Below are 141,767 nucleotides of genomic sequence, written 5' to 3'. Positions count from 1 at the left end.
CGATTATGAGAAATCCGGCTATAGGTTATGTTGATTTTAGACGGGATACAGTGGCATGTAAAATCTTATGCCGTTTACTTCTTATGGCTGCAAGCCCGACGTCGGTACACTTATGACAACAGCCAGCTCAAGTGCAGGGCGCGAAATTCAAAATATATATTTTTTAAATATTTAACTTTCACACATTAACAAGTCCAATACAGCATATGAAAGGTACACATCTTGTGAATTCAGCCAACATGTCCGATTTTTAAAATGTTTTACAGCGAAAACAACACGTATATTTGTTAGCTCACCACCAAATACAAAAAAGGACAGACATTTTTCACAGCACAGGTAGCATGCACAAAGCCAACCTAACTAACCAAGAACCAACCAAACTAACCAAGAAACAACTTCATCAGATGACAGTCTTATAACATGTTATTCAATAAATCTATGTTTTGTTCGAAAAATGTGCATTTTTCAGGTATAAATCATAGTTTACATTGCAGCTACAATCAGAAATTGCACCGAAAGCAGACAGAATAATTACAGACACCAACGCCAAATAACTAAATACTCATCATAAAACATTTCTGAAAAATACATAGTGTACAGCAATTGAAAGACAGGCATCTTGTGATTCCAGCCAATATTTCCGATTTATCAAGTGTTTTACAGCGAAAACACAATATAGCGTTATATTAGCTTACCACAATAGCCAAAAACACAAGCAATTTCCCAGTAGCAAAAGTAAGCGATCGTAACAAACAAGCAAAAGATATATAATTTTTGACTAACCTTGATTTTCTTCCTCAGATGACAGTCCTATAACATCAGGTTATACATACACTTATGTTTTGTTCGAAAATGTGCATATTTAGAGCTGAAATCAATGGTTACACATTGTGCTAACTTAGCTACTTTTTCCCACTACGTCCGGATTTTCCCTGACACTTTTTCTGACACACATATTCTGACCAAATAGCTATTCATAAACATAACTAAAAAATACATGTTGTATAGGAAATGATAGATCCATTAGTTCTTAATGAAATCGCAGTGTTAGAATTCTAAAAATAACTTCATTACGATATGCAGCTTCGGTATAGCTAGAGTACCCAAACGTTGGGCGCCCACGACTAGTTCACATGTACGACAGATATATGAAATAGCATCATAAAATGTTTCTTACTTTTGCTGATCTTCCATCAGAATGTTGGACAACATGTGTCCTTTGTCCAGAACAATCGTTGTTTGGATTTAGAACGGCAACTTTCCCTCTTCATTTAGCACGCGCACTAGCCAAGTGGCACGGATCTCTCCATCGTCAACAAAGTCAGAGAACGGAACACGGCAAAACTCCCGAAAAAATTTCAATAATCTGATTAAACTATATTGAAAAAACATACTTTACGATGATATGGTCACATGTATCAAATAAAATCAAAGCCGGAGATATTGGTCGTCCATAACGGCAGCTAAACAGAAGGCAATCCCACTGTCCACCTCGCGCTCCCAAGAGTACCGGAAATGAGGGACACGTCATACAAAGAGCTTGTATTCAACTTCAGACCAAGATAAACACTAAATTTCTTCTCTCACAGCCTCTTGACATCCAGGGGAAGGTCTATGAAGTGCACGTAGACTCTTACGTATCATGCCCATGTATAGGCAGGAAGTAGAACAGAGCATCGATTTCAGACTTTCCACTTCCTGGTCAGGAAGTTTGTGCCAAATGAGTTCTGTTTGACTCACAGATATAATTCAAACGGTTTTAGAAACTAGAGAGTGTTTTCTATCCAATAGTAATAATAATATGCATATTGTACGAGCAAGAATTGAGTACGAGGCCGTTTGAAATGGGCACCTTTAATCAGAGCTACTCAATACTGCCCCTGCAGCCATAAAAAGTTTTAAAGTTTTTTTTTTTTCGCGGTCTGCCAGGCTCAGTTTCACATAGTAGGCTGTCATGGGTGTTGTGTGATGTATTCATCTGCTTGTCTACAGTTAGATACATGAAGCTTCTCCTGCCATAACGTGTTGCCTTAGAAGACTAAATAAAACAGTACTCACCAGAATAATGGCATAAATCGAATGCATGCATCACTGTTAGCCTAGGCTAATATAGTTGACACCGGTAAAGTTGTCTTTTCGACTTCAGCTTCGCTCGCGGAGCAAGGAGGTTTAGGGACCTGTGGAGAAAACTCGATTCCAAAATAATGTAAAGACTGTGCCTGTGCAAAATGTCATCAGTAAAGCGGTTTTGTTTTGAGCCCCACATTTTTTGCTACAAATAAACAGGGTTGAATGTTATTTTGGCATTAATACATGTCACATATCAGTTATTTTTTTATTTTACATTGTTTGCAATAAAAACAAATTGTTAATAAAGCCTCCGTACAAACATGGTCTCTTTTTTTTGCTTTCTTGAGCAAGGCAGCTCCAAAATGCAGGTGTTTCAGCCTAGCTCAGTGCTTTCTGTGGTGGTGGGGCAGCCAGCTGAAAATATGGAGCGTAGGAGTTGGTAATGTTCTCTAGTTGCGCCGTGATTGGCTCAGTGTTCAGTCACTTATGGACACTACGTCACGGCCAAATCTAAGGGTAGACCTCGAAAATTCAATCCCCTTGGGTGCTGCCATAGAGTTACATTAGAAGTGCCCATCCAAGAAGGCTCAAGGTCATTGGCTACAGATAAAATTGTCAAATCACGTTATATCTACAGTAGCTTTGATTGGACTTTCAAAATCTTAGCTAGCAGTCATCATGAATCAAGTCAACAATCTACTGGCAGGGGCCTCCCGAGCGGCGCACAATTGGCCCAGCGTCATCCGGGTTAGGGAGGGTTTGGCCGGCAGGGATATGTTTGTCTCATCGCGCACTAGCGACTCCTGTGGCGGGCCGGGCGCAGTGCACGCTGACACTGTCGCCAGGTGTACGGTGTTTCCTCCGACACATTGGTGCGGCTGGCTTCCGGGTTGGATGGGCATTGTGTCAAGAAGCAGTGCGGCTTGGTTGGGTTGTGTTTCGTACACCTGGTGACCGTGTCAGCGTGCATTGCGCCCGGCCCCCCACAGGAGTCACTAGTGCGCGATGGGACAAGGATATTCCTTGTCAGAGCCTGGACTCAAACCCAGAATCTCTAAGTGGTACGGATAGCACTGTGATGCACTGCCTTAGACCACTGCGCCACTCGGGAGGCCCCGGGGTGGGGGGTATTTGTTATGAATTGAACATAGGCAAAACCAAATTCAGAGGAGGAATATAACATGACAGTGTTTAGGCTATGCCAGCACACCAAACAACAAGTCTGTATCATATAAGAATATGAGCGTACCCAGACGCTCAAACGATGGACCTAGTAATCAAAAAAAAAACTCTTACCCCAATACACTTCACATAACTATAATACACTACATGACCAAAAGTATGTGGATTCCTGCTCGTCGAACATTGCATTCCAAAATCATGGGCATTAATATGGAGTTGGACCCCACTTTGCTGCTATAACAGCCTCCACTCTTCAGGGAATGCTTTTCCACTAGATGTTGGAACATTGCTGCAGGGTTTTGCTTCCATTCAGTCACAAAAGCATTAGTGAGGTCCGGCACCGATGTTGGGCGATTAGGCCTGGCTCGCAGTCTGCGTTCCAATTCAGCCCGAAGGTGTTCGATGGGGTTGAGATCAGGGCTCTGTGCAGGCCAGTCAAGTTCTTCCACACTGATCTTGACTAACCATTTCTGTATGGACCTCGCTTTGTGCAGAGAGGCATTGTCATGCTGAAACAGGAAAGGGCATTCCCCAAACTGTTGCCACAAAGTTGGAAGCAAAGAATCATCAGCACCAGACAATTATTCCTCCTCCACCAAACTTTACAGTTGGCACTATGCATTTGGGCAGGTAGCATTCTCCCTGCATCCACCAAACCCAGATTCATCCATTGGACTGCCAGATGGTGAAGGGTGATTCATCACGCCAGAGAACGCGTTTCCACTGCTCCAGAGTCCAATGGCGGCGAGCTTTACACCACTCCAGCTGACGCTTGGCATTGAGTATAGTGATCTTAGGCTTGTGTGCGGCTGCTCAGCCATGGAATCCCATTTCATGGAGCTCCCGATGAACAGTATTTGTGCTGACGTTCCTTCCAGAGGCAGTTTGGAACTCGTAGTGAGTGTTGCAACCAAGGACCGACAATTTATGCGCTACGAGCTTCAGCACTCCCCGCTCCCGTTTTCTGAGCTTGTGTGGCCTACCACGTCGTGGCTGAGCCGTTGTTGCTCCTAAACGTTTCCACTTCACAATAACAGCACTTACAGTTGACCGGAGCAGCTCTAGCAGGGGATAAATTTGATGAACTGACTTGTTGGAAAGGCATCCTATGATGGTGCCACGTTGAAAGTCCCTGAGCTCTTCAGTACGGGCCATTCTACTGCCAATGTTTGTCTATGGAAATTGCATGGCTGTGTGCTCGATTGTATACACCTGTCATTAACAGGTGTGGCTGAAATAGCCGAATCCACTAATTTGAAGGGGTGTCCACATAGCTTTGGTCATGTAGTGTTTGTCAACTAAAGAATGGTTCCCAGATATCCCCTGCGTACATCTCACACACTTCTACGATTTCTTCCCATTGTGGACACTCCTATGTCTGATAAGGTTATTCTGGAAGGAGAAGCTCTTGTAACACAGCTTACACTTGAAGGGCCTCTCCTTGGTGTGAACAGTCTGGTGCTTCTTCACATAGTTCGCCTCAGCAAAGCGCTTCCCACACGTGAGGCAGGCGTACGGCTTGTCGGCGTCCGTCCTAATGCTCGGCCTTACACGTTGTGACCCAATGACACCAGAGGAGGAAGAAGCAGGAGCCACCACCCTCAGGTGGTTAGTCTTTGAGCTTCCTCCTTGACCTCTAGCCATTGTTTGGGTGTTGTTGGGATTGTGTGCTGTGTTATAGGCTAGGTATTTCTCGTGGTGAACGTCCATCCTGACCCTGTCTGTGTTGGTGGGGTAACCATGAGGTAGCTGAGGAAGGCTAGACCCAGGTCCAGGTCTTCTATGAACCCAGTCAGCAGGCATTAGACGAGACCCTGAAGAAGACAGACTTCCTGAAAGATTACCACCAGGAGCATCTCCCATCACGCTCTGTGAAGGCTGAAGCCCAGGGTTACCGGATCTTTTCATCATGGATACTGTGGTGTTTGTATCATAGGAACAGGAGGGTCTATCTCTATCAGCCCCAGGCCCTGCTTCATCCCTGCACTGAGACTGTGAAGAGAAGGGTCTGGGCTGCAGACTGGAGTCTCTGCCTCTCTGATGACCACCAGGACTGGGGTTGTTCAGTCCACCTGTCCACTGGTTGTGTTCTGTGTGGTGGTGGAGTCTCTGTCCCTCACGGTTGGGTCCTAGTTGCGACTCGGGAAGGAAGAGTGACGGCTCCCGATCCAGAGTCCTGATCCGTGGCCAGGGTTTGTGACCAACCGCTGCAGAGGTCCAGTCTCTCCCGTCAGCAACACCGGACATGAGCTGGTCTTCATGGAATGCAGACTGTGAAGACAAATTGAACAGAAAAGCATAAAGGTTTATATAAGAAACCATTTGCTGTACACACAAACATGACATGATATTATAAAATGTTAACCACAGTCAAGCCTCTAACACTGTGATTCAAGTACCTAAAAATATGGAGCCATTGGAGTTTTTTTTATTTTTAAATGTCCACGTGTTGATTCAAGAAATAAGTATAATGTTTTGGTTCGATTGAGATAAGGGAAACTCAGTCCCTGCAATGATACAAAAATAACCAAGTCAGTCAGTACAGAGTTGATTTTGTATTTAACTTCAACAAAATGGTCATACACTCAAATAATGTTACAGCACTTTTATTACACAAAACGATACGTGAAGTAGAAAAACTTTTCTCACTATGGCAACACTACTGTAAATCTGCTACCTTTGCTTTGATAAAGTTAATTTTAGAATACCTTGGAAAAGGTTCAACATGACATTACACACAGCTTCACTACTTTATGTAAAGTAAACATTAATTAAAGAGCCAATGCAGCTGTTTTTATCTCCGTATCTAATCATTTCTGAGTAACAATTAACCTTACTGTGACTTCTTTCAATTCAAATGGTAAAAAAGACACAAAAATAGCTTCTTAGCAAAGAGCAATTTCTCAAGGAAGAATTTAGCTGGGATTGTCTGGGAGTGGTCTGAGTGGGGAGGAGAAAACTCAAACTATCTGTTATTGGCAGAGAGGTTTGAAACTATCTTATTGGTCTATTAACTAGTATGCCACGAGGCAGGGACAAAACTCTACCCCAACAAAACGGGCAGAAATTTCAGGCGGGCTTTTCAAACAGCTCTTACACTAAAAGGGTATTATAATTTTCACAATTTCACAGTATTATTCTGACGTCAATGAGAAAATACATCTAAATCTCTCATGTTTTTGATTGCACTGAGCCTTTAAGGCACGATCATTTCCCCATTATAAAATATAAACCTATTCGGACACAGATTGTCACCTTTCATCAGTGAAGCATTTTTACAGACATCACACCAACCATCACCATATCATCTACTCTGCCTCATCATACTCATTCTTTCCTCAGTTCACCTCATCTAGTTCCCCACTACATCTAAAACAACAGAATTAACTACAAACAAACTAGTACTACATTACATGTCACTATACTCTATACATGGGCCGTGTGCATTTTCTTGTGGTGTATCCTGAGTAGGGTTGCAAAGGGTCGGGAAACTTTCCGGTAAATTTCCTGAAATTTAATCACCGCCAACATAGCTTTCACAAAAACCAGCAATAGAAATAAAGTTAATCACTAACCTTTGGACAACTTCATCAGATGACAGTCTTATAACATCATGTTATACAATACATTTATGTTTTGTTCGAAAATGTGCATATTTAGAGCTGCAAATCGTGGTTATACATTGTGAATACGTAGCAACAATTCACCAAAATGTCCGGAGATATTTTGGACAGTCACCTAATCTAACCAAAGAACTCATCATAAACTTTACATAAAAATACTTGTTGTATGGCAAATGAAAGATACACTGGTTCTTAATGCAACCGCTGTGTTAGATTTTTTAAAATAACTTTACTACAACATACAGCATGCATTATTGTGAGACAGCGCTCACCCATTCTCCGCCGTGTTGGAGCCAACATATTACACAAAAATACGAAATAACATCATAAATATTCTCTTACTTTTGCTGATCTTCCATCAGAATGTTGTGCAAGGAGTCCTAGGTCCAGAATAAATCGTTGTTTGGTTTTAGAATGTCCATTTCTTCTGTCGAATTAGCAACTTTGGCTAGCCATGCGGAGCTCACGTGTCCAAGAAATCTTGGCGCATGGAACGAAAAATTCCAAAATTCCCAATAAACGTCGAATAAACTGGTCAAACTCGGTTGACAATCCTACTTTATGATGTTCTTCTCATATGTATCCAATAAAATCAGAGCCGGAGCAATTCGTAGTGTATACCGAACGCTTTTCAGAAGACAATGTGAGGTTCCCCGGCGCGCAGATGAAAACTGACAAAAGAGCAGACCTGTCACTCCAAAAGCTCTTATTCGGCCTCACATCAAGCTAGACACCCCATTCAACCTTCTACTGCCTGTTGACATCTAGTGGAAGGCTGTATGAAGTGCATACAGATCCATAAATAAAAGCCAGTTGAATAGGCAGGCCCTGACACAGAGCCTCATTTTCTGAATTTTCACTTCCTATATGGAAGTTGGCTGCCAAATGAGTTCTGTTTTACTCACAGATATAATTCAAACAGTTTTAGAAACTTCAGAGTGTTTTCTATCCAATAGTAATAATAATATGCATATTGTATGATCTAGAACAGAGTACGAGGTCGTTTAATTTGGGCACGATTTTTTCCAAAGTGAAAACAGCTCCCCCCTATTGACAATAAGTTTTAAGAGAGCAGAGTTGGAGAGACTTGCAATTTCTCGTGAGATACGTTTTATAGCATACCTTTTAGGAGTGGGACGGATTTCAGACGGAGACAAATATGGGTAATCAATATTGATTTATACGCAATGTAGTAAACTATAGCCGATTCATATTTAAAAACAAAATTTCCTTGCAAAGAACTGCCCCGTGCTGCTCCGCCCATAGGCTATAGCCTACTCTATTGTATTACACGTGTACCTGATCTCGCACGTATGGCTACTGAACTTGAAGCAGCAGCAAGAATGATGGCAGCGGACACTTGCACTTTCTCTTGAGCTAGGTTTTGCATATAGCCTACATTTTAGGACGACGATTTGCAGTCAGAGATAAATAAATGGGTAGCCTAATCAATATTTATTGAAAACGAAAAGGTACAACGCTCACACACCATGGTAGCCTGTGCGCGTCTTTTCCTTTTCAATTGTGATCACATTTTATTTTAACATAGTGATATATATAATTTGGTCAGTATAAATGCCATTTGGACATTTCTGATGCCATTTGGACATGGTTCGCTGACTTTTGACTTCCTATGATTATATAATGCAAATGAACAAAACATAGGCCTTATGGAAAAACTCAATAAAATAAGACAAAGGTATGTTCACATGGTCGCTGTATATGTATAATTTACAAAAAAATAAATGAACATTTTTCGAAAGTGGTCCAGAAAGCACTTTTTTAGAGGTGGTTGTATTTTAGATTTTTTTTTAACAGTTTCAAAATTTGACCCTTGGGTCTTGACTTTGTGTCCATTTGCAATATGAAAATCTACGGTGGAGCGCGCTCGCCATCTTTGGGATTTTTGTTGTATGACACTTGGCATTTGCCATATGCCACTTGCTATAAGGTTTGGATGATCTGCCGTCCATTTGAGTGGTATTTGCGATTGTGTATATGTTTCGTCCAATGCCAATATGTTGCCATTCATTTTTGTCCATTTCATGGGGATTGTTGTATGACACTTGGCATTTGCCATATGCCACTTGCTATAAGGTTTGGATGATCTGCCGTCTATTTGAGTGGTATTTGCGATTGTGTATATGTATCGTCCAATGCCAATATGTTGCCATTCATTTTTGTCCATTTCATGGGGGTTTTCCCTTACTATATAAACACTGAAGTAAAATAACTGTAGTATATACTAGAGTAATGAATGTAGTGCTTTTGCAGACTGTAGTATACTGTAGTATTTATACTAGTGTTTTTGCGGACTGTAGTATTTACAGTAGTGTTTTTGCTGATATTACTGTAGCATTTACTATAGTGATTTTGTTTTATTATCTTTGACATAGATGTGTAGGTAGGTAGAACTGGGGTCTGAACGGATAGTTAAGAGCTTCTGCTCTTTTCGATAACTTGTAGGGAACACAGTGCCTTCGGAAAGTATTCATATCCCTCAACTTTTTTCATATTTTGTTAGGTTACAGCCTTATTCTAACATTTATTAAATTGTTTTTTTCCCCTCATCAATCTACACAACAATTCCCCATAATGACAAAGCAAAGTTTTTTTTATTTTTTACATTTTACTTTTTTTTAAACATTCTCTAGTTTTTTTGCATGTGCTTAGCTCTATTCTGTTTCTTTTTATCCACCAAAACTCCCTAGTCTTTGTGGATGACAAGCATACCTATAACATGATGCAGCCACCACCATGCTTGAAAATATTTAGAGTGATACTCAGTAATGTGTTGTGTTAGATTTGCATCAAACATAACACTTTGTATTGAGGACATAAAGTGAATTTCTTTGCCACATTTTTTGCAGTTTTACTTTAGTGCCTTATTGCAAACAGGATGCCTGTTTTGGAATATTTTTTATTCTGTACAGGCTTCCTTCTTTTCACTCTGTCCTTTAAGTTAGTATTGTGGAGTAACTACAATCTTGCTGATACATCCTCAGTTTTCTCCTATCATAGCCATTAAAATCATTAACTGTTTTAAAGTCACCATTGGCCTAATGGTGAAATCCCTGAGCGGTTTCCTTCCTCTCCGGCAACTGAGTTAGGAAGGACGTCTGTATCTGTGTAGTGACTGGGTGTATTGATACACCATCCAAAGGGGTATTCAATGTCTGCTTTTGTTATTTTTTACCCATCTACCAATAGGTGCCCTTCTTTGCGAGGCATTGGAAAACCTCCCTGGTCTTTGTGGACGAATTTGTGTTTGAAATTCACTGCTCGACTGAGGGACCTTACAATTATCTATATGTGTGGAGTACAGAGATGAGCTGGTCATTCAAAAACTGCTTCTTGACACACTGCTCGCTTAATCCGGAAGCCAGCTGCACCAATGTGTCGGAGGAAACGCCGTACAGCTGGCGACCGAGGTGACCGTGAATGCACCCGGCCGCCACATGGAGGAGTCGCTTGAGCGCGATTGGACAAGGACATCCCAGCCAGCCAAACCCTCCCCTTACGCGGACGACGCTGGGCCAAATGTGCGCCGCCTCATGGGTCTCCCGGTCGCGGCCGACTGCGACACAGCTCGGGATCGATCCTGGATCTGTAGTGACGCCTCTAGCACTGCACTCAGGAGCACTCGGGAGGCCCTTTAATTTTTTATTAATTTGTAAAAATGTCTAAAAACATAATTCTACTTTGACATTATGGGCTATTGTGTGTAGATCAGTGACTGGATCTAAATTAATACTAAATTAATACTTTCTGAAGGCACTGTACTAGAATTACAAAACTATAGTGTTTTTGCGGACTGTAGTGTTTTTGCAGGCATTAGTGGTTTTTGGGTGGGAAAATACTATAGTATTTACTACAGTATACTACAACATTCTATAGTAAGCACCTCACGATTGAGGATACTACAGTATGTAGTATAGTATTCTACAGTATACTACAGTTTCCTACAGAATTCTATACCAAGTATTTTAGTATTCTATAGTAAACTGTAGTCTTTTTTCATTTGGGGCTCAGTCAGTCTGTTGTCATGGAGACTAAATTCAGTTGTTTTGTGTTCGACTGTCTGCTTCTGGTTGTGGCTAACAGTGTTGTTCCCCAGCCCAGAGTTGGGGACTCTGTCCCATCCACTGACCTCCATTATCTCGCCCTGCTCAGTGACATGGTCCCCTGGGCCCTTGGCTGCACCCGGCTGGGAATCCAAGATGGCCGCCCAGTCTCCCTTGTTAGGCTCCAGCCAACCACCTGTAGGAAGAGGTTAAAAAATAGACATTTACAAACATGGCAGAGAACTCTAAATACGGCGTTTAAGTCAATTACCTGGTCAAGTACATTAATTATAGTTGAAGTTTGAAGTTTACATACACTTAGGTTGGAGTCATTAAAACTCGTTTTTTCAACCACTCCACAAATTTCTTGTTAACAAACTATAGTTTTGGCAAGTCGGTTAGGACATCTACTTTGTGCATGACACAAGTAATTTTTCCAACAATTGTTTACAGACAGATTATTTCACTTATAATTCACTGTGTCACAATTCCAGTGGGTCAGAAGTTTACATACACTAAGTTGACTGTGCTTTTAAACAGCTTGGAAAATTCCAGAAAATTATGTCATGGCTTTAGAAGCTTCTGATTGGCTAATTGACATAATTTGAGTCAATTGGAGGTGTACCTGTGGATGTATTTCAAGGCCTACCTTCAAACTCAGTGCCTCTTTGCTTGACATCATGGGAAAATCTAAAGAAATCAGCCAAGACCTCAGAAAAGAATTTGTATACCACAACTCTGGTTCATCCAAGGGAGCAATTTTCAAACGTCTGAAGGTACCACGTTCATCTGTACAAACAATATTACGCAAGTATAAACACCATGGGACCACGCAGCCGTCATACCGCTCAGGAAGGAGACTCGTTCTGTCTCCTAGAGATGAATGTACCTTGGTGCGAAAAGTGCAAATCAATCCAAGAACAACAGCAAAGGACCTTGTGAAGACGCTGGAGGAAATCGGTACAAAAGTATCTATATCCACAGTAAAGCGAGTCCTATATCAACATAACCTGAAAGGCCGCTCAGCAAGGAAGAAGTCACTGCTCCAAAACCGCCATAAAAAAGCCAGACTACGGTTTGCAACTGCACATGGGGACAAAGATCGTACTTTTTGGAGAAATGTCTTCTGGTCTGATGAAACAAAAATAGAACTGTATGGCCATAATGACAATCGTTATGTTTGGAGGAAAAAGAGCGAGGCTTGCAAGCCGATGAACACCATCCCAACCGTGAAGCACGGGTGTGGCAGCATCATGTTGTGGGGGTGCTGTGATGCAGGAGGGACTGGTACACTTCACAAAATGGATGGCATCAAGAGGGAGGAAAATTATGTGGATATATTGAAGCAACATCTCAAGACATCAGTCAGGAAGTTAAAGCTTGGTCACAAATGGGTCTTCCAAATGGACAATAACCCCAAGCATACTTCCAAAGTTGTGGCAAAATGGCTTAAGGACAACAAAGTCAAGGTATTGGAGTGTCCATCACAAAGCCCTGACCTCAATCCTATAGAAAATTTGTGGGCAGAACTGAAAAAGCATGTGCGAGCAAGGAGGCCTACAAACCTGACTCAGTTACACCAGCTCTGTCAGGAGGGATGGGCCAAAATTCACCCAACTTCTTGTGGGAAGCTTGTGGAAGGCTACCCAAAACGTTTGACTCAAGTTAAACCATTTAAAGGCAATGCTACCAAATACTAATTGAGTGTATGTAAACTTCTGACCCACTGGGAATGTGATGAAAGAAATAAAAGCTGAAATGAATCATTCTCTCCACTATTATTCTGACATTTGACATTCTTAAAATAAAGTGGTGATCCTAACTGACCTAAGACAGGGAATTTTTACTAAGATTAAATGTATTTGGCTAAGGTGTATGTAAACTTCCGACTTCAACTGTATGTGTGTTTTAATATGTAAACATAAGTTGTATTGATTTCATTTTATGAATGAAGAAAACATAGGTGCATCACTATTTCCACTGAAGATCTATTACTGTATCTAAGCTTTATGTATTTCTTCCTTACCTTGCTCTCCCATCTTTAGTCCACTCAGCAGGTCAATGCTCTCTGGTTCATCTTCTATTGTCTCCACTTTGACTATCAGCAGATCAGGCTTCCCATCCTCCATGTCTACTGACTGTAAGCGATACAGAGTGAGAAGATGTTGGATCAAGAAATCTGATATGAGCAACCTGCTATGGAGCATCTTCTGATTGGGCAATGAGAGATTGCTATGAGTACAATGCAAACATGTTAGTTGATTTGATTACGTGACACTCTTTAAAGACATGAATCAGATGAACTTGTGGATACCATTTTTGTCTCTGTGTCCAGTATGCAGGCAGTTAAGAGGTAATCTGGCGAACCAATGCTAACTAGCTTGCTAGCTGTGCCCAAAGACTTCCAGTGTTTGCCGCTAAGCTAGTTAGCACTCGTTCACAAAATTAACTCTGAATTATCAAAACCTTAAAGGGAAGTTAAAGGCATGGTCCCACACTTAAAACAAAATGAATCAAGACCTGGGCCCTTATTCACAAATAGTCTTAGAGTAGGAGTGCTGATCTAGGATCTTTCCAAATAGTCTTATTCATTATGATCTAAAAGGCAAAACTGCACTCCTACTCTGAGAGGCTTTGTGGATACAGGCCCTGACCTAATACCATTCAGCCAGTAGTTTAGTGGGCTCACCTCAGTGAGACTGTGTGTGGTCCTGTGCTGCTCAGCTAGTACCTCTGTGGGTTCAGGAGGAGGTGTAGTCTGGTTGTCCTCCGTGACCATGGTCCCTTCAGGGTTCCCCAGACCCTCCTTCACCAGAAGCACTTCCTCATCCTAGAAGACACAGGTGATGCAGATTATACAGGCATACACTCCCTCAGGTACGCACATACAGATAATAAACACAATTTCAACATGGAGTGTTTACCCATCCACACTACGTTTGAGTCCTATACTGTAGTTACAGAATGACTTCATTGTTGTTAAACCCATCATGGTGGACATAAATATATTGTGGGTAAACATTAGTCAGCGATGATAAGTCAAAAGTCAGACAAACCTGACTAAACTATTATGACGTGTACAATAGGTGTTAGTTTGTGTGTAGGTATATTTAGTAAGTGCATATTGGTTATAAAGCGCTGTCAGGTGTATGCAGAATAGGGTGAGATCAGATGTGATGTATACTAAAAGAGTCTTGTCTCCTCCATCTACACTGATTGAAGTGTATTTAACATGCGACGTCAATAAGGGATCATAGCTTTCACCTGGTCAAGTCTAATCCCTTACAGAATGACTTCGTTGTTAAACCCATCATGGTGGACATAAAAATGTTGTGGGTAAAAATAAGTCAGCTATGATAAGTCAGACAAACTTGACTAAACTATTTTGACATGTACAGTAGGTGTTAGTGTAAGTATGTTTAGTAAGTGTATATTGGTAGCCAATAGTTAAGTCACAATTGCCCATAAAAATGTATGAAAAAGAAACATTTGCTTTTTGGTCTTAAATTAAGGTTAGCATTAGGTTTAAAATCACATTTTAAGTGAAATTGTAGAAATAGTTGGGGTTTAGCCATAATTCTGACTGACTTAACCAATAATACACATTTCATCACTAGTTATGAAGCAGAATAGGGTGATATCAGATCTGATGTATATTAAAGAGAGTCTCAATGAAAGTCTTAGAATGAAAAGTCCCATTTTGTGTTTATTAAACAAACAAGTTAATACAACATGAAAACCACACATACACACGTCTCAACTAAAAATCTGCATGAACTTGATGAACTGCATTCATTTTCTCATTCAAAGAGTCTTGGGATAAAAATTAAGCAGTTGAATTTAAGTAATGAAATATGCATTTGTGAACATCATATAGCCTATACAGTACAAACACTTATTATTACTTTAGGCTTACAGTGCATTCAGAAAGTATTCAGACCCCTTTACTTTTTCCACTTTGTTACAGCCTTCTAAAATTGTTTAAATAGTTGTTTCTCATCAATCTACACACAATACCCTATAACGACAAAGCAAAAAACAGGTTTTTAGAAATGTTTGCAAATGTATATACACTGCTCAAAAAAATAAAGGGAACACTTAAACAACACAATGTAACTCCAAGTCAATCACACTTCTGTGAAATCAAACTGTCCACTTAGGAAGCAACACTGATTGACAATAAATTTCACATGCTGTTGTGCAAATGGAATAGACAAAAGGTGGAAATTATAGGCAATTAGCAAGACACCCCCAAAAAAGGAGTGATTCTGCAGGTGGTGACCACAGACCACTTAGTTCCTATGCTTCCTGGCTGATGTTTTGGTCACTTTTGAATGCTGGCGGTGCTCTCACTCTAGTGGTAGCATGAGACAGAGTCTACAACCCACACAAGTGGCTCAGGTAGTGCAGTTCATCCAGGATGGCACATCAATGCGAGCTGTGGCAAAAAGGTTTGCTGTGTCTGTCAGCGTAGTGTCCAGAGCATGGAGGCGCTACCAGGAGACAGGCCAGTACATTAGGAGACGTGGAGGAGGCCGTAGGAGGGCAACAACCCAGCAGCAGGACCGCTACCTCCGCCTTTGTGCAAGGAGGTGCACTGCCAGCGCCCTGCAAAATGACCTCCAGCAGGCCACTGGAGGAGCAGGTTTTATCAAGGATCTCTCTGTACTTTGCTCCGTTCATCTTTCCCACGATCCTGACACGTCTCCCAGTCCCTGCCGCTGAAAAACATCCCCACAGCATGATGCTGCCACCACCAGGCTTCACCATAGGGGTGGTGCCAGGTTTCCTCCAGATGTGACGCTTGGCATTCAGGCCAAAGAGTTCAATCTTGGTTTCATCAGACCGGAGAATCTTGTTTCTCATGGTCTGAGAGTCCTTTAGGTGCCTTTTGGCAAACTCCAAGCGGGCTGTCATGTGCTTTTTTACTGGAGTGGCTTCGGTCTGGCCACTCAACCATAAATGCCTGATTGGTGGAGAGCTCAATTTCGAGTCTCATTGCAAAGGATCTGAATACTTTTGTAAATAAGGTTTGTTATTTTTTATAAATTTGCTAAAAATTCTTAACCTGTTTTTGCTTTGTCATTATGCGTTATTGTGTGTAGATTGATGATTTGTTCTTATTTAATCCATTTTATAATAAAGCTGTAACGTAACAAAATGTGGAAAAGTCAAGGGGTCTGAATACTTTCCGAATGCACTGTATGCCTTATATATTACAATATCTGGACGCAATATCTACTGAAATCTGTTACCCTTGTTATTCCAAATGCATCTGTGGGTCTTTTTAGCTGACAAAAATGAAAATGTATCTTTGTCTTTAATGCTTGGTTTGATATAAACGTCAGAAGCTATTGAATGGAATGGTTACTTTCTATGTCATTGAGTGGAATGTTTTTTCTGGTGGTGTATCTGGAGGTAGCTCCTCTCTGAGAAACTCTTCCTGCAGTGTGTACAGGCGAACGACCTCTCTCCCGTGTGGACCTTCAGGTGCATCTTCAGCTGGTGCTGGCGTGAGAACCTCTTCTCACACTGGGGGCAGCTGAAGGGTTTCTCCCCTGTGTGGACCCTCTCGTGCCTCTTCAGGTCACCAGCCTGAGCGAAGTGCATTTGACAATGGGTACAGCTGAAGGGTTTCACCCCTGTGTGGACCCTCTGGTGCCTCTTCAGGTTGCCAGCCACGGAAAAGCGCATATGACACTGGGTACAGCTGAAGGGTTTTACCCCTGTGTGGACCCTCTGGTGGATCTCCACCTTCTGGAGGCAGCTGAAACCTTTGTGACAGAACATGCAGAGGAACCGTTTCTCTTTACTATTGCCTGATGTTGCTCCCCCTCCCTGAGCCTGGGCTCTAGCCCTGTCGTTTGAGTTCAATAGCTGATTGGAAAGGACATGGCTGTGTGATGCGGAAGGTGCCATCGACGTTGACACTGGATTGCGATCCCTGAATGTGTGTAAAGGGGAGAGGGTGGCAACATTTACAGTTGTCTCTAAGCTTCCCCTATAATCTAAGAAATCTCTGCCCTGTGAGTGTCCATCTCCTAGGTGACTATCTGCATTCAATAGGGGAGAAGCGTAGCCCTCCACTTTTACAGTCACCTCATCTACCACTATGACCTCCCCTTTCTTATCTAGGCACCCTTCAGAGTATACACTACTACTGTACTGGTTCCAGTCCCCTCTAGACAGATCAGTCTGTGTCTCTAAACCCAAGGATATATTGCCAGGGTCCATCTCTGTAGCGTAAGAACAACATGGAACATCCCCGTCAGTGTCTAACGAGTCACCATCACCATGGGAATTAATCTGGCTCTGGTGAAATACCGGTAAATAGTCTGAGCCGGGAGCAGGAGGACAGCCCAGTCTCCCCAGCCCCAGTCTCTCTGGGTCTGATCTGTGGTCAGATCCTGTGTGTAAGAACCTTTGTGTTACTGTTAATATCTCGGTGTCCATCTCTGACTTGAGGATGGGCTTCGGCGTTCCACTGACCTCTGTGATGCTGCGTTGGGTCCAGTCCTGGGGTGCGGAAGTGGTGGCAAGGTCCTCGGTGGCTACAAGGTGCTTTCCAGCCGCACCAGTCTGGATGTCTCTGCTGTGTGTTGGGTCCTCCTCTCCTTCAGACCTCTCCTGCTTGACCCCAGGACCTGCAGCCTCTGCATCTGCAGACTGACATAAGAAGAGGGGAGGTTATTACAGGTACATGAGTAGAACTGGATAACAATGTCATTGGGAAGTCTCCAAGCTCCACTACGGCAGATCAATAAGGATGTACATGTAAGCAAGTGAATAGCTGCAGGGAGCCTTTCTGAAATAAACTGTCCACATTTGATGTACTGTAATTTTGATGTAATACTATTACACTAACCTCTATCATAATAACGTGCTGGGTTGAGGTTCCACTCCCCTCATCAACAGTGATTGGCTGGTCATCGCTCCATGTATTGTGTCCTGCTGGCTTCACAAAGCTCCTGTGGCCTCCAGTGAGATGTCCTTCACCTGAGAGAGTGATTGGGGGAAAAGAGGTGGTTAGTGTAGGTACTGTCAATGCTCAACTGTATATTGTACATTATTGACAATTTTGACACTGTCTAGAATTGGCAAGGATGTAAGGTAAGACTTCACATAACTTCTTATACTATTTATAGATTGATTATGTTCCATGCATTATATCGTTTTCAATTAGTAAATAATAGGAAACGCAGTAAATCAATAATCTGGTTAGAATATGATAGTGTCTATCTGCAAGTTAGCTATGTAATCAGAATGATTGCCTACTATCCAAATAATGATCAAGACCGAATTCTGGTTAAACAGCCATATGTGGTTAACACATTTTGGGGCTCCCGAGTGGCGCACAGGTCTAGGGCACTGCATCTCAGTGCTTGAGGCGTCACTGCAGACACCCTGTATAGAGTCCAGGCTGTATCACAACCGGCCGTGATTGGGAGTCCCATAGGGCGGCGTCGTCTGGGTTTGGCTGGTGTAGGCGTCCTTGTAAATAAGAATTTGTTCATAACTGACTTGCCTAGCTAAATAAAGGTTAAATTAAAAAAAACATCTAAAGTTACACATGCGCAGATGTGAACGAGGAGACCGGTCCACAGTCCCCGCCTTCTGCAAAATGTACCTCTTGCCATTCCTCTATATCGGTCGAGGATCTTGGGACGACTGGTGAGGACGCGCTCCCGTGCCACCTTAAGTTCCAGTAGCTGTAGTTTCCTCCGCAATGACCTGTTTTCTTTCTGGCTTTGAGTTATTTCCAAACGAAACACTGCATAATCGTCGTCTACGAGTTTACAGACCTCTGCCACGGCTGCATTCGCTAGCACCTCCATAATGGAGGCTATTTGAGTGTGGACAGCAATACAGTTAGCCATTGTTAGCAGCTAGCTAACGTCCGCGTTACCTAGATAACATCTATCAACCAAGTCCTGTCTCAAACGCGAATTAAACACTATATAGGGTAAGTGGGTGATGCCGTGGAGTTCAATGTGGCATTTTGAGTTCCAGGGTGTTAATAAACGTCTAAATAACAACAAAAACCGCTAACGTGTAAATTTTTCCTGTTCACTTCCGTTTACGCTTCTTCTTCAGTGGTTTTTAAATGGGGGTTGGCAACCAACTTTAGTGATGCATTTCCGCCACCGACTGGAGTGTTGACCAGAGACAGGGAAGGTCTGAAGTTTAACCCTACCCAATTAAACCCTTCTCCCTAAGGACACGGAATATATAATTTAATACAATATCACCTTAAGGTTTTCTTAAGTTCAATTAAACTTGACTCCTCAACACCATTATTCCTTAATACTAATAACAAACTGTCCCTTTCCCTCCCATATCGCTGGCACTGAAATAGAACGTGTTCTACTGTCTCCATTTCTCTCTGCCTGTGATCTAACTTCCCAGTTGGATGTTTCCCGACTAATTTCAAAGTGCTGTTGAGCCTGATGAGTCTCAGCCTTGCGATTACATCTTCATCCCTTCTCTCTGGACCTGAGGATCTCCCTGCCTCCACCTTTTCCTGGATCCTGACAGGTGTCTTTCCCTTCCTTTTCCACAACCCTTACCATGTATCTTTATTTTTTATTTTTACCACTGTTCTTATTAATCCCTTGGTCTCTGCTTTACTTAAGAGAACAGATCTTATTGGTTGGTGTCATAGCTCAAAGGGTGTGGTTAAATGAAAAAGGTATGCACAATGTTTTTTTAAATATAGTACTACTTATAGTATTACATTACACATCAAATCTCCTATGATCAGTATCTTTCAAAAGAAGTGTGTTAGCAAGAATAGAGTAGAAAATAATACAATGATTTTATTCCATCAACATCACATCAGTAAGGTAAATATTAAACTGTCCTTGTTCTAGCCAAGAAACTGTCTCTAAAAACAGGTACTTACACAAGCCTGTTTCAAATGACAAGTTAATGAATGTGTGGTTAATTACCCTCCTAGAAATGATAGGCCGTCTGAGCTCTTTTTCTACATGTGCGCATCCCACATTTCTGAAGGGATTACCGTTCACATAATTTCTGAGACTGAAGTGCATTCGTACTAGTAAAACATATGTTGAAAATTAGGCTATGAAAATGTAGACAGCTTGAGGCCCATCCATACCCTAAAGAATGGCTTGATGATGCTCTCAGTAGAGTACATATCCTTGATGAGACCTCAACCAGAAGGGATAAAAGATATAGATTTTTAAAAATGTGTCTTTACCACTACATATTATCCTTTTAATGATGACATCACATCAAGGGAGCCATTAAGTAACATTGGAATGTCCTCATGTCTGATCCTGTTTGCCTAAAGATTTTCTCTGATCCACCTCTCTTCCCACTGCAGGGCAGGGAATATCATTGTTCGGGCTGACACTTAGGCCCCCTCCCCCCAAAAATAACAAATAATAACGGACGAATGAACAAGGTTAACTGTTTCTACCCCTGCCGTAGGTGTGCGGCATATAGGGACTCCTGTATTAAAGTGAGCGAATTCAATAGCTCTGCCATTGGTAAACAATACACTATGAAACAGTTCCTCACATGCAGCTCTTCTAACGTCATATACCTTCTCTTGTCCATGCAATAACCAATACACGGGCAAAACAGGTAAGAACACGTATTATAGAACACAGGAGTGCTGTAAGGAGAAATGACCCTAAATCCCCAATAGCACGTCATTTCTCAAAGGTCGGTCACCCAGTCTCCTCCATGTCCTTCTGTACATTCTGTTTTTCTACAATCCTGTGTTATTTATTCTGAGGAAATGTTCACATGGTATTTCTAAATGCAATAATTTATTATATTTCTCAGTCTGCTGATGCACACAATGTAGTAGTTCATGCATTCTATTGTATAAGGTACTGATTCATAGATTTGATGTATTTTATTTCTTGATCATGTGACGTATGCAATTATCCTTGAAATCGAAGCCAGAGGTGTGTGTGCCGATCATTTACGCCGCGAGTCAAACTCATTCAATGCAGGGCCGAGTGATTGGGGGTTTTCGCTCGTCCCTTGTACTTGATTGACTAATTAAGGTCACTAATTAGTAATGAACTCCTCACGCATAATTGAAAGGAAAAAACAAAAACTAGCATACACTAGGCCAGAGGTACTCAGCTCTTACCCTACGAGGTCTGGAACCTGCTGGTTTTCTGTTCTACCTGATAAAAAAAATTGCACACACCTGGTATCCCAGGTCTAAATCAGTCTCTGATTAGAGGGGATCAATTAAAAAATGCAGTGGAACTGTTTGAGGTCCAGAGTTGAATTTGAGGGCACTAGGCCCTCCATGGAATGAGTTTGACATCTATAATTTACACTGATGGCTTGATGCGGAAACGTTTTGTTTTCATCTTTTCACCATGATATTTTAGTTTTTTTGCATTTAAGCCTCAGTTTTTTATTTATTTCCTCTTTTTCGACAGGGTTCCACTGGTATACAGCAATCTTTAAAAGTCATACCACAGATTCTCAAATGGATTGAGGTCTGGACTTTGACCATTCCAAGACATTTAAATGTTTCCTCTTAAACCACTCGAGTGTTGCTTTAGCAGTATGCTTAGGGTCATTGTCCTGCTGGAAGGTGAACCTCCGTCCCAGTCTCAAATCTCTGGAAGACTGAAACAGGTTTCCCTCAAGAATTTCCCTGTATTTAGTGCCATCCATCATTCCTTCAATTCTGACCAGTTTCCCAGTCCCTGACGAAAAACATCCCCACAGCATGGTGTTCTCGGGGTGATGAGAAGTGTTAGGTTTGCGCCAGACATAGCGTTTTCCTTGATGGCCAAAAAGCTCAATTTTAGTCTCATCTGACCAGAGTACCTTCTTCCATATGTTTGGGGAGTCTCCCACATGCCTTTTGGTGAACACCAAACATGTTTCCTTATTTTATTCTGGCCACTCTTCCGTAAAGCCCAGCTCTGTGGAGTGTACGGCTTAAAGTGGTCCTATGGACAGATACTCCAATCTCCACTGTGGAGCTTTGCAGCTCCTTCGGGGTTATCTTTGGTCTCTTTGTTGCCTCTCTGATTAATGCACTCCTTGCCTGGTCTGTGAGTTTTGGTGGGCAGCCCTCTCTTGGCAGGTTTGTTGTGGTGCCCTATTCTTTCCACTTTTTTATAATGGATTTAATGGTGCTCTGTGGGATGTTCAAAGTTTTACATTTTTTTATAACCCAACCCTGATCTGTACTTCTCCACAACTTTGTCCCTGACCTGTATGGAGCGCTTCTTGGTTTTCATAGTACCGCTTGCTTGGTGTTGCCCCTTGCTTAGTGGTGTCGCAGACTATGGGGCCGTTCAGAACAGGTGTATATTTTTACTGAGATCATGTGACTTAGATTGCACACAGGTGGACTTTATTTAACTAATTATGTGACTTCTGAAGGTAATTGGTTGCACCAGATCTTATTTAGGGGCTTCTTAGCAAAGGGGGTTAATACATATGCACGCACCACTTTTCAGTTTTGAATTTTTTTTAAATACGTTTTTTTTTTTTTAAATTTCACTTCACCAATTTAGACTATTTTGTGTATGTCCATTACATGAAATCCAAATAAAAATCCATTTAAATTACAGGTTGTAATGCAACAAAATAGGAAAAATGCCAAGGGGGTTGAATACTTTTACAAGGCACTGTATAGTCTCGCTATTGTTATTTTACTGCTGCTCTTTAATTACTTGTTACTTTTTTTCTTACTCTTACTCGTATTTTTTTTAAACTGCATTGTTGGTTAGGGGCTCGTAAGTAAGCGTTTCACTAAGGTCTACTACACCTGTTGTATTCAGCGCATGTGACTAATAAAATTTGATTTGATTCTCACTACGACTCAAGAAAGCATGCCGTTTTTCGGCTACAGATTAAATAAGTTATGAACTTCACAGGGTGGTGAAAGTGCATGGTGATGAGCTCGACTCTCCTTCCAATTAAATATCGAAAGTCTTATTCTAGTGAAATGCTGTTTGAAAAATTTAAATAATCTCTTATCCATAATAATCCTAACTGCACTGTATCTGCCAGCTGTTGGGCTAGAGCTCATGTGCCAAGACCACAGTGGGGACATTCACAATAACACTACATTTGTTGTGATAAAACCATCAGTAGAGTTGAACATGCAATAGAAACCCATTTAATTGAAGACAAAATTAATCAGGTCCTGGGCCTGTATCTACAAAGCGGCTTAGAGTAAGACTGCTGATCGAGGACCACCTACATAGTCTACATAGTCTTATTCATGATTATCTAAAAGGCAAAACTGATCCAAGAACAGCACTCCTACTCTGAGAGGCTTTGTGGATACAGGCCCTGACCTAATACCATTCAGACAGTAGTTTAGTGGGCTCACCTCAGTGAGACTGTGTGGTCCTGTGCTGCTCAGCTGGTTCCTCTGTGGGTTCAGGAGGAGGTGTAGTCTGGTTGTCCTCCATGACCATTGTCCCCTCAGGGTTCCCCAGACCCTCCTCCACCAGCAGCACCTCCTGACCCTCATCCCCCTGGAAGAGACAGGTGATACAGATTACACAGACATACACTCCCTCAGGTACGTACACACAGACAATAATCACACTTTCAACATGGAGTGTTTACCCATCCCCACTATGTTTGAGTCTTATACTGTAGTTACAGAATGACTTCATTGTTGTTAAACCCATTATGGTGGACATAAATATGATTCAGCTATGGTAAGTCAAAAGTCAGACAAACCTGACTAAACTATTTTGACGTGTACAATAGGTGTTAGTGTGTAGGTATATTTAGTAAGTGTATATTGGTTAGAAAGCGTGAGATCAGATGTGATGTATACTAAAGAGAGTCTCAATGAAAGTCTTAGAATGAAAAGTCCAATTTTGTGTTTATTAAACAAACAAGTTTTAAATACACCATATGAAAACCAGACATACACATGTCTCAACTACAAATCTGCATTAAAAGTGTCTTGGGAAAATGTGTGAACATCATATAGCCTACACAGTACAAACACAATATGTTACAGACTATTGTAGGCTTATTTATGCCTTATAGATATATCACAATGTCTGGATGCAATATTCTACCCAGGAATATTCAGAGAAATCTGTTACTCTCTTGTGCTCAGATGTATCTGTTGATCTTTTCTGCTGACAACAATGAACATTCATCTTAGTCTTTAATGCAGGATTTGATCTAAACGTCAGAAGCTATTGAGTGGAATGGTTACTTTCTATGTTATAGAGTGGAATGGTGTTTCTGCTGGTGCATCCTGAGGTAGGTCCTCTCTGAAAACCTCTTTCCACAGTGAGTACAGGCGAATGGCTTCTCTCCCGTGTGGACCTTCAGGTGCATCTTCAGCTGGTCCTGACGGGAGAACCTCTTCTCACACTGGGGGCAGCTGTAGGGTTTCTCCCCTGTGTGGACCCTCTCGTGCCTCTTCAGGTCACCAGCCTGGGTGAAGCGCATGTGACACTGGGTACATTTGAAGGGTTTTACCCCTGTGTGGAACCGCTGGTGCCTCTTCAGGTTGCCAGCATGGGCGAAGCGCATGTGACACTGGGTACAGATGAAGGGTTTCACCCCTGTGTGGACTCTCTGGTGGATCTCCACCTTCTGTGGGCAGCTAAAGCCTTTGTTACAGAACATGCAGAAGAACTGCTTTTCTTTACCGCCCGTTGTTGCTCCCTCTCCCCACGGCTTGGCCCTTTGGTCGTTTGAGTTCAATACCTGATCGAAAAGGATGCGGCCTTGTGAATCGGAAGGTGCCATCGACATGGACACTGGGTGTAAAGGGGAGTGGGTCGGGACCTTTAGATTTGTCTCTAAGCTTTCCCTGTAGTCTAAGAAATCACTGGAGTTTCCCTGCGAGTGTCCTTCTCCGAAGTGAGTCTCGTCTGCATTCCATGTCACAGGAGCATCGCCCTCCACTTTCACAGTCATCTCATCTACGACGAGACCCTCTCCTTTCTCATCTAGGCACCCTTCAGAGTATACTCTAGTACTGTACCGGTTCCAGTCCTCTCTCATTGGATTAGTCTGTGTATCTAAGCTCACAGACATGTCACCAGGTATCTCTGTAGTGTATGAACAGGACGGATCATTGCCAGTCTGTAACGTGTCACCTGAGTTCTGATGGGACAGAACCATCCTCGGGTTACCGTAATGGAAATATTCTGAGCGTGGAGCAGGACAGCCCAGCCCTGTTAAAGTCTTGGTATTGGTCTCTGACTTGAGGACGGCGTTTGGCGTTCCACTGACCTCCGTGATGCTGCGTCGGGTCATGGGCTGCACTGTGGCAGTGGTGGGGTCCTCCGTGGCTACAGGATGAGCTCCAGTCTGGATGTCTCTGCTGTGCCATGGTTCCTCCTCTCCTTCAGTCTTCTCCTGCTTCACCCCAGGATCTGCAGCCTCTGCATCTGCAGACTGACACAAGAGAGGAGGTTATTAACGGTACATGAGTTTAATTGAATAACAATGTCGTAGGGAAGTACATTTTTGGACCAAGTTTGTATTTGACCTGTCTTTTTTTGGGGGGGGGGTACAATATTAATTTCAATTTACACAGTTTATACAACATGTATCTGTAGGCTTCCAAAGAAAAACAAAAAGAAATTATCATATTGATCACACAGATTTTGTAATAATAAAATTGGTGTAAAGAAGAGAGTAAGAGTAACATAAGAGATGGTCCTACACCACCAACTCACCATCCCATTTAGACATCTTCACGGGTCCAAAAAGTTGGACCTGTTATGAAATGGACCTGGGGCTTTCCCACTCGGACCAGATATGCATAAATACATTTTTCAAATATAGAGACATGTACAAGTGTGTATTATACACATGTGAATTGGACATTTATTTGTTGCAGGTCACGGCCAGGGATCAGCCATTATTGACGACGATCCTGGAGCAATTAGGGTTAAGTGCCTTGTTCAAGGGCACAGACAGATTTCGGCTCAGGATTTGAACCAGCAACCTTTCGGTTACTGGCCCAATGCTCTTAACCACTAGGCTACCTGCCGCTAGCTGCCATAGCTAGGTTATTTATTATGAAATATGCCTACGTAGTACTTGTCTTGACTGCATCAAACCAGGAGAAGCTAGTTAGGCTAATTGAGGCTGCAGTGCATGTGTAACAACTCCATTCAGAATATTAAGTAGCAGGCTACCTGTTGGCTCTTGGTCGTTGTAGCCTATCCTTCTCCTTTAACTTTTAATTCCATACATTTTAATTCCACCTTACATTGATTAGATATCTCCCAACTTCTGCGACACGGAACGAGGCCCAACGACTGTAGCCAATATCTGCTTTGATGCCTTATGATTGGCCAACAACAACAATCAGCTACACTCTCATGAAAAGCAAGAGCAGCAGCATGAATTATGAAATCTCTCTCTGCTACAGCAGTCCCATTTGGTTCTGTACGGGCCCTTCCAGACAGTTCAGTTAAAATTACACATACCCAAGACCCGTGACAATCAATCAGATCCAACCCAGACCTGTGATATTATTTAGAATTCTGGGCCCCGGATTGGGTCTGGGATATTCGGGTACAGGTTTTTATCCGTGAAGACCTCTAATGCCATTCCCCCCCAGCTCAACAACCGCCCACCACACATGGAAACCATGTTTTCGACCCCTTCCCACCCTGCCTAGCAACACAGGTTAGTTGTCAGTTCCCACCCCATAATCAACCGAAGAAGCTTTTACATCCACACTCCCACCCCCCCCCCCTCTCGGCGACCAGGGAAAACTCTCCCTATTCCCTTTTTGGGACTGGAAGCAAAGTAAAAAATATGAAAGTAGGTGTGTGATATATATAAAAAAACAGTCGTGGCCAAAAGTTGAGAATGACACAAATATTAATTTTCAAAGTCTGCTGCCTCAGTTTGTATGATGGCAATTTGCATTTACTCCAGAATGTTATGAAGAGTGATCAGATGAATTGCAATTAATTGCAAAGTCCCTCTTTGCCATGCAAATGAACTGAATCCCCCAAAAATATTTCCACTGCATTTCAGCCCTGCCACAAAAGGACCAGCTGACATCATGTCAGTGACTCTCTCGTTAACACAGGTGTGAGTGTTGACGAGGACAAGGCTGGATATCATTGTCATGCTGATTGAGTTCGAATAACAGACAGGAAGCTTCAAAAGGAGGGTGGTGCTTGGAATCATTGTTCTTCCTCTGTCAACCGTGGTTACCTGCAAGGAAACACGTGCCGTCATCATTGCTTTGCACAAAAAGGGCTTCACAGGCAAGGATATTGCTGCCAGTAAGATTGCACCTAAATCAACCATTTATCAGATCTTCAAGAACTTCAAGGAGAGCGGTTCAATTGTTGTGAAGAAGGCTTCAGGGCACCCAAGAAAGTCCAGCGAGCGCCAGGACCGTCTCCTAAAGTTGATTCAGCTGCGGGATCGGGGCACCACCAGTACAAAGCTTGCTCAGGAATGGCAGCAGGCAGGTGTGAGTGCATCTGCACGCACAGTGAGGTGAAGACTTTGAGGATGGCCTGGTGTCAAGAAGGGCAGCAAAGAAGTCACTTCTCTCCAGGAAAAACATCAGGGACAGACTGATATTCTGCAAAAGGTACAGGGATTGGACTGCTGAGGACTGGGGTAAAGTAATTTTCTCTGACGAATCCCCTTTACGATTGTTTTGGGCATCTGGGAAAAAGCTTGTGCGGAGAAGACAAGGTGAGCGCTACCATCAGTCCTGTGTCATGCCAACAGTAAAGCATCCTGAGACCATTCATGTGGGGTTGCTTCTCAGCCAAGGGAGTGGGCTCACTCACAATTTTGCCTAAGAACACAGCCATTAATAAAGAATGGCACCAACACATCCTCCGAGAGCAACTTCTCCCAACCATCCAGGAACAGTTTGGTGACGAACAATGCCTTTTCCAGCATGATGGAGCACCTTGCCATACGGCAAAAGTGATAACTAAGTGGCTCGGGGAACAAAACATAGATATTTTGGGTCCATGGCCAGGAAACTCCCCAGACCTTAATCCCATTGAAAACTTGTGGTCAATCCTCAAGAGGCGGGTGGACAAACAAAAACCCACAAAGTCTGAAAAACTCCAAGCATTGATTATGCAAGAATGGTCTGCCATCAGTCAGGATGTGGCCCAGAAGTTAATTGACAGCATGCCAGGGCGAATTGCAGAGGTCTTGAAAAAGAAGGTTCAACACTGCAAATATTGACTCTTTGCATCAACTTCATGTAATTGTCAATAAAAGCCCTTGACGCTTATGAAATGCTTGTAATTATACTTCAGTATTAGATAGTAACATCTGACAAATATCTAAAGACACTGAAGCAGCAAACTTTGTGGAAATTAATGTGTGTGTCTTTTGGCCACGACTGTACACAGTTGAAGTCGGAAGTTTACATACACCTTCGCCAAATACATTTAAACTCAGATTCACAATTTCCTGACATTTAATCCTAGTAAAAAGTCCCTGTCTTAGGTCAGTTAGGATCACCACTTTATTTTAAGAATGTGAAATGTCAGAATAAAAGTAGAGAATGATTTATTTCAGCCTTTATTTCTTTCATCACATTCCCAGTGGGTCAGAAGTTTAAATACATTCAATTAGTATTTGGTAGCATTGCCTTTAAAATTGTTTAACTTGGGTCAAATGTTTCGGGTAGCCTTCCACAAGCTTCCCACAATAAGCTGGGTGAATTTTGGCCCATTCCTCCTTACAGAGCTGGTGTAACTGAGGTTTGTAGGCCTCCTTGCTCACACACGCTTTTTCAGTTCTGCCCACAAATGTTCTATGGGATTGAGGTCAGGGCTTTGTGATGGCCACTCCAATACCTTGACTTTGTTGTCCTTAAGCCATTTTGCCACAACTTTGGAAGTATGCTTGGGGTCATTGTCCATTTGGAAGACCCATTTGCGACCAAGCTTTAACTTCCTGACTGATGTCTTGAGATGTTGCGTCAATATATCCACATAATATTCCTACCTCATGATGCCATCTATTTTGTGAAGTGCACCAGTCTCTCCTGCAGCAAAGCACCCCCACAACATGATGTTGCCATCCCCATGCTTCACGGTTGGGATGATGTTCTTTGGCTTGCAAGCCTCCCCCTTTTTCCTCCAAACATAAGGATGATCATTATGGCCAAACAGTTCTATTTTTGTTTCATCAGACCAGAGGACATTTCTCCAAAAAGTACGATCTTTGTCCCCATGTGCAGTTGCAAACCGTAGTCTGGCTTTTTTATGGCGGTTTTGGAGCAGTGGCTTCTTCCTTGCTGAGCGGCCTTTCAGGTTATGTCGATATAGGACTCGCTTTACTGTGGATATAGATACTTTTGTACCCGTTTCCTCCAGCATCTTCACAAGGTCCTTTGCTGTTGTTCTGGGATTGATTTGCACTTTTCGCACCAAGGTACGTTAATCTCTAGGACACAGAACGCGTCTCCTTCCTGAGTGGTATGACGGCTGCGTGGTCCCATGGTGTTTATACTTGCGTTGTACAGATGAACGTGGTACCTTCAAGCGTTTGAAAATTGCTCCCAAGGATGAACCAGAGATGTGGTCTACAATTTTTTTTCTGAGGTCTTGGCTGATTTCAATTGATTTTCCCATGATGTCAAGCAAAGAGGCACTGAGTTTGAAGGTAGGCCTTGAATACATCCACAGGTACACCTCCAACTGACTCAAATTATGTCAATTAGCCTATCAGAAGCCATGACATCTTTTTCTAGAATTTTTCAAGCTGTTTAAAAGGCACAGTCAACGTAGTGTTTGTAAACTTCTGACCCACTAGAATTGTGACACAGTGAATTATAAGTGAAATAATCTGTCCGTAAACAATTGTTGGAAAAATGACTTGTGTCATGCACAAAGTAGATGTCCTAACCGACTTGCCAAAACTATAGTTTGTTAACAAGAAATTGGTGGAGTGGTTGAAAAACGAGTTTTAATGACTCCAACCTAAGTGTATGTAAACTTCCAACTTCAACTGTACATACAACTGTACAAATGACCCCAAACGTTTGAACAGTAGTGTGTGTGTGTTTTTTAAATATATTTTCCTTTATTCTTTTTTGCAGTAGCACTGCCTGCCAGCAGTAATAGTCTCTTAATGATTGAGAGATTCAAGGAGCTATCATCGTTAAGTAATACAGTAGATTCAACACATTTAATATTTACATTAATGCACTTTGAAATTAACTTTGTCCCAGAAGCATTTAACTGCAGGGTACTCGCACATCATATGAAGGATGAGTGGAGCCTTTCTGAAATACAGGCCACATTTGATTTACAAAGTAACTGTAATGTGTTATGCAACACTATTACACTAACCTCTATCACGATAACTTGCTGGGTTGAGGTTCCACTCTCCTCATCAACAGTGATTGGTTGGTCTTCTCTCCATGTATTGTGTGCCTTTAGCATCACAAAGCTCCTGTGTCCTCCAGTGAGATGTCTTTCACCTGAGAGAGCGATTAGGGGTAAAGAGGTGGTCAGGTACTGTCAATGTTCAACGCTATTGACACTGTCTAGAATTGGCTAGGGTGTGAGGTAACACTTTTCATCACTTCATACTATTTATTGATTGACATGTTATATGCATCAAATTGTTTTCATTGAGTAAATAATAGGAAATGCAGTACATCAAGGATCTGGTTACAATATCATATTGTGTCTTTGTGCAAGATAGCTAAGTAAATCAGGGGAATTATTGCAAACTATCAAAAAACTGACAAAGGCTCAATTCTGGGTAACACATCTCAACACATGTACGGAACGGGTGACGGGCACTGAGCTATACATGAACGCCAACAAGCCGCGCAGCCTCGGCCTTCTCCAAACTGTACCTCTTTCCACTCCTCTGTATTGGTCGAGGATCTTGACACTACTGGGACTGGCGAGCTCTCGCAATGTCCTCTCTGCGCGCTCCCGTGACACCTTCAGTTCCAGTAGCTGTAGTTTCCTCCGCAATGTCCTGTTTTCTTTCTGGCTTTGAGTTATTTCCAAACGAAACACTGCATAGTCGTCGTCTACGACTTTACAGATCTCTGCCACGGCTGCATTCGCTAGCACCTCCATGATGGAAGCTATTTGAGTGTGAAAAACCATACTGTTCACGTTAGCCATTTTTAGCTAACCTTAGTTAGCAGCTAACTTAGCTAGCTATCAACCAAGGCCTGTCTCCAACGTGAATTAAACACTACCTTAGGCAAGTATGTGATTCTGTGCAGGTAAATGAGTCATATTGAGTTCCACGGTGTTAATAAAAGTCTAAATAACAACAAAAACGCTAACGGGGAAATCGTTACTGGTCACTGTTCGCTTCCGTTTACACTGAAGAGAAAGGATCTTATTTGTTGGCGTCGTACTGTATTTCAAAGGGTTTGGTTAAATGGAAAGGAATGCGCGCTGTTGTTTGAAACACGGTAATTCTTATTACATTATATTACACAACATATCCTATGATCATTATCTTTCAAGCTGAAAACAGACTTGTTTAGAAAGAACAGTACAGTGTCCGAATACCCATACTAGCGTGCGGGTCGTAGTATGCGAAAAAATAACGTTTTATATTATGTGAAATTTCGAAAATATGCCGCATTCATATTCTATTCGGAACAAGGAAAATCTTGTTCCGAATGTCCGATCTGCTGATTCGACGAACGCCTATAAATACAACCCGTAGCAATTTGGAAATGTCCGAGATTTGTAGTTCTGACTAAGACATGAACGCAGCATTATTAAGCTGAACGTTTCACCTAATGCTTGATTGCGTTGACTCCCGCAATTCGTTATTTTTGGTACAGGCGTCAATTTATCTGATTATCAGCTGTTGTCAAAAAGATGAGTGAATTATACTAGATCAAACGCTGAAATGAGTATGCAGTTTAAGTATGTTATACTAGTATGCAGTGGCGTGCCGTGGGCCTGGGCCTTCAGTGAGGTCCTACACAGTCCCACCCGAATTAATCCACCTCTTATTACCATCATTATGATGCCATGGCTCTAGACACTATACATTTAGACAGAAACGCAGTATAACCAGGCGTTGCCGTCACCTTGAAATTGACAAAAATTGACATTTTTGGGTAAACAGTGTTTACTCAAAAACATGACACAATCAATGAGTCTTTTCAATATTTCCCTATTTTTCTTCACCTTTTCATTGTGCATCTCCGTTGCCCGGGTGTCCCCAAAAGTTTTCAAAAGCACCATTGCTTGTAAGTGCCCAGCCGTACTTCGGTGTCTCGTTGCTGCCTTGGTTAGACAACTCAAGTTTGCAAAGCCAGTGTGGCTCCAAACACCAAATCGATCACTTGCAAATAATAGGCATTCCCAGCAGTACAGTTTGCAGTGCTTCTCGGAGCCTGTGAGCCATTGATAGCGCTCGTAGTTGGAACTTTGAAAGTGGTGAACGAACCCCTGTGACAGGCTTTGTAGCGTCGGGCGACCTCTCCTTACAATGTCTAACTTTTCTTGAAAAGTTCGTCTTGAGAATGGCGTTATAATTATATCCTCGACCAAATCGATATCTACTCCTCCTTCCGCCATTGTGGGTTGAAAAAACAGCTTAGTAGAACGCGAATTAATTCGTTTATCAAATTCAGTTTCCTAATTCTGATGTTCTGCATAGACCTGCCCATAGGACCTACCTCTCAATATTGGTAATCCAATCAAAAGACGTGCACGCACTACGCCTGCTAGCTGGCTCCTGTGTAACACTGGAGCCAGCCAGCAGGCGTACAATAGCCAACTCTAAAGCTGATTGGTTGACACTAAATTTTCATTTCCATTCACTATAAGCTACAAGCGCCCGCACTGTTGATTCTGAAGGCCTGAGGGCAGATTTTAGACCCCTGGCAACACATGATGGCTGAATATGATTGGATAAAAGATCTAACATAAAGACCAGCCCTCCAAATCTCAACCTGGGGCTGGAAGCAGTGCAACCAAGAGGAAAGCTATGAAATGAAGAGTATAACTCTTACTCTGGGGAATAATTTAATACATATTTGTGGGAAAATATATTTAAAAAATATATATATTCTGATGATGTTTAGGCCAGCAGAGAAGGCCTTGCTGGCCCTGACGGCCCACCACTGCTAGTATGGGTATTCGTACAACGCCACAGTGTTAGCATTAATAGAGTACAGAAGAATAGAATGACTGACTTTATTCCATTTATACTGAACAAAAATATAAACGCGACATGTAAAGTGTTGGTCCCATGTTTCATGAGCTGAAATAAAAGATCCCAGAAATGTTCTATATGCACAAAAAGCTTAATTTGAGAGACATTTGTGCACAAGTGTGTTTACATTCCTGTTAGTAAGCATGTTTCCTTTTCCAAGATAATCCCTCCATCTGACAGGTGTGGCATATCAAGAAGCTGATTAAACAGCATGATCATTATACAGTTGCACCTTGTGCTGGGGACAATAAAAGGCCACTCTAAAATGTTCAGTTTTGTCACACAACACAATGCCACAGGTGTCTCAAGTTTTGAAGGAGCATGCAATTTAGCAGTCTTGTTTAGCATTCTTATGACTTGGGGTTAGAAGCTGTTCAGGTGCCTTTTGGTCCCAGAATTGACGCTCTGGTACCGCTTGCTGTGCGATAGTCTGTGGCTGGGGTCTTTGACAATTTTCCGTCCCTTCCTCTGACACCGCCTGTTATAGAGGTCCAAGATGGCAGGAAGCTTGGCCCCAGTGATGTACTGGGCCATCTACACCACCCTTTGTAGCACCTTGCAATCGTGGGCAGTGCAGTTTCCATACCAAGCGGTGATGCAGCCAGTCAAAATGCTATCAATTGTGTATAACTTTTTGAGGATCTGAAGGGGCATGTCAAATCTTTTCAAACCTCCTGGGGGGGAAGAGGCACTGTCTCACCTTCTTCACGACTGTGCTGGTGTGAGAGGACCAAGTTAAGTCCTTGATGATGTGGGCACAGAGGAACTTGAAGCTCTCGACATGCTCCACTAAAGTCCTGTGGATGGGGCGTGCTCGCCCCTCAGTCTCCTGTAGTCCACGATCAGCTCCTTTGTCTTGCTGATGTTGAGGGAGAAGTTGTTGTCCTGGCACCACACTGCCAGGTCCCTGACCTCCTCCCTTGTTGGTGATCAGGCCTACCACCGTCATGTCGTCAGCAAACTTGATGATGAAATTGGACTCGTGCTCGGCCAAGGTCGTGGGTGAACAGGGAGTACAGGACGGGACTAAGCACAGACCCCTGAGCGGCCCTGTGTTGAGGGTCAGCGTGGCAGATGTTACCTACCCATAACCACCTGGGGGTGGCCCGTCAGAAAGTCCAGGATCCAGTTGCATAGGGAGGTGTTCAGGGAGGTGTTCAGTCCCAGCAACACTGGATATCAGCAGTTCCTCATCAACTGCAGTCCGTGAACACAAATTTAAAGAAGAGCATATAAAGGTTTATATAATCAAATCAAAGTTTAATGGTGGCGGACACAGTTTATTGGATGTTATAGTTACTAGCTAAATGCTTGTTACCAGCTCCTAGCAGCGCAGTACAATGTCAAACAGATAATGAAAAATTAGAATGAAGAAATAACAGAACGAATCAATCCAAATAATACTAAACATCCCTTTTTCAGGACCCTGTCTTTCAAAGATAATTCGTAAAAATCCAAATAACTTCACAGATCTTCATTGTAAAGGGTTTAAACAATGTTTCCCATGCTTGTTCAATGAACCATAAACAATTCATGAACATGCACCTGTGGAACAGTCGTTAAGACACTAACAGCTTACAGATGGTAAGCAATTAAGGTCATAGTTATGAAAACTTAGGACACTAAAGAGGCCTTTCTACTGACTCTGAAAAACACCAAAAGAAAGATACCCAGTGTCCCTGCTCATCTGCGTGAACATGCCTTAGGCATGCTGAAAGGAGGCATGAGGACTGCAGATGTGGCCAGGGCAATAAATTGCAATGTCCGTACTGTGAGACGCCTAAGACAGAGCTACAGGGAGACAGAACGGACAGCTGGTCATCCTCGCAGTGGCATACCATGTGTAACAACACCTGCACAGGATCGGTACATCCGAACATCACACCTACGGGACAGGTACAGGATGGCAACAACAACTGCCCGAGTTACACCAGGAACGCACAAATCTCCATCAGTGCTCAGACTGTCCGCAATAGGCTGAGAGAGGCTGGACTGAGGGCTTGTAAGCCTGTTGTAAGGCAGGTCCTCACCAGACATCACCGGCAACAACGTCGCCTATGGGCACAAACCCACTGTTGCTGGACCAGACAGGACTGTCAAAAAGTGCTCTTCACTGACGAGTCGCGGTTTTGTCTCACCAGGGGTAATGGTCGGATTTGCGTTTATCGTTGAAGGAATGAGAGTTACACCGAGGCCTGTACTCTGGAGCCGGATCGATTTGGAGGTGGAGGGTCGGGTCATGGTCTGGGGCGGTGTGTCACAGCATCATCGGACTGAGCTTGTTGTCATTGCAGGCAATCTCAATGCTGTGCGTTACAGGGAAGACATCCTCCTCCCACATGTGGTACCCTTCCTACGGGCTCATCCTGACATGACCCTCCAGCATGACAATGCCACCAGCCATACTGCTCGCTCTGTGCGTTATTTTTTGCTGATTTCCTGCAAGACCGGAATGTCAGTGTTCTGCCATGGCCAGCAAAGAGCCTGGATCTCAATCACATTGAGCACGTCTGGGACCTGTTGAATTGGAGGGTGAGGGCTAGGGCCATTCCCCCCAGAAATGTCCAGGAACTTGCAGGTGCCTTGGTGGAAGAGTGGGGTAACATCTCACAGCAAGAACTGGCAAATAATGTGCAGTCCATGAGGAGGAGATGCACTCCAGTACTTTTGATTTTGACCACCCCTTTGTTCAGAGACACATTATTCAATTCCTGTAAGTCACATGTATGTGGAACTTGTTCAGTTTATGTCTCTGTTGTTGAATCTTGTTATGTTCATACAAATATTTACACATGTTAAGTTTGCTGAAAATAAACGCAGTTGACAGTGAGAGGACGTTTATTTTTTTTGCTGAGTTTATATCAATAATCCGAATAGCAATCTGTGCGTATATACACAGGATGAATGATATGTACAGCAGTAGATGTATTAGAGTGAGCTATGTCAAGAATACATTATATAAATACAGTGTGTATAAACAGTATACAAAAAATGGGAAGTGTCCAGTGTTCAATGTCTCTATATACAGTTGAAGTCGGAAGTTTACATACACTTATGTTGGAGTCATTAAAACTCGTTTTTCAACCACTCCACAAATTTCTTGTTAACAAACTATAGTTTTGGCAAGTCGGTTAGGACATCTACTTTGTGCATGACACAAGTCATTTTTCCAACAATTGTTTACAGACAGATTATTTCACTTATACAGATTATTCACTTATATTTCACTGTCACAATTCCAATGGGTCAGAAGTTTACATACACTAATTTGACTGTGCCTTTAAACAGCTTGGAAAATTCCAGAAAATGATGTCATGACTTTAGAAGCTTCTGATAGGCTAATTGACATCATTTGAGTCAGTTGGAGGTGTACCTGTGGATGTATTTCAAGGCCTACCTTCAAACTCAGTGCCTCTTTGCTTGACATCATGGGAAAATCAATTGAAATCAGCCAAGACCTCAGAAAAAAAATTGTAGACCTCCACAAGTCTGGTTCATCCTTGGGAGCAATTTCCAAACGCCTGAAGGTACCATGTTCATCTGTACAAACAATAGTACGCAAGTATAAACACCATGGGACCACGCAGCCCTCATACTGCTCAGGAAGGAGATGCGTTCTGTCTCCTAGAGATGAAAATACTTTGGTGCGAAAAGTGCAAATCAATCCCAGAACAACAGCAAAGGACCTTGTGAAGATGCTGGAGGAAACGGGTACAAAAGTATCTATATCCACAGTAAAACGAGTCCGCAAGGAAGAAGCTACTGCTCCAAAACCGCCATAAAAAAGCCAGACTACGGTTTGCAAATGCACATGGGGACAAAGATTGTACTTTTTGGAGAAATATCCTCTGGTCTGATGAAACAAAAATAGAACTGTTTGGCCATAATGACCATCGTTATGTTTGGAGGAAAAAGGGGGAGGCTTTCAAGCCGAAGAACACCATCCCAACCGTGAAGAACAGGGGTGGCAACATCATGTTGTGGGGGTGCTTTGCTGCAGGAGGGACTGGTGCACTTCACAAAATAGATGGCATCATGAGGAGGTAAAATAATGTGGATATATTGAAGCAACATCTCAAGACATCAGTCAGGAAGTTAAAGCTTGGTTGCAAATGGGTCTTCCAAATGGACAATGACCCCAAGCATACTTCCAAAGTTGTGGCAAAATGGCTTAAGGACAACAAAGTCAAGGTATTGGAGTGCCCATCAGAAAGCCCTGACCTCAATCCTCTAGAAAATGTATGTGCAGAACTGAAAAAGTGTGTGCGAGCAAGGAGGCCTACAAACCTGACTCAGTTACACCAGCTCTGTCAGTAGGAATGTGACAAAATTCACCCAAATTATTGTGGGAAGCTTGTGGAAGGCTACCCAAAACGTTTGACCCAAGTTAAACAATTTAAAGGCAATGCTACCAAATACTAATTGAGTGTATGTAAACTTCTGACCCACTGGGAATGTCATGAAAGAAATAAAAGCTCATTCTCTCTACTATTATTCTGACATTTCACATTCTTAAAATAAAGTGGTGATCCTAACTGACCCAAGACAGGGAATTTTTACTAGGATTAAATGTCAGGAATTGTGAAAAACTGAGTTTAAATATATTTGGCAAAGGTGTATGTAAACCTCCGACTTCAACTGTACATGGGACAACAGCGTTGACTGTGCTTGTGAGTATGGGTGTATGAATGTGTGCAGAGTATGTGTGTGTGTGTGTGAAAGAGAAAGAGCTTGTGTGTGTGTGTGTGTATTTTGTGGGAGTATGTGTGCAAAAAAGTTTCTTAGGTGAAGGACAGAGTACTGGACAGGCAGACAGCTAGTGACGGCTGTTCAACAGTTTGGTGTTAGAAGCCATCACGGAGCCTGTTGGTTCGGGCTCTGATGCTCCTGTACTGTCTGCCAGGCGGTAGTAAAGTGAACAGTCCGTGGCTCGGTTGGCTGAGGTCCCTAATGATCTTCTTGGTCTTCCATCGACACAGAGTTGTATAAATGACCTGGTGAGCCGGAAGCGTGCATTGGGCTGACCACATTACTCTCTGAAGAGCCATGCGGTTCAGGGTGGTGCAGTTACTGTACCAGGCAGTCCTCACCAACTGGGGTCAGCCTGTCAGGAAGTCCAGGACCCAGTTACACAGGGATGAGTTCAAGGTGACGCGCTTTGAGGGCACTATGGTGTTGAAAGCTGAGCTGTAGTCAGTATTCCTCTTGTTCAGGTGGGATAGGGCAGTTTTCTAGTGCGATGGCGATTGCGTCATCCGTGGATCTGTTGGGGCGGTAAGGTTGTGGTGATATGGCCCTTGACTAGACTCTCTAAGCACTTCATGGTGACAGAAGTGAATGCTATGGGGCGATAGTCATTTAGTTCAGTTAGCTTGCTTGGGTACAGGAACAATGGTGGAAAAATTGAAGCATGTGGGGACGACAGACAAGGATAGAGACAGATTGAATATGTCTGTAAAAACTCCTGCCAGCTGGTCTGCGCATGCTCTGAGGACGTGGCTTGGGATGCCGTCTGGCTGTCAGCCATTTAAGAGTTAACAGTCCCTGCCACGTGCGTCTTGTGTCTGAGCCGTTGAATTGCAACTACACTTTGTCCATGTACTGACTTTTTGCTTCTTTGATTGCCTTACGGAGTTTGTAGCTGGTCTGTTTGTACTCATCCATGTTCCCGTTCACTTTACCGTGGTTGAATGCGGTGGTTCGCGGTTTCAGTTTTGCGCAAATACTGCCATCTATCCCTGTTTTTTGGTATGTTAGAAACTCTTTGCTGGACGCACGGAAACATGACATGATATTAAAAAAAATGTTAACGGTCAAGCCCATCTCTAACACTGATTCAAGTACCTAACATTATAGCGCCATTGGAGTTTATTATTGAAAAAATTGCCATATTGTGTTGATTCAATAATTACGTATTAAGTTTTTTGTTCGACTGAGACAAGGGAAACTCAGTCCCTGCAATGATACAAAAATAACTAAGTCAGTCAGCACAGAGTCAATTTTGTATTTAATGTCAACAAGATGGTCATACACTCACATAACGTGACGTTCAGTACTTTTATTGCACAAAACGATACATGGTACTTTTCACTAACACTTTACCTTAATGTAAATCTGGTAGCCTCACTTTAATAAAATACATGTTTAAATACTTTGGAAAAGGTTCAACATTACACACATCTTCACTACTTTATGTCAAGTAAATGTGAATTAAGGCACTCATTATCTCACTATAAAAAACAGTATCAACCTAATGGGACATGCAGTCAGGGTTGGACCCATCAATTAAGCATTTTTACAGACACCATCACACCAACCATCACCATATCATCTACTCTGTCTCATCATACTCATTCTTTCCTCAGTTCCTCATCCAGTTCCCTATACATCCAAAACCAACAGAATTAACTACAAACGAACTAGTACTACAACATGTCACTATACACTATTCATGGGCCGTGTGCATTTCCTGTTGGTGTATCCTGAGGTAGATTCTCTCTGAGAACCTCTTCCCACAGTGCGTACAGGCAAATGGTCTTTCTCCCATGTGTACCTTCAGGTACATCTTCAGCTGGTGCTGGTGGGAGAACCTCTTCTCACACTGGGGAAGCTGTAGGATTTCTCCCCTGTGTGGACCCTCTGGTGTCTTTTCAGGTTGAATGAGTGTGAGAAACTGGCCTGGCACAGGTGGCAGCTGAACGGTTTCTCCCCCGTGTGCATCCTCTGGTGCCTCTTCAGGTTGGAAGAGTCGGAGAAACTAGCCCGGCACAGTTGGCAGCTGAATGGTTTCTCCCCCGTGTGCATCCTCTGGTGGATCTCCACCTGTTTGGGGAAACTGAAGGCTTTCCCACAGAATGAACACGGGAAGCGCTTCTCTTTTCCACCGGATCTACTGATAGAGTTACTACTACTGTCATTTGTCAATGGGCTTGTGTATCCATTTAGTGTTGAGGCACTGGCATTGTCTGAGGTCTGGTTTAACATTAGGAGAGTGTGAGGAGGATGAAGGCCAGGGAGTGTCTGTGTTGTTGCAGGGTCCATGTTCCAGTTGATAGATCCTATAGAAGGCAGGCTGAAGGCTGCACCTGGCGCCATCAGTATCTCTGAATCACAACTATAGGAGCAGGACGGATCATCGCTAGCCGAGTCTGTTCTCTCCCGCCGCATACGGACACCTCCCCGTCCCCACGGACCAAATCTATGCCTCGCACTGGTCTCAGCCAGTCTGTTGTCATGGAGACTAAGTTTGTTTGTTGTTTTGTGTTCAACTGTCTGTTTCTGGTTGTGATTAACAGCATTGTTCCCCAGCCCAGAGTTGATGACGCTGTCCCATCCACTGACCTCCACTATGTCCCCTCTGGTCCTGGCCTGCTCAGTGATGTCGTCCACTGGGCCTTTGGCTGCACCGGTCTGGGTCTGGAAATCTAAGATGGTTGCCCAATCTCCTCTGTTAGCCTCCAGCCAACCACCTGCAGGAAGAGGTTACAAAATAGACTTCACAAACATGGCAGAGAATTCTACCATTCTCCATATCTAGAGTTTTGAGTCAATTACCTGGTGAAGTTCATACATTATAATGTGTGTGTTTTGGTAACTAAACATAAATTGTATTGATTTAATTTTATGAATTAAGAAAATTTTGAAAGAATAGTAACCAGGTACATCACTAATCCCATTGAATATCTATTACTGTTTGTAGGTTATATGTATTTCTCCCTTAACTTGCTCCCCCATCTTTAGTCCACTCAGCAGATCAATGCTCTCTGGACCGTCTTCTATTGTCTCCTCTTTGACCAGCAGTAGATCAGGCTTCCCATCCTCCATGTCTACTGACTGTAAGAGATACCGTGTGAGAGGATGTTGGATCAAGAAATCTGATATGAGCACCCTACTATGGAGCATCTTCTGATTGGGCAATGAGGGACTGCTATGAGTACTATGCAAACATGTTAGTTGATTTTATTACTTGACACTCTAATGATTTGATCATTCAAAAGGCATGGTCCCGCACTTAAGACAATGAATCAAGACCTGGGCTAGTATCCAGAAAGTGTCTCTGAGTAGAAGTGCTGATCTAGGATCAGTTTTGCCTTTTAGATCATAATGAATAAAATTATATCTTAGATCAGCACTCCTGCTCTGAGACACTTTGTGGATACAGGCCCTGAACTAATACCATTCAGACAGAAGTTCACCGTGGGCTGACCTCTGTGAGACTGTGTGTGGTCCTGTGCTGCTCAGCTGGTTCCTCTGTGGTTTCAGGCGGAGGTGTAGTCTGGTTGTCCTCCATGACCATGGTTCCCTCAGGGTTCCCCAGACCCTCCTCATAACCCTCCCCCTTCACCAGAAGCACCTCTTGACCCTCCTCCTCCTGGAAGAGACAGGTGATACCGATTACACAGACATACACTCCCTCAGGTACGTACATACAGATAATAAACACACTTTCAACATGGAGCGTTTACCCATCCCCACTACGTTTGAGTCCTATACGATTTCACAGAGTCAAATTCCTGTACATGCAACTGCAAAATTATTGGCACTCTTGATAAAGATCAGGGAAAATACTATACTTTATCAAGAGTGTCCATAATTTAGCACCCCATTCTATAAGCCTAAAAAGTCCGTTACATATTGTGTTTGTACTGTGTATGATGTGTTTCATTACTTCCATTCAACTACTTCATTATATATACTGTATATAAGGCATATAGAATAACATATAGAATACAATGTCTGGATGCAATATTCTACCTAGGAATATTCAACACTGATTCTGTTTCTGTCTTTATTCCAAATGTATCTGTCAATTTTTTCTGCTGACAACAATGAAAATTCATCTTTGTCTTTAATGCAGGGTTTGATCTAAACGTCAGAAGCTATCGAGTGGAATGGTTACTTTCTATAGCTAGGTATCCATTCAATTGACGACAGATTTTCAAGAAAATATGCGGATTTTCCCACCAGTGGTTTGTTTCCACCAAACGGACTTGTTGCAGATAAAATGTATTGCTTGATGAAGTAGTGCACACAAAATGTACTTTTTCTCTTAAGTTTTCATGTACAGAATAAAAATCTAAAGTTCATTGTTTCCATTACATTTTCAACTCTACCGTTTTGTCACAAACTATTGCGTTAAATAGCAAATGTACCTACTCTGGTCTTGGTACCTGCGCTCTAGCCAATAGCTCGCAGATACAGTGGAGGTAGGCTATCCACATTATGAGATTATTATGTCAAAGAACAAGAATATTTGTATTTGTCAAACGGAAGTCAAGCAGCGATCATCATGTCACCAGAATCAAGACCCTCGATATTTCTTTGAAAATGAGCATCAAGATCACTGTGCACTTTCACCACCATGTGAAGTTCTTAAGTTTCATCTGTAGCCTAATAAACCACATGGTTTCCCCGAGTCGTAGTGGGAGGACCACACACCATATCATCGCATGACTCCAAGTTTACTTCGATATCATGGTTTTCATATCACCATTTGCACATATAGGCGTTTCCACCGCTCTTTCTCGCAAAATGTATTTTACAGACGCAAAAAGATCCCACCGTGTCGAACAAACAAATTATCTGTCAGCATTTATAAAATTGTACTTAAACTTCCTGTTTCCATCACAGCTGCCATGATTTTCATCTGTGGATGGAAACGTGGTTTATGTTATAGAGCGGAATAGTTTTTCTGCTGGTGTATCCTGAGGTAGCACCTCTCTGAGAACCTCTTCCCGCAGTGCGTACAGGCGAATGGCCTCTCTCCCGTGTGGACCTTCAGGTGCATCTTCAGCTGGTGCTGGTGGGAGAACCTCTTCTCACACTGGGGGCGGCTGTAGGATTTATCCTGTGTGGACCATCTGGTGCCTCTTCAGATGGCCATTTTGGGTAAAGCGCATATGACACTGGGTACAGATGAAGGATTTCACCACTGTTTGGATCCTATACACTACTACTGTACTGGTTCCAGTCCTCTCTTGACATATCAGTCTGTGTCTCTAAACCCAAGGGCATGTTGTCAGGGTCCCAATGAGATTGAATCGTCCTCATGCTCGGGTTACCGTAAAGTAAATACTCTGAGCCAGGAGCAGGAGGACAGCCCAGTCTCTCAGGGTCTGATCTGTGGTCAGATCCTGTGTGCAAGAGCCTTTGTGTTTAAAGTCTCTGTGTCTGTCTCTGACTTGAAGACGGTGTTCTGCGTTCTACTGACCTCCGTGATGCTGCGGCAGGGCCTGGGTTGGGGCGTGGCGGCGCGGTTCTCCGTGGCTACAGGGGGCGCTCCAATCTCGATGTCTCTTCTGTGTTGTGGTACCTCTCTTTCTCTCCTTTCCTGCTTGACCCCAGGACCTCTAGCTTCTGCATCTTCAGACTGACACAAGAGAGGAGGTTAATATCGGTACATGAGTTGAATTGGATAACAATGTCATAGGGAAGTCTCACAAACTCCCCTATGGCAGATAAATGAGGGTATACATGACTGAATAGCTGAGGGGAGCCTTTCTGAAATTAATTAATGGGCCACATTTGAAGTACTGTAATTTTCCATGTTACACTATGGCACTAACCTCTATCACGATAACATGCTGGGTTGAGGTTCCACTCCCCTCATCTATAGATATGGGTTGGTCATCTCTCCACGCGTTGTGTCCCGCTGGCTTCACAAAGCTCCTGTGGCCTCTAGTGAGATGTCCTTCACCTGAGAGAGTGATTGGAGGAAAAGAGGTGGTTAGGTACTGTCAATGCGCAACGCTATAGTGTACACTATTGACACTGTCTACAACTGTGTAAAGTTCATGATGCCGTTGACCTTAAAGGGCCCCAGGACCAAAGATCCACCACCATATTTTACAGTAGGGTATGGGGTTATTTTCTGCTCATGCGTTCTCATTTCGACGACAAACCCACCACTGGTGTGTGTGGCCATAGAACTCTATTTCATGTTATTCAACAAATGATTCTGATTAATAAGCCTGTAATACACAATTAATTGGTATTTACAGCCTGAAACTAATGCTTGCAAAATTGTGTAAATGTACATACTATACATTTAAACTTACTCTAGCAGCTGTGAAATTTGAGACAAAATATAGACAGGAAAGTATTGTTTAGCCAACTTTTCAGAGAGCTGGTAGGTATATGGTTCAGTTTGGCACTGAGGTAAAATTAGTTTTATACTGGATATTCATTTTTCATCGTCAATAGCTATTGAACCAAGCATGCCAGGACAATGAAAATGGTACATTCTGAATCAGGGGAGGATTGAGAACAATCGAGTTACTACCAGTTGATATTACAGTTTCAATAATTGAATCTTAAATGGCGCTTTCCTTTTAAATGACTGAATATATACGGGGCAATTTAGCAATTCGGATTTTATCTGTAATGGTTATGATAAATTAGGCATTGTTGCAATCTGTTGGCATAGAGATAAAAGCACACGTTTTTTTCCAGTGCGGGCCTTGTGTTCTAAAAATATATTCCCCCCCCCATTGGACTACTCAGAAAAAAGCATGCGAGTACTCCAACAGTCTAAAAATGTCAATGCCCATCCCATTTAGTTTCAGACTGTATATATCAATTCATTGTGTATTACAGCCTGATTAATATGACTACCAACAAATGTAAACGCCTGGAGTTTGCTACATGGCATTGGCACTTGGATTGGAACCGGTGCTTTGGTCAGGGGAAATTAAAATAGAGCCTATTAATGCCTATTCGGTAATCCGGCCCTGAAAGTAAGGTAACACTTATCATAACTTGTTGATACACTATTTATTGATTGATTATGTTCCATGCATCACTTTTTTTAAATTGAGTATGACAATAGGAAATTCAGTAAAGAATCTTTGTGCAAGAAGAATTTGTTCTTAATCGACCTGGCTGGTTAAATAAAAATATATGTGCAAGATAGCCTAGTAATCAGGGGAAGTATGGTATACTATCCAAAAACGGATAAAGACCCAATTCTGTAACACATCTGAACACATGCGCAGAGGGGAATGGGTCGACAGGGCCCGCAGCCTTCTGCAGAATGTACCTCTTGTCATTCCTCTGTATCGGTCCAGGATGTTGACACTACAAGAACGACTGGCGAGAACGCGCTCTCTCGTTGTCCTCTCTGCGCGCTCCCGTGCCACCTTCAGATCCAGTAGCTCTAGTTTCCTCCGCAATGCCCTGTTTTCTTTCTGGCTTTGAGTTATTTCCAAACGAAACACTGCATAGTCGTCGTCTACGAGCTTACAGATATCTGCCACAGCTGCATTTGCTAGCTCCTCCATGATGGAGGCTATTTGAGTGTGAAAAACCATATAGTTAGCCATTGTTAGCAGTTAGCTAGCGTTACCTAGATAACATATATTAACCAATTCCTGTCTCCAGCGCGAATTAAAGACTACCTGGGGTAAGTGTGTGATGCTGTGCAGTTAAATGAATCATATTTTGAGTTCCATGGTGTTAATAAACGCCTAGATCACAATAAAAACGAAACATCGAAATCGTTCTAGGTCCTTGTTCCTTCCGTTTACTTAAGAGAAAGGATCTTATTGGTTGGCGTCATAGCTGGAAGGGTGTAGTTAAATGAAAAAGGTATGCGTGCTGTTCTTTGAAATACGGTACTGCTTATTACATTACATCAAATCTCCTATGATCAGTATTTTTTAAGCTGTGAGCAGACGTGTTTATAAAAAACAGTGTGTTAGCAAGAATAGAGTAGAAAATAATATTTACCTTACTGAGGTAAAGTCATGTTAAACTGTCCTTGTTATAGTCTGATCAACTCAGTGGCCTTGTGGTTAGTGTCTGCCCTGAGATTGGAAGGTTGTGAGTTCAATCCTTGGCTGAGTCATACCAAAGACTGTAAAAATGGGCCCTGATGCGTCTCCGCTTGGCACTCAGCATTAAAGGAGCTAGATTCCGGCTAAGGCCCTGCAATAGGGCCTTAGCCCAAATCCCTGCAATTAGGGCCTTAGCCCGTCTTGTCCAGGGGGTGTACTTGTACATCAGAAACAGGAGATGAGCTAAGGTTTGTGAAAGGCTACTTACTTGTTATAGCCTATGTTTACCATCTCTCTAAAAGTATTCACAGTATTCAGACCCTTAGCTCAGGTACATCCTGTTTCCATTTGTATTTATTATGGATCCCCATTAGTTCCTGCCAAGGCAGCAGCTACTCTTCCTGGGGTCCGGCAAAATTAAGGCGGCTATATAATTTTACATTACAGAATTCACAACACACTAAGTGTGTGTCCTCAGGCCCGTGTAGCTATTACTCTATGTAGTACTGTGCACCTCCCATAGTCTGTTCTGGACTTGGGGACTGTGAAGAGACCTCTGGTGGCATGTCTTGTGGCGTATGCATGGGTGTCCGAGCTGTGTGCTTGTATTTTAAAACAGGCAGCTCGGTACCTTGAGCTTGTCAACACTTCTTACAAAAACAAGTAATGAGGAAGTCAATCTCTCTTTCACTTTGAGCCATGAGAGATTGACATGCATGACATTAATGTTAGCTCTCCGTGTACTTTTAAGGGCCAGCCGTGCTGCCCTGTTCTGAGCCAACTGCAATTTTCCCCAAGTCCCTCTGTGGCACCTGATTGGCTCTTTTGGAGTCTTTTAATGCTAAAATCAGTTCTTTAAAATCAATTTTCAGATGTTCCGAGCTAGCCCTCCTGATGTCGTTTGACCCCACATGGACTACGACAGTGTCAGCTCCCGGCATCTGTGGTAGAACAGTTGGAAGCAGCCTTGTGATGTGCTGTACTCGTGCTCCTGGGTAGCACAGGGTTTTTGCCTTGGGAACCGAGATGTTTCCCACCCTAGAGCTGCCTATGATGACAGCTGGTGATGACAAATGGGCCGGTCTCTCAGGCAGCCTCACGGTCTGATAAGGGTGGGAGCTCCGAGGATCTGAACCCGAGGTAGAAGCCACCGGAGAGGGAGACAGAACAGAGGACAAAGACGCACGTACCTCCGGATCTGATCTTGATTGGGAAGCCCCCAAAGAAGGCGGCGCTGGAACCTCTGGATCCAGGGCGGCAAAGCTGTTTCTGGTCTGTGTCTGGTCAGGGATCAACATCTCCAAGGAGACCCCTGTTTCCAGAGGATGCTGTCTTTGACTTCCACGGCGAGTAACGTATCTCCATGGCTGGTTGGTTGGGTCGAGAACAGCTCCGTTCTCCTGGGAAGGGGGAGACCCCTTCGGGATGGAACCCCGCTGAGCACCGGCCAGTCGGCTGTGGAGAGCCGACTGGCCGTCGGCTGTGGAGAGGAATTGTCCGTAGTGCTCCGAAACAGGATTGTGTCGAGGCACAGATCTGGGAAGGGTACCAAAAAATGTCTGCAGCATTGAAGGTCCCCAAGAACAGTGGCCTCCATCATTCTTAAATGGGAGAAGTTTGGAACCACCAAGACTCTTCCTAGAACTGGCCGCCCGGCCAAACCGAGCAATCGGTGGAAAACCTGAGGTGACCAAGAACCCGATGGTCACTCTGACAGAGCTCCAGAGTTCCTCTGTGGAGATGGGAGAACCTTCCAGAAGGACAACCATCTGCAGCACTCCACCAAATCAGGCCTTTATGGTAGAGTGGTCAGACGGAAGCTACTCCTCAGTAAAAGGCACAGGACAGCCCGCTTGGAGTTTGCCAAAAGGTACCTAAGACCATGAGAAACAAGATTCTCTGGTCAGATGAAACCAAGATTGAACTCTTTGACCTGAATGCCAAGCGTCACGTCTGGGGGAAACCTGGCACCATCCCCACTGTGAAGCATGGTGGCGGCAGCATCATGCTGTGGGGATGTTTTTCAGGGACTGGGAGACTAGTCAGGAGAGGGAAAGATGAACGGAGCAAAGTACAGAGATCCTTGATAAAAACCTGCTCCAGAGCGCTCAGGACCTCCGACTGGGGCGAAGGTTCACCTTCCAACAGGACAACGACCCTAAGCACACAGCCAAGACAACGCAGGAGTGGCTTCGGGACAAGTCTCTGAATGTCCTTGTGGTCCAGCCAGAGCCCAGACTTGAACCCGATCGAACATCTCTGGTGAGACCTGAAAATGGCTGTGCAGCGACGCTCCCCATCCAACCTGACAGAGCTTGAGAGGATCTGCAGAGAAGAATGGAAGAAATTCCCCAAATACAGATGTGCCAAGCTTGTAGCGTCAAAGGTGCTTCAACAAAGTACTGAGTAAAGGGTCTGAATATTTATCACATTTACATATTTCAGTTTTTTATTCTTAGTAAACGTGCAAAAATGTCTAAACCTGTTTTTGTCATTATGGGGTATTGTGTGTAGATTGAGAGGGAAAAAAACGATTTAATACATTTTAGAATAAAGCTGTAACTTAACAAAATGTGTAAAGTCAAGGGGTCTGAATACTTTCAGAATGCACTGTAAATGTAAGTCAATTATAATTTCTAGTTTCGATTTGGTTTGAGTCATTTTAATGTATACTGAATTTGTTTCCCCTCCACCCCCAAAAAAATACATAGAAGAAAGTTATATAACAAATGTATAGCTGCGTGCCATATGTTTGACAGCTCTTTCCTCCTGATCTTTTCTCTCTTACGGGCAGGTCCCAGCTGGTGAGGGTGGTCACTACCTGACCAATGGTTGACTGTGTGATGAGAGAGGTGTGTAAGGCCTCGCAGCTCATTTTCTGGGACTCGATGGCTTCGTCCGTGTGTTGTGGGTGGTGACAACAGCCTCATATGGCTTAGGAGGGCAGGGTAACTCATCTGAGCAACATTTAAGCCTCTTTTGGGTAATGGAACATCTTAACTGTAGCTGAGTCAGAATCTGGCGATATGAAGGACCATGTAAAAACGGCTATTCAAAAACGTGTCCATTCAAGCATGCCGAATGGCTTTTTACATTTTTTAACATGTATATCGGTTATACAGCGCTGCCTGGTGTTTTAAGAATAGGGTGAGATCAGATGTGATATATACTAAAGAGAGTCTCAATGAATGAAAAGTCCCATTTTGTGATTATTAAACATACACATTTTAAATACACCATATAAAAACCACACATGTCTCAACTAAAAATCTGAATGAACTCGATAAACTGCATTCATTTTCTCATTAAAAGTGTCTTGGGAAAAACATTAAGTAGTTGAACAACTTTTTAGGCTTATATCATGTCTGGATGCAATGTTCTACCCAGGAATATTCAACACTGAAATCTGTTAATCCAAATGCATATGTGGAGCTTTTCTGCTGACACCAATTAACATTTATCTTTGTCTTTAATGCAGGGTTTGATCTAAACTTCAGAAGCTATCGAGAGGAATGGTTAATTTCTAGGTCAATCCGTGGAATGTTTTTTCTGCTGGTGTATCCTCGGAGAACCTCTTCCCGTAGTGCGTACAGGCGAATGGCCTTTCTCCCGTGTGGACTTAAGTGCATGTTCAGTTGATGCTGGTGGGAGAACCTCTTCTCACACTAGGGGGTTTCTCCCCTGTGTGGACCCTCTGGTGCCTCTTCAGGTTGCCAGCCTGGGCGAAGCTCATGTGACATTGGGTACAGCTAAAGGGTTTCACCCCTGTGTGGACCCTCTGGTGCCTCTTCAGGTCACCAGCCTGGGTGAAGCGCATATGACACTGGGTACAGCTGTATGGTTTCTCCCCTGTGTGGACCCTCTGGTGGATCTCCACCTTCTGGGAGCTGCTGAAGCCTTTATTACAGAACATGCAGAGGAACCGTTTCTCTTTACTATTGCCTGATGTGGCTCCCCCTCCCCGAGCCTGGGCTCTAGCCCTGTCGTTTGAGTTCAATACCTGATCGAAAAGGTATTGTGAATCGGAAGGTGCCATCGGCGTGGACAGTGGGTCGTGATCCCTGAGCGTGTGTAAAGGGGAGTGGGTTGCAACAGTTAGATTGGTCTCTAAGCTTTCCCTGTAGTCTAAGAAGTCACTGGTGTTGCCCTGTGAGTGTCCTTCTCCTAAGTGAGTCTCGTCTGCATTCCATGTCAGAGCGTCACTCTCCACTTTCACAGTCACCTCATCTATCACTATAACCTCCCCTTTCTTATCTAGGCACCCTTCAGAGTATACACTACTACTGTACCGGTTCCAGTCCCCTCTCATTGGATTAGTCTGTGTATCTAAGCCGACTGGCATGTCACCAGGTATCATCTCTGTAGCGTATGAACAGGACGGATCATTGCCAGTCTGTAATGTGTCACCTAAGTCCTGATGGGACAGATCCATCCTCGGGCTTGGGTTACCATCAAGTAAATATTCTGAGCGGAGAGCAGGAGGACAGCCCAATCGCCCCAGACCCGTTAAATTCTTGGTGTCTGTCTCTGACTTGAGGACGGCATTCAGTGTTCCACCGACCTCCGTGATGCTGCGTCGTGTCCTGGGCGCCGCTGGGGCAGTAGTGGGGTCCTCCATGGCTACAGGAGGCACTCCAGTTTGGATGTGACGTGGGTCCTCCTCTCCTTCAGAACTCTCCTGCTTGACCCCAGGACCTGCAGCCTCCGCAGACTGACAAGAAGAGGGGAGGTTATTGACAGTATTGAGTAGAATTGGGTGACAATGCCGTAGAGAAGTCACACAAGCTCCGCTATGGCAGATAAATGATGTACACGTAAGCAAGTGAATAGCTGAGTGGAGCCTTTCTGAAATGTACTGTAATTCTGACTATTACACTAACCTCTATCACAATAACATGCTGGGTTGAGGTTCCACTCCCCTCATCAACAGTGATTGGTTGGTCATCTCTCCATGTATTGTGTCCTGCTGGCTTCACAAAGCTCACGTGGCCTCCAGTGAGATATAAGTCACCCGAGAGAGTTATTGGGGGGAAAGAAGTGGTTAGGTTAGCTACTGTCAATGCTCAACGTTATATTGCAAGACAGATAAGTAATCAGGCGAATTAGGCTATCCAAAAACTGACCAAGATCCAATTCTGGCTAACACAAAGGCACATGTGCAGAGGGTAAATGTACCTCTTGTCAATCCTCTGTATCGGTCGAGGATCTTGACACTACTGGGACGACTGGCGAGGACGCGCTCTCGCATTGTCCTTTCTGCGCGCTCTCGCGCCACCTTCTTCAGTTCTAGTAGCTGTAGTTTCCTCCGCAATGCCCTGTTTTCTTTCTGGCTTTGAGTTATTTCCAAACGAAACACTGCATAGTCGTCGTCTACGAGTTTACAAATCTCTGCCACGGCTGCATTCGCTAGCACCTCCATAATGGAGGCTATTTGAGTGTGAAAAACCATAGCCATTGTTAGGTAACTTTCGCAACTAGCTAGCTAGCGTTACCTAGATAACATCTATCAACCAAGTCCTGTCTCCAATGCGAATTAAATAATACCTGGGGGTAAGTGTGCGATGCTGTCAGGTAAATTAATATTATTTTGAGTTACAGGGTGTTAATAAAACGTCTAAATGACAACAAAATCGCAAACGTGGAAATAGTTTTTGGTCACGGCTCACTTCTGTTTACGTCTTCTTTGAGGTTTTTGTCGGCGGACTACACCAAAATGGTGTATTACGGCCACCTACCGGGTGGGGTCAAAACTGGACGTTTTTAAAGGGAAAGTAAATGCAAATTCTATTTGGTTCAAATAACCCTTAGCTACCTTGAGTTGTGTCTTAAGGCTCATGGTGACAGAATCCACTATAATCACATTTTTACATATGGCTAGAGCCTGGAGTTAGCATATTATAGGGTGTCCACCCACTAAACGCTCTGTGGTTTTGAAATTTTACATGTTATAAAATACGTTTTACCAAGACATATGATTCTTCATGTTCTAACTTGCTCAGTGGGATCTCTAATGTATCATTAACATTATATCCAAAAAGTCAGATGTTGTAACCTAATACGTCCAATAATAAGCAGCGCGCTCTGTTGATAGAGCAGTGCAGCTTCTTGTAGTGACTTTTTCCGCGGGTCGTAAAACGCTAAATTAATATGACACGAGCTGTATTAAATGTAAAAGGCTTTGAAAATAAAATGCTCAGTGCTCTGTTGACATTTCAGAGATACGCTGGTTGTTCTGGGCAATCTTTAAAAATGACACACGTCACAATATGAAAAGCGTATACTAAAATATGAAAATACTACATGTCATGTCTCAAAATAATCAATATCTATCTTACCTATATATTATTTTATGTCCTCCGGATTCGAAAAGAAAGGTACGTTCGACAGGTGAGCCTGTCAGTTTGTCACAATTCTCGCACAGCATCCAGCCTAGTTGGCACAATACTATTTGAAATATCTTTTTAGCACTTTATTCTCTGGCCTCAAAACACTTCAAACTAAATTCGGTAGTTGGTGGAGTTAGCAGGTTTTTTTTGTAACGTGCATACTGCTGGAATTTGGTTACTCAACTGGAGCTATTTCCTTATCTAGCCACAGCATCTCAATCTTCCAGTGATGACGTCATCCACCTTGGGCAGGCACTACGGCGCGGATTACTTTCCAGATGTCACAAAATTTACTGGTAAACGTAGGAAGTATCAGGGCATTCTACAATTAGAATTTTATTGCAGAACTATAACTACCTTAACGTCTTGACGCTAACGTCTTGGCTGTTTCCAAACTGAAATGTGTGTGTGCATCACGGTAGAGGGCTGCATACGGGTCCCGACAGAGATCATTGCTGCGCGGTCGGCATTTTTCATACTGCGGGTGGGAGCCGGTGGTCAAAAAACAACTTTGGGATGAAAATATTTTTGGGTCCAGCAGATTATTTGGAAACGGTCGTCTTTCTGCTTTGCAATGCGTTAGCCTAGTCCTACATATTGTATTAAAAGTACATCTTTATCACATTAAACACACGCGGAATTCGCTGCTTCAAGTTTAATAGCCTACTTGTCCTAGTTGGGCGTGCCTCGTATGCTGAACAAAAATATAAACGCAACATGTAGGTCCCATGTTTAATGAGCTGAAATAAAACATCCCAGACATTTTCCATATGCTAAAATTGAGTGCACAAATGTGTTTACATCCCTATTTGTAAGCATTTCTCCTTTGCCAATATAATCCACGCACCTGACAGTGTGGCATATCAATAAACTGATTAAACAGCGTGATCATTACACAGGTTCAACTTGTGCTGGGGAAAATAAAAGGCTACCCTAAAATGTGCAGTTGTCACCACACAATGCCACTGATTTCTCAAGTTTTGAGGGAGTGTGCAATTGGCATGCTGATGCAGGAATGTCCAAGAGAGCTGTTGCCAGATAATTTAATGTTAATTTCTCGAGCATAAGCCGCCTCCAACATCATTTTAGAGAATTCGGCTGTATGTCCAACCGGCCTCACAACCGCAGACCACGTGTATCCAGGCTCCCCAGTGGGTGGGCCAATGGCTGCGCCACCAATGTGAAATCCATAGATTAAGGCATAATTAATTTATTTAAATCGACTGATTTCCTTCTATGAACTAACTCAGTAAAATTTTTGAAATTGTTGCGTTTATATTTTTGTGTGATCTCATTGACATAGTAGGCTGCCTATGCATAGAGGGGGAATCACGTGGTAGTTATATTTAAGGAAATTAACTTAAATATGATTAGACTATAGTTTACTACAGTGTCTGTAAATAAATATTGATAATGGAAAGAAGTGAAGGGCCCTCAACCAACGTGAGTCGAGGTGCAATCAAAAAATGTGATCACAATTGAAAAGGAAAAGACGCGCACAGGCTACCATGGTGTGTGAGCGTTGTACCTTTTCGTTTTCAATAAATATTGATTAGGCTACCCATTTTATTTATCTCTGACTGCAAATCGTCATCCTAAAATGTAGGCTATATGCAAAACCTAGCTCAAGAGAAAGTGCAAGTGTCCGCTGCCATCATTCTTGCTGCTGCTTCAAATTCAGTAGCCATACGTGCGAGATCAGGTACACGTGTAATACAATAGAGTAGGCTATAGCCTATGGGCGGAGCAGCACGGGGCAGTTCTTTGCAAGGAAATTTTGTTTTTAAATATGAATCGGCTATAGTTTACTACATTGCGTATAAATCAATATTGATTACCCATATTTGTCTCCGTCTGAAATCCGTCCCACTCCTAAAAGGTATGCTATAAAACGTATCTCACGAGAAATTGCAAGTCTCTCCAACTCTGCTCTCTTAATCTTATGGCTGCAATCCCGTTAACGGGATGATATGACAACAGCCAGTGAAAGTGCAGGGTGCCAAATTCAAACAACAGAAATCTCATAATTAAAATTCCTCAAACATACATGTATTTTATACCATTTTAAAGGTAATCTTGTTGTTAATCCCACCAAAGTGTCCGATTTCAAATAGGCTGTACAGCGAAAGCACCACAAACGATTATGTTAGGTCACCGCAAAATCACAGAAAAACACAGTCATTTTTCCAGCTTAAGACAGGAGTCACAAAAAGCAGAAATAGAGATAGAATTAATCACTAACCTTTGATGATCTTCATCAGATGACACTCATAGGACTTCATGTTACACAATACATATGTTTTGTTCAATAACGCTCATATTTATATCCAAAAACCTCAGTTTACATTGGCGCCATGTTCAGAAATGCCTCCAAAATATCCAGAGAAATTGCAGAGAGCCACGTCAAATAACATAAATAATCATCTTAAACTTTGATGAAAGATGCATGTTTTACATAGAATTAAAGATACACTTGTTCTTAATGCAACCGCTGTGTCAGATTTCAAAAAGCTTTACGGCAAAAGCACAATATTAAATAATCTGAGAACAGCGTTCAGCCACAAAAGGAAGCCATACAGTTACCCGCCAAATTGTGCAGTCAACAAAACTCATAAAAAGCATTATAAATCTTCACTTACCTTTGCTGATCTTTGTCGGAATGCACTCCCAGGACTCCCACTTCCACAAGAAATGTTCGTTTTGTTTGGTAATGTCCATCATTTATGTCCAAATAGCTATTTTTGTTAGCAGAAAGCGCGTTCACTAAAAACTGACGAAATGTCAAAAAGTTCCATAACAGTCAGTAGAAACATGTCAAACGATGTATTGATTCAATCTTTAGAATGTTTTTAACATAAATCTTCAGTAACGTTCCAACCGGAGAATTACATTGACTTCAGATATGCGATGGAACAGCGCTCCCTCTCATGTGAACGCGCATGGCCAGGTCATGGTAGACCTGACTATTTCCTGTCTCCTTCGGCCCCACTTCACAGTAGAGGCATCAGACAAGGTTCTACAGACTGTTGACATCTAGTGGAAGCCATAGGAAGTGAAAACTCATCCATATCCCACTGTTTGTTCAATAGGGGCTGTGTTGAAAATCTACCAACCTCAGAATTCCCACTTCCTGTTTGGATTTTTTCTCAGGTCTTTGCCTGCCATATGAGTTCTGTTATACTCACAGACATCATTCAAACAGTTTTAGAAACTTCAGAGTGTTTTCTATCCAATACGAATAATAATATGCATATATTAGCAACTGGGACTGAGGAGCAGGCAGTTTACTATGGGCACCTCTGTGCACCTTTGTGCACCTCTGTGCAATTCAGGAAGTGATTCGAATTTGAAAAAACATTTAACCTTTTGACATAAATAACTTATCCATTTGAGTTTACTAAGAAGTATATAAAGGCTCTCACAGAATAGTACACATATCCCAGCTGCACTCGGGTAGGGAGACACTCCACATAAAAAACCCAAGAACAGACAAAATCTTCTCCTTCATGCCATTTACCACACGATTCATTCTTCAGTAGAGCAATGTCGACTTCTTCCAAGACTCCAAAAATGTCTCCTTTGACTGGTGGCACATCAACGCAAGATAGATTATATTCATCAATTCGGGTGAGACACGCCTTTTCTGATCAGCAGAAACACACTAAATGGAAACGGATTCACCAAGTCTGGCATACATTGTTTTTACAAAAACTGCAGTCCTACCAGACACAATGGGATATGATCAGAACTAGACATATTTTCCACAACAGTTTTTCTCTCCTTAGTCCACTCATCCTTTTCTCCACCAGCATTCTATTTCAGTTCCACATCCGCTTCCACCATGTCGCCTAGCCACACCCACTTCCGTTACACTGAAGAGAAAGTATCTTATTGGTTGGCGTCATAGCTCAAAGGGTGTGGTTAAATGAAAAAGTGACGTATGCTGTTCTTTGAAATGCGGTACTGCTTATTACGTTACACATCAAATCTCCTATGATCAGTATCTTTCAAGCAGAGAGCAGACTAGTTTAGAAAAAAGTGTGTAGGAATAAAGTGATGATATTATTTTCTATTCTATCTACATCACCTCAGTAAGGTAAAAATGAAACTGTCCTTATTCTAACCTAGTCTCTCTAAAAACAGGTACACAAGCCTATTTTAAATGACAAGTTAACAAAGGTTTAATGAATGTTATATGGTTAATTACCCTCTTAGCCCAAGACACTTCACATGATGACTATAATATAACAGCTAAAGAATAGTTCCCAGATATCCCTTCTCAAGCCACACTGCTACGATTTCTCCCCATTGTGGACACTCCTATGTCTAATAAGGCTACTCAGGAATGAGAAGCTCTTGTAACACAGCTTGCACTTGAAAGGCCTCCTTAGTGTGAACGCTCTGGTGCTGCTTCATATATTTAGTCTTAGCGAAGCGCTTCCCACACCTGGGGCAGGCGTATGGCTTGTCAGCATCCGTTCTCATGCTCGGCCTCCCGCGTTGTAACCCAATGACACCAGAGGAGGTAGAAGCAGGAGCAACCACCCTCAGGTGGTTAGTCTTTGAGCTCCCTCCTTGACCTCTACCCATTGTTTGGGTGTTGTTGGGATTGTGTGCTGTGTTACAGGTTAGGTAACTCTTGTGAACACCAATCCTGACCCTGTCTGTATTTGTGCGGTAACCATGAGGTAGCTGAGGAAGGCTAGACCCAGGTCCAGGCTTTCTATGAACCCAGTCAGCAGGCATTAGACGGGACCCTGAAGGAGAAGACAGACTTTATTTGTTTTTGTCTGTTTTTTAAAAAGTGAGATACTGTATGAAAAGCGCTAAATAAAATAATAATTCCTTAACACTCACTATACACTATACATTGTCCGTGTGCATTTTCTGCTGGTGTATCCTGAGATAACTCCTCTCCGAGAACACTCTTTCCCCAGTGCGTACAGGCCTTTCCCCCATGTGGACCTTCAGGTGTATCTTCAGATGGTGCTGGTGGGAGAACCTCTTCTCACACTGGGGGCAGCTGTAAGGCTTCTCCCCGGTGTGGACCCTCTGGTGCCTCTTCAGGTTGGACAACTGGGAGAAACTGGCCCGGCAAAGATGACAGCTGAATGGTTTCTCCCCTGTGTGCATCCTCTGGTGGATCTCCACCTGTTTGGGGAAACTGAAGGCTTTCCCACAGAATGAACACGGAAAGCGCTTCTCTTTGCCACCAGATCTGCTGATAGCGTTACTACTACTGTCATTTGTCAATGGGCTTGTGTAGCCATTTAGTGTTGAGGCACTGGCATTGTCTGAGGTCTGGTTTAACATTAGGAGACTGTGAGGAGGACAAATGCCAGGGAGAGTCTGTGTTGTCGCAGGGTCCATGTTCCAGTTGATAGATCCTATAGAAGGCGGGCTGAAGGCAGCACCTGTTAGGGGGTTAACCTGAGGTGCCATCAGTCTCTCTGAATCACAACTATAGTAGCAGGACGGAGCATCGCTAGCAGAGTCTGTGTCTGTTCTCTCCCGCTGCATACGGACACCTCCCCGTCCCTGCAGACCAAATCTACACCTTGCCCTGGTCTCAGCCAGTCTGTTGTCATGGAGACTAAGTTTGGTTGTTGTTTTGTGTTCGACTGTCTGTTTCTGGTTGTGGTTCAAGGTGTTGTTCCCCACTTCAGAGTTGAGGACGCTGTCCCATCCATTGATCTCCACTATGTCGCCTCTGGTCCTGGCCTGCTCAGTGATGATGTCCCCTGAGCCTTTGGGTGCACCAGTCTGGGTCTGGGATTCCAAGATGGCAGCCCAGTCTCCTCTGTTAGCCTCTAGCCAACCACCTGCAGGAAGAGGTTACAAAATAGACTTTACAAACATGGCAGAGAAAACTCTACATTTTGTCAATTACCTGGTGAGGTTCATACATTATAATGTGTGTTTTTGTATGTAAACATAAGTTGTATTGATTTCATTTTATGAATGAAGAAAAATATAAAATAATAGCCAGGTGCATCACTATTCCCATTGAAGATCTATTACTGTATGTAGGCTATGTGTATTTCTCCCTTACCTTGCTCCCCCATCTTTAGTCCACTCAGCAGGTCAATGCTCTCTGGTCCATCTTCTATAGTCTCCTCTTTGACCAGCAGCAGATCAGGCTTCCCATCCTCCATGTCTACCAACTGTAAGAGATACAGAGTGAGAGGATGTTGGATCAAGAAATCTGATATGAGCACCCTGCTATGAAGCATCTTCTGATTGGGCAATGAGGGATTGCTATGAGTACTATGCAAGCATGTTAGTTGATGTGATACTATGCAAACGTGTTAGTTGATTTGACTACCTAACACACTTTAATGTTTTGATACTTCAAAGGCATGATCCCTCACTTAAGACAAAATTAATAAAGACCAGGGGCCATATCAACAAAGTCTCAGAGTAGAAAATTGGTCATAAGTGCTGAGAATAGATACATTTTACTCTTATGGGTAAAAATAAAAGCAATGCTGGAAGCCTCTTTAGTCATCTAGTTGACCGATATTTAGGAAACCTCTTGAGCTGTCCTAAACAGTTAAGAGTTACCAGCAGGTGTCTTGATTATAGAAAAGGGCAGCAAGTCAGTGGTTCTGGTGCCATAGACAGGAAATTGCTTTAGAGTTGTTGAAATAATGTTTTGATATTTCTATATGATCAATCCAGAAATAATCTAGACCTACATGCAACAGTATTTCTTACGCTTTTGACAATGATTTCACAAGGTCTAAATCACATATGTCTATATACTAACAACCACTAGGCTAATAATCATAGTGTACAAAACATTATGAACACTTGCTCTTTCCATGACAGACTGACCAAGTGAAAGATATCACCGTTATTGATATCACTTGTTAAATTCACTTCAATCATTGTAGTTGAAGGGGAGGAGACAGGTAAAAAAAAATGATTAAGCCTTGAGACATGGATTGTGTATGTGTGCCATTCAGAGGGTGAATGGGCAAGACAAAATATTTAAGTGCCTTTGAAGGGGTATAATTTGATAAATACAGTTTCCTGTCTGTATCAAGAATGGTCCACCACCAAATGGACATTCAGCCGACTTGACACAACTGAGGGAAGCATTGGAGTCAACATGGGCCAGCATCCCTATGGAACACTTTTGATACCTTGTAGTCCAGGCCCTAACAAATTGAGACTGTTCTGAAGGCAAAACTCAATTTTAGGGAGTTGTTCTTAATGTTTTGCACAATCAGTGTATTTTTACATTTGATTATTTCATGAATCGACTTCATGTTATTTCAAGGGAATAACACATTGTTAAAAAAATGCCTAAATTGGGCATCCCTATAAATTGAGCAATTGAAAGCATCTAGGGGCTATGCTAACTTTTTCATTGTGTAAAGATTAAACCTTTCAACGTTTTATGCAACATCGGCAAGTAACTTGATGCCTACTGTGCCAAAGCGATTTAGAGGTGTTAAACCGGAGTGACGAGTGTGTTGATATAAAAGTAATATAAAAATGATGCTTTTAATAACCATTATACTGCATGAATCAGTAAAATTTGCCTTTCACATTATTCAAAATATCAATTGTTTAAAAAAAAGGTTATGCATGCCAACATATTAGGCAAGAACTAAGAGTAAGCAAAGTGATCGTGTCAGGTGAATATTATATCAAACGTTTTTCCCATTGTAACATTTGATGTACAGTCACATTCACCGAAGTTGTCTGAAGCGTGCTATAGAGTTCACAACTGGCGATCACCGTTGATTATTCCCCATCATTTGCAACATGTCAATCAATGAGCGTCATCACTATCTTTCCTTTGCGGTAACTCAAACTGTCGTGATTTCCACCTGAGAAACTTTTATGAGTTGATTTTACCCCTGGCTCAGAGTTTGTCTGAGCAGTGTCATCCTAAAACATACTCTGAGCTGGGAGCTTTTTATTGTCTGAAAACAGGTTGACAGAGGAATCCTAAGACCCTTTCTGAGACGCTTTGTGGATACGGGTCCAGAGTCTCCGAGTGGAAGTGCTAATCGAGGATCAGGGGCCGTAGTTATCAAGCGTCTCAGAATTACTCATAGGAATCGACTGTGACCTAATTTACACACTGCTCAGAATAGGACCTAAAAATGTAGTTGTTAAGCGTCTCTCCCCTACTCTCGGCGATGAGTAGGGGTTAATTTTATGAGTTGATCTCAGCACGTTTTTACGACATGAGAAGAGCCGTTAAGTGAAAGTGCGATGACGTTTTGTATTTTTGGGGGTAGAAAAAGGGCACACAGGATATTCCACATTTCCAAAAACAAGACTGATACAATTAAGCAACATTAATATCAAACCAATTGCAGGACTAGCAACATTGTTTGTTTTGTAGGCTATTAGATATCTTGTTTTTGTTATAGTCAAACGTAATCATCATAAAATATAATCATAATGGTGTCGGCTAATTGTAACATTGGCAATTAGTCCTATTTAGGTTAAATAATACGCCCAGGCACACCAGCGCATGAAATTTTGCCACTGTGGTGAGAGAAAGAGGCTCATCTAATTAGTTTGATAGAATATTATTAACATCTGTCTTACATTACCCTCTTTACATAGAACTACCAATCCCTTTTCAATTTTCTAGCCTTTTTAACCTCTAACACCTCCCAAACCCGGATCCGGGAGCACCCCCATCAGTAGAAAAGCTACTAGCATAGCCTAGCATAGCGTCACAAGTAAATACTAGCATCTAAATATCATTAAATCACAAGTCCAAGACACCAGATGAAAGATACACATCTTGTGAATCCAGACATCATTTCTGATTTTTAAAATGTTTTACAGGGAAGACACAATATGTAAATCTATTAGCTAACCACGTTAGCAAAAGACACCACTTTTTTTACTCCACCAGTTTTTTACTCCATCAGTAGCTATCACAAATTCGACCAAATAAAGATATAAATAGCCACTAACCAAGAAACAACTTCATCAGATGACAGTCTGATAACATATTTATTGTATAGCATATGTTTTGTTAGAAACATTTGCATATTTCAGGTATAAATCATAGTTTACCATTGCAGCCACCATCACAAATCTCACCAAAGCGACTAGAATAACTACAGAGAGCAACGTGTATTACCTAATTACTCATCATAAAACATTTCTTAAAAATACACAGCGTACAGCAATTGAAAGACACAGATCTTGTGAATCCAGACAATATTTCAGATTTTATAAGTGTTTTACAGCGAAAACACAATATAGCGTTATATTAGCTTACCACATGTGCAAACATCACCCCAGCATTGATTCAAGGCAAAAAGAGCGATAACGTATAAACCACCAAAATATATTAATTTTTTCACTAACCTTCTCAGAATTCTTCAGATGACAGTCCTGTAACATCATATTACACAATGCATATAGAGTTTGTTCGAAAATGTGCATATTTAGCGGCACAAATCGTGCTTATAGAATGGGAATAGTGTCCAAATACTCACGCAATCTGTCCGGCGCCATCTTGGAAAGGCACCTATTCTTATCGAAAACTATTCATAAACTTGACTAAAAAAATACAGGTTGGACAGCAATTGAAAGACAAATTAGTTCTTAATGCAATCGCTGAATTACATTTTTAAAATTAACGTTACTGCGCAATACAGGGTGCGATAAAGCAAGGCTACACTGCAAGTAATGGCGTCTTATGCATTTGACTTTTTTCAACAGAACAATGAATTATCAGCATAAATAGTTCTTACTTTTTGATGACCTCCCATCAGAATCTTGGGATAGGTGTCCTTTGTCCAAAAGAATCGTTGCTGGGTTGGAGAAAGTCATCTTCCACGTTGCAATTAGCAGTAAACAATGGCATGCGAGAGAGAGATACCAAACTTCCTACAACGTCAGAAAATGAAATACCCGAAAATCGCAATATACTGACATAAACTGATATAAATCGGTTTAAAATAACAAGATTATGTCTTTAAAGCCTATATCGAATAAAAACAGAGCCGGATATATCTAGGAGCTAAAACGGGAGCTTCTAAAACGACATGCCAAGGTTCTCACTGCGTCAGAGCGAAGAGTCAAAAGCGGGGACCCTTTGATTCCAATCAATTTATAGACTTTCGGATCTGCCTAGAGACTCCATTTCAAGGCCCTCTATTCGCTGACACCCAGGGGAAGGCGTATGCAGTGCATCTCAACCAATAGAAGACAGGCAGAGTTATACACAGGTCTGAGAACAGGTTGGAAAAATCTGCATTCTCAACTCCACATAGGGAAATTGCTCTAAGTCCAGTTCTGTTTCACGCACAGACATAATTCAAACGGTTTTAGAAACTAGAGAGTGTTTTCTATCCAATAGTAATAATAATATGCATATTGTACGAGCAAGAATTGAGTACGAGGCAGTTTAATTTGGGAACTCATTTTAACAAAGTCGAAATGGCGCCCCCATAGGCTCAAGAAGTTTTTTAAACGCATGTCATTATGCGGCATGCGATCATGGAAATAAAACTGGCGGGATGAGGAAAGTATTTTACTTGCAGAGCAAGTTGAAAATACAAAAGTATTATCAAGGGCCATATCTGAAACAAACACCACATTTCATTTTTCTAGAAGAACTCCAGACTAATGTGAACAACGCTGGTACACCATCCTATCAGAATGTAGGTTGGAGATTTCCATTTCCCTTCAGAAGTTGGCAAATACAGGTAGGCCTAAATTCAGTTGGTATGTTATGCACACTGTAAAGTAGACTATTTTGTTGTCTAATGGGTATTGTCTGCATTCAGGTGGCCCTCCACGTAAGCCCCTCAGTGCCATAGGGGAATGTGTTTAACTACACGAAGGGCTCAAATGTGACCATTAGCAAGACGCTGCGCTGTTGAGGGTCACCGATCAGCACAATAGGATTTAAGCTTACTGTTGAATTTCAAAACACTTTATTCACATTTATATTTTTAACAAATTGTTTGAGGAAAAACTTATGACACGCACTTAATGTGTAATGTGTTTGATGGATCGCAGGAAAAGAGCAGTGTAACGAGTGCGCTGAGAGTCGGGAAGCAAGTTCAGGGAGTGCGTGTTTTAACAAATAAAATAACCACAAACAACGCACCGACATGAAAACAGAGTCAATAACACCTGAGGAAAGAACCAAGGGAGGTGACAGATATAGGGAAGATAATCAAGGAGGTGATGGAGTCCTGGTGAGTGTCATGAGCCGCAGGTGCGCGAGACGATGGTGACAGGTGTGCGGGATAATCAGCAGCCTGATGACCTAGAGGCCGGAGAGGGAGTATGTGTGACAAGCAGGAATAGGCCTTTTGTAGGCTAGTCCAAGCTATGGCTTGTAATGGTGCGACTGCTGTCGCCACCCAAAGATGATCCAATTTGAATAAACGCTTGCGCATTGATGTGAATCTCATTTAGCTATTTGCGGTTTATGGATTGTGGTTGTTGTGGATGGCTGTTCACAGATCTAAATGTGTATTTGAACCCAATAATGGTTGAATTCAAGACGTTTAAGCTGCCTATCAATCATTGTTTTTGAAACCAGTAGACAGCCAGTGAAAAAATGCGCTCTTGCAACAGCTGCATAGTGTGGATCCCAGCCTATTGAATACAATTGGGGTTTATATTGCTCAATCTAATTCATGCTGATAAAATAAATAAATCCATAGACCTAATGGACATATGCTCAAACTCGCACACTTTTGATAGACTTAAAGGGGCAATCTGTAGTTGCTACATCCATTTTTGAACTTTCAATGGATTTATATATATATATCCATTGATTCTTAAAGAATATAACTTATAAATGCCTCATGAGCTTAGTTCAACTGTCACACTCCATGAAAACCCCAAATAAAAGATTGTTTTTCTCCAATGTTTGTAAACATTGTAAATGTAAACAAACACTGTATAGCCTCATAACATGGTTAAAACAATTTTGATATCATTGATGGTCAGTCCTTGCATCCATAGCTCTGTATATTAATCTGACAGCGGTTACATTTCTCCAGGCCCATCCCGCAGCTTTTTACCAAAACAGAGGCGGGGCAACCATTTTGTTATTGTTCTGTGGATTTGCCCTTCAAACAGCTGCATATTATCAAGGAATCAGTGTCACCAACAAAAATGTAAACAATAGGCCAATAGCAAATGCAGCATAAGGCATTCATTTTTCACATGTAAATAGCACTTTTCAGTAGCGCTCAAAGCATGCCATTCCATGAGGACAGCTTTTAATTTTTCTACTTGAATCAATGAGCCCAATCAGTCCTCCATGACAACAAAATCATATTACATAGTAGGGCTGGCTAATAAGTCCTTATTTTTTGGGGTTATGCTCAGGTAAAACAATTTGGCAAATCTATACTTCCATATTTCCAAATCCTATTCTTGAAGATTAAGGGGTATAACATTTATTGGATTGACTGGAATTCTGATAGACTTTGGTTTTTAATGTAAAGATATAATTTAGTCGTATTATATGTAGTAGAAAGCGGTTGGTTAGAAGAACCCTACATAACCGATCCCTAAAGTAAAATTTAACATCCATATATGGCCAGATATGTAAACTTTAACATTGATTTATCCTGCAATAGATGTGGTTCAATTGCTAACATACATTGTTGTCTTCTTCTATTAACTCTTAAGGGGAAAGTAATCTAAAAGTAACTGTGTAATCAGATTACGTTACTGAGTTTGGGTAATCCAAATAATTACGTTACTGATTACGATTTTGGACAGGTAACTAGTAACTGTAACGGATTACATTTAGAAAGTAACCTACCCAACCCTGCATATCTGTATAATGCTCTCCCATTCCAATAGCTGTAGCTAGATATTGGGTTCTACGAGACCATTCTCCTGCGCTGACAAAGCGCCAAAACGAAGTGTGGAGATTGTTATGCGAGCCTACCTAAAGTGAAGGTTGGTAAAGTGCTGGTTGAAAAGCGTTCCCTGTCCACCTATGGCACTGGGGCTTGCATCATCATCGCCATAGTCACTGTTGTCATCGTCAGTTTCAGATTGTTCATCGTCGGGAGGTAGACGGATGAGCCGTAGTTTGCAGATGTCGTTCAATATTGAAGAAGCCATTATTATGCGGCAGACCATCCTTGCTTGGGCTGTGACGCACCTCTCCATGGAGAACATGAAATCTCCTCTTCCACTGGCCTATTCCCCTACCAGGCTCCTTGTGATCCCTCAGATAAAACAATATTTACATGTCATTTTATATGGATTAATATTTTAATTACACTGAGATAAAGCCCACTGTATTCTGTAGCCCAGTAAATCAAATGTTTGGCCTATTGCCTCACCCTGTTATAATTGAGCTGAGCCCTGAGGAGAGGTCCTAGAAAAGTGGTTTAGCAGCCACCTTATCTGGGGGTACCCCTTGTCACCAAGAAAGTGACATCCAAGGGAACAACATTGCGCTCAAACAGCATGTTGAGGCCACTCTCACTGAGCACTCTGGAGTCATGTAGACCCAGGCCAGTTGGCTACAACATCAAGAATCTTATAGTCTGCATTAAAAAAAACACTTTGGTGTTAATACTGTGGTACCGCTTTCGATTGATGAATGTGTCCTCATCCATGGAGGGCAATGGTTTTGATGTGGGCAAAATCAATGATGCCAACAACTCCCGGAAAACCAGCGAATTGGATGAAGGCAGCTTGTTTTTTTAAATAATCTGGCGTAGAGTGGTGGGAAAATCAATGAACCTTTGATTTGAGGTGCTTTAAGTGCCATCTGGGTTTGACGGTCTGTGATGGACTCAAATCATCACTGTTACACTGTTGCCAAGAAGGGTAAAGTGGCAACTTCTGGCAACTCCTAACCGGTTAAGACACCTCTTGAGCTCTCTTAAATACACCCTGAGATATGAGTACTTTTATGTCATAGGAATGTTGATAACATGCTCTTACTCCTATGCGTAAAAGTAGGACCAAATTTGCGTCACTGAGAATTTTCGGGCATTTAGATAACTACGGGCCCTGGTCCCCACCTGTCTACAGTGTTATTATGATCTAAAAGGCTAAACTGATCCTAGATTAGCACTCATACTCTGAGAGGCTTTGTGGATACAGGCTCTGAACTAATACCATTCAGACAGTAGTTCACAGTGGGCTCACCTCAGTGAGACTGTGTGTGGTCCTGTGCTGCTCAGCTGGTTCCTCTGTGGGTTCAGGAGGAGGTGTAGTCTGGTTGTCCTCCATGACCATGTTCCCCTCAGGGTTCCCCAGACCCTCCTCACACCCCTCCTCCTTCACCAGCAGCACCTCTGGACCCTCCTCCTCCTGGAAGTGACAGGTGATACAGATTACACGGACATACTCTCCCTCAGGTACGTACACACACACAGTCGCACACACGTATAATAAACACACTTTCAACATGTTGGGGCCATACTTACGAACATTAGAAACGGTTTAAGTTCAAGGTTAAGTTTAAGCAACAGCCAATTAAAATCGTTGACGTAGTGGCACGTGAGCAAAGGCTACATGTTAGCTGTTCCCATTACATAAGCTTGCAGATTTAGCCCTATGATAACCTACTAACCTCATTAGGTGGTCGCTTAAACTTAACCTTTAACTTTTTCTAATTTTGGCAAGTATGGCCCGGAGAGTTACCCATCCCCACTACGTTTGAGTCCTATACTGTAGTTACATAATTACTTCATTGTTGTTAAACCCATCATGGTGGACATAAATAGGATAATGTGGGTAAAAAAATAAGTCAGCTATGATAAGTTAAGTCATCATCAGTAGGTGTTTGTTAGTGTAATAGACTACATGGTGTTTGTTAGTGTAATAGACTACAGGGTATTTGTTAGTGTGTGGGTATTTGTAGGTATATTTAGTAAGTGTATATTGGTTATAAAGCACTGTTGGGTGTATGCAGAATAGGGTGAGATCAGATGTGATGTATACTAAAGAGAGTCTCAATGAAAGTCTTAGAATGAAAAGTCCCATTTTGTGTTTACTAAATATAAACAAGGTTTAAATACACCATATGAAAACCACACGTCTCAACAAAAGATCTGCACGAAGTTGATAAACTGCATACATTTTTCTAATTAATTACTTTTTTTTTTTTTAAGTAGTAGAATGGAAGTAATGAAATAGGCATTTGTGAACATCATATAGCCTACACAATACAAACACAATATGTTAGACTTTTTAGGCTTATATATCACACAATGTCTGGATGCAATATTCTACCCAGGAATATTCAACACTGAAATCTGTTACTCTCATTCTTCCAAATATATCAGTGGATATTTTCTGCGGACAACACTGACAATACATCTTTGTCTTTAATGCAGGGTTTGATCTAAACTTAAACTATACATTGGAATGGTTTTTATTTTGTGGAATGGTTTTTCTGCTGGTGTATCCTGAGGATGCTCCTCTCTGAGAACCTCTTCCCGCAGTGCGTACAGGCGAACAGCTTTTCTCCTGTGTGGACCTTCAGGTGCCTCTTCAGGCTGCTAGCCTGGGTGAAGCGGATGTGACACTGCGGGCAGATGTAAGGTTTCTCCCCTGTGTGAACCCTGTGGTGCCTCTTCAGGTCACCAGCCTGTGTGAAGCGCATGGGACACTGAGTACAGCTGTAGGGCTTCTCCCCTGTGTGGACCCTCTGGTGGATCTCCACTGTCTGAGGGCAGCTGAAGCCTTTCTTACAGAACATGCAGAGGAACCGTTTCTCTTTACTATTGCCTGATGTGGCTCCCCCTCCCTGAGCCTGGGCTCTAGCCATGTCGTTTGAGTTCAATACCTGATCGAAAAGGATGCGGCTGTGTGAATCGTAATGCCCCATCGACGTGGACACTGGGTTGTGATCCCTGAGCGCGGGTAAAGGGGAGTGGGTCGTGACATTTGGATTTGTCTCTAAGCTTTCCCTGTAATCTATGAAACCTCTGCCCTGTGAGTTTTTGTCTCCTAGGTGACTATCTGCATTCCATGTGGGAGGAGTGTCACCCTCCACTTTCACAGTCACTTCATCTACGACCAGACCCTCCCCTTGTTTATCTAGGCACCCTTCAGAGTGTACACTACTACTGTACCGGTTCCAGTCCCCTGTAGACAGATCAGTGTGTGTCTCTAAACCCAAGGGCATGTTGCCAGGGTCCATCTCTGTAGTGTAAGAACAAGACGGATCATTACCAGTCTCTAACACGTCACCTGAGTCCGGATGGGAATGAACCGTCCTCATGCTCGAGTTACCGTAAAGTAAATACTCTGAGTCGGGAGCAGGACAGCCCAGCGGCCCCAGTCTCTCTGGGTCTGATCTGTGGTCAGATCCTGTGTGTAAGAGCCTTTGTGTTACAGTTAAAGTCTCTGTGTTGGTCTTTGACTTGAAGACGGCGTTCGGCGTTCCACTGACCTCCGTGATGCTGCATCGGGCCCTGGGCTGGGGCACGGCGGTGGCAAGGTCCTCAGTGGCTACAGGGGGCGTCACTCCAGCCGCTGCTACAGTCTGGATGTCTCTGCTGTGTTGTGGCTCGTCCTCTCGTTCAGACCTCTCATGCTTGACCCCAGGACCTGCAGACTGATACAAGAAGAGAGGAGGTTATTATTCATGAGTAGAATCGGTAGGGATGTAACTATTCAACCAAAACACATCGGTCCCAATTAAAATGTTTCAAATACAACTGCATTGGTCCGCACCCATTGGTCGGTCAACGCGTCGGTCAGAAAGTCCATTCAAACATTACAAAACGCTGATTCACTAACATGTTACTTTCTTTCTACCTTACCATACCTCATCTTTTGTCACAACCGATGCGTCCTCTCTTCAGTGTCGAACTAAGAATGTACCCGTGTTGACAGTCATTGGTCTACAAGTCAGCTTGCATGCCGAACAACCCCAGGAAATATCAGTAGCATAGTTAAGCTGCTGAACGGGGGCTTACAACAGATCTGAGTTTCGATTGTTCAGGTTCACCATCAGCAATAGTTTTGGTAGTTTTGCTTCAAACAATCAGTGTATATTGTCATTTTTAGATATACTGGGTAAAGTTAATCATTTCAGAATGATGACAGCAATCTGGCATTTGTTTTTGAGATGGGGTGGTGAAATCCAAAGTTGTGCTATAAATGAATTGGCTATGTCATAGCTAATTTGTAAACGATCAATATTGATACATTACGAGCTCAAACACAATCTGCAAACATGACAAGTTAATTAGTGGGTGATGGTGATTTCAGATCCAAAGTGGGGAGACAAAAACATAGGCTACATTGACCCCCCTAATCTGATAGTGGTAAATACCTAGTATCCCTTATGGCTCAGATCAGGTGCCTAGTACATAGATAATAGACATACATCCTTTACATATGAAATGTGAACATACAGAATAATACGAAATGCTCAAACGAGGTTGGCTACAGTGAGATTCTGGACACTGACTGTAGGTCTATAACCTCTCACATAGTCTTAATATTAACTCCTGCAGAATTAAGCATTTCTTGCATCAAAATTAGAGAAATATGATTTCTTTCTTTCAGCATCTTGAGAGAATGCGAATGCGCAGTTAGGGACCGTCAGTAGAGGTGCCATCTTTATCAGCATCATAAAAGCTGATAGTATTTCAACCACGTAAAATATGCATCCAAGCCAAACTGAAATCTTATCAGAAACATGTTGGATCGTTTTCACAAATTTCTATTTCCTTACAAACTGTCATTTGGAAATTATGCACAAAATCTTTCCTATTTTTTTTTTAAATTTTATATATTGCACTTTCTACCAGGTCCCTATTCGTCTTTGCCCAACGAAAGCAGCAGAGATGACAGAAAGCTTTACCGCATTCTATTATTTATTGACATTATGCTGGTGAGCAAGGGTTTATTTAGTCTTCTAGGGTAGCATACGATGACAGAAGAGAAGCTGCATGTATCTAATTATAGACAAGTTGAAAAACAAAATAGCCTACCAAAATGTCAAATTATAAGCAGAAACATTTATAATGAGGCAAAAAAGATTCCTGCACCCCCTGTCCAAAAATCTTCCCCCATCTTTGACTGTAGCCTACAGCGCATTTTCTATATTACCGGGTTAGGGTCGGGTGCGGGCCTCAGATTTTAACTTTATCACATATAGTTGGGCGGTTGCTGATGGGTTATTAGCAATTGCGGGTGGGTGAACAAACAGCTGACCCGCGCACCACTAACACACACACACCATAGACATACATAATAGACACACACACAGTCAGCTCCAGCTCAGAGAGGCCCAGTTCATGAGCTCCATCAGCAGCAGATTTTAATTTAGAATGGAAAATGAATGTGTTAATGCAACAAATGTTTGCGCATCGAACTGAATCACATCGAATCGTTCTCTAATCAAACCGATTCGCACCGATTTATTTTTAAACTACAACTAGGGCCGGGACCATACCAGAATTGCGATACTCTTTAGTATCATGGCAAGGAAACATAACATGAAGCGGATTTAACTTCTTTAGGGAGTCAGACCTAATGTTGGAAACAAACCTCATTATGTTGTCATCCAGAGTCACATGTATTGATTTGCCAAGTTATAGCATATAAAATGTTATATACAACAGGTTTTTAAAGGGCCAAAAAGTTTTGCCTGCTTCGTGTTTTCATTTTTGCCATGGATTTTTTTTCGTCCCAGCTCTAACTAAAACATATCGTTCCTGTATCGTATCGGAGCCTGTGTATCTACAGTGCCTTTGAAAAATTATTTGACCCCTTTCTGATACTCTATTTTTGCATATTTTTGATAGTGAATGTTATCAGATCTTCAACCAAAAGCTAATATTAGATAAAGGGAACCTGAGTTAAATATATATATATATATATATATATTTAACTTATTTTATTTATTTAAAAAAGTTATGCAACACCCAATCCCCCTGTGTGAAAGTTATTGCCCCCTTACACTCAATAACTTGTTGTGCCACCTTCAGCTGCAATAACTGCAAACAAATGCTTCCTGTAGTTGTTGATCAGTCTCTCACATCGCTGTGGAGGAATTTTGGCCCATTCTTGCATGCTTTAACTCAGCGACATTTGTGGGTTTTCAAGCATGAACTGCTCGTTTCAAGTCCTGCCACCACATCTTAATTGGGATTAGGTCTGGACTTTGACTAGGCCATTACAAAACTTCAAATGTGTTGCTTTTTAACCATTTTCATGTAGACTTGATTGTGTGTTTTGAATCATTGTTTTGCTGCATGACCCAGCTGCACTTCAGCTTCAGCTCACAGACGGATGGCCTGACATTCTCCTGTAGAATTCTCTGATACAGAGCAGAATTCATGGTTCCTTCTATTAAAGGCAAGTCGTCCAGGTCCTGAGGCAGCAAAGCATCCCCACACCACCTCACAAGGCTTTCTCTCTCTCCAAGTTGAGACCTTGAAACTGAGATACCTCGGTTGTTCCCATAGCAATATTCTGGGCGTATTGCCAAGTTGAGGAACAGTGATAGTGAGGATTCCTCCATACACGATCAGCCAGTCATCTGCATGAACCTTTCCAATTAGTTATTAGAAAGTAGCCTTGATTCGATACTTTGTAGCATTGATTTGATACATAAACATAACACTTCCCCCACAGTATAATGACCTGTCCCCAAATTAATATAGTTGGTTCACTTTGATATTTCAAACTGCGTCTGGTGTGGATGGACAAAATCAACATGCGCGCGAAGGCGCACACGTGTGGCCGGTGTAGTCAGCATGTAAGAATTGCATAACAATGTCATAGGGAAGTTTCACAAACTCCGCATTGGCAGATAAATAAGGATGTACATGCAAGTGAATAGCTGAGGGGAGCCTTTCTGAAATAAACAGGACACATTTGATTTAAAAAGTAATTCATTATTTTTTATGCAACACTATTACACTAACCTCTATCATGATAACGTGCTGGGTTGAGATTCCACTCCCCTCATCAACAGTGATTGGTTGGCCATCTCTCCATGTATTGTGTCCCGCTGGTTTAACAAAGCTCCTGTGGCCTCCAGTGAGATGTCCTTCACCTGAGAGAGTGATTGGAGGAAAATAAGTGGTTAGGTTAGTGGTATATTGTACACTATTGATGCTGTCTACAATTGGCAAGGATGTAAGGTAACACTTCTTATAACTTCTTGATATACTATTTATTATGTTCCATGCATCACATTGTTTTCAATGAGTACATAACAGGAAATGTAGTAAATTAAGAATCTGGTTAGGATATGATATTGTGTCTTTGCGCAAAATATCTAGGGAATTATTACATACTATCCAACACCCAATTCTGGTTAACCATATAAAGTAACAAATCTAAAGTCACACATGCGCAGAGCGGAACCGGGCGACAGGCCTCGCAACTTCGGCATTCTGCAAAATGCCTCTTCCCATACCTCTTCCCATTCCTCTGTATCGGTCGAGGATCTTGACACTTCTGGGACGACTTGCGAGGATGCGCTCCCGTGACCCCTTTAGTTCCAGTACCTGTAGTTTCCTCCGCAATGCCCTGTTTTCTTTCTGGCTTTGAGTTATTTCCAAACGAAACACTGCATAGTCGTCGTCTACGAGTTTACAGATCTCCGCCACAGCTGCATTTGCTAGCACCTCCATGATGGAGGCTATTTGAGTGTGAAAAACCATACAGTTAGCCATTGTTAGCTACAATGGCTAACAATGGCAAAATAAAGCTAGCTAGCGTTACCTAGATAACATATATCAAGCAAGTCCTGTCTCAAACGCGAATTAAACACTCCATGGGGTATGTATATATTGTTATACAGTTAAATTATTCATAGTTTGAGTTCCAGGGTGTTAATAAACGTCTAAAGTAAAACTCTTAACGATGAAATTGTTATTGGTAACTGTTTACACCAGCACCTTGTCACAACACAAAAAAGTACTTCCGGTTCACAGGTTTTCGGAATTTTTTCAAAATAAAATTTCCCCATGTAATAGAAAGTATCAATAACCTATATTTATTCATGATATGTGAAACGTAATTGTCTAAATATTAACAATGATTAATATTTGTTCATAAAAGTGATATTTTAATTTATTTTGGGGTTTTAAACATGTTCAAAGGTCAAATAAGTCCCCCCAATGCAATACAATATACATTAAATACATATTGGCTTTTAGAGAGAGCTATTCTAGGTGCTGAAGTAAAAGTGGGGTTGGGATTACTCACCAGGGTCTGTAGAAGCTATATGGTGTTATTTCATGTGGGACTGAGGTCTATACTGTGTCCAGCAACACTTTCTACTCCACCCGCACAATTGGTCGCAATGCAATACACTACAGGCCTTCAATTACATATTGGCTTAGAGACAACTTCTAGGTGTCGAAGTAAAAGTGGGGTTTGGATTACTCACTAAAGTCTGTAGAGTCTATATATATATATGGTGTTATTTCATGGAGGGCTGAGGTCTATATGCCAGCAACACTGTCTACTCCACCCACTCCATTGGTCCCAATGCAATACACTATAGGCCTATAATGCGTCCAAAATGTTTTAATTAAGTCATTTTGCAGTGTAACTGCAGTTCAACCGCAGCACACTGCAATTACTGGGTTCAAAACTGCAGTTACAAAATATACATTGCAGTTTCGTAAGGGAATTAATACTTGGGATGAAAATGATGGAAAATGTGCACAATTATGAATATTTTATACTAGTTATCATACAAAGAATAATTAAAAGTATTTCTATGAAATATGTGATTTGTTATTTTTTCAAGTCGAAATGGTCAACAATGTTTTTGTGTGTGTACTCCTATCATTTATTGCAGAATTTTCTGTACATTGTGTCGCAGTAAAAGTGGGTCCATTCTACTCAGGAGCACTTCTTGTTTTCAAATCCACGGAGTTTACACCCGTGGAGTGTTTCTGCTCATTTTACGGCATTTATAGTGGCCAATCAGCTTAAATCCAATCGTTTTTTCATATATGGACATACATATTGCACCGGTTGTGTACGGTTTAATATGTTTGTTCAAAATGAAAAAAACTATTGGATTTAAGCTGATTGGCCACATTGTTTCAAATGACAAGTTAACAAAAGGTTAATGAGGGTTTTGGGGTGAATTACTCTCCTAAACAGAAAGGTCGTTCCATTTAATTTTAATCACTTTTTTCACCAGTTTCATTTGATATGAATGAAACTTTTTATACATATTGCCCATGGTAGAAGTGGTCAGAAAGTGGCTTTTTGGACCTGAATGCCAAAACGTTCACGAGATAGAGATGCCCCATTTTGCATACCCCACTATACCATGAGACATCCATATCTTCATCACTGTAAAAAAAAATTAGTTTGATATCATTTAAAAGTTTAAAAACAGGGTTGTCAAACTATTTTATAATTTCTTGAAATGAATGTTTTTTTAATAAAAAATCTAAGGTACTATATCTAAAAATGCTTAAAGTCAGATTTGTTTTATTTATTTTCACACGTTGTAGTTTAGACCCTAATTTACATCATGAGGTGTGTGTATGTATGTATGTGCCCGCCCTCAGTTGAGACACAGCATACTCTTGAATACAGGGGGGGGGGGGGGGGGTGTCATATCAATCATAGAAATACAATTCATAGAATGGGCCTATCCCTTTAGACCACTGCAATTTAGCTGGTACACCATTTGATATTGAAATGTATATTTTAACTTCCAATTACTACTTACAAAGATGGTCAAAAGCTGCAACATATGCAAACAAATAATTGTTTTGTTTTTAGATAATTGACATTAAAAGTTTAAAAAATAAAATTATCAAATAGTTTGACAACCATGTTTGCAACCTTTTAAAATGCTATCAAATTCAACCGTTTATCTTTCCCAGTGATGAAGACATGGATGTCTCATGGTATGATGGGGTATGCCAAATGGCTCAACTTTGAGCACCTCCCTCTCCTGGATTTTTTGGAACATAGGTCCAAAATGTTACTTTCTGACCACTTCTACCTTACCGCAAATATGTATGAAAAGTTTTGTTTGAATCAAAAGGGGTGTGGTCAAAAAGTGATTGAAATCAAATGGCATGACCCAGAATTAAACAGGTTGTACACTGACCCAGTTTGTAAAGACTGGAATATCAACTACAGGTTCAATTTAGTTCAGGTTTAATATTTCACCTCAGTCATCCCCTGAAGGTAACTTATAGGCCATTTACTGCAAACAGCTTGAAGTCAAGGACTGTAGACTAAACACAGTGGTGACATACATCAGTATAAATACAGCCAAAGTCAATTATTGAGTTGCAATGTTTGCTACAGCAATGGGAGATTCATAACAATAATACACATAACAGATATGGGAGTTGATAGAGGGGAGGATGACAAAATATCTGATTAAGGCGAACCCCCAACTACAGTGCATTCGCAAAGTATTCATACCCCTTGACGTATGCCACATTTTGTTGTTACAGACTGAATTGAAATGTATTAAATCATTTTTTCCCTAACCCATCTACACCTAATAGCCAATAATGACAAAGTGAAAGCATGTTTTTAGAAGATGTATTGATAATGAAATACAGAGTCAATACATGTCAGAATCACCTTTGGCAGTGATTACAGCTGCATCTTTCTGTTTGTCACAAAGAGTTTATTTTGCCCATTATTCATTTCAACATTCTTCAAGCTCTGTAAAATTGGTTGTTGATCATTGCTAGACAGCCATTTTTAATTCTTGCCATAGATTTTCAAGCAGATTTAAGTCAAAACTGTAACTCGGCCACTCAGGAACATTCAATGTCTTCTTGTTAAGCAACTCCAGTGTACATTTGGCCTTGTGTTTTAGGTTATTGTCTTGCTGAAAGGTGAATTCCTCTCCCGGTGTCTGGTGGAAAGCAGACTGAACCAGGTTTTCCTCTAGGATTTTGACTGCGCTTAGCTACATTCCGTTTATTTTTTATTCTGAAAATTTCCCCAGTCCTTAACGATTACACATAACATCATGCAGCCACCACTATGCTTGAAAATATGGAGAGTGGTACTCTGATGTGTTTGGGGCAAATCCAATACAACAACACTTTGTATTCAGGGCAAAAAGTGAATTTCTTTACCACATTTTTTTTACAGTATTACTCTAGTGCCTTGTTACAAACAGGATGCATGTTCTAGATTTTTTTAAATTCTGTACAGGCTTCCTTCTTTTCACTCTGTAAATTAAGTCAGTTTTGTGGAGTAACTACAATGTTGCTGTTGCTGTTCCATCCTCAGATTTCTCCTATCACCGCCATTAACCTCTAACTGTTTTAAAGTCACCACCACACCAACCATCACCATATCATCTACTCTGCCTCATCATACTCATTCTTTCCTCTGTTCACCTCATCCAGTTCCATACATCCAAAACCAACAGAATTAACTACAAACTAATTAGTACTACATTACATGTCACTACACTCTATTCATGTGTGCATTTTCTGCTGGTGTATCCTGAGGTAGCTCCTCTCTGAGAACCTTTTCCTGTAGTGCGTACAGGCAAACCGCCTTTCTCCTGTGTGGATCTTCAGGTGCATCTTCAGCTGGTGCTGATGTGAGAACCTCTTCTCACACTGGGGGCAGCTGTAGGGTTTTCTCCCCTGTGTGGACCTTCTGGTGGATCTCAGCCTGTTTGGGAAATTGAAGGCTTTCCCACAGAACAAACACAGGAAACTTTACTGATTACGTCTCTACTACTGTCATTTGTCAATGGGCTTGTGTAGCAATTTAGTGTTGAGGCACTGGCATTGTCTGAGGTCTGGTTTAACATTAGGAGAGTGTGAGGGATGAAGGTCAGGGAGTGTTCCAGTTGATAGATCCTATATAAGGCAGGCTGAAGGCAGCACCTGTTAGGGGGTTAACCTGAGGTGCCATCAGTCTCTGAATCAAAATTATAGGAGCAGGACGGAACATCTCTAGCCAAATCTGTTCTCTACCGCCGCATACCGACAGCTCCCCGTCCCCACAAACCAAATCTACATTTACATTTAAGTCATTTAGCAGACGCTCTTATCCAGAGCGACTTACAAATTGGTGCATTCACCTTATGATATCCAGTGGAACAGCCACTTTACAATAGTGCATCTAAATCTTTTAAGGGGGGGAGGGGGGGGGTTAGAAGGATTACTTTATCCTATCCTAGGTATTCCTTAAAGAGGTGGGGTTTCAGGTGTCTCCGGAAGGTGGTGATTGACTCCGCTGACCTGGCGTCGTGAGGGAGTTTGTTCCACCATTGGGGTGCCAGAGCAGCGAACAGTTTTGACTGGGCTGAGCGGGAACTGTACTTCCTCAGAGGTAGGGAGGCGAGCAGGCCAGAGGTGGATGAACGCAATGCCCTTGTTTGGGTGTAGGGCCTGATCAGAGCCTGAAGGTACGGAGGTGCCGTTCCCCTCACAGCTCCGTAGGCAAGCACCATGGTCTTGTAGCGGATGCGAGCTTCAACTGGAAGCCAGTGGAGAGAGCGGAGGAGCGGGGTGACGTGAGAGAACTTGGGAAGGTTGAACACCAGACGGGCTGCGGCGTTCTGGATGAGTTGTAGGGGTTTAATGGCACAGGCAGGGAGCCCAGCCAACAGCGAGTTGCAGTAATCCAGACGGGAGATGACAAGTGCCTGGATTAGGACCTGCGCCGCTTCCTGTGTGAGGCAGGGTCGTACTCTGCGAATGTTGTAGAGCATGAACCTACAGGAACGGGCCACCGCCTTGATGTTAGTTGAGAACGACAGGGTGTTGTCCAGGATCACGCCAAGGTTCTTAGCGCTCTGGGAGGAGGACACAATGGAGTTGTCAACCGTGATGGCGAGATCATGGAACGGGCAGTCCTTCCCCGGGAGGAAGAGCAGCTCCGTCTTGCCGAGGTTCAGCTTGAGGTGGTGATCCGTCATCCACACTGATATGTCTGCCAGACATGCAGAGATGCGATTCGCCACCTGGTTATCAGAAGGGGGAAAGGAGAAGATTAATTGTGTGTCGTCTGCATAGCAATGATAGGAGAGACCATGTGAGGTTATGACAGAGCCAAGTGACTTGGTGTATAGCGAGAATAGGAGAGGGCCTAGAACAGAGCCCTGGGGGACACCAGTGGTGAGAGCACGTGGTGAGGAGACAGATTCTCGCCACGCCACCTGGTAGGAGCGACCTGTCAGGTAGGACGCAATCCAAGCGTGGGCCGCGCCGGAGATGCCCAACTCGGAGAGGGTGGAGAGGAGGATCTGATGGTTCACAGTATCAAAGGCAGCCGATAGGTCTAGAAGGATGAGAGCAGAGGAGAGAGAGTTAGCTTTAGCAGTGCGGAGCGCCTCCGTGACACAGAGAAGAGCAGTCTCAGTTGAATGACTAGTCTTGAAACCTGACTGATTTGGATCAAGAAGGTCATTCTGAGAGAGATAGCAGGAGAGCTGGCCAAGGACGGCACGTTCAAGAGTTTTGGAGAGAAAAGAAAGAAGGGATACTGGTCTGTAGTTGTTGACATCGGAGGGATCGAGTGTAGGTTTTTTCAGAAGGGGTGCAACTCTCGCTCTCTTGAAGACGGAAGGGACGTAGCCAGCGGTCAAGGATGAGTTGATGAGCGAGGTGAGGTAAGGGAGAATGTCTCCGGAAATGGTCTGGAGAAGAGAGGAGGGGATAGGGTCAAGCGGGCAGGTTGTTGGGCGGCCGGCCGTCACAAGACGCGAGATTTCATCTGGGGAGAGAGGGGAGAAAGAGGTCAAAGCACAGGGTAGGGCAGTGTGAGCAGAACCAGCGGTGTCGTTTGACTTAGCAAACGAGGATCGGATGTCGTCAACCTTCTTTTCAAAATGGTTGACGAAGTCATCCGCAGAGAGGGAGGAGGGGGGGGGGGGGAGGGGGAGGAGGATTCAGGAGGGAGGAGAAGGTGGCAAAGAGCTTCCTAGGGTTAGAGGCAGATGCTTGGAATTTAGAGTGGTAGAAAGTGGCTTTAGCAGCAGAGACAGAAGAGGAAAATGTAGAGAGGAGGGAGTGAAAGGATGCCAGGTCCGCAGGGAGGCGAGTTCTCCTCCATTTCCGCTCGGCTGCCCGGAGCCCTGTTCTGTGAGCTCGCAATGAGTCGTCGAGCCACGGAGCAGGAGGGGAGGACCGAGCCGGCCTGGAGGATAGGGGACATAGAGAGTCAAAGGATGCAGAAAGGGAGGAGAGGAGGGTTGAGGAGGCAGAATCAGGAGATAGGTTGGAGAAGGTTTGAGCAGAGGGAAGAGATGATAGGATGGAAGAGGAGAGAGTAGCGGGGGAGAGAGAGCGAAGGTTGGGACGGCGCGATACCATCCGAGTAGGGGCAGAGTGGGAAGTGTTGGATGAGAGCGAGAGGGAAAAGGATACAAAGTAGTGGTCGGAGACTTGGAGGGGAGTTGCAATGAGATTAGTGGAAGAACAGCATCTAGTAAAGATGAGGTCAAGCGTATTGCCTGCCTTGTGAGTAGGGGGGGAAGGTGAGAGGGTGAGGTCAAAAGAGGAGAGGAGTGGAAAGAGGGAGGCAGAGAGGAATGAGTCAAAGGTAGACGTGGGGAGGTTAAAGTCACCCAGAACTGTGAGAGGTGAGCCAGCCTCAGGGAAGAAACTTATCAAGGCGTCAAGCTCATTGATGAACTCTCCAAGGGAACCTGGAGGGCGATAAATGATAAGGATGTTAAGCTTGAAAGGGCTGGTAACTGTGACAGCATGGAATTCAAAGGAGGCGATAGACAGATGGGTCAGGGGAGAAAGAGAGAATGTCCACTTGAGAGAGATGAGGATCCCAGTGCCACCACCCCGCTGACCAGAAGCTCTCGGGGTGTGCGAGAACACGTGGGCAGACGAGGAGAGAGCAGTAGGAGTAGCAGTGTTATCTGTGGTAATCCATGTTTCCGTCAGTGCCAAGAAGTCGAGGGACTGGAGGGAAGCATAGGCTGAGATGAACTCTGCCTTGTTGGCCGCAGATCGGCAGTTCCAGAGGCTGCCGGAGACCTGGAACTCCACGTGGGTCGTGCGCGCTGGGACCACAAGGTTAGGGTGGCAGCGGCCACGCGGTGTGAAGCGTTTGTATGGTCTGTGCAGAGAGGAGAGAACAGGGATAGACAGACACATAGTTGACAGGCTACAGAAGAGGCTACGCTAATGCAAAGGAGATTGGAATGACAAGTGGACTACACGTCTCGAATGTTCAGAAAGTTAAGCTTACGTTGCAAAAATCTTATTGACTAAAATGATTAAAATGATGCAGTACTGCTGGCTGGTGAAGTAGGCTAGCTAGCAGTGGCTGCGTTGTTGACTTTGTTTGAAAGTGTTGCTGGCTAGGTAGCCTCGATAACTGGCTAGGTAACCTCGATAACTGGCTAGATAATTACTCTAAACTACACAATTATCTTAGATACAAGGACAGCAAAGACAACTATGTAGCTAGCTAACACTACACTAATCAAATCGTTCCGTTGTCTATAGAAATCTATTCTTCACCCCGTTGTCATGGAGACTAAGCTTGGTTGTTGTGTTTGACTGTGTTTCTAGTTGTGGTTAACAGTTGAGGACGCTGTCCCATCCACTGACCTCCACTATGTCGTCTCTGGTCCTGGCTTGCTCAGTGATGTCGTCACCATGGGCCCAATGGAGTCGGAGTCAATTACCTGGTGAAGTTCATAAATTATGTGTTCAAATATGTAAACACAAGTTGTGGTGATTTAATTTTATGAATGAAGAAAAAATAAAAGCCAGGTGCATCACTATTCCTATTGAAGATCTATTACTGTATGTAGGCTATATGTATTTCTCCCTTACCTTGCTCCCCCATCTTTAGTCCACTCAGCAGATCAATGCTCTCTGGTCCATCCTCTATTGTCTCCTCTTTGACCAGCAGCAGATCAGGCTTCCCATTCTCCATGTCTACTGACTAAGAGATACAGAGTGAGAGGATGTTGGATCAAGAAATCTGATATGAGCACCCTGCTATGGAGCATCTTCTGATTGGACAATGAGGGATTGCTATGAGTACTATGCAAACATATGTTAGTTGATTTGATTAGTTGACACTCTTTAATGGTTTGATAATTGAAAGGCATGGTCCCACACTTAAGACAAAATTCATCAAGACCCGTATCCACAAAGAGTCTCAGAGTAGAAGTTCTGATCGAGGATCAAGTCCCCGCATGTCTACATGGTCTAATTCATTATCATCTAAAAGGCAAAACTGATTCTAGATCAATACTCCTACCCAGACCTAATATAATTCAGATCGTAGTTTACAGTGGGCTCACCTCAGTGAGACTGTGTGTGGTCCTGTGCTGCTCAGCTGGTTCCTCTGTGGGTTCAGGAGGAGGTGTAGTGTGTGGTCCTCCATGACCATGTTCTCCTCATGGTTCCCCAGACCCTCCTCACACCCCTCCTCCTTCACCAGCAGCACCTCTGGACCCTCCTGGAAGAGACAGGTGATACTGATTACACACACTCCCTCAGGTACGTACACACGTGTACAGAGAACACACTTTCAACATGCAATCACTCAAATAGCAAAAGGCAAATGCTGTTACTATCTATTTATACAAACAGCTGTATTGTTAAATACTTCCAGATGCAACAGAGTTTTCATGACACAAATGGGTCCCGTGTGGCTCAGTTAGTAGAGCATGGCGCTTGCAACGCCAGGGTTGTGGGTTCGATTCCCACTGGGGACCAGTACAAAAAAAAGTATGAAAATGTATTGCACTCACTACTGTAAATCGCTCTGGATAAAAGCGTCTGCCGAATGGCTACAAAAAAAAGTGTTTACCCATCCTCACCTTGTTTCAAATCAAGTTGTATTTGATGTTTACTTACAAGCCCTTAAACAACAATGAAAGTTAAGTAAAAAAGAAAAGAGCAAAAAAAACAACAATAATGATGCTATATACAAGGGGTACAGGTTTGACCAAGTCAATGTGTGGGGGTACAGGTTTGTCGCGGTAATTGAGGTAAATATGTACTTGTAGTATATTGACTATGCATAAATAATAACCATTGAGTATCAGCATCGTAAAAAGGGGGGAGGGGTCAATGCAAATAGTCCGGGTAGCCATTTGATTTGCTGTTCAACAGGCTTATGGCTTGGGGGTAGAAGCCTTTTGGACCGAGACTTGGCACTCTGGTACCGCTTGCTGTGTGTTAGCAGAGTCTATGACTAGGGTGGCTGGAGTATCTTTTTTGTTTTAGGGCCTTCATCTGACGCCGCCTGGTATAGAGGTCCTGGCCCCAGTGATGTACTGGGCCATACGCAATCCCCTCTGTAGAGCCTTGCAGTTGCCATACCAAGCGGTGATTCAACCGGTTAGGATGCTCTCGATGGTGCAGCTGTAGACATTTTTGAGGATCTGAGGACCTATGCAAAATATTTTCAGTCTCCTGAGGGGGAATAGGTTTTGTCGTGCCCTCTTCACGACTGTCTTGGAATGTTTGGACCATGATAGTTTGTTGATGTGGACACCAAGGAACTTGAAGCTCTCTCCACAACAGCCCCGTCGATGAGAATGGCGGCATGCTCGGCCCTCCTTTTCCTGTAGTCCAAAATCATGTCCACAATCACTGCCAGGTCTCTGACCTCCTCCCTTTGAGTCCTATACTGTAGTTACAGAATTACTTAAATTGTTGTTAAACACATCATGGTGGACAAAAACGTTGTGGGTAAAAACAAGTCAGCAATGATAAGTAAAAAAAATCATCTGACAAACCTGACTAAGGTATTTTGATGTGTACAGTAGGTGCTTTAAAAAATATATATTTAACCTTTATTTAACTAGGCAAGTCAGTTAAGAACAAATTCTTATTTACAATGACGGCCTACCACGGCCAAACCCGGATGACGCTGGGCCAATTGTGCGCTGCCCTATGGGACTCCCAATCACAGCCGGATGTGATCCAGCCTGGAATCGAACCAGGTACTGCAGTGACGCCTCTTACACTAAAGAGATTCTCAATGAAAGTCTTAGAATGAAAAGTCCCATTTTGTGTTTATTAAACAAACAAGTGTTAAATACACCATATGAAAACCACACATACACGTCTCAACTAAACTTGATGAACTGAATACATATTTCTTGCGAAAATTTGTGAACACCATATAGCCTACATAGCACAAACAATTTGAAACAGACTTTTTAGGCTTATATATATATATATATATATATAAATAACATGTCTGGATGCAATATTCGACCCAGGAATATTCAACACTATAATGTGTTACTCTTATTATCCCAAATTTATGCTGACAACAATGAAAATGAATCTTTGTCTTTAATGCAGGGTAACTTTCTATTTTATAGAGTGGAATGTTTTTTCTGCTGGTGTATCCTGAGGTAGCTCCTCTCTGTGAACCTCTTCCCGCAGTGCGTACAGGCAAACTGCCTTTCTCCTGTGTGGACCTTCAGGTGCATCTTCAGGTGACCAGCCTGGGCGAAGCGCATGTGACACTGGGTACAGCTGAACGGTTTCTCCCCTGTGTGGACCCTCTGGTGCCTTTTCAGGTGGTCCTGGCGGGAGAACCTCTTCTCACATTGGGTACAGCTGAAGGGTTTCTCCCCTGTGTGGACCCTCTGGTGGATCTCCACCTTCTGGAGGCAGCTGAATCCTTTGTGACAGAACATGCAGAGGAACCGTTTCTCTTTAATATTGCCTGATGTGGCTCCCCCTCCCTGAGCCTGGGCTCTAGCCCTGTCGTTTGAGTTCAATACCTGATCGAAAAGGATGTGGCCTTGTGAATCGGAAGGTCTCATCGACGTGGACACTAGGCCGCAATCCCTGAGTGCGTGTAAAGGGGAGTGGGTCGTGACATTTGGATTTGTCTCTAAGCTTTCCCTGTAATCTAAGAAATCTCTGCCCTGTGAGTGTCCATCTCCTTGGTGACTAACTGCATTCCATGTGGGTGGAACATCCCCCTCCACTTTCACAGTCACTTCATCTACCACTATAACCTCCCCTTTCTTATCTAAGCACCCTTCAGAGCATGCAGTACTACTGTACTGGTTCCAGTCCCATTTCGACTGATCAGTCTGTCTCTTTAAACCCAAGGGCATGTTGCCAGGGTCCATCTCTGTAGCGTAAGAACAAGACGGATCATCAACTTCTGTGTCTAACGTGTCACAATCACCATCTCCACGGGAATTAACCACCTTCTGGATTTGGTGAAATACCGGTAAATACTCTGAGCCGGGAACTGGAGGACAGCCCAGTCTCCTCAGTCCCAGTGTCTCTGGGTCTGACCTGTGGTCAGATCCTGTGTGTACAGTTAAAGTCTTGGTGTCTGTCTCTGACTTGAGGACGGCGTTCGGCATTCCACTGACCTCCGTGATGCTGCATCGGGTCCTGGGCTGTGCTGGGGCAGTGGTGGGGTCATCTGTGGCTACAGGGGGCGCTCCAGCTACTCTAGTCTGGATGTCTCTACTGTGCCATGGGTCCTCCTCTCCTTCAGACCTCTCCTGCTTGACCCCAGGACCTGCAGCCTCTGCAACTGCAGACTGACACAAGAAGAGGGGGTTATTACCAGTACATGAATAGAATTTGATAAATATGTTGTAAGGAAGTCTCACAAGCTCCCCCATGGCAGATAAATGAGGATGTAAGCAAGTGAAAGCTGAGGGGAACCTTTCTGAAATAAATTGACATATTTAATCTACAAAGTAACACATTTTTATGCAACACTATTACACTAACCTCTATCACAATAACTTGCTGGGTTGAGGTTCCACTCCCCTCATCAATAGTGATTGGTTGGTCATCTCGCCATGTATTGTGTCCAGCTGGCTTCACAAAGCTCCTGTGGCCTCCAGTGAGATGTCCTTCACCTGAGAGTGATTGCGGGTTAAAGAGGTGTTAGGTTAACTCTGGCTTTCCCACACTCAGTCCTTAAGACCCCAAGGGGTGCACGTTTTGCCCTAACACTACACAGTGAATTCAAATAATCAACTAATCATCAAGCTTTGATCATTTGAATCAGCTGTGTAGTATTAGGGCAAAACCCCAAATGTGCACCCCGAGGACTGAGTTTGGGAAACCCTGGGATGTAAGGTAATACTTCTTGATATACTATTTATTGATCAATGTATTATGTTCCATGCATCAATGTTTTCATTGACTAAATAATAGGCAATGCAGTAAGTCAATAATTGTTAGAATATGATTGTGTATTTGCACAAGATAGCTAAGTAATCAGGGGAATTATTGCATCCAATCCAAAAACTGACCAAGACCCAATTCTGGGTAACACATCTGAATAAATTTGCATAGGGCAACGGGGCTGCTCAGCCTTCTGCAAAATGTACCTCTTGCCATTCCTCTGTATCGGTCGAGGATCTTGACACTACTGGGACGACTGGTGAAGACGCGCTCTCGTATTGCCCTCTCTGCGCGTTCCCGTGCCACCTTCAGTTCCAGTAGTTTCTTCCGCAATGCCCTGTTTTCTTTCTGGCTTTGAGTTATTTCCAAACGAAACACTGCATAGTCATCGTCTACGAGTTTACAGATCTCTGCCACGGCTGCATTCGCTAGCACCTCCATGATGGAGGCTATTTGAGTGTGAAAAACCATACCGTTATAGTTAGCCATTGTTAGCAGCTAGCTAGCGTTATCTAGATAACATATATCAACCAAGTCCGGTTTCCAACGCGAATTAAAAACTACATGGGTTAAGTATGTGATGCTGTCCAGTTAAGTCATATTTTGAGTTCCAGGGTGGTAATACACATCTAAATATTAACAATAAAAACGCTAACGTGGAAATTGTTCTTGGTCACAGTTCACTTCCGTTCGTCTTAGTCTTCTATGATATCATGGCGGTCCGCAAACAAACGTTTAAGGTGCATGCCGCCACCTACTGTGCTGGAGCGTGCAATCAATCATGGTCTACCGAATTCTGCACTACTAACAAAAAATTACTGGGGGGAGTAAATGGCCTACTAACCCTCCCAACCCATTAAACTGTATCTGTGTCATGCTGAAACAATCCACCCGTAGAATTATTCAGCATGTCTACAACCATTTCAACAGAAACATCTGTTAACCACAATAACTATTTTGCCGTATCCACAATAACATTCAACCTGGCATTTCTGCTTTCACTGTCAAAATGTCCGTTGACAGAGCACATTCATGAGCACAACATTTCTGAACAGGTCTCAAACATGCCAGGACCAGCAGAAACACCAGCCCTGACAAAGTCCACTTACTGTAGTACAGGAGCAGCCTTGGAAGCGCCATCATTCCGCACTGAAGTCCCACCAATCTGTTTTACATCCTCTGCATACGAAACATCATGACTGATTCTGAGCCTCTCTAGCCTCTCGCTGCATCTGGCATCCACCAAATAGGGGGGGGGGGGCACGACATCATACAAAAAGATAAATAAATAAAAAACCCATCCCACTCCTTGAATCCTAATCCAAATCACATCCCTACACAGGCTCCGGGGCTTGAGAGCGGAACATTCATCGACAGGATTACTTGTAATGTCTCTGCTGTAAAATACCGGAGTCCCAAAAAACCTTAAACCGCACTCAATGATGCTTATTTTCTCAGATTTTCTTTGTTTGCGCTGTGCAGTTTATAACCATTTCAAGTCACCGTTTTTAACATGCATCATGTAAGGATCTCTCTGTTGGCGAGGAACATTCACTGGTGTCTCTAATCGAACTACCATTGTTTCTTCAACGTTACTATCTTATCTTTGTCGCCTTCACCCCAACAGGGCAATTCAGGAATTCGGGTGCATGTTCGCCACCACTATTGCAGCATTTAACCATCTGGCATATTTTATTTTTTTAAAGAAGAAACATCTATATATTCTTTTGGGAACCTTTATTCATATGATACTCACCCGTCTACATACACTATCGGTCAAAAGTTTTAGAACACCTACTCCTTTAAGGGTTTTTATTTATTTGTACTATTTTCCACATTGTAGAATAATAGTGAAGACATTAAAACTATGAAACAACACATGGAATCATATAGTTACCAAAAGTGTTAAACAAATCAAAATATATTTGAGATTCTTCAACTAGCCACCTTTGGCCTTTGACAGCTTTGCACACTCTTGGCATTCTCTCAACTAGCTTCATGAGGTAGTCACCTGGAATGCATTTCAATTAACAGGTGTGCTTTGTTAAATTAATTTGTGGAGTTTCTTTCCTCAATGCTTTTTAGCCAATCAGTTTTGTGACAAGGTAAGGGTGGTATACAGAAGATAGCCCTATTTGGTAAAAGACCAAGTCCATATTATGTCAAGAACAGCTCAAATAAGCAAAGAGAAACAACAGTCCATCATTACTCTAAGACCCGAAGGTCAGTCAATACAGAAAATGTAAGAACTTAGAAAGTTTCTTCAAGTGCAGTCGTAAAAACCAAGCGCTAAGATGAAACTGGCTCTCATGAGGACCGCCACAGGAATGGAAGACCCAGAGTTTCCTCTGCTGCAGAGGATAAGTTCATTAGTTACCAGCCTCAGAAATTGTAGCCCAAATAAATGCTTCAGAGTTCAAGTAACAGACACATCTCAACATCAACTGTTCAGAGGAGACTGCGTGAATCAGTCCTTCATGGTCAAATTGCTGCAAAGAAACCACTACTAAAGGACGCCAATAAGAAGAAGAGACTTGCTTGGGCCAAGAAACATGAGCAATGGACATTAGACCAGTGGAAATGTGTCTTTTGGTCTGGAGTCCAAATTTGAGATTTTTGGTCCCAACCGCTGTGTCTTTGTGAGAAGCGGTGTGGGTGAACGGATGATCTCCACATGTGTATTTCCCAACGTAAAGCATGGAGGAGGAGGTGTAATGGCATGGGGGTGCTTTGCTGGTGACACTGTCAGTGATTTATTTAGAATTCAAGGCACACTTAACCAGCATGGCTACCATAGCATTCTGCAGCGATACACTATCCCATCTGGTTTGGGCTTAGTGGGACTGTCATTTGTTTTTCAACAGGACAATGACCCAAAACACACCTCCAGGCTGTGTAAGAGCTATTTGACCAAGAAGGAGAGTGGAGTGAGGCATCAGATGACCTGGCCTCCACAATCATCTGACCTCAACCCAATTGAGATGGTTTGGGATGAGTTGGACCGCAGAGTGAAGGAGAAGCAGCCAACAAGTGCTCGGGATATGTGGGAACTCCTTTCAGACTGTTGGAAAAGCATTCCAGATGAAGCTGGTTGAGAGAATGCCAAGAGTGTGCAAAGCTGTCAAGGCAAAGGGTGGCTACTTTGAAGAATCTAAAATATATTTTGATTTGTTTTATACTTTTTTTGGTTACTACATGATTCCATATGTGTTATTTTGATGTCTTCACTATTATTAAGAAATACCCATGAATGAGTAGGTGTGTCCAAACTTTTGACTGGTAGTGTACTTCAGTCTCTACCTCACACTTCCCATCTGGGTGTTTCCTCACTAACAATAACCCATTTCCCAATCCACAATGCCCCAACCTCAGCCTTGTCAACAGCACCCCATCCCTCATTTCACTCCCCATATACCTACTGACCTTCCTCACAGAATTCTAGATGAATGGTACCACCATATCTACCTCGTCCCTCTTCAGAGCTGCTTTCGCTACCTTATCCGCTGCCTCATTTCTCCCTACTCCAACATGAGCTGGGACCCACAGAAAACCAACCTTACTCCCTTTCTGCCCCACCCTATAAAGTGACAACAGCTCTATTATCAGGTCTGGGTGTGCCTTTGACTTCCCTTCTCTCAGCACGACCAGGCTAGTAGCAGAGTCTGAACACACATTTACCCGTTTAGGCCCCACATCTTCCTCCCAATCCCCAACACTACAATCCCCAACACTACACATCAAACCTCCTATTCATGATCAGTATCTTTCAAGCGGTCGTCACTAGTTTCCACATTCATAATTATGGCTAAACCCCTATTTCTACAATTTATCTTAACCCCAATGCTAACTTTCTGCCTAACCCTAAACTTAAACTAGAAAATAACAAATTTGTTTTCAGGAATTTTTACAATACAGCACATTTTTTAAAACTAACTGTGGAACCTAGTGGAAACCCTTTAAAGCTCGGTCCTTGCCCTATAGGTTTGTAGGAAGCCAACGAAACTAAGGTCATGTTTAATTCTTAATGATAAGTTAATTTTATTTGCTTGTTTATTTGCTTGTTTATTGAAAGGACAACATGATATCTCATTTATTAAAAGATTTGATCACCTATTATTAACAGATCCCACCTGACTATGCCAAATCATGTGTTTAAAGGGGTTATAAAAACTATTGTTATGAATAGAACATAGGTAAAACCAAGTTCAGAGGTGAAATAGTGATACACTTCAATGTCAGTGTTTTGGCTAGCACACCAAAACAACAAGTCTGTATCATGTGAGCGTACCCAGATGCTCAACTAAGGGACCTAGTAATCCCCCCCAAAATTCTTACCCCAGTACACTTCACATGATAAATAAAATATTTCAGCTAGAGAATAGCTACAATTTCTCCCCATTGTGGGCACAGCTATGTCTGATGAGGTAACTCAGGAAGGAGAAGCTCTTGTAACATAGTTTGCACTTGAAAGGCCTCTCCTTGGTGTGAATGTTCTGGTGCTGTTTCATATATTTAGTCTTAGCAAAGCGCTTCCCACACGTGGGGCAGGCGTATGGCTTGTCGGCATCCGTCCTAATGCCCGACCTTCCACATTGTGACCCAATGACAGAGGAGGTAGAAGCAGGCGCCACCGCCCTCAGGTGGTTAGTCTTTGAGCTCCCTCCTTGACCTCTAGTCATTGTTTGGGTGTTGTTGGGATTGTGTGCTGTGCTATAGGCTAGGTGCTTCTTGTGGTAAACGCCCATCCTGAATCTGTCTGTATTGGTGGGGTAACCATGAGGTAACTGAGGAAAGCTAGGCCCAGGCTTTCTATGAACCCAGTCACCAGACATTAGATGAGATCCTGAAGGAGAAGACAGATTTGCTGATAGACTACCACCAGGGGGGTCTCCCACCACTCTCTGTGAAGGCTGAAGCTCAGGGTGACCTGCTCTGTTCATCATGGATACTGTGATGTTTGTATCATAGGAACAGGAGGGTCTATCTCTATCAGCCCCAGGCCCTGCGTCATCCCTGCACTGAGACTGTGAAGAGAAGGTTCTGGGCTGCAGACTGGATCCCTGACTGGAGCCTCTGTCTCTCTGATGACCACCAGGACTGAGGTTGTTCAGTCCACCTGTCCACTGGTTGTGTTCTGTGTGGTGGTGGAGTCTCCGTCTCTTGCAGTTGGGTCCTGGTTCCGATTCAGGAAGGAATATTGACGGCTCCTGATCCATGGTTCTGATCCGGGGCCAGGATTTGTGACCAGCTGCTTCAGAGGTCCAGTCTCTCCCGCCAGTAACACTGGATATCAGCAGGTCCTCATGGACTGCAGACTGCAAACATAAATTGTACAGAAGAGCATATGAAGGTTTATATAAGAAACTTGACACAATATTATAAAATGTTAACCACAGTTAAGCCCATCTCTAACACTGTGATTCAAGTACCTAACAATATAGAGCCATTGGAATGACACAAAAATAACCAAATTCAACAAAATGGCATTACAATCACATCTATTGCACAAAAGGACACGTGACAAGTGGAATAACTTTTCTCACTATGGTAACACTTTACATTTTCTGTAAATTTGGTACCCTCCCTTTGATAAAATGTATTTTAGAATACTCTGGAAAAGGTTCAACATGTAAACATGACACTTTAGGACACCAACCATCTACTACGTCTCATCATCCTTGTTCTTAACTCAATTCACCTCATCCAGTTCCCTATACATTCACAACCAACAGAATTAACTACAAACTATCTAGTACTACATTACATGTCACTATACATGGGCCGTGTGCATTTTCTTTTGGTGTATCCTGAGGTAGCTCCTCTCTGAAAACCTCTTCCCGCAGTGAGTACAGGTGAACAGCATTTCTCTCGTGTGGACCTTCAGGTGCATCTTCAGCTGGTCCTGATGGGAGAACCTCTACTCACACTGGGGGCAGCTGAAGGGTTTCTCCCTTGTGTGAACCCTCTGGTGCCACTTCAGGTTGGAGGAGTGGGAGAATCTGGCCTGACACAGGTCGCACCCAAATGATTTCTCCCGTGTGCATCCTCTGGTGGATCTCCAGGCTTTCCCCCAGAACGAACACTGGAAGCGCTTCTCTTCGCCACCGGATCACCTGAAAGCGTTTCTACTACTGTCATTTGTCAATGGGCTTGTGTAGCCATTTAGTGTTGAGGCACTAGCATTGTCTGAGTTCTGGTTTAACATAAGGAGAGTGTGAGGAGGATGAAGGCCAGGGAGTGTCTGTGTTGTTGCAGGGTCCATGTTCCAGTTGATAGATCTCAGTTGATAGATCCTATAGAAGGCAGGCTGAAGGCAGCACCTGTTAGTGGGTTAACCTGAGGTGCCATCAGTCTCTCTGAATCACAACTATAGGAGCAGAATGGAGCATCTCTAGCAGAGTCTGTGTCTGTCCTCTCCTGTTCTCATACGGACACCTCCCTATCCCCGCAGACCAAATCTACGCCTCACCCTGGTCTCAGCCAGTCTGTAGTCATGGAGACTGAGTTTGGTTGTTTTGTGTTCGACTGTCTGTTTCTGGTTGTGGTTAACAGTGTTGTTCCCCAGCCCAGAATTGAGGACGCTGTCCCATCCACTGACCTCCACTATGTCCCCTCTGGTCCTGGCCTGCTCAGTGATGTCGTCCCCAGGGCCTTTGGCTGCACCTGTCTGGGTCTGGGAATCCAAGATGGCCGTCCAGTCTCCTCTGTTAGCCTCCAGCCAACCACCTGCAGAAAGGTTACAAAATATACTTTATAAACATGGCAGAGAAAAATCTACATACGGAGTATTTATTGTCAATTACCTGGTCAAGTTCATACATTATAATGTGTGGTTTTGTATGTAAACATAAGTTGTATTGATTTTATGAATTAAGAAATAATAGCCATGTGCATCACTATTCCCATTGAAGATCTATTACTGTATGTAGGCTATATGTATTTCTCCCTTACCTTGCTCCCCCATCTTTAGTCCACTCAGCAGATCAATGCTCTCTGGTCCATCTTCTATCGTCTCCTCTTTGACCAGCAGCAGATCAGGCTTCCCATCCTCCATGTCCACTGACTGTAAGAGGTACAGAGTGAGAGGATGTTGGATCAAGAAATATGATATGAGCACCCTGCTATGGAGCATCTTCTGATTGGGTAATGAGGGATTGCTATGAGTACTATGCAAACATGATAGTTGATTTGATTACTTGACACTCTTTAATGGTTTGATCATTCAAAAGGCATGTTCCCACACTTAAGACAAATTTAATCAAGACCTGGGCCCGTAGCCACAAAGAGTCATTGATCTAAAAGGCAAAACTGATCCTAGATCAGCACTCCTACTCTGAGAGGCTTTGTGGATACGGGCCCTGACCTAATACCATTCAGACAGTAGTTCACATTGGGCTCACCTCAGTGAGACTGAGTGTGGTCCTGTGCTGCTCAGCTGGCTCCTCTGTGGGTTCAGGAGGAGGTGTAGTCTGGTTGTCCTCCATGACCATTGTCCCCTCAGGGTTACTCAGACCCTCCTCACACCCCTCCTCCTTCACCAGCAGCACCTCTGGACCCTCTTCCTCCTAGAAGAGACAGGTAATGCAGATTACAGACATACACAAACTCAGGTACGTACACACAGATAATAAACACACTTTCAACATGGAGTATTTACCCATCCCTACTGCATTTGAGTCCTATACTGTAGTTACAGAATGATTTCACTGTTGTTAAACCCATCATGGTGGACATACATATAAATATGTTGTGGGTAAAAATAAGTCCCCTATGATAAGTCAGACAAACCTGACTATTTTGATGTGTACAGTAGGTGTTTGTGTGTAGGTATATTTAGTAAGTGTATAATGGTTATAAAGCGCTATCAGAATATGCAGAATAGCGTGAGATCAGATGTGATGTATACTAAAGAGAGTCTCAATGAAAGTCTTAGAATGAAAAGTCCCATTTAGGTGTTTATTGAACATAAACAAGTTTTAAACACACCATATGAAAGCCACAGGTCTCAACTGAAAAACTGCATTTTCTCATTAAAAGTATCTTGGGGGAAAGAATATAGTAGTTGAATGGAAGTAATAAAATGGGCATTTATGAACATCATATCCTACAACGGTGTTTCCCAACTCAAGTCCCCCAACAGAACCCATTTTTATTGTAGCACTGGACAATGAGGTGTGTTGGTCCAGGACTACAACGAAAATGTGTACTTTTGGTAGACTTGAGGACTGGAGTTGGTAAACACTGGCCTACACAGTACAAACACTATATGTAATTGACTTTTTAGGCTTATATATCCTACAATGTCTGGGCCTTGCACTTCAACGCTCTTAGTTGTTATGGAAATTGACCCGCTGTTTACTTTTTGCATCTACGTCATCTCGCTGAGTCTATCTTTAATGCAGGGTTTCATCTAAGCCTCAGAAGCTATCGAGTGGAATGGTTACTTTGTTATAGAGTGGAATGGTTTTTCTGCTGGTGTATCCTGAGGCATCTCCTCTCTGAGAACCTCTTCCTGCAGTGCGTACAGGCGAATGGCTTCTCTCCAGTGTGGACCCTCTGGTGCCTCTTCAGGTGACCAGCCTGGGTGAAGCACATGTGACACTGGGTACAGCTGAAGGGTTTCTCCCCTGTGTGGACCCTCTGATGCCTCTTCAGGGTGCCAGCCTGGGTGAAGCACATGTGACACTGGGTACAGCTGTAGGGTTTCACCCCTGTGTGGACCCTCTGGTGGATCTCCACATTCTGGAGGCAGCTGAAGCCTTTGTTACAAAACATGCAGAGGAACCGTTTCTCTTTACTATTGCCTGATGTGGCTCCCCCTCCCTGAGCCTTAGCTCTAGTCCTGTCGTTTGAGTTCAATACCTGATCGAAAAGGATGCGGCCGTGTGAATCGGAAGGCCCCGTTGACGTGGACACTGGGTCACGATCCCTGAACGCGGGTAAAGAGGAGTGGGTTGGGACATTTAGATTTGTCTCTAAGCTTTCCCTGTAGTCTAAGAAGTTACTGGTGCTGCCCTGAGAGTGTCCTCCTAAGTGAGTTTCGTCTGCATTCCATGTGGGAGGAGCGTCGCCCTCCACTTTCACAGTCACCTCATCTACGACCAGACCCTCCCCTTTTTTATCTTGGCACCCTTTAGAGTATACACTACTACTGTACTGGTTCCAGTCCCCTGTAGACAGATCAGTCTGTGTCTCTAAACCCAAGGGCATGTTGCCAGGGTCCATCTCTGTAGCGTAAGAACAAGACGGATCATTGCCTCCAGTGTCTAACGAGTCACAATCACCACGGGAATGAACAGTCCTCTGGTGAAATACCGGTAAATACTCTGAGCCAGGAGCAGGAGGACAGCCCAGTCTCCTCAGACAAAGTCTCTCTGGGTCTGATCTGTCGTCAGATCCTGTGTGTAAGAGGCTGTGTGTTACAGTTAAAGTCTCAGTGTCTGTCTCGGACTTGAGGACGGCGTTCAGCGTTCCACTGACCTCCGTGATGCTGCGTCTGGTCCTGGGCTGGGGCACGGCGGTGGCAAGGTCCTCCGTGGCTTCAGGGGGCGCTGCAGTCTGGATGTCTCTGCTGTGACGTGGGTCCTCCTCTCCTACAGACCTCTCCTGCTTGACCCCAGGACCTGCAGCCTCTATATCTGCAGCCTGACACAAGAAGTGAGGAGGTTATTATTACCGGTGTCCAGTTGAATTGTATAACAATGTCGTAGGGAAGTCTCGCAAGCTCCCTTATGGCAGATAAATACGGATGTACATGTAAGCAAGTCAATAGCTGAGGGGAGCCTTTCTGAAATAAACTGGCCACATTTGATGTACTGTAATTTTGATGTAATACTATTACACTAACCTCTATCACAATAATGTGCTGGGTTGAGGTTCCACTCCCCTCATCAACAGTGATTGGTTGGTCATCGCTCCATGTATTGTGTCCCGCTGGCTTCACAAAGCTCCTGTGGCCTCCAGTGAGATGTCCTTCACCTGAGAGAGTGATTGGGGGAAAGAGGTACTGGTTAGGTACGGTCAACCCTATATTGTACACTTTTGACATTGTCTACAATTGGTAAGGATGTAAGGTAACACTTCTCAAAACTTCATGATATACTATTTATAGATTGATATGTTTCATGCATCACATTGTTTTCCTTGAGTAAATCAAGAATCTGGTTAGAATATGATAGTGCGTCTTTGACAGCTAAATAATCAGGGGAATTATTGCATACTATCCAGAAACTGATCAAGACCCAATTCTGGTTAACACATCTAAAGTTACACATGCTGAGGAGAACAGGGCTATAGGCCCCACAGCCTGTCATATAGTCCAATCGATATGTGCCAAACTTTAGGTGATATGTTCACTTTTTCATAAAACCATGGAACTTGGTACAATTTGGGGCCCTGAATATGTTCAGATATGGAGCTATCGCAAAAACTGCAGTTTTTCATTCTGCCGTAACTAAATGTATTTTGCCTCATATCTTCTGAATCAAACATGATAGACACAGAAAAGGTGACGTCTACACCTATGTTTTGATGGTCAACGATTACAATGACGCCCAGTACAACATCATAAATAGTTCAGTTTATTATCTAATGGAGGACTGCCATGGTAAGCCATGGGAAGTAATCCACTGAAAATCGCAGATTCTGACAACATACACAATATAATATTTCTGTGGCATACATAGTTGTCTGCTGCAGTTTTCTTGCCCCTGGTTGTGAATGTGGATACTGTGTGACCCCTGTGAATTCACCGAACACAAGAAGGTCCTTTGATTTGTCTGGACCCAGGGATTTCATGGGCATGTGTGCATCTCAATTGCTTGGCGGTTCCAAATGCCACCCACCCCTCAAATTATTATTATTTCAGAAAAGAACATTTCCATTTAGAAGCACTTCACAATTCTCCTTAAAGATCGCACTAACATTAAAGATATCAATCAAGTTCATTTTCAGGCATTCAAGAAGAACGAAACAGAAAATGAGAAAATCCTCCAACAAATTATGCTTTGTATTTGTTGATTGATGTCCAGCCCCAGACTCATTTATATAGCCCTTTTCACAACAACTACTGTCAGAGTGCTTCACAACAGCCTGGCGCAATGTGGCAAGGGGAGGAAAAAGTTAAGATGGAAGGAACTTCCTTTAGATGTACCGGATTGAAGGTTGGAGTGCAAGTGTACATCTAGGTCAGACCAGTTGTCAATTTAGACGAGAGTATACAGCATGTGTCCATTTATACAGTTGTTCATTTAGGCAAGATTCATGGCATGGATGACCAACAGGGTCATAGCAGATCAGAGTGTACGAGATCCTCTAGCCAGAGAGTTGTCCACATAGGCTGACAAAGATCTCATTCTAATAGACACACTTACTCAATCCACTTCCTCCTCACTGGGACATAAACCCAGAATGAGTCAAAACTGGGCATTCTGAGAATGTCTCTTGAAGTGTTGTGTGAAATTTTGGCAACTGGACTTCTTGTATAACGTACTGTTGTGTATTTTATTCGGGGCCAGAAGATGCAGCAGATTCTCAAGACAACCACTGCTGAAAGACTACATCCGTTTTCAAGTGGTTCTTGACAACATGGGACATTCCAAACCATACAACAGAACAGATTTGACATTGCTGTTGTATTATAGGTGGACATTTGTTTTGAGGCAGTTCTACTCAGACCTCCAAATGGGATGAGTTGGACAAATGCACAATGAGAGGTTATTGTCTAGACCAGTGTTTCCCAAACCTGGTCCTTGAGTACCCCAACAGTACACATGTATTGTAACCCTGGACAAGCGCACCTGATTCAACTTGTCAACTAATCATCAAGCCCTAAAATGAGCTGAATGAGATGTGTTTGTCCAGGGCAACTACAACTAAAAGGTGTACTTGCACCAGCTTTCGGCTATACAGCGGATTATAGTACTAATTTTCAGCTGGCTCCTTGTTTCACTTACATTAACTAGGCTACTTTTCACTTTGCTAGTCAGAAAAAAGTTGCCGAGCCCTCTCCCGCTAAAATAAACGATATGCAACTTCTAGTTTTCTATTGATAGGACAGGCACCTGTCAGTCAAAGTAAGCAATGACAGGGAAACACTGCTGGTTTGACAGTCTGTCTGTCCCGCCTTCCGGTTCCTGAGTGTGTGGGTTGCGTGCGCTGTTGTTGCAGTCAGAGCCGAAGTGAGAGGATTTACTCCTTCCAAAATCTGTCCGCGTGAGATGAGCCCTCTTTTGTATGGAGATCGATGAGTGTCGAATTATATGAGGCTTATTTGATCGAATATAAGTTTCAGGCTGTTACAAAATGTACTGATAAGTGGATGCACATGGCATTCCGGCAACTTTGAGGAAAAACAACTTAAGCCTGTTGGTCACACGTATCTGCCCTCTCATTGGCTAGAATGGTCCCACCTGACCTTGCCTACCTTCCATCATTGAGGACATGTATTTCCATTATTAGAGCGGCCACTCAAATATCTTGTCAATATAATATATCATATTTGACGTAGTCCAATTTCTTTACACGGAGGGAGAGAGCGTGATGCTCCTTCCTCGTCGCTGTGAGTGAATTTGCACGTCCCAAATGTGGTAACGATGAGTCGAGATCCACTTAGCCTATTGTTTTCTGGCACATTTATTTTGTTTTTTATAACTCATACAACGTATTTATGTCCATGATATCGCATCTGGACAAGTAAACTAAAGATCTTGTTCGTATTGTCGATATGAAGTCCATCAGGACATGCCAGACAATGACGTTAAACAATTTCTGTTTACATTTATCATATTTTTGACCAGAGTGAGGCGCTCTCTGATTGTTCCTGTAGTGAGGAGGATTCCTCATTGAATATTTTCATAATTTATCTGCAAATAATCGCCAAAACGCCTACCAGTATGCAAATTAGGGAGCCATATGAACGGCTCTGACCGATACGATTCGGTAAACTACTGACAAGCCAGAATTTAATTGAGCATCTGTTATGTTTATTTCAGAGACCCATTTTGTCATTTGAAAAAAAGTGCCCATCACACAATTTGTTTGATTTTAAATGTAACCTTTAATTTAACATAATTTGGGCTATTTAGTTCATTGGCTGGCTACTCCATGTGCTTGTGGAAAACACTGCTAGAGATCTTCCAGCTGGGAGAAGAGGGTCCACTCCATACTTCTGGATAAGAGCGTCTGCTAAATGACTTAAATGTAATGTAAATGTAATTTGTATGATGTGGTTTTGGTCATGATCCGGTCAATGGTAATAACGAAGAGGATAGGAGAGAAGAGTGAGCTCTGTCTCACTCCAGACTGCACAGGGAATGGCTGTAGAAAGTCTACACCCATCATGGATTTCTTCACATTTTGTGTTACAAAGTGGGATTCAAATTGATTTGTCTTTTTTGGGGGGTCAACGATCTACACAATACTTCAAAAAAATGAATTAAAAATAAACACTAATATACCTTGATTAGATAATTATTCCCCTGGAGTCAGCTGTGGGTCTTCTTTGGTTTGCACACCTGTATTGTACAATATTTGTCCATTCTTCTTACTTATATATCTTTTTTATTTTTTATTTTTTTAAATCAAGCTCAGTCTTGCCATAGATTTTCAAGCAGATTTAAGTCAAAATTGTAACTTGGCCACTCAGGAACATTCACTGTATTCTCGGTAAGCAACTCCCGCGTAGATTTGGCATTCTGTTTTTGGTAATTGTCCTGCAGAAAGGTGAATTCCTCTCCCAGTGTCTGGTCTTTGCCGATGTCAAGTATATCCATACCACGATGCAGCCACCACCATGCTTTAAAATAAGGAGGCAATTACTCAGTGATCTGTTGTTGGATTTCCCCCAAACATAAGGCTTTGCAATTAGGCCTAAAAGTGCATTCCTTTGCAGTATTACTTTAGTGCCTTGTTGCAGGTTTATGAATATTTTATTCTGTATATTTGTATTCTTTTCACTCATTATTGTGGTCACTACAATGTTGATCCATTCTCAGTTTTCTCCAATCATACCCATTTAACTCTGTAGCTGTTTTAAAAATCACCAATGACCTCATGGTGACATCTCTAAGCAGTTTTCTTTCTGTCCTGCAGCTCAGTTCAGAAGGATGTGTCTGGAGGATTTAATACATCATCCACAGCCTAAATTATTAACTTGACCATGCTTGAGGACATATTCAATATCTGATTTGTTATTGTTACCGATCCCTGCCCTTCTTTGAGGCTTTCGAAAAGCTCCCTGGTCTTTGTAGTTGAATATGTGCTTGAAAGTCAATGCTTGACTGATGGACCTTACAGATGTTGTATGTATGTGGGACAGAGGAAAGGGTAAACATTCAAAAATCATGTCAACCTCTTATTTCATAAAAAGTGAGTCCATATAAAACTTGTGATTTCCAAATGTTACTTCTGAACTAATTTAGGCTTGCATAACCAAAGGGGGTAAATACTTATGCAACGACTATATTGTTGTTTAAAAATTAATGAATTTGAAGAAAATAAATATATAGTACCAGTCAAAAGTTTGGACACACCTACTCATTCCAGGTACCTTGTAGTATAAGTGAAGACATCAAAACTATGAAATAACACATGGAATAATGTAGTAACCAAAAAAGTGTTAAACAAATCAAAAAAAATTATATTCTTCGAAGTAGCCACCCTTTGCCTTTGACAGCTTTGCACACTCTTGGCATTCTCTCAACCAGCTTTTCAATTAACAGGTGTGCCAAAAGTTAATGTGTGGAGTTTCTTTCCTCAATGCATTTGAGCCAATCAGTTATGTTGTGACAAGGTAGGGGTGGTATACAGAAGATAGCCCTATTTGGTAGAAGACCAAGTCCATATTATGGCAAGAACCGCTCAAATAAGCAAAGAGAAAGGACAGTCCATCATTACTTTAAGATGAAAGTTTCTTCAAGTGCAGTTGTAAAAACCATCAAGCGCTATGATGAAACTGGCTCTCATGAGGACTGCCACAGGAAAGGAAGACCCAGAGTTACCTCTGCTGCAGAGGATAAGTTCATTAAAGTTACCAGCTTCAGAAATTGCAGCCCAAATAAACACGTCAGAGTTAAATTAACAGACACATCTCAACATCAACTGTTCAGAGGAGACTGAGTGAATCAGATCTTCGTGGTCGAATTGCTGCAAAGAAACCACTACTAACAGGACACCAATAAGAAGATACGTGCTTGGGCTAAGAAACACGAGCAATGGACATTAGACCGGTGGAAATCTGTCCTTTGGTCTGATGAGTACAAATGAGATTTTTGGTTCCAACCGTCCTGTCTTTGTGAGACGCAAAGTAGGTGAATGGATGATCTCTGCGTGTGTGGTTCCCACCGTGAAGCATGGAGAAGGAGGTGTGATGGTGCTTTGCTATCATTTGTTTTTTAACAGGACAATGACCCAAAACACACCTCCAGGATGTGAGAGCTATTTGACCAAGAAGGAGAGTGATGGAGTGATGCATCAGATGATCTGGCCTCCACAATCACCCGACCTCAACCCAATTGAGATGGTTTGGGATGAGTTGGACAGTTGAGTGAAGGAAAAGCAGCCAAGTGCTCAGCATATGTGGGAACTCCTTCAAGACTGTTGGAAAAGCATTCATCATGAAGCTGGTTGAGAGAATGACAAGAGTGTGCAAAGTTCTCATCAAGGCAAAGGGTGGCTACTTTGAAGAATATAAAATATAATTTTGATTTGTTTAACACTTTTGGTTGCTACATGATTCCATGTGTTATTTCATATTTTTGATGTCTTCACTATTATTCTCGAAAATAGTAAAAATAAAAACCCTTGAATGAGCAGGTGTCCAAACTTTTGACTGGTACTGTGTGTGTAATATAAACCCAGCAAAAAAATAAATGTCCCTTTTTCAGGACCCTGTCTTTCAAAGATAATTTGTAAAATTCCAAATAACTTCACAGATCTTCATTGTAAAGGGTTTAAACACCGTTTCCCATGCTTGTTCAATGAACCATAAACAATTCATGAACATGAACTTGTGGAACGGTCGTTAAGACACTAACAGCTTACAGACGGTAGGCAATTAAGGTCACAGTTATGAAAACTTAGGACACTAAAGAGGCCTTTCTACTGACTCTGAAAAACACCAAAAGAAAGATGCCCTGAACGTGCCATCTGCGTGAACGTGCCTTAGGCATGCTGCAAGGAGGCATGAGGACTGCAGATGTGGCCAGGGCAATAAATTGCAATGTCCGTACTGTGAGACGCCTAAGACAGCGCTACAGGGAGACAAGACGGACAGCTGAACACACAATCCCTCCATCAGTGCTCAGACTGTCCGAAATAGGCTGAGAGAGGCTGGACTGAGGGCTTGTAGGCCTGTTGTAAGGCAGGTCCTCACCAGACATCACCGGCAACGTTGCCTATGTGTAACAGTATAACTTTAGTACGTCCCCTCGCCCTGACGCGAACCAGGGACCCTCTGCACACATCAACAACAGTCACCCACGAAGCGTCGTTACCAAGGGGAAACACTACTTCTAGGTTTCAGAGCAAGTGACGTAACTGATTGAAACGTTATTAGCGCGTACCCACTAACTAGCTAGCCATTTCACATCCGTTACACTCACCCCCCTTTCAACCTCCTCCTTTTCCGCAGCAACCAGTGATCCGGGTCAACAGCATCAATGTAACAGTATAACTTTACGGCGTCCCCTCGCCCCGACCCGGGCGCGAACCAGGGACCCTCTGCACACATCAACAACAGTCGCCCACGAAGCATCGTTACCCATCGCTCCACAAAAGCCGCGGCCCTTGCAGAGCAAGGGGAAACACTACTTCTAGGTTTCAGAGCAAGTGACGTAACTGATTGAAACGCTATTAGCGCGTACCCGCTAACTAACTAGCCATTTCACATCCGTTACATATGGGCACAAACCCACCGTCGCTGGACCAGACAGAGCAAAAAGTGCTCTTCACTGACGAGTCGTGGTTTCGTCTCACCAGGGGTGATGGTCGAATTCGCATTTAGGAATGAGAATGAGCTTTACACGGAGGCCTGTACTCTGGAGCCAGATCAATTGAGGTGGAGGGTCCGTCATGGTCTGGGGCGGTGTGTCACAGCCTTATCGGACTGAGCTTGTTGTCACTGCAGACAATCTTAATGCTGTTCATTACAGGGAAGACATCCTCCTCCCTCATGTGGTACCCTTCCTGCAGGCTCATACTGACATGACCCTCCAGCATGACAATGCCACCAGCCATACTGCTCATTCTGTGCGTGATTTCCTGCAAGACAGGAATGTCAGTGTTATGCCATGGCCAGCGAAGAGCCCGGATTTAAATCCCATTGAGCATGTCTGGGACCTGTTGGATCGGAGGGTGAGGGCTAGGGACATTCCCCCCCAAAATGTCCGGGAACTTGTAGGTGCCTTGGTGGAAGAGTGAGGTAACATCTCACAGCAAGAACTGGCAAATCTGGTGCAGTCCATGAGGAGGAGATGCACTGCAGTACTTAATGCAGCTGGTGGCCACACCAGATACTGTTACTTTTGATTATTTTGACCCCCTCCTTTGTTCAGGGACACATTATTCCATTTCTGTTAGTCACATGTCTGTGGAACTTGTTCAGTTTATGTCTCAGTTGTTGAATCTTGTTATGTTCGTACAAATATTTACACATCTTAAGTTTGCTGAAGATAAACGCAGTTGACAGCGAGAGGACGTTTCTTTTTTTGCTGAGTTTATATATACACTACCGTTCAAAAGTTTGGGGTCACTTATAAATGTCCTTGTTTTTGAAAGAAAAGCACATTTTTTGTCCATTAAAATATCAAATTGATCAGAAATACAGTGTAGACATTGTTAATGTTGTAAATGACTATTGTAGCTGGAAACGGCAGATCTTTAATGGAATATCTACATAGGAGTACAGAGGCCCATTATCAGCAACCATCACTCCTGTGTTCCAATGGCACGTTGTTAGCTAATCGAAGTTTATCATTTTAAAAAGGCTAATTGATCATTAGAAAACCCTTTTGCAATTATGTTTGCACAGCCAAAAATTGTTGTTCAGATTAAAGAAGCAATAACACTGGCCTTCTTTAGACTAGTTGAGTATCTGGAGCATCAGCATTGGTGGGTTCGATTACAGGCTCAAAATAGTCAGAAACAAAGAACTTTCTTCTGAAACTCGTCAGTCTCAGTTTCAAATTATAAACTTGAATTAGCTAACACAGCGTGCCATTGGAACACAGCAGTGATGGTTGCTGATAATGGGCCTCTGTATGCCTATGTAGATATTCCATTTTTTAAAAAGCCGTTTCCAGCTACAATAGTCATTTACAACATTAACAATGTCTACACTGTATTTCTGATCAATTTGATGTTATTTTAATGCACAAAAAAATTTGCTTTTCTTTCAAAAACAAGAATTTCTAAGTGACCCCAAACTTTTGAACCGTAGTGTGTGTATGTATGTATGTATATTTATTTTTTTACTGACATTAGAGTATTTTGTGTAGATCAATGACCAGAAATTACAATTCAATCCATTTCAATCCCACTTTGTAATGCAACAAAATGTGAAGACTTCAAGGGGGTGTAGACTTTCTATAGGCACTGAACATGAAGAGGTCGAGGAACTGCTTCTCTAATATAAATCCTGACCACGCCTGTAGGCGATGTCATAGCGACGATAGCTAGCTAAGCTCACACGCAGAAACACATCATCGGGTATAACGGTTGTGTCCTGCCGGACTGTGCACGTGCAGACCGTCAAATCCAAGGCACTCCTTTGATATAAAGTTGTTTTTGACAAAAATTAGAACAGGTTGTTGTAATGACATGTTCAGCTACTTGAGACATTGGAATCTATATCGTGCCTTCAGATTTTGAGAAAATTTAACAACTAACTTCTCCCATTGACTTCCCAAACCCCTGTCTGGTCTGTCGAATGTGCTGTGCAAGGTGTTCCTGTGTTGGCCACTTGGAACTGGGTTTGAAAACTCTGTGGTATTGCCCATAATTGAGGGTTGTGCCACCAAATGTTTAGAGTATAGAGTAAGTTCCTATTAAGTGCCAAATAAAGTAACATGGTTGACGATTTCATCCTCCTTGTGACAGGGGGAATGGAAGCTTGTGTGCAACAGGGAGGGGCAATCGAATGTGAGCTTCACAACAAAAATCATTGTTAAAACATGTCTAGCCTATCTATCTATGGGTAACAAGGTTGACGTGTTATGCTCGACCTGCTCAGTTTTCCAACACAAAACGCCAGAAAATGGCCAAAAAGAGTAGAACCAGCTCAGCTTAGATGTTCAATGTTTCTTTAGAATTTTTTAAAAGGAATAGTTTCACTATATTAAAACGAGTTCACGTAACAGGGTTGACCTTAAAATGAGGGACAGACATTTCATATGATTAGATGAACCACTAATCACATTAAATAAATAACAATGTTCAGAAATGACTTGGTGAAAGCAACAATATAACTATGGCTTTACAATGATGGTGTTAAGTGGGTTCAAATATTCCTAGAAAGTCACAGAAGGCCATGTCAAAATGCTGAATTGTGGCACATTAGGCAGTCTTTATTCATATAGAAAAATCAGATTTATGAAATTTTCCATGTGGTCTATATTAAAAGGAATATTAAGTTAAAAGGCTTTTAAATGTAATATTGGTGCACCATTTCTACTTAAAATATCAAAGGGATGCACAAGGTACTCATTTGGTTTAACGACCCTTGAAGTAGTCAAAGTGTCCATGTTTGTAACAATCTTGAAAAGTATACCATAGAACCTCAATCTTCCAGTGTCACCATATATACTTCCAAAGCCTTCTTGAAGTCTATGGAGTTAAAAGTTAAAGTGGGGGGACCAGACATACGTCCCTGTCCCATTCAGAATCCTGCATGCTATTGCCTTAGCTTGGTGTCAATGGCTGACTCCATTCATAGACGCGAACTGCTTTAGCGCTTAGAGCGTTGGGCCAGTAACCGAAAGTTTGCTGGATCGAATCCACGAACTGACAAGGTAAAAATCTGTCGTTCTGCCCCTCAGCGAGGCAGTTAGCGCCCGGGGAACGGTGGGTTGAAGACGTGGATGTCGATTAAGGTAGCCCCCCGCACCTCTCTGATTCATAGGGGTTGGGTTAAATGTGGAAGACATTTCAGTTGAACAACTGACTAGGTATCCCCTTTTCCTTTCCCTATTGACGATAGTATCTTCTGAGCAGGGTAGTTTTGTTTCAACATTAACATTCATCGCTTGCGGTAAGGTTTTGGAAACATAAGGAACGTATCTTTCATATCAGCAAGAAACAATTTACTACAGACCTTTTATAGGGTTAGGGTTCCCACACAGACATATTACAGTGCTTGTTTATGGAAAACAGAAGGAAGACCGAGTGGAATACCTGTGCTAATTAGCTATATGTGTCTCCAAAACCTGTGTAAACGGAAGACGGACTCCACAAACACGTCACTGAAAAATACTGGTCGGTTGCAACTGTGTTAAATCCAGTTAATGCAGTGTACAGTAAGTGTGTATTTTGCATTTGTGAAATAATTTTAATATGATATGAAAGCAAACGGTTTATGTTTCTAGAACAGTACCGCAATTGAGAATCGATTCATGTTTAGAAATAGTATTTGGCTGTTTTGGCTTCCAGAGCCAATTCACCTTTAAACAGAACATATTAGGTCCTTGGACTATAATGAGTAACATTAGGCTACTTTAGTCCAATATTGGGCTAACTCTATGCATACATTTTCAGTTAAGCAGAATCCCCCCAAAATGTATTCCGTATTGCCCCTAAAACTGCAATTCACTTTCATATTTCTCAATTATTTTATTTTTAAAAATAAATATAAATAATATTCTATGGTGTATGTTGTGAGAAATGCCGATTTCATTGGATATCTTCCCATGGCAGGCCACCATTATATAATTGTCGGAACTGTTTATGATGTTGTACTTGAACATCAAAACATACACAAGGCCAAAAGTCTGTGGATACCCACTTGTTGAACATCTCATTCCAAAATCATGGGCATTAATATGGAGTTGGTGCCCCCTTTGCTGCTATAACAGCCTCCACTCTTCTGGGAAGGCTTTCCACTAGATGTTGGAACATTGCTGCAGGGATTTGCTTCCATTCAGCCACAAGAGCATTAGTGAGGTTGGGCACTGATAAGAACACGTTTCCGCCTGGCTCGCAGTTGGTGTTCCAATTCATCCCAAAGGTTTTCGATGGAGTTGAGGTCAGGGCTCTGTGCAGGCCAGTCAAGTTCTTCCACACCGATCTTGACAAACCATTTCTGTATGGACCTCGCTTTGTGCACGGGGCATTGTCATGCTGAAACAGGAATGGGCCTTCCACAAACTGTTGTCACAAAGTTGGAAGCACAGAATCATCTAGAATGTCACTATGCTGTAGTGTTAAGATTTCCCTTCACTGGAACTAAGGGACCAAGCCCGAACCATGAAAAACAGCCCTAGACCATTATTCTTCCTTCACCAAACTTTACAGTTGGCACTATGCATTTGGGAGAGGCAGCGTTTTCCTGGCATCCGCCAAACTTGTCCTTTGGACTGCCAGATGGTGAAGAATGATTCATCACTTCAGAGACCACGTTTCCACTGCTCCAGAGTCCAATGGCAGCGAGCTTTACACCACTCCAGCCGATGCTTGGCATTGCCCATGGTTATCTTGGGCTTGCGTGCGGCTGCTTGTACATGGAAAGCCATTTCATGAAGCTACCGACAAACAGTTCTTGTTCTGACGTTGCTTCCAGAGGAAGTTTGGAACTCGGTAGTGAGTGTTGCAACCGAGGACAGACAATTTTTACGAGCTATGCGCTTCAGCACTCGTCGGTCCCGTTCTATGAGCTTGTGTAACCGATGTGAAATAGCTAGCTAGTTAGCGGTGGTGCGTGCTAATAGCGTTTCAATCAGGGACATCACTCGCTCTGAGACCTGAAGCAGTTGTTCCCCTTGCTCTGCAAGGGCCGCGGCTTTTGTGGCAGGGATGGGTAACGATGCTTCGTGGGTGTCAGTTGTCTATGTGTGCAGAGGGTTCCTGGTTCGAGCCCGGCGAGGGGACGGACGAAAGCTATACTGTTACATTGGTGCTGTGACCCGGATCACTGGTTGCTGCGGAAAAAGGAGGTGGTCAAAAGGGGGGTGAGTGTAACTGATGTGAAATGGCTAGCTAGTTAGCGGTGGTGCGCGCTAATAGCGTTTCAATCGGGTGACGTCACTCGCTCTGAGACCTGAAGTAGTTGTTCCCCTTGCAGAGGCGCGATGGGTAACGATGCTTCGTGGGTGTCAGTTGTCTATGTGTGCAGAGGGTCCCTGGTGCGAACCCGGGTCAGGGCGAGGGGACGGACAAAATCTATACTGTTACACTTGTGTGGCCTACCACTTCGTGGCTGAGCCATTGCTGCTTCTTGACGTTTCCACTTCACAATAACAGCACTTACAGTTGACCGGGGCCACTCTAGAAGGGCAGAAATTGGACAAACGGGCCATTCTACTGCCACTGTTTGTCTATGGAGATTGCATGCTCGATTGTATACACCTGTCAGCAATGGGTGTATAACTTTTGGCCATGTAGTGTAGGTGTGAAAATCAAATTTTCTGTGTTATCATATTTGATTCAGCAGATATTACAGAAAATACATTGTCTGGTTATGGTGGAATAGCAAAATGAGGTTTGAGGTTGTGCATGACATCCTTGTAGTCATTGACCATCAAAACACAAGGGTGGGTATACATCAACTTTTCTGTAGTATCATGTTTGATTTTGGAGATATGACACAAAACACATTATTTGGTTATGGAGGAATGGGAAAAAAGCCTCCATGATGAGTTTTTTTTTACGATGGTTCCATATGTGTTCAGGGCCCCAAAACTGTACTTGTGTACCAACGGTGTGTGACCGAGGAGCTGGGTTCATCCGAGCGTTCTGACCTCACAACTGCAGTCAAGCACCTAATCTAACTGGCTAAAGTTGGCTAGTTACTTCCAGACACAAGAGAACAACTCACTCTGACCATTTTACTCGCCCTATCAGAGCTGGTTAGGCTGTTTTCATGTTATGTATAGCGTTGGTGACAAGCTGCGCTGGCAACAATTTAATGACTTTTTTTGCCGACGTTTACTGACACCGGTCATATTTAACGGGTGTTGCGCGTTCGTAAATTAAACCGTTATTCTGCGCTCTCTGGCACAGACAAAAGTAGATAGGTAAAGTGTAATGTTCTCATGAAAAAAGTAACATTTTCCACATATTGCCAGGGCTATTCTGCAAAAATTTACCTCTTGCCGTTACTCTGTATCTGTCGAGTATCTTGACACTTCTGGGGCTGGCGAGGACGCGTTCCCGCGACACCTTCATTTCCAGTAGCTGTAGTTTCCTCCTCAATGCCCTGTTTTCTTTCTGGCCTTGAGTTATTTCCAAACGAAACACTTCATAATCGTCGTCTACGACTTTACAGATCTCTGCCACGGCTGCATTCGCTAGTACCTCCATGATGGAGGCTATTTGAGTGTGAAAAACCATACAGTTCGAGTTAGCCATGTTAGCAGCTAGCTAACATGAACGTTACCTAGATGGCATCTATCAGTCAAATCCTATCTCCAAATCGAATTAAAGACTACATGGGATAAGTATGTGATGCTGTACAGTTAAATGAGTCATATTTCGAGTTCCATTGTTGTATAAATAAAAACGCTAACGTGTTCTTGATTCCTGTTTACTTCTTCTTTGGAGTTTAACGGCGGTTGGCATCCAGTATGTTGCATTACCTCCCCCAACTGGACTATAATATAAATCCATTATATAAAATAAATTGGGAAAAAAGACCCAACTAACCCTACACTAATTAAAAACCCACTACCCCATTCCACTACTTTGACGCTATCTGCTCCTGATACACGAAAGTGTAATGAACAACTTCACCATGGTCAAAGGGATATTAAATGTCTGCTTTAAAAAAATATATATTGAAATACCTATAGATGCCCTTCTTTGCGAGGCATTGAAAAACCTCCCAAGTATTTGTGGTTGAATCTGTGTTTGAAGTTAAATGCAGCAAGAGGGAGAAATGGTCTAGAATACTTTTGGGCTCCTGAGTGGCACAGCGGTCTACGGCACTGCATCTCAGTGCTAGAGACGTTACTACAGACCCTGGTTCGATTCCAGGCTGTATCCCAACCGGACGTGATTGGGAGTCCCATAGGGCGGCGCACAATTGGCACAGCGTCGTCTGGGTTAGGCCACCATTGCAAATAAGAATTTGTTCTTAACTGACGTGCCTAGTTAAAGGTTAAATACATTTTTTTTTTTTACTTTTCTGAAGTCATATTTGGCTGTAAAGGCTAGCATAAGGGACAATAAATTGCTAGCCACAATCAAACAATCAAATGTATTTAAAAAGCCCTTTTTACATCAGCAGAAGTCAAAGTGCTATACAGAAACCCAGCCTGAAACACCCAAATAGCAAGCAATGCAGATGTAGAAGCACAATGAGGTTCATTTTGAGAAAAGATAGCTAACCTTGTTAGCTACCTAGGTATAACTAACTAGCTAGCTAATTTAATTTCTCACGGTTATAAAGCAAACAAAATGTTGATTAAAAACAGCATATTATTGACCTAAATAGTTAGCTGTGTTAGCCCAGTCTCTATAATATCTAGAGTCAGGGTCCAGGGCCAGGGATTGCCTTCAGAAAGTATTCGCACCCCTTGACTTTTTCCACATTTTGTTGTTACAGCCTGAATTGAAAATGCATTAAATTTAGTGTTTTTGTCACTGGCCTACAAACAATACCCCATCATGTCAAATTGGGATTATGTTTTTTGAAATTTTTACTAATTAATTAGTAATTAAGTATTCTACCCCTTTATGGCAAGTCTAAATAAGTTCAGCAATAAAGTTTAACAGTATTTTTTAATGACTTCATCTCTGTACTACACACATGCAATTATCTACAAGGTCCATCAGTCGAACAGCGAATTTCAAACACAGATTCAACCACAAAGACCAGGGAGGTTTTCCAATGCCTCGCAAAGAAGGTCACATATAGCTATTTAAAAAAAAAAATGTAAGCAGACACTGAATATCCCTTTGAGCATTAAGTTATTCATTACACTTTGGATGGTGTATCAATACACAGTCACTACAAAGATACAGGCGTCCTTCCTAACTCAGTTGCCAGAGAGGAAGGAAACCGCTCAGGGATTCAATCATGAGGCCAGTGGTGACTTTAAAATAGTTAGAGTTTAATGGCTGTGACAGGAGAAAACTGAGGATGGCTCAAGAAAGTTGTAGATACTCCACAATACTAACCTAATTGACAGAGTGAAAATAAGAAAGCCTCTACAGAATAACACAATTCCTATACATGCATCCTGTTTGCAACAAGGCACTAAAGTAATACTGTAAAAAATGTTAAAAAAGTGTTATGTTTGGGGCAAATCCAATACAACACATTACTGAGTACCACTCACCATATTTTCAAGCATAGTGATGGCTGCATCATGTTATGGGTATGCTTGTAATGGTTAAGGACTGTGGGGTTTTTCAGGATAAAAGAGAAACAGAAGTTAAGAGTTAAGTACAGGCAAAAATCCTAGAGGAAAACCTGGTACAGTATGCTTTCCTCCAGACACCGGGAAAGAATTCACCTTTCAGCAGGACAATAACCTAAATCATAAGGCAAAATATACACTTACCAAGACAACAAATGTCTTGACTTAAATCAGCTTGAAAATCTATGGCAAGAGTTGAAAATGGCTGTCTAGCAATTGAAGAATTTTTAAAAATAATAATGTGCAAATATTGTACAATCCATGTATACAAAGCTCTTAGAGAATTACCCAGAAAGACTCACAGATGTAAACACTGCCAAAGGTGATTATAACATGTTTTGACTCAGGATTGTGAATGTACGTAAATTAGATAACTGTATTCCATTTAACAAATTTGCAAACATTTCTAAAAACAGAGCTGTAACACAACAAAATGTGGAATAAGTCAAGGGATATGAATCATTTCTGAAGACACTGTATTTCCAGCCTCCAAACATGGAAATGGAAAGAGACATCTGTCACACAAACCACCACAACGTGTAATGACATTTTGAAGATTTTCATTAGGTCAGAATTTATACTGCTGTCCACGCGTCTCTGTGTCAGCCATTCATCTCTGCCTTAGAAAAATGTCAGTGCCCTCGTCGACCCACATTGCATTTTGGAGAATAAGTTATACCACTCGTTTTCAAGTCCATTCGCAAATTGTTCATGCCTCTGATATGCGGTAGCCTAAATGAAAAATAAAGGTATAATAGCCTCCAGTTTTTTTTAACATTTTGTTTTAATTATTGTGATAGGCTCATGTTTTACCGGTACGGCGTAACCCCACTATTTATTTTGCTGGGACGCCGTCAGGACCGCCTTACTTTCATCCTGATTACATGTCACTATACAAGGGCCGTGTGCATTTTCTGCTGGTGTATCCTGAGGTAGCTCCTCTCTGAGAACCTCTTCCCGCAGTGTGTACAGACAAACGGCCTTTCTCCCGTGTGGACCTTCAGGTGCATCTTCAGCTGGTCCTGGCGGGAGAACCTCTTCTCGCACTGGGGGCAGCTAAACGGTTTCTCCCCTGTGTGGACCATCTGGTGCCTCTTCAGGTGGTCCTGGCGGGAGAACCTCTTCTCACACTGGGTACAACTGAAGGGGTTCTCCCCTGTGTGGACCCTCTGGTGGATCTCCACCTTCTGGAGGCACCTGAAGCCTTTGTTACAGAACATGCAGAAGAATCGTTTCTCTTTACTATTGCCTGATGTGGCTCCCCCTCCCTGAGCCTGGGCTCTAGCCCTGTTGTTTGAGTTCAATACCTGATCGAAATGGACACGGCCGTGTGAATCTGAAGGCCCCATCGACGTGGACACTGGATTGCGATCCCTGAACGCGTGTAAAGGAGAATTGGTTGTGACATTTAGATTTGTCTCTAAGCTTCCCCTGTAATCTAAGAAATCTCTGCCCTGTGAGTGTCCGTCTCCTAGGTGACTATCTGCATTCCATGTGGGAGGAGCATCGCCCTCTACTTTCACAGTCACTTCATCTACCACTATAACCTCCCCTTTCTTATCTAGGCACCCTTCGGAGTATACACTACTACTGTACCGGTTCCAGTCCCCTCTAGACAGATCAGTCTGGGTCTCTAAACCTAAGGATATGTTGCCAGGGTCCATCTCTGTATCATAAGAACAAGACAGATCATCAACCCCAGTGTCTAACACGTCACCATCTCCACGGGAATGAACCGTCCTCTGGCTCTGATGAAATACTGGTAAGTAATCTGAGCCAGGAGCAGGAGGACAGACAAGTGGCCCCAGCACCAGTCTCTCTGGGTCTGATCTGTGGTCTGATCTGTGGTCAGACCCTGTGTGTAAGAGCCGGTGTGTTACAGTTAAAGTCTCGGCGTCCGTCTCTGACTTGAAGGCGGCGTTGAGCATTCCACTGACCTCCGGGATGCTGCAACGGGTCCTAGCCTGGGGCACGGCGGCCAGGTCCTCTGTGGCTACAGGGGGCACCACTCCAGCCGCTGCTCCAGTCTGGATGTCTCTGCTGTGCCGTGGGTCCTCTCCTTCAGACCTCTCCTGCTTGACCCCAGGACCTGCAGCCTCTGCATCTACAGACTGACACAAGAACAGAGGAGGTTATAATCGGTACAATGGTTGAATTGGATGACAATGTCATAGGGAAGTCTCAAACCTCCCTAGAGCAGATAAATATTGTTGTAAGCCAGTGAATAGCTGAGGGGAGCATTTCTGAAATGATCAAGTCACATATGATGTACTGTAATTTTTTGTTACACTACGACACTAACCTCTATCACGATAACATGCTGGGTTGAGGTTCCACTCCCCTCATCTATAGATATGGGTTGGTCATTTCTCCACCCGTTGTGTCCCGCTGGCTTTACAACATTCCTGTGGCCTCCAGTGAGATGTCCTTCACCTAAGAGAGTGATTGGGGGAAAGGGGTGGTTAAATTAGATAATGTGAATGCTCAAAGCTATATTATACACTATTTACACAGTCTACAATTGGCAGGAATGTAAGGTAACACTTCTCATAACTTGTTGACATACTATTTATTGATTGATTGTTCCATCCGTCACATTATTTTTAAAAGTATGATAATAGTACATTCAGTAAATCAAGAATCTGGTTACAATATGAGAGTGTCTTTGTGCAATAAGAATTTGTTCTTAATTTGCCTGCCTCGTGAAATAAAAGTAAAATACAACAAATGCGCAAGATAGCCAAGTAATCAGGGGAAGTATTGCATACTATCAAAAACTGAGCAAGACACAATTCTAGGTAACACTTCTAAATACATGCGAAACGGAACGAGAGCCCCCGCAGCCTTGGCCTTCTGCAAAATGTACCTCTTGCCATTCCTCTGTATCGCTCTCGCATTGTCCTCTCTGCGCGCTCCCGTGCTACCTTCAGTTCCAGTAGCTGTAGTTTCCTCCTCAATGTCCTGTTTTCTTTCTGGCTTTGCGTTATTTCCAAACGAAACACTGCATAGTCGTCGTCTACGAGTTTACTGATCTCTGCCACGGCTGAATTCGCTAGTACCTCCATGATGGAGGCTATTTGAGTGTGAAAAACCATACAGTTAGCCATTGTTAGTTACCGTTAGCAGCTAGCGTTGCCTAGATAACGTCAATCAACCAAGTACTGTCTCCAACGCGAATTAAAGACTACATGGGGTAAATATGTGATGCTGTGCAGTTAAATTAGTAGTACTTTTAATTAACTTGGTGCTAATACACGTAAAAATTGCAACAATAAAAACGCTAACGTGGAAATTGTTCTTGGTCATTGTTTCCTGTAGGGAAAGGATGTTATTGGTTAGGGTCATAGTGCAAATGGTGTGGCTAAATAAAAAGGTATGCGCTCTGTTCTTTGCAATACGGTACCAGAGATACTGGATATAATGACGAGATGCTTGTATCCCCGCCCTAACAGTGGGATTCGTTGTCCACAGAGCTAAACGGCAGACTGTCAAGCACCAGCCTAACACGGAACCCAAACCGGCTGCGCGCGTGCACCATCGTGCATAAATATATTTTGTCCCCCTACACCAAACGCGATCATGACACGCAGGTTAAAATATCAAAACGAATTCTGAACCAAATTTATTTTGCTACGCGATGTGTCCGGTCTGGTCAGCATGTAATACCCAGACTACACCGCTCGCGTCGCGTGCACGAGCGTAGCAAAATAAATGTAGGAATATATGTTATTCAATTATTGCACCCACACTGCTCGCGTGCGCCAACGAGCGTATGCGTTGCCAAGGGCTAAAATAGAAGTCATTCCTATTTCTGACGCAGATCGCACTGCAAGTCCTGCCTCTCCCATCTCCTCATTGGTTTATAGAAGCAGATGATGATGTGCAAGTAGAAATACTGAATACTGTGTGAAAAAGAGCCGAAAAGTAAATAAAAACAATATGGGGACGAGGTAGGTAGATTGGATGAGCTATTTACAGATGGGCTATGTACAGCTGCAGCGATCGGTTAGCTGCTCAGATAGCTGAGGTTTAAAGTTAGTGAGGGAAACATAAGTCTCCAGCTTCAGCGATTTTTGTAATTCGTTCCAGTCATTGGCAGCAGAGAACTGGAAGGAAAGGCGGCCAAAGGAGGTGTTGGCTTTGGGGGTGACCAATGAGATATACCTGCTGGAGCACGTGCTACGGGTGGGTGTTGTTATCGTGACCAGTGAGCTGAGATAAGGCGGAGCTTTACATAGCAAAGACTTATAGATGACCTGGAGCCAATGGGTCTGGCGAAGAATATGTAGCAAAGGCCAGCCAATTAGAGCATACAGGTCGCAGTGGTGGGTGGTATATGGGGCTTTGGTGACAAAACAGATGGCACTGTGATAGACTGCATCCAGTTTGCTGAGTAGAGTGTTGAAGGCTATTTCATAAATGACATTGCCGAAGTCGAGGATGGGTAGGATAGTCAGTTTCCATCCCAGAGCTAGCACATCTAATTCAACTTGTCAACTAATCATCAAGCCCTTGACTAGGTGAATCAGTTGAACTAGTTCATGGCTAAAACATTGAAACATCTGGGGGTCCCTGAGGAGAGGTTTGAGAACCACTGGGCTAACAAAACTTCGGACCCTAGTTGGAGGGTAGTAATAAATCAGCTGTAAAACGGTTTTATATGAGCTATGATGGGACCAGATTGTTTCTAATCAGGTCATATGGTTTAAAAAAAATAGACATCTGCGATTGGACAATAGAACTAACGTGTGAGTTTGCTTTAAGCAGGGTGGCATTGTGTAGGCATATGCATCTGTAGTTAAAAAGTTACTCACACAGTATGTCATCACTATTGTGTTGATTGATTGATTCCAGGCAATAACTTTGGATTGATAAGGTCTAGGTAGACGATCCACCCAAAGTTTGAATATAAACTAAATTTGATCACATTCACATTTTTTCTTAACACAAATAAATAGGCCTATTTTAGGCTATAAATTCATAGCTTAAGATATAAATACACAACGTTACCGCTTCGTTTCCCCTGGCAGGAGGGGATCAGAGCCTATAGGCTTCTCTAGGCTACCTGAAGCTGTGGTTGTTATCAGTAGGCTACAGTTGATCAGACTGAAACACAGATTAATTGTGCACAAGTTGTCAAATCATGAAGCAAATCAGTGTAAACAACAGTACTTTGTCCCTATTTTCAATGCTTTTGTGTCAATATTTTTTATCACACTGAATCAAAAAGTGTTGGGGCATATGCCAGCTCACCACACGTTTTCCGGCTGTGCCTATCTCTGCAACACGGATAGATGCTACAAATGAAGAAACATATTCTATATATATGTTCTATACTATCTCGAGATGTAGAGTTAATATCTTGACATTTTGAGACAGTATACATTTGTTATTTTTTTGGCGTGGTGGGAATGGGCTTCCAAACCTTTCTGCCTCCGATGAGTCATGTACAATTGGCTGCACCATGTTTTACTGGACGTACACTGCCGTTCAAAAGTTTGGGGTCACTTAGAAATGTCCTTGTTTTTTAAAGAAAAGCACATTCTTTGTCCAATAAAAGAACATCAAATTGATCAGAAATACAGTGTAGACATTGTTAATGTTGTAAATCACTATTGTAGCTGGAAAAGGCTGATTTTTAATGGAATACCTACATACAGTTGAAGTCGGAAGTTTACATACACTTAGGTTGGAGTGATTAAAACTCGTTTTTCAACCACTCCACAAATTTCTTGTTAACAAACTATAGTTTTGGCAAGTCGGTTAGGACATCTACTTTGTGCATGACACAAGTAATTTTTCCAACAATTGTTTACAGATAGATTATTTCACTTATAATTCACTGTATCACAATTCCAGTGGGTCAGAAGTTTACATACACTAAGTTAACTGTGCCTTTAAACAGCTTGGAAAATTCCAGAAAATTATGTCATGGCTTTAGAAGCTTCTGATAGGCTAATTGACATAATTTGAGTCAATTGGAGGTGTAGCTGTGGATGTTTTTCAAGGTCTACCTTCAAACTCAGTGTCTCTTTGCTTAACATCATGGGAAAATCAAAAGAAATCAGCCAAAACCTCAGAAAAACAATTGTAGACCTCCACAAGTCTGGTTCATCATTGGGAGCAATTTCCAAACGCCTGAAGGTACCACGTTCATCTGTGCAAACAATAGTACGCAAGTATAAACCCCATGGGACCACGCACCCGGCATACCGCTCAGGAAGGAGATGCATTCTGTCTCCTAGAGATGAACGTACTTTCGTGTGAAAAGTGCAAATCAATCCCAGAACAACAGAAAAGGACCTTGTGAAGATGCTGGAGGAAACAGGTACAAAAGTATCTATATCCACAGTAAAACGAGTCCTATATCAACATAACCTGAAAGGCCGCTCAGCAAGGAAGAAGCCACTGATCCAAAACCACCATAAAAAAGCCAGACTACGGTTTGCAACTGCACATGGGGACAAAGATTGTACTTTTTGGAGAAATGTCCTCTGGTCTGATGAAACAAAAATAGAACTGTTTGGCCATAATGACCATCGTTATGTTTGGAGGAAAAAGGGGGAGGCTTGCAAGCCGAAGAACACCATCCCAACCATGAAGCACGGGGTGGCAGCATCATGTTGTGGGGGTGCTTTGTTGCAGGAGGGACTGGTGTACTTCACAAAATAGATGGCATCATGAGGGAGGAAAATGATGTGGATATATTGAAGCAACATCTCAAGACATCAGTCAGGAAGTTAAAGCTTGGTCGCAAATGGTTCTTCCAAATGCATAATGACCCCAAGTATTCTTCCAAAGTTGTGGCAAAATGGCTCAAGGACAACAAAGTCAATGTATTGGAGTGGCCATCACAAAGCCCTGACCTCATCCTGTAGAACATGTGTGGGAAGAACTGAAAAAGCGTGTGCGAGCAAGGAGGCCTACAAACCGGACTCAGTTACACCAGCTCTGTCAATAGGAATGGGCCAAAATTCACCCAACTTATTGTGGGAAGCTTGTGGAAGGCTACCCGAAACGTTTTACCCAAGTTAAGGTGTATGTAAACTTTCAACTGTAAGTGTACAGAAGCCCATTATCATACAGGCTAAGGATGGACAGAGAGAGAGACTGTGTTCATCTTATCATATTCCTCCAATGCCAAATCAGTGTGTCTTGTTTGCAACAAAACTGTCCCTGTCTGCAAATTATTTAATTTGTGATGTCATTAGGAATCTGAGCATGGTACTTTCGAAAGTTAGGCCTATACCTTTCCACCCCAAACAAAGTAGGCCTACCAACTAAGAAAATGTGAGCTTTAACTGCTGGCTACTCTTCTTCTGTGGCTTAACCCAACGAGAAGTCACAAGTGTTCCCCTAAAAGCTGTCAGGGTTTGAACGTCTTATGGTATACAGAAAGGGAATATTAATACATTGATAGTGACAGAATTAGATTACTTCCCAAGCAAAGTAAATGTTTTGTCTCCTCGAGTATAGGTTGTAGCTCAGCATCTGAATGTCAAAGAAACTAAACAATGATAACCCCATATATCGGAGTCACGTATTTCCCGGGTATTTTACAGTTTGTTTCTAGCATAAAGCATCACGGACCAAAGCGCTGTTAAAGATCACCTATAATCGGATCTGTTTAATTTCTTCAAAAGCTAAGGGGTAGGCCTGTGTTTTTCACAATTGTCTTTAATAAAATGGTAGGCCTATGTTATACCCTCTCAATTCGAGCCTTGGTTTTAATTTAACAGCCCTTCACTGACACAGAGATAGGCTATTTAGAGTGCATGGTGGGTGGAGGAATTGACCGTCAAATCTATGGATATATCAGCCTATAGCCTAATTCCGTCTGTCAAACAGGCAAGACTACCTATATTTATTCAATAGTAAGAAATAGGCTTCAACACAAAGCCCTCGTTGTTAGTAAATTCTAATTAAAATGAAGACAGGAGAAATGAATTATGCCTACTCCAATTTGCCTACTTTCAAGCGCCATGAGCTGTCCATTTTCAATTGTGCTGCGGCTGCTGCTTCAAGTTTGGGCACGACAATGTAAATTACTTGAATCGTGCTTATTGTGAGGTCAATAACTCTGATAAATACATCGTGGACAAGAAACCTAGTTTTTTATAAAAGCGATCAAAGTTGACCTCGGGTCCTCATCTTCACGTTCTCCTTCTCAAACGGACAGAACATAGGCTATTTGCTAGTCTGCACGCAACAGTACATTTTCTTGGACTAGGCCTAATACAACAATAAAAAATTATGTGAAGAAGACTTTGACTCTCGACCTGAACTCCCATCGTAGGCCTACACACCACAGCCATTGGTTAGGCAGCACACAAAAAAAGTGTTTAATATGCAAGAACAGGCTGGGGCTCGGGGTTGGAATACCAATTGCAGTATGTAATGCAGAGTAGTTTTACAGTGCCTTCAAAGTATTCACTGCCCTTAATATACATTTTGTTGTTACTGTCTGAATTTAAATTATAGTAAATTGAGATGTCTCTGATCTATGCAATTACATTTTTTAAATACAAAATTAAAAGCTCAAATGTCTTGAGTAAGTATTCCACCCCTTTGTTATGGCAAGTCTAAATAAGTTCAGGAGTAAAAATGTGCTTAACAAATCACATAACTTGCATGGACTCATTCTGTGTTCATTAATAGTTTTTAACATGATTTTTTAATGATTACCCCACACATACAATTATTTCAAGGTTTTACTGCTAACCTACAAAGTATTACATGGGCTTGCTCCTACCTATCTTTCTGATTTGGTCCTGCCGTACATACCTACACGTACGCTACGGTCACAAGACACAGGCCTCCTTATTGTCCCTATAATTTCTAAGAAAACGACTGGAGGCAGGGCTTTCTCCTATAGAGCTCAATTTTTATGGAATAATGGTCTGCCTATCCATGTGAGAGATGTATACTCGGTCTCGACCTTTAAGTCTTTATTGAAGACTCATCTCTTCAGTAGGTCCTATGATTGAGTGTAGTCTGGCCCAGGGGTGTGAAGGTGAACGGAAAGCCACTGGAGCAATGAACCACCCTTGCCGTCTCTGCCTGGCCAGTTCCCCTCTCTCCACTGGGATTCTCTGCCTCTAACCCTATTACGGGGGCTGAGTCACTGGCTTACTGGTGCTCTTCCATGTTGTCCCTAGGAGGGGTGCGTCACTTGAGTGGGTTGAGTCACTGACGTGATCTTCCTGTCTGGGTTGGCGCCCCCCTCGGGTTTGTGCCGTTGGGGAGATCTTTGTGGGCTATACTCGGCCTTGTCTCAGGGTAGTAAGTTGGTGGTTTGAAGATATCCCTCTAGTGGTGTGGGGGCTGTTCTTTGGCAAAGTGGGTGGGGTTGTATCCTGCCTGTTTGGCCCTGTCCGGGGGTATCGTCGGACGGGGCCACAGTGTCTCCCGACCCCACCTGTCTCAGCCACCAGTATTTATGCTGCAGTAGTTTGTGCCGGGGGTCTAGGGTCAGTCTGTTATATCTGGAGTATTTCTCCTGTCTTATCTGGTGTCCTGTGTGAATATAAGTATGCTCCCTCTAATTCTCTCTTTCTTTCTCTTTTCTCTCTGAGGACCTGAGCCCCAGTACCATGCCTTAGGACTACCTGGCCTGATGACTCCTTGCCGCCCCCAGTCCATCTGGTCGTGATGCTGCTCCAGTTTCAACTGTTCTGCCTGCGGCTATGGAACCTTGACCCGTTCACTGGAGGTGCTACCTGTCCCAGACCTGCTGTTTTCGACTCTCTCTCTACCGTACCTGCTGTCTCTAGCTCTGACTAATTGGCTATGAAAAGCCAACTAACATTTACTCCTGAGGTGCTGACCTGTTGCACCCTCTACAACCACTGTGATTATTATTATTATTTGACCCTGCTGGTCATCTATGAACGTTTGAACAACTTGGCCATGTACTGTTAAAATCTCCACCCGGGCCAGCCAGAAGAGGACCCCTCAAAGCCTGGTTTCTTCCTAGGTTCCTGCCTTTCTAGAGTTTTTCCTAGCCACCGTGCTTCTACATCTGCATTGCTTGCTGTTTGGGGTTTTAGGCTGGGTTTCTGTATAGCACTTTGTGACATCGGCTGATGTAAAAAGGGCTTTATAAATAAATGTGATTGATTGATTGCTCTGTAAGGTCCCTCAATCGAGTAGTGAATTTCAAGCACAGATTCAACCATGAAGACCAGGGAGTTTTTTTCAATGCCTTGCAAAGAAGGGCACCTATTGGTAGAATTGTGAAATAAAAAAGCAGACGCTGAATATCTCTTTGAGCATGATGAAGTTATTAACTACACTTTGGATGGTGCATCAATACTCCCAGTCATGACAAAAATACAGGCGTCCTTCCTAACTCAGGTGCCGGAGAGGAAGGAAACTGCTCTGGGATTTCACCATGAGGCCAATGGTGATTTTAAAACAGTTAGAGTTTAATGGTTGTGATAGGAGAAAACAGAGGATGGATCAACAACATTGTAGTTACTCCATAATATTAAACTAAATGACAGAGCGAAAAGAAGAAAGCTTGTACAGAAAAAAAAATATTCCAAAACATGCATCCTGTTTGCAAAATGGCACTTCAGTAATAAACTTTGTCCTGAATACAAAGCGTTTTGTTTGGGGCAAATCGAACACAACATATCACTGAGTACCACTATTTTCAAGCATAGTGGTGGCTGCATCATGTTATGGGTATGCTTGTCATTGGCAAGGACTAGGGTGCTTTTTGGGGGGGAAATATAGTAGTTGAATGGAAGTAATGAAATAGGCATTTGTGAACATTATATATCCTACACAGTACAAACACAATATGTAAGAGACTCATTAGGCTTATACACTGAGTATAAAAAACATTATGAACATTAAGCTCTGATAGACTGACCAGGTGAATCCAGCTGAAAGCTATGATCCCTTATTGATGTAACTTGTTAAATCCACTTCAAATCAGTGTAGATGAAGGGAAGGAGAACGGTTAAAGAAGGAATTTTAAGCCTCGAGGCAATTGAGACAGGGATTGTGTATGTGTGCCATTCAGATGGTGAATGGGCAAGACAAAATATTTAAGTGCCTTTAAATGGGGTATGTAGGTGCACTGGTTTGTGTCAAGAACGGCAATGCTGATGGGTTTGTTTATGTGTATCAAGAATGGTCCACCACAAAGGAACTTGACACAAATGTGGGAAGCATTGGAGTCAACATGGGCCAGCATCCCTGTGAAATGCTTTCGACATCTTGTAAAGTCTAAGTCCCGACGAATTGTGTCTGTGCTGAGGGCAAAAGGGGGTGGTACAACTCAGTATTAGGAAGGTGTTCTTAAAGTTTCATACACTCAGTGTATATCACACAATGCCTGGATGCAATATTCAACACTGAAATATGTTACACTCGTCATTCCAAAAGAATCTTTGGATCTTTTCCGCTGACAACAATACCAATTTCTCTTTGTGCAGGGTTTCATCTAAACGTCAGAGGATATCGAGTGGAATGGTTACTTTCTATGTTATAGAGTGGAATGGTTTTTCTGCTGGTGTATACTGAGGTAGCTCCTCTCTGAGAAGCTCTTCCCGCAGTGTGTACAGGCAAACTGCTTTTCTCCCGTGTGGACCTTCAGGTGCATCTTCAGGTTGCCAGCCAGGGCGAAGCGCATGTCACACTGGGTACAGCTGAAGGGTTTCTCCCCTGTGTGGACCCTCTGGTGCCTCTTCAGGTCACCAGCCTGGGAGAATCTCTTCTCACACTGGGGGCAGCTGAAGGGTTTCTCCCCTGTGTGGACCCTCTGATGTCTCTTCAGGTTGCCAGCCAGGGCAAAGCGCATGTGACACTGGGTACAGCTGAAGGGTTTCTCCCCAGTGTGGACCCTCTGGTGAATTTCCACCTTCTGAGGGCAGCTGAAGCCTTTGTTACAGAACATGCAACGGAACCGTTTCTCTTTACTATTGCCTGATGTTGTTCCCCCTCCCTGAGCCTGGGCTCTAGCCGTGTCGTTTGAGTTCAAAACCTGATCGAAAAAGACGCGGCCGTGTGAATCGGAAGACCCCATCGAAGTGGACACTGGGTCGCGATCCCTGAACGTGTGTAAAGGGGAGTGGGTGGCGACATTTAGATTAGTCTTTAAGCTTCCCCTGTAATCTAAGAAATCTCTGCCTTGTGAGTGTCCTTTTCCTAAGTGAGTCTCGTCTACATTCCATGCCAGAGGAGCATCCCCCTCCACTTTCACAGTCACCTCATCTACAACCAGACCCTCCCCTTTCTCATCTTGGCACCCTTTAGAGTATACACTACTACTGTACTGGTTCCAGTCTTCTCTAGACAGATCAGTCTGTGTCTCTAAACCCAAGGGCATGTTGCCAGGGTCCATCTCTGTAGAGTAAGAACAAGACGGATCATTGCCAGTCTCTAACGCGTTACCTGGGTCCCGATGGGAATGAACCGTCCTCGGTCTCGGGTTACCGTAAAGTAAATACTCTGATCCGGGAGCAAGTGGACAGCCCAGTCTCCCCAGCTCCTGTCTCTCTGGGTCTAGCCTGTGGTCAGATCCTGTGTGTAAAAGCCTTTGTGTTACAGTTAAAGTCTTGGTGTCGGTCTCTGACTTGAGGACGGCGTTCTGTGTTCCACTGACCTCCGTGATGCTGCATCGGGCCCTGGGCAGGGGCACGGCGGTGGATAAGTGATTCGTGGCCACAGGAGGTACCAGTACAGCCGCTGCTCCAGTCTGGATGTCTCTGCTGTGTTGTGGGTCCTCCTCTCCTTCAATCCTCTCCTGCTTGACCAGAGATGATTCTCCAGGACCTGCAGCCTCTACATCTGCAGACTGACACAAGAAGAGATGAGGTTATTCTCGGCACATGAGTTGAATTGGATAACAATGTCGAAGAGAAGTCTCACAAGCTCCCCTATGGCAGATAAATGAGGATGTACATGTAAGACAATGAATAGCTGAGGGGAGCCTTTCTGAAATAAACGGCCACATTTGATTTACAAAGTAACTGTAATTATTTGTAATGTAGCACTATTACATTAACCTCTATCAAGATAACGTGCTGGGTTGAGGTTCCGCTCCCCTCATCAAAAGTTATTGGTTGGTCATCTCTCCATGTATTGCGTCCCGCTGGCTTCGCAAAGCTCCTGTGGCCTCCAGTGAGATGTCCTTCACCTGAGAGAGTGATGGGGGAAAAGAGGTGATTAGGTTAACTACTGTCAATGCTCAACACTATATTGTACACTATTAATACTGTCTACCATTGGCAATGATGTAAGGTAACACTCATAACTTCTTGATATACTATTTATTGATCGCTGTATTATGTTCGATGCATCACATTGTTTTCATTGAGTAAATAATAGTAAATGCAGTAAATCAAGAATCTTGTTAGAACATGCAACAATTCCTCTGATTATCTATCTAAAAACTGACCAAGACCCAATTCTGGGTATTACATCTACACAGGTGCATAGCGGAACGGGGCGAAAGGCTAAGCCTCGGTCTTCTGCAAAATGTACCTCTTGCCAATCCTCGGTATCTGTCGAGGATCTTGACACTACTGGGTCGACTGGTGAGGACGCGCTCTCGTAATGTCTTCTCTGCGCGCTCCCGTGCCACCTTAACTTCCAGTAGTTTCCTCCGTAATGCCCTGTTTTCTTTCTGGCCTTGAGTTATTTCTAAACGAAACACTGCATAGTCGTCGTCTACGAGTTTACAGATCTCTGCCACGGCTGCATTCGCTAGTACCTCCATGATGGAGGCTATTTGAGTATGAAAAACCATACAGTTAGAGTTAGCCATTGTTAGCAGCTAACTAGCGTTACCTAGATAACATCTATCAACCAAGTCCTGTAACCAACACGAATTAAACACAACATGCGGTAAGTATGTGATACTTTGCAGTTAAATTAGTCCGAATTTGAGTTCCAGGGTGTTAATAAACGTTTAAATAACAATAATAAAAAGGCTAACGTGTTAATTATTCTTGGTCACTGTTCGTGTCCATTAACTTCTTCGTGTGAGTTTCCCACAGACTAGACACTGTGTTGGGGTTTGCTGCATTCCACAGGTCGGAGTGTGAATTGCACATTTTGTTAAAAAAACAAATAATAAATGAGAAAAGGGAAATGGAAAAATACATTTCACCACCATCTAACCTTACACATTAGAGGTCTTCTCATATCCTGAAATTGAGATCTGAACTGAATTGGATCTGTGAAATTCCCATCCAACACCTACAGGACCCAGTCATTTTTTGAAAATCAGTTCCGATTTGAATCCGAGGTGGGTCGACCCAAAATATGTCAGAGATGAGGGTGAATCAAAGTGGGTCTAGTCTACATCGGACCCAAATGGTATCGCACCCAAATGGATGCAAAATATATATTTAAAAATCAGCTTTATTGCTATGCAAGCCAGCAGAGTCATTTTGACTTGTCTGGCAGGCAGTTAGCCATTTATCATGACGATCAGTTCTATGACATTACACAAGTCATTGGACTAAGGCATCTTCTGTATGGGGAAGTTTTGTTAATTAAGAGCCCCGGTGCCCAATCTGAACATAAACACACGTCACTTGCGGTATGGTTTTGGAAGCATAAGGACCTTATCTTTCATATCAGCGAGAATAATTGTATTAAAACTAAAAGTTCAATTGATACACACATTGATAGTGTTAGTGTTCCCACACGGCCATATCTCCCATGTTACAGCGCTTGTTTTACGGAAAACAGCCGGAAGACAAGCGGAGACCACCTGTGCTAATTAGCTATCTAGCATCCTCTGAACACCTGTGTGTAATCTAACTCGGGAAGTGTAGTTTGGTTTGATTGAGGCCCCCATAGCTGTATGGATCTGTGCTAGAGTAAGTGAACCTTTCTTGCTTGTGAAAGGTAATGACCATGTTTTTCGAAAGCCATATCACAAGTGATGATGTTGAAACACAGCGTCAGCAGGATTGTAGTTCACATGAGGCAGTCCATGGCTGAAAACTGTAGGGAGAAGATTGAATGCGGCCTTGAGTTTTCGAGAGCTGGTAGGCAGTGAAAGTTAACGTTTCACAAGTATTTGGGGTGGGGCAGAGTCAATTATAGAACACAGGCTATAGGTTATAGGCATCCTTGAAGAGGATGTGTTTTTATGAAGTTTTTGAATGAGGATGTTGTATATGTCTGGATGTTCTATGTGTGGGGGGAGTGCATTCTAGAGGCTGGGTGCACAGCAGCCCGGGCACCCATGGTGGAGAGGCAAATTGGGGGGGTGACAAGGAGACCAGCAGAGGGGGAGCGAGAGGGGGCATAGGCTAGGAGAAGGTCAGAGAGGTAGGTGGGTGCCAGGTTGTGGGTGGGGAGGAGTGTCTTAAAGTTAATATGGAATTACACAGGGAGCCAGTGTGGATTGGTGTGATGTGTTCGGTTGATCTGGTGCAGTAGAGTTCTTGACCAGTGGAAGTCTGTTGGTGAGTTTGGGTGGGAGAGTGTTGCAATAGTGATGAGGGTTTTGGTGCTGGAGTGTGACAGTGAGGGGCGGAGCCTGGAGATATTGCGGAGGTGAAAGAATGCTGTCCTGGCGATGGTTTTTATTTGGGGTTGAATGAGAGGGAACTGTCCAGGAGGCGTTTGACTTGTGTTGGCAGAGCCCCGGGAAACCATCTATAGCGGAAGTTGTGCTGTTTTGGAGAGAGTGGATTTGTAGTGGATTTGTAGCGGATGAGCTTGACCCCTGTCTTGTTACTGGTAAGTTTTAGGTTCATGATCATCCAGCTCCAAATGTCTTGAGGGCAGCTGATGTGGGAGGGAGGGAAGTGGGGGGTTTGGTGGAGAGGTAGAATTGGGTGTCATCAGCATAACAGAAGTGAACTTGATCTGTGATATTTCAGTTGCACAAACTGTTGACGGTCAGTGAGGTAGGAGGAAAACCAGGAGAGTGCAACACCCATGACACCAACACCAGCCAGACATTCCATGAGGAGTGGACGGGAGAGGGTATCGAAGGCTATACTCTGGTGGATGAGAATCAGGATGGATAGCAGTCCTGAGTCAGCTGCACGAAGGAGGTCGTTGGTGATTTTTGACCAGGGCTGTTTCAGTGCTGTGTTTGGAGCGGAAACCGTAATGGAATGGTTTGGGAAGGTTATTGAAGTTGAGTGGCCACAACCTGCTCCAGTATTTTGGAGAGGAAGGTAAGGTTTGAGATGGGAACAAAGTTGTTCAGGACATCGGGGTCAGCGTTTAACTTTTTGAGGATGGAGGGTACGATGCCAGTGGTGAAGGAGGAGTTTATTATGCCAGTGAGGACGGGAGGGAAGTACTGAACTTGTGGCGCTGTTCGCGGGAGGGGTCTGCAGAGAAGTTTTCAGGAGACTGAAGTAGGCGGTTCACTGTGGAGAATATACATTTTTTGTTTTTACCAGAGTTGATGATGTCGGAGTGGTAAAATGTTCTTGCAGCTGAGAGGGCGTTCTTATGTTTTAACAGGTGATCTGTGTATGCTTGAGAATGACGTACTAGACCAGTCCTCTTGCAGCCGTCCACTGGCTTTTAACTGGCGTAGCTCGGGGGTGTACCAGGGAGCAGTGGGTGAAGGAGACTGAGCAGGTTGAGGGGAACGAGGGAATCCAGGGAAAAGGAAAGACAGTCATTGCAGTTAGTGATGAAGGGACTGGGAATAAGGACTGGGGTATGTATTAATAGCAGCGCTATGTTGGTTGATTTAGTGGTCTCAAACCAGTCAGCTTATTAACATTATGGACAAATATAGGCAAATTGCAATTATTGACAATGAAAGAGGTGGGAATGTTGTTTCTTTGTCATATAATTGCTACATTTACTATCAATATAGCATTAAAAATCATTTTCCAGATTGTATTTTGGCAATTCTTTTTCACAATGTGAATATTTGGTCACGACTAAGACAACCTGGTTCAATTTGGATTTGTCAAAACCAGTTTAGAACTACTGGCCTACACGGTACAAATACAATCTGTAACAGGCTTTTTAGGCTTATACAATGCCTTGCAAAAGTATTCATACCACAAGGATTTCTTCACATTTTATTGTGTGACAAAGTGTGATTAAAATGGATTTAATTGTAATTTTTTGTCAACAATCAGCAAAAAAATTATTCCCCAGTCTCTGGTGTAAAGACTGAAGCAGTATTTTGCCAGTGCTTAACTCTATCCGTTTATTTTTATCCTGAAAAACTATTTGCCGATGTCAAGCATACCCATACCATGATGCAGCCACCACCTTCTTGAAAATAAGGAGGCAGTTACTCAGTCATGGGTTGTGTTGGATTTGCCCCAAACATAAGGATTTGTGTTCATGCCAAAAAGTGTGTTCCTTTTTTGCACCCTTGTTGTATACAGATGCATGCTTTGGAATATTCATATTCTGTATATTTGTATTCTTCTTTTCACACTATCATTTAATTTATTATGGAGTCATTACAATGTTGTTGATCCATCCTCAGTTTTCTCCCATCACATTCATTGAACTCTAACTGTTTTAAAATGACCAATGGCCTAATGGTGAAATCCCTGAGCAGTTTCATGTCCTGCAGCTCAGTTCAGAAGGACGGCTGTATCTTTAATGTGTCTGGGTGGTTTAATACATAATCCACAGCATCATGACTAACTTAACCATGATATTCAATGTCTGATTTGTTATTATCTACCAATCACTGCCCTTCCTTATGAGCCTTTCGAAAAGCTCTGTGGTCTTTGTAGTCGAATCTGTGCTTGAAATTCAATATTTGACTGAGGGACCTTACAGATGTAAGTATGGGGGACAGAGGAAAGGTTTGTCATTAAAAAATCATGTCAACCCCTAATATTTCACACAGAGTGAGACAATGCATATTATTATGTGATTTGTTAAGCCAAATTTTACTCCTGAACTAATTTAGGCTTGCCTGAAAAAAGGGTCTGAATACTTATGCAACGACTATATTTCTGTTATTTTTATTAATCTTGTAAAAGTCTTTGACAGAGTATTTTGAGTAGATTGTTGACACAAAAATTATAATTGAATCAATTTTAATCCCACTTTTGTAACACAATAAAATGTGAAGAAATCCAAGGGGTCTGAATACATTTGCAAGGCACTGTACACAGTGCATTCGGAAAGTATTCAGACCCCTTGACTTTTCCACATTTTGTTACGTTACAGCCTTTTTCTAAAATAGATTTAAATAGTTTTCCCCCTCATCAATCGACACACAATACCCCATAATGACAAAGTGAAAACAGGTTTTACATTTTACAGTTAGCATGAATTGCCACGGTGGAGGCACTACAGAATTCTTGGTGGTGGAGAGGCTATGTACTGGCAGGAGGAGACTTATGTACAGTGCCTTCGGAAAGTTTTCAGACCCCTTGACTTTTTCCACATTTTGTTTCGTTTATTCTAAAATTGATTACATTTTTAAAAATCCTCAGCAATCTACACACAACAACCCATAATGACAAAGCGAGAACAGGTTTTATTAATGTTAGCAAAAAAACTGATTTCTTATTTACATAAGTATTCAGACCCTTTGCTATGAGACCTGAAATTGAGCTCTGGTGCATCCTGTTTCCATTGATCATCCTAGAGATGTTTCTACAACTTGATTGGAGTTCACCTGTGGCAAATTCAACTGATTGGACATGATTTGGAAAGGGACACCTGTCTATATAAGGTGTATATAAGAGCAAAAACCAAGCCATGAGGTTGTAGGAATTGTCCATAAAGCTCTGAGACAGGATTGTGTCAAAGCACAGATCTAGGAAATGGTACCAAAAAAAAGTTAGGAACCACCAAGACACTAACTAGAGCTGGCAGCACAGACAATCTGAGCAAACGGGGGAGAAGGGCCTTGGTCAGGGAGGTGACCAAGAATATGATGGTCACTCTGACAGCTCTAGAGTTCCTCCTGTGAAGATGGGAAAACATTACAGAACGACAACCATCTCTGCAGCACTCCACCACTCAGGCCTTTATGGTAGAGTGGCCAGACGGAAGCCACTCCTCAGTAAAAGGCACATGACACCCCGCTTGGAATTTGCCAAAAGGCACCTAAAGACTCAGATGATGAGAAACAAGATTCTCTGGTCTGATGAAAACAAGATTGAACTTTTTGGCCTGAATGCCAAAGAGTTCATTCTTTGGCCTGAATGTTTCTGGGGGAAACCTGGCACCATCCCTACAGTGAAGCATGGTGATGGCAGCATCATGCTGTGGGGATGCTTTTCAGCGGCAGGGACTGGGAGACTAGTCAGGATCGAAGAAAAGATGAACGGAGCAAAGTACATTGAGATCCTTGATGAAAACCTGCTCCAGAGTGCTCAGGACCTCAGACTGGGGCGAAGGTTCACCTTCCAACAGGACAACAACCCTAAGTACACAGCCAAGACAACGCAGGAGTGGCTTCGGGACAAGTCTCTGAATGTCCTTGAGTGGCCCAACCAGAGCCCAGACTTGAACCAAATTGAACATCTCTGGAGAGACCTGAAAATAGCTGTGCAGCAATGCTCCCCATCCAAGCTGACAGAGCTTGAGAGGATCTGCAGAGAAGAATGGGAGAAACTCCCCAAATACAGGTGTGCCAAGCTTGTAGCGTCATACCCAAGAAGACTTGATGCTGTAATCGCTGCCAAAGGTGCTTCAACAAAGTGCTGAGTAAAGGGTCTGAATACTTGTGTAAATGTGATATTTCCATTTTTTTTTTTTTTTAAATGAGCAAAAATGTCTAAACCTGGATTTGCTTTGTCATTATGAGGTATTGTGTGTAGATTGATGAGGGAAAAAACGATTTAATCCATTTTAGATAAGGCTGTAATGTAAAAAAAAATTGGAAAAAGTCAAGGGGTCTGAATATTTTCCCAAAACGGCCTATCTCTGTTCTTCTTTGATATGGTCAGAAAATAAATACCAGTTGCGGTCTCACTCTGATTTTTACTTTGAATTATTCCTAAAATCAGAACAGATCATGGCAAAAATGTTTTAGCTACTTGGCTCCGTGGTCTTGGAATTCTCTCCAGACCAGCTTGAAACTACACAATCTTGTTTCCTTGGAGTTTAAACGTTTGGTTGACACATGTTACTGAGGAATGTGATTGTCATTAGGACTTGATACGGTGGTACATATGATTGATTTAAAAAAAAAAATATGACGCTTGTATGTTTCTGTAATTGAAATGTATGTTTGTGATTTAAAAACAATTTATTTTTTATGATGTCTAAGTTCTTATCTGATATTTGTCTCAAACATTGTTTCCCCCTGCTGCTGTCTTGGTTGGACCAGGTCTCTCTTAAAAAATAGATTTTACCTCAATGAGATTAACCTGGATAAATAAAGGTAAAACATATATATATATGCAGTACCAGTCAAAAGTTTGGACACACCTACTCAATCTAGGGTTTTTCTTTTTTTTAAACTATTTTCTACATTGTAGAATAATAGTGAAGACAAACTATGAAATAACACATGAAATCATGTAGTAACAAAAAAAGTGTTAAACAAATCAAAATATATTTAAGATTCTTCAAAGTAGCCACCCTTTGCCTTGATGACAGCTTTGCACACTCTTGGCAAACTCTCAACCAGCTTCACCTGGAATGCTGTTCCAACAGTCTTGAAGGAGTTACCACATACACTGAGCACTTGTTGGCTGCTTTTCCTTCACTCTGCGGTCCAACTCATCCCAACCCAACCCAACCCATCTCTCAATTGGGTTGAGGTCGGGTGATTGTGGAGGCCAGGTCATCTGATGCAGCACTCATCACTCTCCTTCTTGGTCAAATAGCCCTTACACAGCCTGGAGGTGTGTTGGGTCATTGTCCTGTTGAAATGATAGTCCCACTAAGCGCAAACAAGATGGGATGGCATATCACTGTAGAATGCTGGTTAAGTGTGCATTGAATTCTAAATAAATCTGTGTCACCAGCAAAGCACCATCACACCTCCTCCTCCACCATGCTTTACGATGGGAACCACACATGCAGAGATAATCTGTTCACCAACTCTGCGTCTCACAAAGACAGGACGGTTGGAACCAAAAATCTCAAATTTGGACTCATCAGATCAAAGGACAAATTTCCACCGATCTAATGTCCATTGCTCATGTTTCTTGGTCCAAGCAAGTCTTCTTATTGGTGTCCTTTAGTAGTGGTTTCTTTGCAGCAATTCCACCATGAACCCCTGATTCACGTATTCTCCTCTGAACAGTTGATGTTGAGATGTGTCTGTTACTTGAACTCTGTGAAGCATTTATTTGGGCTGCAATCTGAGGCGCAGTTAAATCTAATGAACTTATCTTCTACAGCAGAGGTAACTCTGGATCTTCCTTTCCTGTAGAGGTCCTCATGACAGCCAGTTTCATCATAGCGCTTGATGGTTTTTGCAACTACACTTAAAGAAACTTTCAAAGTTCTTGAAATGTTCCGGATTGATTGACCTTCATGTCTTAAAGTAATGATGGACTGTTGTTTCTCGTTTCATATTTGAGATGTTCTTGCCATGATATGATCTTGGTCTTTTACCAAATAGGGCTATCTTCTCTGTACCATCCCTCCCTTATCAACTGATTGGCTCAAACACATTAAGGAAATAAATTCCACAAATTAACTTTTAACAAGGCACACCTGTTAATTGAAATGCATTACAGGTGTCTACCTCATGAAGCTGGTTGAGATAATGCCAAGAGTGTGCGAAGCTGTCATTGGCAAAGGGTGGCTACTTTGAAGAATCTTAAATATATTTTGATTTGTTTAACGCTTTTTTGGTTACTACATGATTCCATATGTGTTATTTAATAGTTTGTCTTCACTATTATTCTACAATGATGAAAATAGTACAAATAAAGAAAAACCCTGGAATGAGTAGGTGTGTACAAACTTTTGACTGGTACTGTATATATCGTTTTTATTTTCTAGAATCGTAACATTATTTGCTACAGTGATGATGATGGGATATTTTCTCCCAGCAGTTTCAATTCAGCTAACGTTAGCTAGCTACATGTTGACAGCTAGCTAATGGCATTTATATTAACTTCATCAAATGGTTAACTATCGAATATATTTGTTTTCCCCTCGCATCTAAAGTTGTCTTATGAAGCTAGCCAGTTGATAAAAGTTAGTATGAATGACAGAAGCCAACTAGCTGCTGTCAATATCGTCTGAAATGTACCATTGTTAAACTGTCATGCCTTTTCACATAAAAAAATATATGTACACAAATAGAATACATGACTACCTTCAGCTAGTTTTATTGTAATACTTCAGGCAGAGTAACGTTACTTTGCAGAAATTAATGACCTTTTAACTACTTCCTGAGATTTGATTGATAGAACAATTCAGCCAATGGTTGCAGCAATAGGCGGCTGTGGTTTTGGTTGATTGGTCAGGAGTAAAATGGTCCTGCCCCCAAAGCTGCTCAAACCAGTTTTATTTTTTATTATGAAACTCTCTCTACAAATTTACTAAACTTTCTACAAGCTTAAGACTCTCTTGGTAATGTGACAACAGTGACAGAACTCTGCATGCGTGCAGAATAACAATCTGCAAGTGTATTTTTGATTCACAGCAGAATATTCATAGTTGTAGTAAATGGACTTGTAATAATTCTGAAAATAAATGAAGCTTGCAAATCTTATTGAATGTATTCAAGTTACATTGACATTTCATGCATTATGATACAAGCTTTAGAAATTAAATTACATATTTGTGAATGTACTTGCAAATACGAATTTCCTGAGACAACGAAATTCAAAATAGAAAATCACAGGGTTCTGTAAGTATTATCTCATAGGAATATGCGACAGGGATTGCGCAATATAATAAAGGCGTCAGGCCGTGCAGCCTCAGCCTTCTGCAAAATGTACTTCTTGCCCTTCCTCTGTATCAGTCGAGGATCTGGGCCTGGGACGACTGGCTAGGACATACTAGGCAGGCTAGGCATTGTCTTCTCTGCACGCTCCCTTGCGACCTTTAGTTCTAGTAGCTATAGTTTCCTCCGCGATGCCCTGTTTTCTTTCTGGCTTTGATTATTTCCAAACGAAACACTCCATAGTCTACGAGTTTACAGATCTGTCATGGCTGCATTCGCTAGCAACTCCATAATGGAGGATATTTGAGTGTGAAAAATCATACAGTTAACCATTGTTAGTTAACCGTTAGCAGCTAGTGTTAGATTATATCTAATTATCTTCAAAGTCCTGTTTCCAATATGAAATCAACACTACATGGGGTAAGTATGTGACGCTGTCCCGTTTAATGAGTCATATTTTGAGATCCAGGGCTTTAATAAACGTCTAAATAACAATAATTAAAAACGCTAACGAGGAAATTGTTCTTGGTCATTTCTCATTTCTGTTTACTTCTTTGTGGGAACCACTTTTTCCAAAATTCTCACTTCTACTGGTCCAAAATCATCTCTGAAAGGATTCTCAGGGAAAACGTTGGAAGTCTACCACACCTGCCACCAGAGGTCCTTTATCCTGGTCAGGCTCACTTCCAAACTCCATGTCACTCCTTCCATGGTTACTTGTTGTAAGAGGAGACAGGCTCTCACACTCAGTAGTTGATTTGTACTCTTTAATACCATTACTATGTCTATATACAGAAGACGGAGGTTTGAGCTTTGCACATTTCTTCCATGTCTGCGCTATGACTCCGAAGCCTTTTCTCTATTAGATTTGCTCAACTGCTGCATCCTCTCTCCTCAGTCCTCTCTGACCTCCTTTTGGAAAAAGGTCAAAGGTAATCGAGGAGAGGCGGTGAGGAGAGGACAAGGAAAGTGGACATCACACTTTAATAGAAAAACAACATTGGATGTTCTAAGACCATAACAATGCTTAAACCACATGAGACCACTTTTGAGGTCTGGGAAAATCTATGAAATGTTTGTTTTTGAGTGTAGTTACCCTTTAATTGAAGCACACAGGCACCTAGCACTGTTTGATTAGTGGCATTTCTGTAGCACATGAGAGGAGTTTGCAAAACAAATGGTCACTGGATTGAAGCAAATAATCATTCTGCCAGGTAGTGTCACGAACCGGCTCGAAGTCGTAACAAAAAGGGAGACTGTGGAGATTAGGAATAACAAAAATATATTTATTAACTGAAGTAACGTAAATACAATTAGGAATAACAAAAATATATTTATTAACTGAAGTAACGTAAATACAATTAACAACGGTGTGTGTAGTCAGTAATCAGTAGTGTAAGTGAGTGGTTGCGTGCATTAATGTGATAATGAGGGGTGTTGAAAGGTGCCAAAGCAAACAAACAAAACGGCCACAACCAAAATCTAACAGTGTGTCTGCATGGAGAGCGTCTCCTCAATGAATGTGGAAGAGGTGTATTTATCCCGGGACACAACCGAGCCCAGGTGTCCCATTTCACTGACTACTCTCCCGGCTCCGCCCACCGACATCCTATTAAGAAAAACGAGAGCAAAGAGAGAGAATTCGGCAGACAGAGTGGGAGGGTCGTCACAGTAGGCATAGGCTATTTTGTAGCTAGTTAACATTTGGTTGTACTCTTGGATTGAGCAGACCTTCCTGTACAATTCTGATAACTCCATGAAGGACATAACTCTACCAATCCAATTTACAATATAATTTAAGAACAAAACACCCTTTTCAAACATCTTTCCCATAAATACAGGTATTTTATCAACCAGCACATTTGAGTTCAGCCATAATATTTGTTGTAATATTTGTTCTATCTTTTCAGGGGGATGAAATTGACATTGTAGCCAGCTCTGCAATGCTTGTTTGAAAAAGAGATACTTTGAAAAAAGTATATTTTTCAATTAATAGAAAATGAGACATGGCAATCTGCACAATGGCAAAAAGGCCATTTTTAAACAATGGATGAGCTTTTCTTAATGCTTTTATATTTAATAATCTCAACCCACCCAATTCATTATATAGATAGGCACGTTTTTATTTTGTCTGCTTTAGCGTCCCAGATAAAGCTAAATATTCTTTGCTCATATGATTTGAAAAATGAATCATCAGGAGTAGGCAGCGCCATAAGTGAGTAAACTGAGATATGACTAAGGAGTTAATCAGGGAAAATTTTCCATAAATAGACAGGTATTTACCTTTCCATGGTTGCAGGATCTGCTAATGAAATTCATTGTGGAGAGCTTATTTATATATTTTGTGATATGAATACCCAGTATGTCTACTTCACCATCAGCCTATTTTATAGGTAAACTGCAGGGTAATGTAAAAGTTGTATTTTTTAAAGATCCAATACGTAATATTGTACACTTATCATAATTAGGTTTTAGTCCAGAGAGTACAGAAAAGTTATCTAGCTCTTCAATGAGACATTGCAGGGATCTAGCTTGCGGACTTAATATAAAACTTGAGTCATCGGCATACATGGACACCTTTGTTTTTAAGCCTTGGATTTCAGAGAACATCTGCCTAAAAATAATTAGCTTCCTCTTTTAAAATATCATTCGGAGAATCATAGATGACTCCGTCTTCAGTAACGAGTTTCTGAAAATTATTTTTGTTAGTGTTCCTCTATTGGAGATTCAGAAAGAATTTTGTGCATTCTCCATATTCCATCCAGTTTGCTTTATTTTTTGCAATAGATTACATTAGATCATTCTTGAATAAGTTCCTCAAGTTCTTTTTGTTTTTCCTCTAACTTATTTTGTATCTCTGTAGTATTGTTTTTATTGCTATCTACCTGTACTATTAGTTCATGGATTTCCCTTGTTAGTCTTGTCTCTTTAGTCAGAAACCTCTAATGAATATTAAGGGGAGTTGCTGAACCTATATTATACTGGGGAAAAAATTAAGTTATAAATTATTCTGTCTTAGTTAAAAATAAGTTGTCCTCCAGTAAACGTTGATTCAATTTCCAATATCCCCGTCCACGTGGAAAATTATGTGAATGCTATGTGAATGCCAATTAGATGATCCGATCGCATTCTGTCTCCTATTAAAACTTTTTTAACCTTTGATGCAAGAGAGAAAGAGACAAGAAAGTAGTCAAGATGACTAGCTTGATTAAGTCTCCTCCGTGTATATCTCACTAGGTCAGGGTTTTTTGTCTCCAAATATCCACTATTTCTAATGTGTCCATAATATTTGTGATTTCCTTAAGGGCACGGTGATGATAGTTTGTAGAGTGATTACCTTTACGGTCCATTGAGGTACTTAACACTGTGTTATAGTCTCTTACCATAATGATTAGATAATTTATTGCCTGTAAGTTCAATAAATTGGTATAAATGTTTTCGAAGAAGTATGGATCATCCTGATTTGGACCATATAGATTAATGAGCCAAATCTCTTTTTTGTCCACTTTCATATTCAAAAGGATCCACCTTCCTTGCGAATGATTCCTGACTATTTGCACATTCAGATTGAAATTTTTGTTAATTAATATCATCACACCCTTCGAGTTCCTTTGTCCATGACATAAAATTATTTCACCACCCCATTCCTTTTCCCACGCAATTCATCTAAGGATGTAGAGTGAGTTTCCTCTAAACAGTATATGTTATATTCCTTTTCTTTTTGCCATGTAAAGACTGATCTTTTTTTATAATCTGCTAATCTATTACAATTACAACTGGCTATACTTATTTCACCCTTACCATAACTAGATACTATTCTAAGTCTAAATTAGTGCTTGTAAAGTTACTGCCATCAGAGGTATCATGACGGTCAAAACTAGAGCTTTCAAATGTCTGATATTTAGAATTCAAGAAATAGGTTCTAGCAATATTTGTTTTATTCCCTTGCCTGTTTGCCTGTGAGCCAATACCACAGATGTTAGAAAATTGAGACAAGATATTATGTTTGTAGTAAATCTGAGTAGGTTGTTGTGTATGATATTGGATGTGATTTACGATGTGTGTACGGTGTCTGTATAAGAGTAAGACTATAATGTGTGAAGTCCAAATAAATAATAACTCTGCCAATTTGTAGTGTGTATAGCCTTAATATTCATGACGATAATTGTAATCCATATCATATCACCATCATAGTTGCATCATAATTACCTTTAACATAATTGAAAAACACATCCCAGCATTTCCATAGCAATTGACGTCTCTTTCTTGATCATGTGAAACCTTGCATTACTCTAGAGACGGCTTCACTACAGTACAAATGTATTCCGTACAATTTGTTATTATTCCCCAATGCCCCTATTCTGATATCTTCCCCTTGCTTGTTGTAGACAAATACATAAAAAAGATAGACAAACAATAAACACATTAAATTATAAAACAGTTCAACAATAGAGGGAGAGAAGAGAAAAGAGAGGGTGAGAAGAGAGCAAGATTAGGTGTGTGTGTGTGTGTATGTATAAGTCCGTATGTGTAAGCAAGCATGTAATTGAGTACGTGTGTGTTCATATCCACTTCATAATGTTCAGATATTCTTACAGTTCCCATACCTTCTTTTTTTTTGTAACCTGAAGTCCCTGTAGAATTTAGTACAGCCATGGTGTTATGGAGCTGTCTCGGAATAGCTGTCCATCTATAAAGAGTTTGTCCATAATGATAAAGACACACTTACCCTTCTCCCTTTGTTGTCTTTGTACTGGATACAGTCTCTTACGACGTTCGTTTATCTCCCTTGGAAATTGGTAATTGAGACCGAATTTGGTCCCTTTAAGCTCCCTTTCCCTGCTTTTGATCAGCTCCTTTTGTTGGTAGTGTTCAAATTATGCGATGATCGGTCGGGGATCCTTGGTCTTGTCGCTCTGAGCTCCAAGTCTGTGTACTCGGTGGAAAGCCACCTTGTTTACAGTCTCTATAGGAAGTTTCAAGGCGGATTGCATGAATTCTCTGATCGCGCCCTCTGGATTATTGGATGCGTCCTCAGGAATCCTAGGAAAAAAAAGATTTTCACGCATGCTACGACTTTGTATGTCTAGTAGCGACTCCTTCATCACCCTGGTTTCCCTGAGTAGACAATCCATGTTGGAATCGTGGATTTTGACCTTGGCTGTGAGTGTCTTGTTTTCTCTTTGGAGCATGAGAATTTCACTCTGGCTGAACTCCAAACTCCCCCTCAGCCCTGCTACCTCCTCACACAACTTTTCCAGTGTTGCATGGATTCCAGCCAGAGCACTAGCCTCTACTTCATCGGTAAGCAAATCGTCTGTGTCTGTAGATTAATCTGTTTTTTCTTTTTTGTTTGTTATTTTGTGAGGTAGTCGGATCTTTCCATGATGGAGTATGTTGTCCCTCCATAGCGTAAAGCTGTTGGTACTCGTCGATTTCCCTCAGGATCTCCTTAATATCCAGGTTGGCTCTTTACTGCAACCAGTTGTTTTACGAAAAGATAACAATGAGTTTTTCCCACGACGACGACAGGTGTCTGTAGTACAGCCAGCTAGCACTCGCGGAATCCACGCAAAAAAAAGGAACACAAACGTGCAGTCCCAGCCATAACGGCTAACTGCGTTGTGGAATCCTTAGGAACAAAACTTTAGTTCTGGTTAAAATCGATTTAATTAAAATGTTTTAATATAAACAACAAACCGAGACTGCACTTGTGAAGGTGGTAAATTACCTTTTAATGTCGTCTGACCGAGGCTCTGTATCTGTCCGTGTGCTCCTAGACCTTAGTGCTGCTTTTGATACCATCGATCACCACATTCTTTTGGAGAGATTGGAAACCCAAATTGGTCTACACGGACAAGTTCTGGCCTGGTTTAGATCTTATCTGTCGGAAAGATATCCGTTTGTCTCTGTGAATGGTTTGTCCTCTGATAAATTTCGGTGTTCCTCAAGGTTCCGTTTTAGGACTATTATTGTTTTCACTATATATTTTACCTCTTGGGGATGTCATTCGAAAACATAATGATAACTTTCACTGCTATGCGGATGACACACAGCTGTACATTTCAATGAAACATGGTGAAGCCCCAAAATTGCCCTCGCTAGAAGCCTGTGTTTCAGACTTAAGGAAGTGGGTGGCTGCAAATTTGAGACTTTTAAACTCGGACAAAACAGAGATGCTTGTTCTAGGTCCCAAGAAACAAAGAGATCTTCTGTTGAATCTGACAATTAATCTTAATGGTTGTACAGTCGTCTCAAATAAAACTGTGAAGGACCTCGGCGTTACTCTGGACCCTGATCTCTCTTTTGACAAACATTTCAAGACTGTTTCAAGGACAGCTTTTTTCCATCTACGTCACATTGCAAAAATCTGAAACTTTCTGTCCAAAAATTATCCATGCTTTTGTTACTTCTAGGTTAGACTACTGCAATGCTCTACTTTCCGGCTACCCGGATAAAGCACTAAATAAACTTCAGTTAGTGCTAAATACAGCTGCTAGAATCCTGACTAGAACCCCAAAATTTGATCATATTACTCCAGTGCTAGCCTCCCTACACTGGCTTCCTGTTAAGGCAAGGGCTGATTTCAAGGTTTTACTGCTAACCTACAAAGCATTACATGGGCTTGCTCCTACCTATCTTTCCGATTTGGTCCTGCCGTACATACCCACATGTACGCTACGGTCACAAGACGCAGGCCTCCTAATTGTCCCTAGAATTTCTAAGCAAACAGCTCCTATAGAGCTCAATTTTTATGGAATGGTATGCCTACCCATGTGAGAGACGCAGACTCGGTCTCAACCTTTAAGTCTTTACTGAAGACTCATCTCTTCAGTTGGTCATATGATTGAGTGTAGTCTGGCCCAGGAGTGTGAAGGTGAACGGAAAGGCTCTGGAGCAACGAACCGCCCTTGCTGTCTCTGCCTGGCCGGTTCCCCTCTCTCCACTGGGATTCTCTGCCTCTAACCCTATTACAGGGGCTGAGTCACTGTCTTACTGGTGCTCTTCCATGCCGTCCCTAGGAGGGGTACATCACTTGAGTGGGTTGAGTCACTGACGTGATCTTCCTGTCTTGGGTTGTGCCGTGGCGGAGATCTTTGTGGGCTATACTCGGCCTTGTCTCAGGATGGTAAGTTGGTGGTTGAAGATTTCCCTCTAGTGGTGTGAGGGCTGTGCTTTGGCAAAGTGGGTGGGGTTATATCCTGCCTGTTTGGCCCTGTTCGGGGGTGTCATCGGATGGGGCCACAGTGTCTCCTGACCCCTCCTGTCTCAGCCTCCAGTATTTATGCTGCAGTAGTTTGTGTCGGGGGGCTAGGGTCAGTCTGTTATATCTGGAGCACTTCTCCTGTCTTATCCGGTGTCCTGTGTGAATTTAAGTATGCTCTCTCTAATTCTCTCTTTCTTTCTCTCTCTCTCGGAGGACCTGATCCCTAGGACCATGCCTCAGGACTACCTGGCATGATGACTCCTTGCTGTCCCCAGTCCGCCTGGCCTTGCTGCTGCTCCAGTTTCAACTGTTCTGCCTGCGGCTATGGAACCCTGACCTGTTCATCGGACGTGTACCTGTCCCAGACCTGCTGTTTTCAACTCTCTAGAGACAGCAGGAGCGGTAGAGATTCTCTTAATGATCGGCTATGAAATGCCAACTGACATTTACTCCTGAGGTGCTGACTTGTTGCACCCTCTGCAACTTTTTTATTTTGTTTTTTTATTTCACCTTTATTTAACCAGGTAGGCAAGTTGAGAACAAGTTCTCATTTACAATTGCGACCTGGCCAAGATAAAGCAAAGCAGTTCGACACATACAACAACACAGAGTTACACATGGAGTAAAACAAACATACAGTCAATAATACAGTAGAAAAATAAGTCTATATACAATGTGAGCAAATGAGGTGAGATAAGGGAGGTAAAGGCAAAGAAAGGCCATGGTGGCAAAGTAAATACAATATAGCAAGTAAAACACTGGAATGGTAGATTTGCAGTGGAAGAATGTGCAAAGTAGAAATAGAAAATGGGGTGCAAAGGAGCAAAATAAATAAATACAGTAGGGGAAGGGGTAGTTGTTTGGGCTAAATTATAGATGGGCTATGTACAGGTGCAGTAATCTGTG

General features: G+C 42.5%; 12 protein-coding genes and 1 long non-coding RNA gene across 15 annotated transcripts; all 13 read right to left on the bottom strand.

Moving 5' to 3' along the window:
- Positions 1-4,452: 4,452 nt before the first annotated feature.
- Positions 4,453-17,598, bottom strand: LOC120052975 (zinc finger protein 205-like). The gene is made up of 5 exons (XM_039000224.1): positions 17,429-17,598; positions 13,629-13,769; positions 12,966-13,077; positions 11,026-11,135; positions 4,453-5,523 (listed from the first exon to the last, which is right to left on the bottom strand). Exons 2-5 carry the CDS (start codon positions 13,716-13,718, stop codon positions 4,597-4,599), a joined length of 1,239 nt encoding a protein of 412 aa, XP_038856152.1. The 5' UTR covers positions 13,719-13,769; positions 17,429-17,598; the 3' UTR covers positions 4,453-4,596.
- On the bottom strand, positions 16,091-17,434 carry LOC120052985 (zinc finger protein 239-like). Its single transcript, XM_039000238.1, has one exon. The coding sequence runs from the start codon at positions 17,390-17,392 to the stop codon at positions 16,319-16,321; it is 1,074 nt and encodes a 357-aa protein (XP_038856166.1). The 5' UTR covers positions 17,393-17,434; the 3' UTR covers positions 16,091-16,318.
- Positions 17,599-23,790: 6,192 nt separating the features above from the next.
- LOC120052948 (zinc finger protein with KRAB and SCAN domains 1-like) lies at positions 23,791-31,239 on the bottom strand. The gene is made up of 3 exons (XM_039000191.1): positions 30,762-31,239; positions 30,247-30,377; positions 23,791-25,336 (listed from the first exon to the last, which is right to left on the bottom strand). Exons 1-3 carry the CDS (start codon positions 31,039-31,041, stop codon positions 24,149-24,151), a joined length of 1,599 nt encoding a protein of 532 aa, XP_038856119.1. The 5' UTR covers positions 31,042-31,239; the 3' UTR covers positions 23,791-24,148.
- Positions 31,240-39,096: 7,857 nt separating this feature from the next.
- Positions 39,097-45,635, bottom strand: LOC120052933. The gene is made up of 6 exons (XM_039000170.1): positions 45,144-45,635; positions 43,672-43,802; positions 43,317-43,475; positions 41,313-41,477; positions 40,828-40,939; positions 39,097-40,575 (listed from the first exon to the last, which is right to left on the bottom strand). The coding sequence occupies exons 1-6, from the start codon at positions 45,424-45,426 to the stop codon at positions 39,674-39,676; spliced, it is 1,752 nt and encodes a 583-aa protein (XP_038856098.1). The 5' UTR covers positions 45,427-45,635; the 3' UTR covers positions 39,097-39,673.
- A 2,788-nt stretch (positions 45,636-48,423) lies between these two features.
- On the bottom strand, positions 48,424-51,043 carry LOC120052995 (zinc finger protein 583-like). The gene is made up of 2 exons (XM_039000248.1): positions 50,760-51,043; positions 48,424-50,590 (listed from the first exon to the last, which is right to left on the bottom strand). Exon 2 carries the CDS (start codon positions 50,495-50,497, stop codon positions 49,511-49,513), a length of 987 nt encoding a protein of 328 aa, XP_038856176.1. The 5' UTR covers positions 50,498-50,590; positions 50,760-51,043; the 3' UTR covers positions 48,424-49,510.
- A 4,600-nt stretch (positions 51,044-55,643) lies between these two features.
- On the bottom strand, positions 55,644-66,437 carry LOC120052986 (zinc finger protein 8-like). Its single transcript, XM_039000239.1, has 4 exons — positions 66,399-66,437; positions 58,318-58,429; positions 57,123-58,087; positions 55,644-57,022 (listed from the first exon to the last, which is right to left on the bottom strand). Exons 2-3 carry the CDS (start codon positions 58,418-58,420, stop codon positions 57,129-57,131), a joined length of 1,062 nt encoding a protein of 353 aa, XP_038856167.1. The 5' UTR covers positions 58,421-58,429; positions 66,399-66,437; the 3' UTR covers positions 55,644-57,022; positions 57,123-57,128.
- A 742-nt stretch (positions 66,438-67,179) lies between these two features.
- On the bottom strand, positions 67,180-73,131 carry LOC120052955 (gastrula zinc finger protein 5-1-like). Its single transcript, XM_039000199.1, has 3 exons — positions 72,643-73,131; positions 72,146-72,276; positions 67,180-68,817 (listed from the first exon to the last, which is right to left on the bottom strand). Exons 1-3 carry the CDS (start codon positions 72,899-72,901, stop codon positions 67,630-67,632), a joined length of 1,578 nt encoding a protein of 525 aa, XP_038856127.1. The 5' UTR covers positions 72,902-73,131; the 3' UTR covers positions 67,180-67,629.
- A 7,090-nt stretch (positions 73,132-80,221) lies between these two features.
- On the bottom strand, positions 80,222-81,047 carry LOC120053024. Its single transcript, XR_005477426.1, has 3 exons — positions 80,996-81,047; positions 80,768-80,844; positions 80,222-80,270 (listed from the first exon to the last, which is right to left on the bottom strand). It is a non-coding gene; the product is annotated as an uncharacterized LOC120053024 (long non-coding RNA).
- A 15-nt stretch (positions 81,048-81,062) lies between these two features.
- On the bottom strand, positions 81,063-85,993 carry LOC120053013. Of its 2 annotated transcripts, XM_039000264.1 has the most exons (5): positions 85,507-85,993; positions 84,899-85,029; positions 84,529-84,702; positions 81,472-81,629; positions 81,063-81,107 (listed from the first exon to the last, which is right to left on the bottom strand). In XM_039000264.1, exons 1-5 carry the CDS (start codon positions 85,787-85,789, stop codon positions 81,101-81,103), a joined length of 753 nt encoding a protein of 250 aa, XP_038856192.1. In that variant the 5' UTR covers positions 85,790-85,993; the 3' UTR covers positions 81,063-81,100. The 2 variants fall into 2 exon arrangements, with proteins under 2 accessions (XP_038856192.1, XP_038856194.1); XM_039000266.1 differs by lacking the exons at positions 81,063-81,107; positions 81,472-81,629 and adding an exon at positions 83,702-83,816.
- Positions 85,994-89,320: 3,327 nt separating this feature from the next.
- LOC120052974 (zinc finger protein GLI4-like) lies at positions 89,321-95,181 on the bottom strand. The gene is made up of 6 exons (XM_039000223.1): positions 95,148-95,181; positions 94,781-94,945; positions 92,701-92,865; positions 92,252-92,363; positions 91,899-92,026; positions 89,321-90,615 (listed from the first exon to the last, which is right to left on the bottom strand). The coding sequence occupies exons 3-6, from the start codon at positions 92,788-92,790 to the stop codon at positions 89,683-89,685; spliced, it is 1,263 nt and encodes a 420-aa protein (XP_038856151.1). The 5' UTR covers positions 92,791-92,865; positions 94,781-94,945; positions 95,148-95,181; the 3' UTR covers positions 89,321-89,682.
- Positions 93,304-94,774, bottom strand: LOC120053006 (zinc finger protein 184-like). The gene has a single exon (XM_039000258.1). It carries the CDS (start codon positions 94,523-94,525, stop codon positions 93,749-93,751), a length of 777 nt encoding a protein of 258 aa, XP_038856186.1. The 5' UTR covers positions 94,526-94,774; the 3' UTR covers positions 93,304-93,748.
- A 16,106-nt stretch (positions 95,182-111,287) lies between the features above and the next one.
- LOC120052949 lies at positions 111,288-114,321 on the bottom strand. The gene is made up of 3 exons (XM_039000192.1): positions 113,735-114,321; positions 113,171-113,301; positions 111,288-112,979 (listed from the first exon to the last, which is right to left on the bottom strand). Exons 1-3 carry the CDS (start codon positions 113,973-113,975, stop codon positions 111,759-111,761), a joined length of 1,593 nt encoding a protein of 530 aa, XP_038856120.1. The 5' UTR covers positions 113,976-114,321; the 3' UTR covers positions 111,288-111,758.
- A 7,182-nt stretch (positions 114,322-121,503) lies between these two features.
- On the bottom strand, positions 121,504-124,864 carry LOC120052935 (zinc finger protein 69 homolog). 2 transcript variants are annotated; one of them, XM_039000172.1, is made up of 3 exons: positions 124,366-124,864; positions 123,882-124,018; positions 121,504-123,676 (listed from the first exon to the last, which is right to left on the bottom strand). In XM_039000172.1, the coding sequence occupies exons 1-3, from the start codon at positions 124,646-124,648 to the stop codon at positions 122,366-122,368; spliced, it is 1,731 nt and encodes a 576-aa protein (XP_038856100.1). In that variant the 5' UTR covers positions 124,649-124,864; the 3' UTR covers positions 121,504-122,365. The 2 variants fall into 2 exon arrangements, with proteins under 2 accessions (XP_038856100.1, XP_038856101.1); XM_039000173.1 differs by having other exon boundaries at positions 123,888-124,018.
- Between the last annotated feature and the right edge of the window lie 16,903 nt (positions 124,865-141,767).

This window comes from Salvelinus namaycush, chromosome 8 (assembly GCF_016432855.1).
Source record: "Salvelinus namaycush isolate Seneca chromosome 8, SaNama_1.0, whole genome shotgun sequence".
Taxonomy (NCBI): Eukaryota; Metazoa; Chordata; class Actinopteri; order Salmoniformes; family Salmonidae; genus Salvelinus; species Salvelinus namaycush.
The sequence above is the reverse complement of the archived record's forward strand: the minus strand, read 5'-3'. Positions and strand labels throughout refer to the sequence as shown.

Excerpts from the sequence above, each read along its gene's own strand:
- LOC120052975 (XM_039000224.1), bottom strand. The coding sequence starts at position 13,718 with ATGGTCACGGAGGACAACCAGACTACACCTCCTCCTGAACCCACAGAG. Across the intron at positions 13,078-13,628 it reads CCACACACAGTCTCACTGAG|TCAGTAGACATGGAGGATGG; the intron begins GTGAGCCCACTA and ends TATCGCTTACAG. Across the intron at positions 5,524-11,025 it reads AGCAGGGCGAGATAATGGAG|TCTGCATTCCATGAAGACCA; the intron begins GTCAGTGGATGG and ends TTGTCTTCACAG.
- LOC120052985 (XM_039000238.1), bottom strand. The coding sequence starts at position 17,392 with ATGGACACCGAGATATTAACAGTAACACAAAGGTTCTTACACACAGGA.
- LOC120052948 (XM_039000191.1), bottom strand. The coding sequence starts at position 31,041 with ATGGCTAACGTGAACAGTATGGTTTTTCACACTCAAATAGCTTCCATC. Across the intron at positions 30,378-30,761 it reads ATACAGAGGAGTGGAAAGAG|GTGAAAGACATCTCACTGGA; the intron begins GTACAGTTTGGA and ends TCGCTCTCTCAG. Across the intron at positions 25,337-30,246 it reads AGCAAGTTATCGTGATAGAG|TCTGCAGATGCAGAGGCTGC; the intron begins GTTAGTGTAATA and ends CTCTTGTGTCAG.
- LOC120052933 (XM_039000170.1), bottom strand. The coding sequence starts at position 45,426 with ATGGCTAACTATATGGTTTTTCACACTCAAATAGCCTCCATCATGGAG. Across the intron at positions 43,476-43,671 it reads AGCATGTTATCGTGATAGAG|TCTGAAGATGCAGAAGCTAG; the intron begins GTTAGTGCCATA and ends CTCTTGTGTCAG. Across the intron at positions 40,940-41,312 it reads CCACACACAGTCTCACAGAG|TCAGTAGACATGGAGGATGG; the intron begins GTCAGCCCACGG and ends TATCTCTTACAG.
- LOC120052995 (XM_039000248.1), bottom strand. The coding sequence starts at position 50,497 with ATGGAGGACCCCACTACTGCCCCAGCGGCGCCCAGGACACGACGCAGC.
- LOC120052986 (XM_039000239.1), bottom strand. The coding sequence starts at position 58,420 with ATGGAGGATGGGAAGCCTGATCTGCTGCTGGTCAAAGAGGAGACTATA. Across the intron at positions 58,088-58,317 it reads ACTAAAGATGGGGGAGCAAG|GTGGTTGGCTAGAGGCTAAC; the intron begins GTAAGGGAGAAA and ends CTCTTCCTGCAG.
- LOC120052955 (XM_039000199.1), bottom strand. The coding sequence starts at position 72,901 with ATGGCTAACTGTATGGTTTTTCACACTCAAATAGCCTCCATCATGGAG. Across the intron at positions 72,277-72,642 it reads ATACAGAGGAATGGGAAGAG|GTGAAGGACATCTCACTGGA; the intron begins GTATGGGAAGAG and ends TCACTCTCTCAG. Across the intron at positions 68,818-72,145 it reads AGCACGTTATCATGATAGAG|TCTGCAGGTCCTGGGGTCAA; the intron begins GTTAGTGTAATA and ends TTCTTGTATCAG.
- LOC120053013 (XM_039000264.1), bottom strand. The coding sequence starts at position 85,789 with ATGGCTAACTATAACGGTATGGTTTTTCACACTCAAATAGCCTCCATC. Across the intron at positions 85,030-85,506 it reads ATACAGAGGAATGGCAAGAG|GTGAAGGACATCTCACTGGA; the intron begins GTACATTTTGCA and ends AATCACTCTCAG. Across the intron at positions 81,630-84,528 it reads CCCGATGCAGCATCACGGAG|GAGGGTCCAGAGGTGCTGCT; the intron begins GTCAGTGGAATG and ends TGTCTCTTCCAG.
- LOC120052974 (XM_039000223.1), bottom strand. The coding sequence starts at position 92,790 with ATGGTCATGGAGGACAACCAGACTACACCTCCTCCTGAACCCACAGAG. Across the intron at positions 92,364-92,700 it reads CCACACTCAGTCTCACTGAG|TCAGTGGACATGGAGGATGG; the intron begins GTGAGCCCAATG and ends TACCTCTTACAG. Across the intron at positions 90,616-91,898 it reads CCAGAGGGGACATAGTGGAG|TCTGCAGTCCATGAGGACCT; the intron begins GTCAGTGGATGG and ends TTATGTTTGCAG.
- LOC120053006 (XM_039000258.1), bottom strand. The coding sequence starts at position 94,525 with ATGGACCCTGGCAACATGCCCTTGGGTTTAGAGACACAGACTGATCTG.
- LOC120052949 (XM_039000192.1), bottom strand. The coding sequence starts at position 113,975 with ATGGCTAACTGTATGGTTTTTCACACTCAAATAGCCTCCATCATGGAG. Across the intron at positions 113,302-113,734 it reads ATACAGAGGAATGGCAAGAG|GTGAAGGACATCTCACTGGA; the intron begins GTACATTTTGCA and ends TCACTCTCTTAG. Across the intron at positions 112,980-113,170 it reads AGCATGTTATCGTGATAGAG|TCTGTAGATGCAGAGGCTGC; the intron begins GTTAGTGTCGTA and ends TTCTTGTGTCAG.
- LOC120052935 (XM_039000172.1), bottom strand. The coding sequence starts at position 124,648 with ATGGCTAACTCTAACTGTATGGTTTTTCATACTCAAATAGCCTCCATC. Across the intron at positions 124,019-124,365 it reads ATACCGAGGATTGGCAAGAG|GTGAAGGACATCTCACTGGA; the intron begins GTACATTTTGCA and ends TCACTCTCTCAG. Across the intron at positions 123,677-123,881 it reads TTATCTTGATAGAGGTTAAT|TCTGCAGATGTAGAGGCTGC; the intron begins GTAATAGTGCTA and ends TTCTTGTGTCAG.